The sequence below is a fragment of the Protomyctophum parallelum genome (assembly GCF_964188405.1).
Source record: "Protomyctophum parallelum genome assembly, chromosome: 8".
Taxonomy (NCBI): domain Eukaryota; kingdom Metazoa; phylum Chordata; class Actinopteri; order Myctophiformes; family Myctophidae; genus Protomyctophum; species Protomyctophum parallelum.
This window is the reverse complement of record NC_139703.1, coordinates 36,789,277-36,900,251: the sequence shown is the minus strand read 5'-3', so window position 1 is coordinate 36,900,251 and position 110,975 is coordinate 36,789,277. Positions and strand designations below refer to the sequence as shown.

Here is a 110,975-nt window from a genome sequence, read left to right as displayed (position 1 = left end):
CCCCCTGAGTGCCTCCCCAGTGTCTCCCCAGTGTCCCCTCAGTGCCTCCCCAGTGCCTCACCAGTGTCCCCCTGAGTGCCTCCCTAGTGTCCCCCTGAGTGCCTCCCCAGTGTCTCCCCAGTGCCTCCCCAGTGTCCCCTCAGTGCCTCCCCAGTGTCCCCTCAGTGGCTCCCCAGTGCCTCCCCAGTGTCCCCCTGAGTGCCTCCCCAGTGTCCCCCGAGTGCCTCCCGAGTGCCTCCCCTGCAGTGTCTCCCCAGTGCCTCCCCAGTGCCTGCCCAGTGTCCCCCAGTGTCCCCCCAGTGTCTCCAATAGCAATACAAGAGCAATAATACAAATTTATTTATTAATCTTATTAATTAATTATTTAATCAAATTAATTAATTAATCAAAATGTTCGACGCAAGAAGGCCCCCCTGCGGCCTGCGCCCAGCACCATGCCAAAGCTTTTTCCTGCAGGAAACACTGCTTGTGGATGTGAATATATTGTTATCTGTGTTGCGAGGATGAGGGGGTACCTGGAAAAATATCTACCCCAAAAGGGGTACCTGGTAGAAAAAAGTTTGGGAACCCTAGGGCGGCGGCAGCGGCGGTGGCGCCGAATTGTAGCATGGACTGGACGAATCTCTTCTTGGCTTGAGGTGGCTTCATCATCGTAGTCAAATGGAAATAAAGCCTGTACTGTACTGTACTGTATGCAACATTTATACTCTCTACCTGGCAGCAGAACAAAAGCCACCTTATTAGCATTTGAATGAATACCTGTTCGCCCAACACCTCTTGGCTCAAGCGCCCCCCACCCCCCTAAAGGTGTGTGACTACGTGACTAGGGGGAGGCGATATTCAGTCTTCATTTCAGTGGGTGCATATTGGCTTATTATTTTGCCAGTGGGTGCTAAAGCTACCACGCACCCCCGGAGTTGACGCGCCTGGTATGGATTTTGGCCAGGCCATAAATGGATTTGGACAGGTTCGCCTTATTGTAGATACGCCTCTGGCTGGCCTTAATTTTTTAATTAAATCCATCATCAAAAAAATAAGAGAAAAACAATGTGACGGAAGGGCCAAAAAAAACCCAGAGGGGCTTATCGAGTGGCCTTCCTTAAAGCTGCCAAGTGAGCTTAAACTAATTATAATAAATTTAAAACATAGATTGAAAATAATACATAAAACCGTCAGGGTCACCTGAGTGAGGGGTATGATGTTGGAAGACCTGAAAACCCCGATGACCTTCATGGGATACATCATTGAGGATACGTCCCAGTTCCATCCTAGCGATATTTTTTAGTTCTTAGTTTCTATTTATAGTGACTCATAGGAATAGACTATGTGACAACCGGGAATAGTCTGGTGACCACCGGAGAGATGGTTGGCAGCCGGAATGTAGACGGCACCCGGGTAAGCAGTGTGGGTTAGCACCCCAGCCTGTGTCCTCCGTGAGGAGGACCCCCAAAAACCCACGTGAGGCCTTTGGGAGGGACATTCAAGACGCAAGTGGAGCCAGTGGCACCACCGTTACCCTGTTGGTCGAGCCTGCAAAGAATCCACCACTCCCAAATGAAGTGTCTGGTGCTGGAATCGGGTGCAACGCACAGGTCCTGGTTGTACTCCTGGTGAGAGCAGGAGAGGACCTGGTGAGACGTATAGAAAGTGTCCGGCCAGAAGTCAACCCACAGTTCCCACTATAGTCCCTCCCTGTGCCTGGTGGCACACCCAGTACCGGCAAAGAAGGTCTGGAGCAGCGGATTGTGTGGCCCTGGTTTTTCCCTAATGGGACTGATGGAGGGTAGCTACAAGTCGGGACTTGATCACCCCGGCTGGGTCACCCGAGTGAGGGGTATGATGTTGGAAGACCCGAAAGCCCGATGACCTTGGGATACATCACTGAGGATCAAGATCAGTTTCTTCTCTGCTACCGTGGAGTCCGTCCTCCTCTATGGCTGTGAATGCTGGACACTTAAACAAGCCCTACAGAAATCCCTGGACGGGTGCTACACCAGAATGTTACGTGTGGTACTTAACATCAACCAGGATGAGCACATCACCAACAAGCTTCTGTACGGGGCATTACCAAGTGTAACAGAGAAGATAGCAGTAAGGAGGATGAGACTAGCTGGCCACTGCCACCGACATCAAGAACTCCCGGCCAAAAAGCTTGTACTGTGGGAACCAACACACGGGCATCGATCGAGGGGACGTCCCACACCTACCTACGTGGACGTACTAAAGAAAGATACTGGTGCGGAAAGCACAAAGGAGCTGGCCAGATGTATGGAGAACCGAGATGACTGGAGACGCCGATGGAGGGCTCGTCTGAGGACGACGTAGAGAGAGAGAGATACGTCCCAGTTTGCATCCTAGCGATGTTTTTTAGTTCTAATAATCAAAATAATAATAACAAGAAATGATGCAGGTATTAACATTAATAATGCTTTTAACGAGCACGGTGACTAAAGGACTTGATAAGAGGAACTGCAGTAATTGACTCTTGAAAGAACTAAGGCTAGTACAGTCTCTGACATGAGGCGGTAATTTATTCCAAAAAGAAGGTCCTACTTGATGGTGAATTGGGCAGATGTTGTCCTGCAGTGTTGTTTTCGTCGACTACCTTTTTTCACTGACGAAGACTAAATATACTGACAATTTAGACTTTAGGGGCGCCCCCATGACGATTATAAAAACATTTCGTCTCTGTTAGGACAAGAGATCCAGTATAAGTCATTTTACACTTGGTTGCATGCTGAAAATAGCAGATCTACAAGCTCACAACTTGTAGAGCTTGTAGATCGGCTATTTTCAGCAAATGTAAAATGAGTCATTTTGACGGCATCAAGGCCCCACGGGGGGGGGGGGGGGGGGGGGTTCAGTATTGGCCCCTGTGTGTGTGTGGGTCAGTATTGGCCCCTGTGTGTGTGTCAGTATTGGCCCCTGTGTGTGTGTGTGTGTGTCAGTATTGGCCCCTGTGTGTGTGTGTGTGTCAGTATTGGCCCCTGTGTGTGTGTGTGTGTGGGTCAGTATTGGCCCCTGTGTGTGTGTGTCAATATTGGCCCCTGTGTGTGTGTGTGTGTGGGTCAGTATTGGCCCCTGTGTTTGTGTGTGTGGGTCAGTATTGGCCCCTGTGTTTGTGTGTGTGGGTCAGTATTGGCCCCTGTGTGTGTGTGGGTCAGTATTGGCCCCTGTGTGTGTGTGTGTGTGTGGGTCAGTATTGGCCCCTGTGTGTGTGTGTGTGTGTGTGGGTCAGTATTGGCCCCTGTGTGTGTTGTTGTTCTTTCTGCATTGGCAATGTAAACAGATGTTTTCTCATGCCAATAAAGCCCTTTGAATTGAATTTAATTGAAATTTTAATTGTGGGTGTGTGTGTGTGTTGTCGTTATAGGTCATGTCGTGTCTTTGTACACAGAATATATGTTATTGGTTTATATCTACCCTGTGCAACCTTTGATTACTGAAACCCTAAAAGGGTAGAAATGTTCCAATGTTCAGTGCCAACAAATTTCGCCAATGTTTTCCTTTCTTTTTTATTTTATCGTGACAGCCCTATACCCAGGGCCAGACCCCAAACCCACTTAGACCAGAGGACGATTCTACAAATGCCTTCTAAATCCTGACAGTTTTCTGAAAGTTTCTCGTTCTCAAACATTTTCATGTCAAGGACCCCCAAAAAATATATGTAATTGGCCGCCGACCCCCATCTGAAAATATGTTGTTCCAGGAAGCTCCCAGAAGCAAAGATTTGAGTTAAAAACTTTCGCTCTGAAAGAATAAATATTCAAAGATTTGCGCCACATTCTTTCAAACAAATAGCAAACCTACAAGCTTGTAGGGCACTTGGTGCCGCGCTATGAGCTTGTAGATCTGCTAAAGCATAACATAATGCTTGAAACACCAAAATGGGTTCCCGCCCAGAATGGGTTAAAGAGTTGTCATATTAACCCATTCTGACCGGGCACCCATTTTGGTGTTGGCATCATGTTATGCTTTAGCTATTGAAAAATAGCAGATCTACAAGCTCATATCGCGCCATACGAGCTTGTAGGTCTGCTATTTTTGAAAAATCGAAGAACGACTGGCATTTTTAGAATCTGATCTCAGGTCAGAATGGGTTCATCACGGTGGCACAGTTGGTAGTGCTGTCGCCTCACAGCTAGAAGGTCCTGGGTTCGATTCCCGCTCGGGGCGCTGGCGGCGTGTTTCCTCCTCCGCGTCATCAGTGCCCATACCCGAAGGCGGGGTTGGCGAAAGGGCCTTTCTGTGTGGAGTTTGCATGTTCTCCCCGTGTCCCCTAGGGTAGGTACCCTCACAAAAACATGCAGTAATCCTGGTCTCTAAACTGCCTCCCCCTGGCCAGCCGGGACGCCTGATGGAGGGGAAAGAACTGGTTGGAATAACGTGTTCCTTCCACGCGCTACGTCCAACCAGGGAAACTCCCCCCTGTCAGGTGTAAAGGAGCAACTTGGACACTCAAGCATGAAGGAAGCATGAGTTAAGTCCGTTGCTCTCCCTAGGTTGGCGGAGGGTGTGTAGAGCCCAGGATCACATCACAGGATGATTGACACAGGGGTGAAAAATGGGTTACAAAATCGTGGGACAAAAAATATAAAGAAAAAAAAAGAATGGGTTCATCAGACCAGTGTGTGTCCAGTGGAAAACCTCGTATGAATCTGATCTCAGGTCAGAATGGGTTAACAGATCTGAGAGGGTTTGGAAAATTATAGTAGCCTTTATTTTCTATAACAGTTATAATGTGGAGAAGAGAAAACAGTAAAAAGATAGTCCATTCCGACGAGAAATCTCAAATCAAACACAATCAAGAAACAAAATAACATACAGCACTGACATTGTGGAAATGCCTAACCAACATGATTATAAATGTGTTTTTATTTATTTATTTATCATTTTTGTTTACCTAACCATTATGACACTGAGATAATATTACAAAGTATGAGGATTCAGCATTGCCCTTAAGCATACAACACACACACACACACACACACACACACACACACACACACACACGTGTGCCATGAAACTAGGAAACCATGGAATGGAATGGAATGGAATAGTAACAGACAGTATCACATTCCTCATTGCCTTCTGATAACGACTGACTGGAGAGTACTTTTCAGGAGGACAACTAGCTTGAGTCTAGAGTTTAAACAAGAAGAACGTTTTCAACCTGAGTCCATGTTTTGGGGGCAAAAATGTTGGCTGCGTGACACCATCGTACAATGCAATACTAATCAGGCTTTAAAGTGGCTTGAACATTCGGAACGATTTGCAAATCGATAGGATCAGAAATAAATATGGCCATTCCACTAAACGACTAAAGACAATGTAGATAAAGAAATAAATATGGCAAAGCAAAGTTACCATGTTTACCCAGGGTAATGTAATGTTTTATAGAATCTGAAAGGGGATGTCGAACTCTACAAGCGATCTAGGTATGAACTGAGAAGGGCTATCAGCCTCTCGTGTCCTTAAGACATGCTATCCAGCTGCTAAAAAAACAATAATTGTACCCATTGCCAAGAAAAAACGTATCTCTTATATCAAGAGCATAATTCCTGCTAGTATTGATCCTTTACAATTTGCTTACTGTGCAAAATAGATCTGTGGATGACGCAATCTCTCTTGCTTTACACACTGCCCTGGTACATCTAGAAAAGAAAAGCTCTTATGTCAGACTACTGTTCATAGACTATAGTTCCGCATTTAACACTATTGTACCATCTAAACTAGTGTTGAAACTCAGTGGCCTTGGTGTGGGCAGCTCCATCTGTAACTGGCTATTTGATTTTCTGACGGGTAGGCCCCAGTGTGTTCGCATAGGAGAGAGAAGCTCATCCACAATTCTCACCAGAACCGGTGCGCCCCAAGGCTGCTGCCTCAGTCCTCTGCTGTACAGCTTGTTTACGTTTGATTGTGTCGCCAGATATGAGAATAACATCATAATTAAATTTGCGGATGATACCACAGTGATCGGACTAATAACCGACGGTGATGAGAGGGCCTATAGGAGGGAGATAGAGGATCTAACTCTATGGTGCGATAACAACAACCTCTCACTTAACACCAATAAGACCAAAGAAATCATTGTATCCACACCCCCATTTCCATCAAAGGGTCATCTGTCGACATAGTTGATAACTTTAAATTCCTGGGCATACATACCACAGACACATTCACATGGTCACTCAACAACGAGTACATCCTCAAGAAGGCGCAGCAGCGACTGTACTTTCTGAGGCGCCTTAAAAAATTTGGCTTAAGTACAAAAGGACTAGTGAACTTTTATCGCTGTATAATTGAAAGTGTCTTAACTGGCTGTATCACAGTGTGGTACGGTAACACGACCGCTAAGGATTGCAATAGGTTGCAGAGGACCATTAAAACAGCAGCTAAAATCATCGGCACTACAGAATTACCCAGTCTCCATAACATCTACACCACTCGCTGTATGAAAAAAGCCCATAACATCATGGAAGACACCAGCCACCCCGCAAATACCCTGTTCAAACTACTCCCTTCCAAAAAACGCTACCAGAGCATCAAATCTCGTACCACCCGTCTCAGTAACAGTTTTTACCCCCAGGCAGTCAGGCTGCTGAACAGCTGACCTTGAAGTGTATTGCACTTCACTTCACTTGCACTTTTCTTTTCTTGTTTTTTGTCTTTTCTTGCACTATAGATGTTTGTTTATGTCCTGTGTGTATGTAAGACTGAGAGTGCTCTGAGCAAAATATTTTTCATTGTATGTATACTCTGTATCTATACAAATGACAAATAAACCTGAACCTGAACCTGAACCTAACTGGACTAAGGAAAGGAAAGGTACTATGTTTACCCAGGGTAACTGGACTAAGGAAAGGAAAGGTACTATGTTTACCCGGTAACTGGACTAAGGAAAGGAAAGGTACTACTGTATGTTTACCCAGGGTAACTGGACTAAGGAAAGGAAAGGTACTATGTTTACCCAGGGTAACTGGACTAAGGAAAGGAAAGGTACTATGTTTACCCAGGGTAACTGGACTAAGCTCAATAACTTGTTTACAGCCAGGCCCTGCTCATAGAACATTTCATGGTAGAGGTTCAATGCCTTGCTCAAGGGCACTTCAGCGGTGGTAATTGTAACGTGCCGGTCCGGGGATACGAACTAAACTAAACGACACTAAACGACTAAAGACAATGTAGATAAAGAAATAAATATGGCCATTTCACTAAACGACTAAAGACAATGTAGATAAAGAAGCAGCGTTCAGATTTAAGTCAGATAAGCGATCCATAAATAATAATAATAATAATAACTTGTTTTGAACATTCGGAAACAAAAGATATTCTCTTTTACAGTGATATACAAATGGCACAATATAAGATCATAAATACCCACATTCAATAAAAAAAGAATAATAGAAAGGTGTGTGTGTGTGTGCGTGTTTTTTAAATGATAACAACCCAGGTCGTGCTCTGCAGTTTGCGAGAACGGTGGATCATTTTAAACACATTCTTCTGAAGCAGAAAGTGTTGGAGGAGGAAAGACAATGGACACGAATGAGCCTGCGGACCTCCCATTTGAAAATATATGCCAGGGACCCCCCATAAGGGACCCCCCATAAGAGAAGATATGTACGGCTCTAGCAGTGATTCTCAACCAGTTTAGTTTCAAGGACCCCCAGGTTTGATATGCAATAGGCTACGGACCCCCATTTAATGGCATTTCTATCTCTGAGACCCCCAATTTACATTGTAAAATCACTGTTAATTTAACTAGAGTGTACAAATGGAACCAAATACACTCTCAGAGTTAAAGGACCACTTCACCACTTTTCAACCTATCTTCATATAATATGTCCTCACTAATAATCATGAAAAAAATGGCACAATCTTTTTCTACTCTGTCTGTGTCTCATATAGAAGGGCTGTGGGCAGTTCAGAAACCGTCTTGACATCATCGATGGGGAATACAAGCCAATAGAAACTGCAGGCTTTCTAGTCCTGAAAAGTTGCAATGCGAAAATGGAAGCCGTCGTTCTCACGATAATGAAAATCTAAGCATTTTTGCAAAAAAATATTGTTTAAAAAATAATCTGTTTAATGATGATGTCACTGGAAGACGGTTTCTAAACTGCCCACAGCCCTCCTATGAGACACAGACTGAGTAGAAAAAAATCGTGCCATTTTATCATGATTATTAGTGAGGACCCATTATATGAAGATAGGTTGAAAAGTGCTGAAGTGGTCCTTTAAAGGTTCCAAACTATAATTTAGCTGGGGGCCCCCTGGAACTGCCTCAAGGACCCCCACTTTGAGAACCACTGGTGTAAAGTAACTACATTAAGTACATTTACTTGAGTACACTTTTTTTTTTTTTTACTTAATTGTGTTTTCAATGAAAACACAGAGGTGAGGTCAGTGACATCACGGCTTCAAAGCACCGTCCAATCGTACAAACGGAACTTCCGCGTATCCGTATATATATATACGTCACGGTCCATAACTTGGCCAACCGAACCTCGCACACAAAGCTGTAATGCGCACAAACTCATTTGCATTGTGCTCATTTGCATTGTGCTCATTTGCATTGTGCTCATTTGCATTGAGCTCATTTGCATTGTGCTCATTTGCATTGTGCTCATTTGAATTGTGCTCAATGCGCACAAATAAATGTGGGCGTGGAATTCTCTAAATTGAAATACTGGGTGCTTAACGATCACATCTCAACTGTGAAAAGGGCCACGTTAAGAAAGAGTGCCTCAGACATGTTCGTAAACGTTCATAAATATGGTTATGATCGCCGCTGCACATAACCATCTATTTACACAATGTGCACTAGTCTTATTTACATTTACAACATAATTTAAAGGAGAATTACATACTAGAAGGCTTTCTTAGCTTTATTTGTAGTTGTTACGTCCCCACCAAAGAGGTCCAGGTGTTATTTTGTGCAAAAGTGCATTATTGGCTATTTCCCCTACCATAAGCCCTCAATGGGGGTTGGGTTTTTGTGCCAATTCGCTTATTTCCATCAAAATAAGTAGTAAAGTGTGCCGCTTGGGATACTATTTACATTATGGTGAGAGGATATATACCAAAAGAATACGGTATATGTTTGAGCGATGGAAGTAAGCTAATTAGCACAACACCCCATAGCCCCATTCAATTCAATGCAATTCATTGAGGGCTTATGGTAGGGGAAATAGCCAATAATGCGCTGGTGGGGACGTAAAAACTACAAATAAAGGTAAGAAAGCCTTCTAGTATGGAATTCTCCTTTAAGTCCTTGTAGTAATAACAGCATGGTAGCTTTACAGAGTGGAGATGAAGACACACGCGTTACACACACAGGACAACCGTTGCCATTTCAGAACATCACGTTTTTTTAAAAGGGAAAAGTTATAAAGTCCTGGCTAAGATGTGCAACATTGGAGAGACAAAACAATACGTATAAATAAGGAAAAGTGGTTGCTAAAAAATATCTGATTATCTTTGAAATACTGACAGCTGATCTAGTGTGTGTGTGTGTATGTGTGTGTTACACATTTTCATGACACAGTAAGACTTAAAGGAAATGGAAAAAAAAGGAAAAACAAAGAACAGCAATATAAAGAACAAAGTAAAAAGGTGCCTGATGACATCACGGATGGACTCACCCACACCTCCACCCACACCCCACTCCAGACATGAATGGCAGGCACTTGTATGCTGTGTGTTCGTGCGTGCCTGCGTGCGTTTGGTGTGTGTGTGCGTGCGTGTGTGTGCATGTGATAGTCCTCACAGAGTGTTGTTAGTGTGTGTGAAACAGGAAGAGAGGCGGAGCGTTCAAGACTCCATCTCGTCGTCATCGAGTGGCGGCGCCACAAAGCTGATGATCTCCTCGTAGGTCAACCCTGAGACCACGGAGAACAAAGAGTCAATTTAATAACATTCAAGACCATTTTATCCCATTCTGACCTGAGATCAGATTCTACAAATGTCTTCTACATCCCGACAGTTTTCTGAAAAAGCTATGTTTCTATATGTCAGTCGTTCTTTGATTTTTCAAAAATAGCAGACCTACAAGCTCGTAGCGCGCCACTCGGTGGCGCGCTATGAGCTTGTAAAGAATAACATAATGCAAACACCAAAAGGGGTTCCCGCCCAGAATGGGTTAATACCAAATTGGTCGAATTGTCAAATATTACTTATAAAGGGGCAAACATTGTGAAAATAGCCGATCTACAAGCTCACAATGTTGTGATCTTAATGTTAGGGGGATCTACAAGCTCACAATGTTGTGATCTTAATTGTAGGGGGATCTACAAGCTCACAATGTTGTGATCTTAATTGTAGGGGGATCTACAAGCTCACAATGTTGTGATCTTAATTGTAGGGGGATATACAAGCTCACAATGTTGTGATCTTAATTGTAGGGGGATATACAAGCTCACAATGTTGTGATCTTAATTGTAGGGGGATCTACAAGCTCACAATGTTGTGATCTTAATTGTAAACGTTCTTACGTTTCCACTCGTCGATCTCCAGCTCGCGGCTCTCGAAGCTCTGGTCGTACGGCTCCGCCTCGGGCTCGTCGTCCGGGTCGTGGTACTGGGCGAAGTAGGGGTGGGCGAGCGCCTCAGAGGCCGTGATGCGCTTGTCTGTGTCCAGGACCATCATCCTCTCCAGCAGATCCACCGCTACAACACAAGGTTATTAAGGTAAAACCCACGTAAACATGACGACTTCAACGTATAGCTTTTAACCACTTTAAGCATTATTTTAAACTTTATCTGTTGGAAAACAGCAGATCTACAAGCTCATAACGCAGCACCAAGTGCCGCACTACGACCTTGTAGATCTGCTATCTTTGGAAAAGTGTGAACAGCAAATCTTTTAATATATATTCTTTCCAAGCAAACATTGTTTTTACTAATTTCTTTGTTTCTGGGGGTCCCCCTGGAATAATATATTTTAAGATGGGGGTCTGTGGGCAAATACAGTACTTTACTGAGTAAAGGAACATAAACTAAAAAGCACACATCCCTTAGAATAGAACTCTATCTTGGCAACAGATGTCAACCCATAAAAATAATGCTGACAGGACACCCAATGACCACAAGGGGGAGCCAGACAGCAACGCAGCACATGATCAGTAATGGGTGATTCTACTGCAACAGCAGTGAATAACGACCAAGGGGATTAAATGTCCTTTTCATGATAGTTTTCTGAAAAAAAAATACAAAATACTAGAATCAGGTCTAAACTGTAAATACAGTAAATACCTACCAGTGGGATTGGCGCCAATAAACACGTCAACAAAGTTCCTCTTGGGGATGGTGGGCAGTGAGTTGATGTAGTTTCTCGCCTATGACGATAAAGATGAGACAAATCTTAGGTAAAATCTATTTCTGAGTGGTGCAACCACTCCTACAGACAGCTATGTGTGTCCCTGAGTGGTGCAACCACTCCTATAGACAGCTATGTGTGTCCCTGAGTGGTGCAACCACTCCTACAGACAGCTATGTGTGTCCCTGAGTGGTGCAACCACTCCTATAGACAGCTATGCGTGTCCCTGAGTGGTGCAACCACTCCTATAGACAGCTATGTGTGTGTCCCCCTGGCTGTGTCCGAGCACGGAAATAGCGTTATAGCATTTGTTCACCACCAAGTGTCACTGTTACACAGCCTAACACACAGACAGTACAGTACAGTACAGTACAGTACAGTACAGTACAGTACAGTACAGTACAGTACAGTACAGTACAGTACAGTACAGTACAGCACCAGCACTCTCTTCAGATGGGTCTGATTTTTAATATACATTTGTAATTGTATTAATTATAAAAATCAGACCTGTCTGAAGTGAGTGGTACTGTACTGGTTGTGACTGGGAGGGGACACCCATTGGGTGGTTGTGACTGGGAGGGACACCCATTGGGTGGTTGTGACTGGGAGGCACCACCCATGGGAGTCGTGCAGCGCGTCCTCACCTCGTGGCTGGGCATCCGGCTGATGAGCGACTTGGGAGGCGTGCCCGTCAGGCGCATGATCTGCCGCAGCTGGTTTATATCTGCGTAGCCTTGAAGTCAAGGGAATGACGTCATTCTTTGTGACATCACAGAGAAAGCGATAAACATTACAATACACATACATACATACGGTCAGCGGGCGTGTGTGTGCGTGCGTGCGACGCCGTGCATGTGTTTGAGAGAGAAGACGATCAGCTGATTAAACTCATTATTGACGTGTCACGTTCTCCTCAGACTCTGTGCTACTGTACACACACTGTACACTACTGTACATGATGAAACACAATCCCTTGTTTGTCGTCAGGCTCAAAGCCCAGAGCTTAGGAACAGTAAAAGCAAAGTGGGTCAACCTATGGATATAGGTTTAACGTGCTCATGTGGCCTAAAGTCGCATCTTTTTCGCTTGTTTTCCTAGACCTGGTTTTGCTTAATTATTTCTCTCGCAAGATCTGGCAACACTGGTGGTGGTCTGTGGTCCCTCCATGGTTCACGATCAGTTGAAAATAAACCCTGCTCTGGTGTACTTCACCCACCCACCACCGGAGGGAGGCATCGACACACTGACCTTAGAAAACACTAGATTACAGGAGAGCACAGTGCAGTGCATGATGGGAGTCAGAGACTCATGATGTCAATAAGTGAACATACTGTAGCTTCTAATTGAATTAATTAACGCACATTAACATACGGAGTCAAACAGGAGCCTGAAAGCAAGCAAGACTAACTGTTGTTGACACTGGCAATGCAATAATAAAGACTGACTGTTGTTGAAACTGGCAATGCAATAATAAAGACTGTTGTTGACACTGGCAATGCAATAATAAAGACTGTTGTTGACACTGGCAATGCAATAATAAAGACTGACTGTTGTTGAAACTGGCAATGCAATAATAAAGACTGTTGTTGAAACTGGCAATGCAATAATAAAACGGCAACCCTACAGGAAAGACTGCTAGGCCAGTAGCGGCCAGTAGGGGGCATTAAGGACACAACATTTCATCAAAGGAATATATTTAATTGTTACATCTATTAGTTGTTTTAACATTCATCATTTGCTCTCGTAAATACAAGCTTGCGTAATAAACTGTGTGGCTGGTCTACATCGTCTGTATGAAGGCAGGTTAATTAACCCCTTTTGGTGTTTTAACTAAGCATTATGTTATACTTTAGCTATTGGAAAAATAGCAGATCGCTGAGCTCATAGAGCTTGTAGGTCTGCTATTTTTGAAAAGTTGTGAAAATGTGGCACAAATCTTTGAACATATATTCTTTCAGAAGACTTGTTTTTTTATTTTGACATCAGGCCTAAATGGGCTAAATGATAATATGCTAAACTGAAATGTTCCTGCCAAGTTAGCAGACACCATGCTGGGTGGAACAAGGACGCGCAGGATAAGATACTGATAGACACACACACACACACACACACACACACACACACACACACACACACACACACACACACACACACACACACACACACACACACACACACACACACACACACACACACACACACACACACACACACACACACACACGGAATCAGTCCAAAAGCAACTCACAGATTGCCCAGTCTATGCCTATTGAATAAAGCTCTCCGTCATATAATAATAATAACAATAATATTATATAATAATAGAAAACAAACTATTGGCCCCAATGTATCCACCAAAGGACAAACAAAACACGATTAGTATAGTTAGGATTCGGTTAGGATTATTTATGAACCAAATTAACATTTTGATTTTGTATACACTCTCAGAGTTACAGACCCATAAGGGTCCATTTTTGGTTCCAAACTATATCATCAACTATAGCCGGGGACCCCCTGGGAACTCCCTCAAGGGCCCCCTGGGGGTCCCCAGAGTGACCCCACAATTGGGAACCACTGCCTTATTCTGAACCTCCAGGGCTGCAGTGTTGTTTTCGTCGACTAAAACCAAGACGAAAAATGTTCGTCGACTACCTTTTTCCACTGACAAAAAACGAATGGAAACTAAATGAAAACTAAGCTATGATGGCTAAATCAAGAGATCCAGTATAAGTCATTTTACTCTTGGTTGCATGCTGAAAATAGCGCAACGCAACGCATTGTGAGCAATGGTAAAAACACTCATTGAACAAGTGTAAAAACACTCATTACGACGGCATCAAGGCCCGCCAAAATACATTTTAGTCGACTAAATCACCTGTAGATTTAGTCGACTAAAATCTTATGACATTTAGTCGACTAAAACTAGACTAACACTAAGACATTTCCAGGTGACTAAAATGTGACAAAAACTAAATGAAGTTTCAGTCCAAAGACTATGACTAAACTAAAATAGAACTTTGCTGCCAAAAACAACACTGCTCACATGAACACAGTGGATCAGCTGGCTTCAGGAACATGGAACAGCTAGAGAGCGTGCCAGTGTGTGTGTGTTTGTGTGTGTGTGTGTGTGTGTGTGCGTGTGTGTTTTGCGGGGGTGGGAAAAGAGGAAGATTTATTTTTTGTATTATGCAAAAGCAGTGGAGGTGCCGCCACTCCACAGAATGCTGCAATGAGTCACACACCACAGGACGCACGCACGCACGAACGCACGCAACTTACTGGGTAAAGTGCTTGTTTGTTTTTGTACAGGGAGACAGATTTCAAACAACTGTGTCGATATGGATATCGTCTCTGTCGGGCGGAAAACCTCATCGTTATAAAGTAGCATATCTACAAGCTCTACAAGCTATTCAATAGCAGATCTACGAGCTTGTAGGTCTGCTAAAAAAAAAAAAAAAATCGTGAAAATGTGTCGCAAAATTTGAATATATATTTTTTCAGAACGAACGTTTTTAGGTCAAATGTTTGCTTCTGGGAGGACCCTGGAACAACATGTTTTCAGATGGGGGTCGGCGACCAAATACATCTATATTTGAGGGTCCTTGACATGAAAAAGGTTGAGGACTGTCATGATTTATTCACAGTACTACAACACTAGAGAACTACAACACTAGAGAACTACAACACTAGAGAACTACAACACTAGAGTCATGAGTGATGGAAGGATACGGTCCGTGCCAGGAAACAGTGTCCTTCCAGTGAGGAGTTCAGCCATGATGCAGCCCACCGACCAGATATCCACTGAAACACACACATCATTATATACATGAGAATGCAGCCCACCGACCAGATATCTACTGAAACACACACATCATTATATACATGAGAATGCAGCCCACCGACCAGATATCCACTGAAACACACACATCATTATATACATGAGAATGCAGCCCACCGACCAGATATCCACTGAAACACACACATCATTATATACATGAGAATGCAGCCCACCGACCAGATATCCACTGAAACACAAACAGCATTACATACATGAGAATGCAGCCCACACTCACATGTTCTCCCCGTGTCCCCTAGGGTAGGTACCTTCACATGTTCTCCCCGTGTCCCCTAGGGTAGGTACCCTCACATGTTCTCCCCGTGTCCCCTAGGGTAGGTACCTTCACATGTTCTCCCCGTGTCCCCTAGGGTAGGTACCCTCACATGTTCTCCCCGTGTCCACTATAGGGTAGGTACCCTCACATGTTCTCCCCGTGTCCCCTATAGGGTAGGTACCCTCACATGTTCTCCCCGTGTCCCCTAGGGTAGGTAGTGGTACCCTCACATGTTCTCCCCGTATCCCCTAGGGTAGGTACCCTCACATGTTCTCCCCGTGTCCCCTATAGGGTAGGTACCCTCACATGTTCTCCCCGTGTCCCCTATAGGGTAGGTACCCTCACATGTTCTCCCCGTGTCCCCTATAGGGTAGGTACCCTCACATGTTCTCCCCGTGTCCCCTAGGGTAGGTACCCTCACATGTTCTCCCCGTGTCCCCTATAGGGTAGGTACCCTCACATGTTCTCCCCGTGTCCCCTAGGGTAGGTACCCTCACATGTTCTCCCCGTGTCCCCTAGGGTAGGTACCCTCACATGTTCTCCCCGTGTCCCCTAGGGTAGGTACCCTCACATGTTCTCCCCGTGTCCCATATAGGGTAGGTACCTTCACATGTTCTCCCCGTGTCCCCTAGGGTAGGTACCCTCACATGTTCTCCCCGTGTCCCCTATAGGGTAGGTACCCTCACATGTTCTCCCCGTGTCCCCTAGGGTAGGTACCCTCACATGTTCTCCCCGTGTCCCATATAGGGTAGGTACCTTCACATGTTCTCCCCGTGTCCCCTAGGGTAGGTACCCTCACATGTTCTCCCTGTGTCCCCTAGGGTAGGTACCCTCACATGTTCTCCCCGTGTCCCATATAGGGTAGGTACCTTCACATGTTCTCTCCGTGTCCCCTAGGGTAGGTACCCTCACATGTTCTCCCCGTGTCCCCTAGGGTAGGTACCCTCACATGTTCTCCCCGTGTCCCCTAGGGTAGGTACCCTCACATGTTCTCCCCGTGTCCCCTAGGGTAGGTACATTCACATGTTATCCCGTGTCCCCTAGGGTAGGTACCCTCACATGTTCTCCCCGTGTCCACTATAGGGTAGGTACCCTCACATGTTCTCCCCGTGTCCACTAGGATAGGTACCCTCACATGTTCTCCCCGTGTCCCCTAGGGTAGGTACCTTCACATGTTCTCCCCGTGTCCCCTAGGGTAGGTACCCTCACATGGTCTCCCCGTGTCCCCTATAGCAGGGGTTCCCAAACTTTTTTGGACCAGGTACCCCTTTTGGGGTAGATATTTTTCCAGGTACCCCCTCATCCTCGCAACACAGATAACAATATATTTACAACCACAAGCAGTGTTTCCTGCAGGAAAAAGCTTTGGCATGGTGCTGGGCGCAGGCCGCAGGGGGGCCTTCTTGCGTCGAACATTTTGATGAATTAATTAATTTGATTAAATAATTAATTAATAAGATTAATAAATTAAGATTAATTTGTATTATTGCTCTTGTATTGCTATTGGAGACACTGGGGGGACACTGGGGAGGCACTGGGGAGACACTGGGGAGGCACTCGGGAGGCACTCGGGGGGACACTGGGGAGGCACTGGGGAGGCACTCGGGATGTACTCAGGGGGACACTGGGGAGGCACTGGGGAGGCACTCAGGGGGACACTGGGGAGGCACTCAGGGGGACACTGGGGAGGCACTGGGGAGGCACTCGGGATGTACTCAGGGGGACACTGGGGAGCATGGGGAGGCACTCAGGGGGACACTGGGGAGGCACTCAGGGGGACACTGGGGAGGCACTGGGGAGGCACTCGGCTGGGCACTGGGGAGGCACTGGGGAGGCACTCAGGGGGACACTGGGGAGGCACTGGGAAGGCACTGAGGGGACACTGGGGAGGCACAGGGAAGGCACTGAGGGGACACTGGGGAGACACTGGGGAGGCACTGGGGGGACACTGGGGAGGCACTGGGGAGGCACTGGGGAGGCACTCAGGGGGACACTGGGGAGGCACTGGGGGGACACTGGGGAGGCCCTGGGGAGGCACTCAGGGGGACACTGGGGAGGCACTGGGGAACTGGGGAAGCACTGAGGGGACACTGGGGAGGCACTTGGAAGGCACTGGGGAGGCACTGGGGAGAAACTGCAGCCACTGAGGAGACATTGGGGAGGCACTGGGGAGACACTGGGGAGGCACTCAGGGGGACACTGGGGAGGCACTCAGGGGACACTGGGGAGGTACTGGGGAGCCACTGGGGAGGCACCATGGCGGACACTGGGGAGGCACTGGGCAGACACTGGGCAGACACTGCAGGGCAGACACTGCAGGGCAGACACTGGGGTGGCACTTGGGGAGGCACTGGGGAGGTACTGCGACATTTCATATCACACACACACCATGATTCACTAGCCCCCTCAAAAAAAAAAAAAAAAAAAAAAAAAACTTTTTTTTTTTTTTTTTTTTTTTTGAGGGGGCTTGGGGTACCCCCTGGCTATGCGTCGCGTACCCCTAGGGGTCCGCGGACCCCACTTTGGGAACCGCTGCCCTATAGGGTAGGTACCCTCACATGTTCTCCCTGTGTCCCCTATAGGGTAGGTACCCTCACATGTTCTCCCTGTGTCCCCTATAGGGTAGGTACCCTCACATGTTCTCCCTGTGTCCCCTATAGGGTACGTACCCTCAAAAAAACATGCCGTAATCCTGGTCTCTAAACTGCCTCCCCCTTTATCATACAACTACAGCTGTAGTTCAGGTGGATCACCACCCATCACCACCCACCAGGCAAACCAGGCATACTTAATTAACTGGTGGGCGTGTCCACATAAAAACAACATTTTAACAAATACTGTACACTTTTTGAAAGAAGTTGTTACCCGTCATGTTGTAGTGCATCCAGTTGAGCATGATCTCCGGTGCTCGGTACCACCGCGTGGCCACGTAGCCGGTCATCTCGTCATCCGTGTGGCGGGCCAGACCGAAGTCCAAGATCTGAGGACACACACACACACACACACACACACACACACACGTTGAGATGAGGGGAGAGAGGACCCTTTTGGTGTTTTAAACATTATGTTATCATTTAGCTATTGAAAAATAGCAGATCTACAAGCTCATAGCGCGCCGTACGAGCTTGTAGGTCTGCTACTTTTTGAAAAATCGTTTTGCTTCCGAGGTCGTCTCTGGAACAACATATTTTCAGATGGGGGACAGCAGCCAAATACAGATATTTCTGGGGGTCCTTGACATGAAATATTGAGCACCACTGGCACTGACATAGAAAAATAGGTATTTCAGATTTTTCTTTTTTAACATTTCGACGTCAGGCCTAAATGGGTTAAAGGTCACACAATTGATACAGCGGTCCCTTTTTATCTGTCTGTGACTCCTTCTGTGCTTTTGCTGTGACTCTGTCTCTCTCTCTGTCTCTCTGTCTCTCTCTGTCTCTCTCTCTGTCTCTCTCTCTCTCTCTGGTGTCTCTCTCTCTCTCTCTCTGTGGTGTCTTTCTCTTTCTCTGTCTCTCTCTCTCTCTCTCTCTCTCTCTCTCTGTGTGGTGTATCTCTCTCTCTGTGGTGTGTCTCTCTCTCTCTCTCTCTCTCTCTCTGTCTCTCTCTCTCTGACCACGGTCATCTTCTCTCTCACCTTGAGCTCACAGTCCTCGTTGACCGCCAGGTTACTGGGCTTCAGGTCCTGGGGGGGGGGGAGAGAGAGAGAGAGAGAGAGAGAGAGAGAGAGAGAGAGAGAGAGAGAGAGAGAGAGAGAGAGAGAGAGAGAGAGAGAGAGACAGCGCAGCACACACACAGTCAAGAGAAGATCAATACTCATATTTTAACATTTTTAACATATTTCTCCTGTCCTTGACATGAAAATGTTTGAGAACGAATGACATAGAAACATGGGTTTTTTTCCGAAGAAGGAGGTGAGAAACTGGTGACAAACATAGAATAGTCAGTTGTTCGTTCAGACACAAGGAAATCAACTACTGTGGCCAGATGCAATTTCCTGGGGTCTAGTAATGGGAAGTGCATTCCATAGTTTTGGAGCTAAAATCGTTAAAACTAAAGACAGCAGCAAATAAAATAAAATAAATTAACTAATCTTTTACTTTCTCTAATAACAATCCAAAAACATCTTATCTACAATATATGACAAAATTACTTTAAAAAAGAATATCAAGATATACCTTGCCAATTTGCCACTGTGAACTTTGATTTGCAAATTTGTTCTTTTGATTTTATAATGTGAATTTGTTCTTTGCATTAGTTTTTATTTTGTTCTGTTTTTCATTTTAAATTGTATTTTTAGTATACTGTATTTGTTTTATTCAGGACCACAGGAACACTAGAGGCTCAGTCATGTGTCTCTAATGGGGATCCTTCAATAAACATACAGTAAACATAAACTCTGGGGGAGCCCACAGGGATCGAACCGGGAACCTTGCGGTTCCCATCCGGCCACTCTAGCCCTGAGCCACTGCTGCCCCGTTACCAACGTATGGCATTATCGTGTTATCAGCACGATAGTAGTGTAATGAAGCGTGTATAACTTACTCTGTGAATGATGTCTGCAGAATGGATGTACTGCAGGAAAACAAAGAACAACGTTACATTTCGCTTGACTTCTTTTGTGCCTTATATAGGATGTTAATAGTATGGTCAAATATATCCCCTTATATAGGATGTTAATGGTATGGTCACATATATCCCCTTATATAGGATGTTAATGGTATGGTCACATACAGTATATCCCCTTATATAGGATGTTAATGGTGTGGTCACATATATCCCCTTATATAGGATGTTAATGGTATGGTCACATATATCCCCTTATATAGGATGTTAATGGTATGGTCACATATATCCCCTTATATAGGATGTTAATAGTATGGTCAAATATATCCCCTTATATAGGATGTTAATGGTATGGTCACATATATCCCCTTATATAGGATGTTAATGGTATGGTCACATACAGTATATCCCCTTATATAGGATGTTAATGGTATGGTCACATACAGTATATCCCCTTATATAGGATGTTAATGGTGTGGTCAAATATATCCCCTTATATAGGATGTTAATGGTATGGTCACATATATCCCCTTATATAGGATGTTAATGGTATGGTCACATATATCCCCTTATAAAGGATGTTAATGGTGTGGCCACATATATCCCCTTATATAGGATGTTAATGGTGTGGTCACATATATCCCCTTATATAGGATGTTAATGGTATGGTCACATATATCCCCTTATATAGGATGTTAATGGTATGGTCACATATATCCCCTTATAAAGGATGTTAATGGTGTGGCCACATATATCCCCTTATAAAGGATGTTAATGGTATGGTCACATACAGTATATCTCCTTATATAGGATGTTAATGGTATGGTCACATATATACCCTTATATAGGATGTTAATGGTATGGTCACATATATCCCCTTATATAGGATGTTAATGGTATGGTCACATACATCCCCTTATATAGGATGTTAATGGTATGGTCACATACAGTATATCTCCTTATATAGGATGTTAATGGTATGGTCACATATATCCCCTTATATAGGATGTTAATGGTATGGTCAAATATATCCCCTTATATAGGATGTTAATGGTATGGTCACATATATACCCTTATATAGGATGTTAATGGTGTGGCCACATATATCCCCTTATATAGGATGTTAATGGTATGGTCACATACAGTATATCTCCTTATATAGGATGTTAATGGTGTGGTCAAATATATCCCCTTATATAGGATGTTAATGGTATGGTCACATATATACCCTTATATAGGATGTTAATGGTATGGTCACATATATACCCTTATATAGGATGTTAATGGTATGGTCAAATATATCCCCTTATATAGGATGTTAATGGTATGGTCACATATATCCCCTTATATAGGATGTTAATGGTATGGTCACATATATACCCTTATATAGGATGTTAATGGTATGGTCACATATATATACCCTTATATAGGATGTTAATGGTATGGTCAAATATATCCCCTTATATAGGATGTTAATGGTATGGTCACATATATCCCCTTATATAGGATGTTAATGGTATGGTCACATATATACCCTTATATAGGATGTTAATGGTGTGGCCACATATATCCCCTTATATAGGATGTTAATGGTATGGTCACATACAGTATATCTCCTTATATAGGATGTTAATGGTATGGTCAAATATATCCCCTTATATAGGATGTTAATGGTATGGTCAAATATATCTCCTTATATAGGATGTTAATGGTATGGTCACATATATCCCCTTATATAAAAACAAGAAGCTAACAGCCGGTCAGCAAGTGGATTCATGAATGTATATAGACAATAATTTAGGCCAAATTTCCCACTTTAAAGATGGAGTGCCACAATGTTTTTCACGTGTCTATGGGGTGACAGTACTTCATTAGACACCCTGGAGTTGTTTTTATGTGCCAATGGTGTATTCACTTTGTATTTAGGGTTTCTTCCTGGAGGCTGAACCCTTGACAGTCAAACGGGTCAATGAAATAAACAGTAATATAGTGACATCACACTATCAGCCCCTCCTCTAACCCCTCCCCCTTTATCATACAACTACAGCTGTGGGTGCGGCATACTTAATGTTTTGGTGTTTTAAGCATTATGTTATACTGTAGCAGTTGCAAAAAAGCAGATCTACAAGCTCATAGCACGGCACATAGTTGTACCCTGCCCTTTTTTTCTTCTTTCTAATTATTTGTTTGGCACAATGTATTATTGTATTATTGTGGGGGGGGGGGGGGGGGGGGGGGGGGGTCAGATTGGGGTCTGAGGCCAAATACAGATAATTCTGGGGCTCCTTAACATAAAAAAGGTTGAGCACCACTGACACTGACATAGAAAAACATAGGATTTTCAGAAATCAGGATTTGTTGTCTAAACAAAACAAAAGAAACCTGCTGGCTGCCGGACTAACTGGTCATTAGGTCACCATCACACCATCGATAATCATCTGACCTTTAAGCCGCGGAGGATCTGGTAGATGAGGAACTGCACGTGGTCGTCTGTGAGCGTCTGACACTTCACGATGTTGTTGAGATCTGCCCCCATCAGGTGAGTGACCAGATACCTGGAATTAAACCATACACATGTTGTTGAGATCTGCCCCCATCAGGTGGGTGACCAGGTACCTGAGATCTGCCCCCATCAGGTGGGTGACCAGGTACCTGAGATCTGCCCCCATCAGGTGAGTGACCAGATACCTGGAATTAAACCATACACATGTTGTTGAGATCTGCCCCCATCAGGTGGGTGACCAGGTACCTGAGATCTGCCCCCATCAGGTGGGTGACCAGGTACCTGAGATCTTCCCCCATCAGGTGAGTGACCAGGTACCTGAGATCTGCCCCCATCAAGTGAGTGACCAGGTACCTGGAATTAAACCATACACATGTTGTTGAGATCTGCCCCCATCAGGTGGGTGACCAGGTACCTGAGATCTGCCCCCATCAGGTGGGTGACCAGGTACCTGAGATCTGCCCCCATCAGGTGGGTGACCAGGTACCTGAGATCTGCCCCCATCAGGTGGGAATTTAACCACACACATGTTGTTGAGATCTGTGTTTTTAATATTGGCGTAGGCTAGCGCGTATCAAGGCTCCCATTGGCTCGGCAGCCTGATGCTGGCCCGGAGACAAAGGAGGGGGCTGGCGGCATTTACAGGCCCCCGAACACAAAGGAGGGGGCTGGGGAGGCATTTACAGGCCTACGGCGGCCACAGATCTGCCCCCTGGCAGTCAATGAGTTATCCACCCGGTGACATCATGGGTCACCAGATACCTGAAAACGAGCCACACAGAACTCCCCCCCGGCCGTCACAGTGAATATTGTGTGCACATATACAGTATATATGGCCGTCACAGTGAATATTGTGTGCACATATACAGTATATATGCCGGCCGTCACAGTGAATATTGTGTGCACATTTACAGTATATATGCCGGCCGTCACAGTGAATATTGTGTGCACATATACAGTATATATGCCGGCCGTCACAGTGAATATTGTGTGCACATATACAGTATATATGCCGGCCGTCACAGTGAATATTGTGTGCACATTTACAGTATATATGCCGGCCGTCACAGTGAATATTGTGTGCACATTTACAGTATATATGGCCGTCACAGTGAATATTGTGTGCACATATACAGTATATATGGCCGTCACAGTGAATATTGTGTGCACATTTACAGTATATATGGCCGTCACAGTGAATATTGTGTGCACATTTACAGTATATATGGCCGTCACAGTGAATATTGTGTGCACATATACAGTATATATGGCCGTCACAGTGAATATTGTGTGCACATTTACAGTATATATGCCGGCCGTCACAGTGAATATTGTGTGCACATTTACAGTATATATGCCGGCCGTCACAGTGAATATTGTGTGCACATATACAGTATATATGGCCGTCACAGTGAATATTGTGTGCACATATACAGTATATATGGCCGTCACAGTGAATATTGTGTGCACATATACAGTATATATGGCCGTCACAGTGAATATTGTGTGCACATATACAGTATATATGGCCGTCACAGTGAATATTGTGTGCACATATACAGTATATATGGCCGTCACAGTGAATATTGTGTGCACATATACAGTATATATGGCCGTCACAGTGAATATTGTGTGCACATTTACAGTATATATGGCCGTCACAGTGAATATTGTGTGCACATATGTACAGTATATGTGAATATTGTGTGCACATATACAGTATATATGTGAATATTGTGTGCACATATACAGTATATGTGTGAATATTGTGTGCACATATACAGTATATGTGAATATTGTGTGTACATTTACAGTATATATGCCGGTCCCTTCTGGATAAAGCGAGGGTGGCTGCCGTTACCATGGAGACTAGGCTATTATGAACGTGCACAGCCAGCACACACACGTGCACGCTCGCCCCTACAGTCACCCGTCCTTTTCATAAGCCAAGTCACATGGCATGCCGCCCCCCCCCCCCCCCCCCCCCCCCCCCCCACCTTTAACCCATTGAGACCTGTGTCACCTTATATAGCTTTTAACCACTTTAACCATTATTTTAAACTTTAGAGGTTGAAGTTCTTTAAAAGAAATAGATCTACTATACATTGAATATATATTCTTTCAGGGTTTCAGTTTTAAACTCAAATCTTTGCTTCTGGGGGGGGGGGGGGTGGGGGCTGAAACAACATATTTTCAGATGGGGGTCGGCGGCCAAATACAGATCATTTTTGGGGTCCTTGACATGAAATATTGAGAACCACTGATACAGAAACATGAGGTTTTTCCAGAAAGAAATACATAAAAAAAAAAAAAAATTATCCTGTCCTTGTCAAGTAAATGTATTTTTTGTATTTATTTTTAACTTTACTGGAGTATTTCCAATTTGCAGTATACTTTTACTTCTACTCCACTACATCTCAGAGGGAACTGCACTACAATTATTCAAAAACATTGTAGATTTTGATTATTACAAAATATACATTAACCAGATCCAGCCCTATACAGTATATATGTACATTTAGACCATTTGAAAATAGCCGATCTACAAGCTTGCGAGGAGAAGAGAGACGAGACGAGAGGAGACGAGAGGAGACGAGACGAGAGGAGAGGAGAGGAGAGGAGAGAACTTACACGTCACTGAACTCCTCCAAGCTGGTGGCCGGTGTGAATACGTCCAACAGGCCGATCACCTGCATGAGGAACACACCACAACACAACACACGTCACACACTGTTCTGAGTGCATGAGGAACACACCACAACACACGTCACACGCTGTTCTGACTGCATGAGGAACACACCACAACACAACACACGTCACACACTGTTCTGACTGCATGAGGAACACACCACAACACAACACACGTCACACACTGTTCTGACTGCATGAGGAACACACCACAACACAACACACGTCACACACTGTTCTGACTGCATGAGGAACACACCACAACACAACACACGTCACACACTGTTCTGACTGCAGAGCTACTTTTAAACTAGCCTGGGGTCCACCTATGCTTTCTATGGCAGAGTGTGTGTGTGTCAATTTAACAAAGGTGCAGACAATCAGAAATCAGCAGTGAGCGACGTTTGTGCTATACTCTGTATGTCGTATTGAAGTGGACTCGGACCCAGACTACTGTATGTTGTATTGAAGTAGACTCGGTCCCAGACTACTGTATGTCGTATTGAAGTAGACTCTGTCCCAGACTACTGTATGTCGTATTGAAGTAGACTCGGTCCCAGACTACTGTATGTCGTATTGAAGTAGACTCGGTCCCAGACTACTGTATGTCGTATTGAAGTAGACTCTGTACCAGACTACTGTATGCCGTATTGAAGTGGACTCGGTCCCAGACTACTGTATGTTGTATTGAAGTGGACTCTGTCCCAGACTACTGTATGCCGTATTGAAGTGGACTCTGTCCCAGACTACTGTATGTTGTATTGAAGTGGATTCTGTCCCAGACTACTGTATGTTGTATTGAAGTGGACTCGGCCCCAGACTACTGTATGTCGTATTGAAGTAGACTCTGTCCCAGACTACTGCATGCCGTATTGAAGTGGACTCTGTCCCAGACTACTGTATGTCGTATTGAAGTAGACTCTGTCCCAGACTACTGTATGTTGTATTGAAGTGGACTCGGTCCCAGACTACTGTATGTTGTATTGAAGTGGACTCGGCCCCAGACTACTTACTGTATGTTGTATTGAAGTGGACTCTGTCCCAGACTACTGTATGTTGTATTGAAGTGGACTCGGCCCCAGACTACTGTATGTTGTATTGAAGTGGACTCTGTCCCAGACTACTGTATGTTGTATTGAAGTGGACTCGGCCCCAGACTACTGTATGTCGTATTGAAGTGGACTCTGTCCAAGACTACTGTATGTTGTATTGAAGTGGACTCGGTCCCAGACTACTGTATGTCGTATTGAAGTGGACTCTGTCCCAGACTACTGTATGTTGTATTGAAGTGGACTCGGCCCCAGACTACTGTATGTCGTATTGAAGTGGACTCTGTCCCAGACTACTGTATGTTGTATTGAAGTGGACTCGGTCCCAGACTACTGTATGTCGTATTGAAGTGGACTCGGTACCAGACTACTGTATGTTGTATTGAAGTGGACTCTGTCCAAGACTACTGTATGTTGTATTGAAGTGGACTCGGTCCCAGACTACTGTATGTTGTATTGAAGTGGACTGGGTCCCAGACTACTGTATGTTGTATTGAAGTGGACTCTGTCCCAGACTACTGTATGTTGTATTGAAGTGGACTCTGTCCCAGACTACTGTATGTTGTATTGAAGTGGACTCTGTCCCAGACTACTGTATGTTGTATTGAAGTAGACTCTGTCCCAGACTACTGTATGTTGTATTGAAGTGGACTCGGTCCCAGACTACTGTATGTCGTATTGAAGTGGACTCGGTCCCAGACTACTGTATGTTGTATTGAAGTGGACTCGGTCCCAGGCTACTGTATGTTGTATTGAAGTGGACTGGGTCCCAGACTACTGTATGCCGTATTGAAGTGGACTCGGTCCCAGACTTTTTCTTTCTGCCTGGAAATAAAAACAACTGGGTTTCCGAGGCTACTTTTAAACTGACCAGCTGAACAAGATCTACCCCCCCCCTCCCCCCCCTGAATATTATACTATTGCTGAAAATAGTTTTCAACCGTTAGATATGAGACAAACACACTTAGAATGGGAAATAGAAGGGTAGGTTTTTTTATAACGTTGTAATGTTTGTGGTCACACCAACAACATGTCACTGAAATGTTCTATTCGGTCCAGCGAGCGTCGCTCCATGTTATGATGACAGTGTTTGTTGTGATATCCTTTACGCTTTTCGAGTACTGTGTGTGTGTGTGTGTGTGTGTGTGTGTGTGTGTGTGTGCGTGCGCGCGCGCGTGCGTGCGTGCGTGTGCGAGAGAGAGAGAGATTACATAACAGGAAATCCACAAGGAGCTGAGCATGCTAAAACAACAACAGAAACAAGTGCAATGTTCCAGGTGGTCCCCAGTGGTCCAGGGACCACCAGTGGTCCTTGAGACAGAGGGTTCCAGGAGGTCCCCAGTGGTCCAGGGACCACCAGTGGTCCTTGAGGGGGTTCCAGGTGGTCCCCAGTGGTCCAGGGACCACCAGTGGTCCTTGAGAGAGGGGGTTCCAGGTGGTCCCCAGTGGTCCAGGGACCACCAGTGGTCCTTGAGAGAGGGGGTTCCAGGTGGTCCCCAGTGGTCCAGGGGACCACCAGTGGTCCTTGAGACAGGGGGTTCCAGGTGGTCCCCAGTGGTCCAGGGACCACCAGTGGTCCTTGAGACAGAGGGTTCCAGGTGGTCCCCAGTGGTCCAGGGACCACCAGTGGTCCTTGAGACAGGGGGTTCCAGGTGGTCCCCAGTGGTCCAGGGACCACCAGTGGTCCTTGAGACAGAGGGTTCCAGGTGGTCCCCAGTGGTCCAGGGACCACCAGTGGTCCTTGAGAGAGGGGGTTCCAGGTGGTCCCCAGTGGTCCCCAGTGGCCCCCGGACCACCAGTGGTCCTTGAGGGGGTTCCAGGTGGTCCCCAGTGGTCCAGGGACCACCAGTGGTCCTTGAGAGAGGGGGTTCCAGGTGGTCCCCAGTGGTCCAGGGACCACCAGTGGTCCTTGAGACAGAGGGTTCCAGGTGGTCCCCAGTGGTCCAGGGACCACCAGTGGTCCTTGAGAGAGGGGGGTTCCAGGTGGTCCCCAGTGGTCCCCAGTGGCCCCCGGACCACCAGTGGTCCTTGAGGGGGTTCCAGGTGGTCCCCAGTGGTCCAGGGACCACCAGTGGTCCTTGAGAGAGGGGGTTCCAGGTGGTCCCCAGTGGTCCAGGGACCACCAGTGGTCCTTGAGAGAGGGGGTTCCAGGTGGTCCCCAGTGGTCCAGGGACCACCAGTGGTCCTTGAGACAGAGGGTTCCAGGTGGTCCCCAGTGGTCCAGGGACCACCAGTGGTCCTTGAGAGAGGGGGTCCAGGTGGTCCCCAGTGGTCCCCAGTGGCCCCCGGACCACCAGTGGTCCTTGAGGGGGGTTCCAGGTGGTCCCCAGTGGTCCAGGGACCACCAGTGGTCCTTGAGAGAGGGGGTTCCAGGTGGTCCCCAGTGGTCCAGGGACCACCAGTGGTCCTTGAGAGAGGGGGTTCCAGGTGGTCCCCAGTGGTCCAGGGACCACCAGTGGTCCTTGAGAGAGGGGGGTTCCAGGTGGTCCCCAGTGGTCCCCAGTGGCCCCCGGACCACCAGTGGTCCTTGAGACAGAGGGTTCCAGGTGGTCCAGCTAAATGATGGAGACTCATACTCCTATTTTACCGCTCGTCAGAAATTTTCAGTAGCACCGAAGAGCCGAACCGAATAAAAGTCGGTTCAGCTCTGTAGAGCCTACAACAGGGTTCCCCAATTAATTTTCCTCAAGGGCCATATTTTGACTACGGTACCAGGCTGGGGGCCGAGTCGGCACGCGCGAGGTCGAGGTCTTGCCCTGAAATTAATGTTAACCCCATTTGAAAAGGACCCCCAGTTTGACATGCAGAGGCTACTGACCCCAATTTAATGCCATTTATTTCTGGGACCCCCCCCCCCCCCCCGTGGGCCACAAGGGGGCGCTCCGCGGGCCGCAGATGGCAATTGGGGAACCGTGGCCTACAATGTGACGTCATTTGAGGTTCGGGGGGGGGGGGGGGGGGGGGGGGGTCCTAAAGTCGTCTCTTCGGTGCTACTGACATTTTTTGACGAGCCGAAATCATTTCGGCACTACAGCGGTAGTATGGAGTATGGATCGGCCATCAGTTGGTAACAAATTAACCCTTATAGATCTTTAACTCTTGAGAGCGTAGAGTTACATTATTGTTAAACATTCTGCATTCTGCATGTAGAATAATTGTTATTTTTGATCGTTTGCCCGTTATCTCTCCTAATGGTACAACATCAATACAGCATGGAATTGTGGACAACAAATCCAACAATGAAAAAACGAGCTTGTAGATCTGCTATTCCTGAAAAATGCGTCACAAATATTTGAATATATATTATTTCAGAGCGAACGTTTTAACTCAAATCTTTGCTTCTGGGGGGGGGGGGGGGGTGCCTGGAACTACATATTTTCAATCGGGGGTCGGTGGCCAATTACATATAATTTGTTTAATTTCGACGTCAGGCCTAAATGGATTAAAATGGAAAACAATGAAGAGCCAACGAGAGAGGAACTGAGAGAAGAGAGACAGAACAGCATGCATAGTATTGTTGTTAGACACATACTGTGTGTCGTGTTCAGTAACAGCATGCATAGTATTGTTGTTAGACACATACTGTGTGTCGTGTTCAGTAACAGCATGCATAGTATTGTTGTTAGAGACATACTGTGTGTCGTGATCAGTGTTGTTTTTGGCAGCAAATTTAGATTTTAGTTTTAGTCATAGTCTCTTGAATAGGTTTCACTTAGTTTTAGTCACATTTTAGTCACCCGGAAAGTTTTAGTGTTAGACTAAATGTCATAAGACTTTAGTCGCCAAAACCTAGTTGATTTAGTCGAACAAAATGTGTTTTGAAGTATAATCCTTAAAACACCGCCTTAAGCGGGTTAAAGAACATTCATCATCATTTTTCGACCGCACTTGCTTGCTGCCTCTTTGCCGCGTATTTCTGCAGGGTACACTGACAGCCAGCAACCTGCCCACACAAGACACACACACACACACACACACACACACACACACACACACACACACACACACACACACACACACACACACACACACACACACACACACACACACACACACACACACACACACACACACACACACACACACACACACACACACACACACACACACACACACACACACACACACACACACACACACACACACCTCATTGGGCGGGAACCGGGTGCCAAAACAAAAAACTGCTGATTGGTCCTTTCAGCCTTTCCAAAAATCCAAAACCCCCACAGAGTGCCCCGGCAACAGCAACCACGAATACATCTCACAGAACACATACAAACCTGTATGGACAGTATTACAGCTCATTACTGTGCATACATGTATATATATACATACATCTTCGTGTTTGAGCACAAAATGCATTTTGAGAACCCACAAATGTTCACGCTTTGCAGCGCTGCAGCCATACGCTGCAGCCATACGCTGCAGCCATACGTTGCTCAGCGCTGCAGCCATACGCTGCAGCCATACGCTGCAGCCATACGTTACGTTGCTCAGCGCTGCAGCCATACGTTACGTTGCTCAGCGCTGCAGCCATACGTTACGTTGCTCAGCGCTGCAGCCATACGTTACGTTGCTCAGCGCTGCAGCCATACGTTACGTTGCTCAGCGCTGCAGCCATACGTTACGTTGCTCAGCGCTGCAGCCATACGTTATGTTGCTCAGCGCTGAAGCCATACGTTGCTCAGCGCTGAAGCCATACGTTACGTTGTTCAGCGCTGAAGCCATACGTTGCTCAGCGCTGAAGCCATACGTTGCTCAGCGCTGCAGCCATATGTTACGTTGCTCAGCGCTGCAGCCATATGTTACGTTGCTCAGAGCTGCAGCCATATGTTACGTTGCTCAGCGCTGCAGCCATATGTTACGTTGCTCAGAGCTGCAGCCATATGTTACGTTGCTCAGCGCTGCAGCCATATGTTACGTTGCTCAGAGCTGCAGCCATATGTTACGTTGCTCAGCGCTGCAGCCATATGTTACGTTGCTCAGCGCTGCACACAGACAACATATCTGGAATTCCTCATGGATGACTCAGTCAGAGCAGCAGAGCAAACGGTCCAGCACTTTGACCTTTGACCTTTTTACCCCCACCGGGAAACCCCTCTAATGTAGGTTAACCAGAGTTCCTGAGAATCCCGACTGTGCGTGCGTGCGTGCGTCCGTGCGTGTGTGCGTATGCCTCACACACCTGTGCCTAGCTCAGTGAATTATCTCGCCTCGGTGTGTTTGGTGTAAAACACGGAACATGACAACAACGTTCCTTTGCCCCGCAGTGACCTGGAAGGAATTCACCGTTCGGGCGGAAACAACCCCTAAGAGCTTCCTGTTAATTGCTTTAGCGTGATTCAGCTTTAACCCATTTTAGGCGGTAACCCCTTTTGGTGTTGGCATCATGTTATGCTTTAGCTATTGAAAAATAGGATGTAGAAGACATTTTTATAATCTGATCTCAGGTCAGAATGGGTTAAAAACCCATAGCGACACCCCTCCCCCCCCCCCCCCCCACAGGGCGGATAAAGCCACCCGGTTAATGTTTTCTTTATTCTCATTATCTCAGAGCCAACACAGACATGGACACCATAACAACGGGAGCGCCAGCCAACGGTGAGAGTTCTCCAAGGTACGCTCCAGGGCAGGGTGGGCAACTTTGACCATGGAGACGAGCCACTATATTTCCACACTAACTGCCATATAGGGACATATATTGCTGTCGTAGCAATACATTACATGTAATTTCAAATGCCTTTAATTATACTGGTGTTGAAGCATTGAGTTACTAATTTAGACTGAAGTAAATAAAGCGGGTCATGTTTGCATGTTGTGGAATTGTAAACAGCTGAAACCAATATTATATCAGTATTCTGATATTAACCTGAGGGCCACATTAAGTGAAGGTGGTGGCCCCCGGGCCGCCAGTTGCCCACCCCTGCTCCAGGGGGTCCGGGGGGGGGTCCCAGCGGGTCTCCCAGCAACATGTGTTGACGTAGCATCAACAACCGTTTAACAAAGTGGGTTTTTTTCAACCCATTTCATTTTATCAAGGTCCATTATTTATTTGGCATTTGAACCACACGGACCGGACCACAGTTTGATGACATTTTACTTCTCGGACCCCCACGTCGTTGGATATGATTTGGTCCACAATATAAGACCATTTCTCGGCACCACCCTTTATTCTCCGTTTTACTTTGACTTACGTTCTCCTGTGTTTGAGCAGACACAGACAGACGGCGTGACTTACGTTCTCATGTGTTTGAGCAGACGCAGACGCAGACGGCGTGACTTACGTTCTCATGTGTTTGAGCAGACGCAGACGGTGTGACTTACGTTCTCATGTGTTTGAGCAGACGCAGACGGTGTGACTTACGTTCTCATGTGTTTGAGCAGACGCAGACGCAGACGGTGTGACTTACGTTCTCCTGTGTTTGAGCAGACGCAGACGGCGTGACTTACGTTCTCATGTGTTTGAGCAGACGCAGACAGACGGAGTGACTTACGTTCTCGTGTGTTTGAGCAGACGCAGATGGTGTGACTTACGTTCTCATGTGTTTGAGCAGACGCAGACAGACGGCGTGACTTACGTTCTCATGCTTCATGTGTTTGAGCAGACGCAGACAGACAGCGTGACTTACGTTCTCATGCTTCATGTGTTTGAGCAGATGCAGACAGACGGAGTGACTTACGTTCTCATGCTTCATGTGTTTGAGCAGACGCAGACAGACGGCGTGACTTACGTTCTCATGCTTCATGTGTTTGAGCAGACGCAGACAGACGGCGTGACTTACGTTCTCATGCTTCATGTGTTTGAGCAGACGCAGACAGACGGCGTGACTTACGTTCTCATGCTTCATGTGTTTGAGCAGACGCAGACAGACGGCGTGACTTACGTTCTCATGCTTCATGTGTTTGAGCAGACGCAGCTCGCGGTACGTCCTCTTGGCGTGGATGATGGACTGGAACGGCCTGGACAGCTTCTTCACCGCCAGCTTCAGACCCGTCTGGACGTCATACACAGAACTGAGAGAGAGAGAGAGAGAGAGAGAGAGAGACAGAGAGAGAGAGAGAGAGAGAGAGAGAGAGAGAGAGACAGAGAGAGAGAGAGAGAGACAGAGACAGAGACAGAGAGAGAGAAAGAGAGAGCAGTAATTAACATCCAGAAAAGAGCATTCAAATTCCATAAGCACCTTCAAAATAGTAACCCCACCTCCTACCATCACCAGGCCTTAAAATGCCAAGAGGAGAACATGAGTAGGAGTCCCCTCAGTCAGCTGGTCCTGAGTCTTACCCCCACCACCCCTCCCCTGACTAAAACAACCTCCACTAACCAAATTATCAAAATGCAACAAGAACATTATATCACATATTGGAAAAACACAACAAAACAAAGTAAATTTGAATTAGGCCCTCAACCGAGAATACACAGTGGCAAACTACCTGACCACTGTTACTGATCCAAAACTGAGGAAGATGTTGACTATGTACAGACTCAGCGACCACCGCCTGGCAGTAGAAACAGGCAGACACAGACAGAACTGGCTGCCTAGAGAAGACAGACTGTGTTCACTCTGCTCTCAAGGGGAGGTGGAGACAGAGCTACATTTTCTGTTACAATGCGACGTAATGCAAGTATAAAGACATCAGAGAATCATTCTTCCATAAATTTAAAGAAAAATATAAAGAATTTGAATCCACCATTAATAACTCATCACTCCAATATGTTCTGGGAGAACAGTCCAAATACACAGTTTTGGCAGCAAAATACGTGTGGAGTTGTCATCGACTGAGGGACAGCCAGTGGACAGAAGAGAGACAGGTATATCTGTCTGAACAGGGTCATTAAGTTGCTGTTATGTTTATGTTTGTTAATTTATTTTCATTGTTACTGTATTGCTTGTTGTTCATTGTTGTTGGGATTTTTGTTGACTTTTGTTTTGTTGTATGTACGCTTTGGCAATGTAAAACATGCCTCAGCATGCCTCATGCCAAACATTTATCATGCCAATAAAGCCTTTTGAAATTGAAATTGAATTGAGAGAGAGAGAGAGAGAGAGAGAGAGAGAGAGTCACAGCAAAATCACAGAAGTCGTCACAGACAGATAAAAGGGACTGCTGTGTCGCGGCAAGTCTCATATCACATTATCAACTGTGTGACCTTTAACTCATTTAGGCCTGACGTCAAAATAAAAAAATAAAAATCTGAAATACCTATTTTTCTATGTCAGTGTCAGTGGTGCTCAATATTTCATGTCAAGGACCCCCAGAAATATCTGTATTTGGCTGCGGACCCCCATCTGAAAATATGTTGTCACAGGGACAACCTCGGAAGCAAAGATTTGAGTTAAAAAACAAAAACTGTTTCTTGTACACTTATGCAATATGGAAGCAATGATTTGTATGTTGTGTCCTATAAGTCCATGGTGCCTTGGATGCATGACACAAAAATAAAGAATCTATCTCTATCTATCATATTGTTATTGTTTATTTAACAGAGCGTGTTGACCGCTATCAGCTCTTTACTGTGCAGCACAACACCGTTTGGATTAGGAGAATGGACAACACTGTATAAATATAAATAACTAATACAAAAATATTGTAATTCTGACTGATATGTCTGGGACTGATTTGGGTTTAACTATGGTTCAGATTTAGCATAACATGGCCTTGTGAGGAAGAGCATTTCCCCGTTGTCTGCTAAATGCTTAGATTGTAGTGCTCTGCATATGGGCCGGGGGTCGCCACATTATTTTGGGGGGGTCCCCAAATTATTTCCCCACCCCTCGGTTTTTGCAACTGAATGGCTGGAAATTGGAAATTAAGAGTACACATGCATAAACTTTCCTTAATGACTACATCTACAGCTTACGCCTTTTATTGATTTTTGAAGGGACAGACAGTAGGCTGACAGGAAACGGGAAAGAGATGGGGGGATGACATGCAGTAAAGGCCGTGTCGGGTCCGGGAGTCGAACCCGCGGCACACTGCGACTGGATTACCAGTCCGGTGCCCAGACCGTTACGCTACGGCCTGGGCCATCTCTATTATTAAGGTTATTTTTGCAGTCAGTTTGTATTGGTGGTGGTAGATTTCACCTACAAAAATAGCTACCTACAAAAATAGCTCGCAGCTATTTTTGAAAAATCGTGAAAATGTGACACAAATCTTTGAATATACTGTATATTCTTTCAGAGTGAACGTTTTTAACTCAAATCTTTGCTTCTGGGAGAGTCCCTGGAACAACATATTTTCAGATGGGGGTCGGCCGCATATTACATTATATTTTTGGGGTGAAACTGACACAGAAACATGAGGTTTTTCAGAAAACCGTCAGGATTTAGAAGATATTTTTAGAACCTGATCTCAGCCTTTTTTCACATTATACCAAATGTAAGGGGAAAAGAAAAGGGGGGGAAAAGTAATAAATAGAAGGAACAAGGAAACACTGACAAATTATACTCGGGGAAATGCCCACATTACCAAATGAACCAGACGAAACAAAACCAAGAACGCCTAAACTCGTACGTTGTTGTGCTTTCTGCTCTGCAGCATGCCATACAACAAAGTGTCTTTAAGGACACTTCCGTGAGTGCTCTGGTATTCTCTGATTTAAAGCAGTCACGCACGCTTCCTTGATTTAGAGACGTGTGACAACTAGGCTTGGGCAATATGCCGATATTACCGTTTACCGCAATATTTGAGTATATAAATATGTTTTATTTAATAAACGTCTACATTACTGTATGTGTGTGTCTGTGTGATGAATTTACGAGTATTTCATTTTAAACAACTATAATTTGCCTAATAACTTAGTGTCCATGCATTGACTGGCACTGACGCTGAATTACGGCGACGAGGCGACAGCAGCATTGTCGGACCGCCTCCGCCCAGGAAAGCAAACAAAACATGGCGCCGGTGAGAGTAACAAGTCCTAGCAAGTTAGTTCGTAAAAAAACATCTGGAAATACTGCTGTTTGGCAGCATTTCGGGTTCCAGCAAAAATGAAAAAGGCAGATAATCGATAATACCGATTATCGCGGTATTATTCACGGCATCAATACCGATATCAAAAAATCAATATCGCCCAAGCCTAGTGACAACGCCTTCTGAGTGACTGGCAAAAAACTACTTTCTGGGCTTGACGGCCCATGAACAACCCAACAGAAAAGTCCTATATCTGATTGCATTAAACGACCTTAAACTCACTCACTTTATGCATGCCCATACACTCCATTCAGGTCTGACACTCCATGCGGGCCGTATAAGATTTGTCCCAGGGGCCGCATTTGGCCCGTGGGCCACACTTTGGACACCCCTGATGTATAGATCATCTAATTACACAATCGAACAGAGTTAAACAAAACTGAAAGTCTCAGGTTCAACTCCAAGTTCCAAATTCCAAGTGCTTGTCAGCTATAGATATAGACAGCTATGTGTGTCCCTGACTGAGTGGTGCAACCACTCCTATAGACAGCTATGTGTGTCCCTGACTGAGTGGTGCAACCACTCCTATAGACAGCTATGTGTGTCCCTGACTGAGTGGTGCAACCACTCCTATAGACAGCTATGTGTGTCCCTGACTGAGTGTTGCAACCACTCCTATAGACAGCTATGTGTGTCCCTGACTGAGTGGTGCAACCACTCCTATAGACAGCTATGTGTGTCCCTGACTGAGTGGTGCAACCACTCCTATAGACAGCTATGTGTGTCCCTGAGTGGTGCAACCACTCCTATAAACAGCTATGTGTGTCCCTGAGTGGTGCAACCACTCCTATAGACAGCTATGTGTGTCCCTGAGTGGTGCTAGATCCTACCCAGCCAATCACTGGCCTAGATAGATCCTTACCCAGCCAATCACTGGCCTAGATAGATCCTACCCAGTCAATCACTGGCCTAGATAGATCCTTACCCAGCCAATCACTGGCCTAGATAGATCCTACCCAGCCAGACACCAGTATATAATGTACAGAGATGGGGCAGATGGGCCCCATGCTCCCAGTGTGGGGGGGGGGGGATTTCCTGTCTCTGCGTAGGAGAACACAGGCCCGGCGGTTAAGATGATAAACCAGCCACATTCCTTCCAGGTCAATAACTATGGCTGCATGCCAACAGTAGATACAGTGATTTCAACAACAACAAATATCTGATGAAGAAATACGTTTTTTATTATTCTGGTGGTGGTGGTAGGGCTGGGGAGGGAACCTCTCTCTCTAGTGTCTCTCTAGAGACACCTTTGTGTTAGAGACAAACCAAAAGCACAAGTGAAATATAATATGGATCCTCACCCAGAACAACGTTGGTGCTATAATCACGATGCCCCACGCCCAGTTTCATTGTGCAACCTCTCAAAAAGGAGCAAACAAACACAAATACAACTTGTACACTTTTCCTTCTATAAACGTACATACTGTGCGCACATACACACACAGTCTCAGACAACCCATACAGAAACAAACAACACAATTCAATTTTCAATTCAAAGGACTTTATTGGCATGAGAAAACATACGTTTACATTGCCAAAGCAGAACACACACACACACACACAACACACACACACAATCTATGTAGCACCGTCGGCTGTTAATCTGCAGTACTATAAACATGGTCTACTCTGGACATACGCACGCACGCATGCACGCACGCAGCACTCCAATTTGTTAGAATTTAAGTGCAGAAACATGGGACCATAAAAGTGTGGGCTGTAAAACAAGGCTTTGGGAGAGCTCTGGCATCATGTTGTTCTGACTGAAAGGACAGGTTGAGCATACTGTACTAGAGGCTACAGACAGACACCTACTGTACACAGGGAGCTGGCATCATGTAGTTCTGTCTGAAAGGACAGGTCGAGCATATACTGTACTAGAGGCTACAGACAGACAGACACCTACTGTACACAGGGAGCTGTCATCATGTAGTTCTGACTGAAAGGACAGGTCAAGCATACTGTAGAGCAGGGGTGGGCAACTGGCGGCCCGGGGGCCACATATGGCCCCCACCTTCACTTAATGTGGCCCTCATGTTAATATCAGAATACTGATGTAGTATTGATTCCAGCTGTTACAATTCCAAACCCGCTTGAATTACTTCATGACTAGTATTAACATGTTATTGTCTTTTTGTGTCCAATGTAGTTATGTTAAGTTGTTAACAGTTCATAAAGTTAACATAACTATAACTAAATGAATTTGAAATTCAAAATAAAAAAGGGTTACTTTTCAGGATTCCAATTAACAGTTTGACTGCGGAAAACGATTTATCAGACTTTTAATCAAACCCCTTCACTGCCGAGATTGTTGTATTACCTTTAGAGCATACGCTGAATTATTTGGGCTTTTAATCCGCGAAAATCGAGCGAAAAAAGCTTCCCCCGTTTGTTATGAACGGCTGGACCACCCGCCATCTTGGTACACCCGGAAGACGCAGCACAGGACCCTCCTCCATGAGGCGTTGAACCCCATTCGTTTACATTGGCCTCAATTTCCCAGAAGCCCTAGCAGCCCACAGCATGTGACGATTTCCGTTTCCTCATCAAAACAGATGCATCTACACTCTTTCTCTGCGGCGAAGACTGATTTTCTTTTTAATTATTACATTGCGGCGGATTAAACACATAAAACAAAAGTTGCGTATCTCCGATATGGCAGCGACATTAACCTGGAGTAATCCATTCAAAGCACGGAAACTGTTAAAAACAATAGACAAAAACATATTCAGGTTTTCAATTAAAAAAAATAGCTGATCTACAAGCTCAAAACGCGTCACACTGCGACGCGTTTTGAGATCGGCTATTTTTTTGCTACGACAGTAATATGCACTGTGGCCCCTCTGGAGTGAGTGTGGAAATATATAGTGGCCCTCGCCATCGTCACAGTTGCCCACCCGTGCTGTAGAGGCTACGTTACAGACACGTACTGTACTGTACTGTCATAGATAACTGCAGATCATTAGGTGTTGTTAGGTGACTATGTTTCCCTTTCTCTTTTTATTCTCTCATGTTTTAAAGGTATATTCAGTGATTTCACTCAAAAAAGCTTAGGTTTCGTTTTTGGCTGTGGGACCCATCAGGATAGCGAGTCAAAAACGAAACCTAAGGTTTTTTGACCCCCAGGGGTTGACTGGGGAAAGGGAGGAACTCCTTATATGGTCAGCACACTCTATAGTAGGGAGGATTATCACAACAAAACAAAAAAAATAAGTGATATTTGAATTAAGTGAAATCACTGAATATACCTTTAAGTCCGTCTGGATTCAGAATGCTGCACTGTCTGAAGACTGTATACTGCACCTTTATATTATAACCCATTTAGACCTTCTACAAAATGTCTTCTAAAGTTTAGACATAACCTAAATGTCATGGTTTAGAATCTAAACCATGACATTTAGGTTATGTCAGTCGTTCTCAAACATTTTCATGTCAAGGACCCCAAAAAATATCTGCATTTGGCCGCCGACCCCCCATCTGAAAATATGTTGTTCCAGTGACCCCCCAGAAGCAAAGATCGGAGTTAAAAACGTTCGCTCTGAAATAATATATATTCAAAGATTTGAGTTAAAAACATGCGCTCTGAAAGAATATATATATTCAAACATTTGAGCCACATTTTCACAATTTTTCAAAAATAGCAGACCTACAAGTTCGTAGCGTGGCACTCGGTGCCGCGCTATGAGCTTACTGTATAGAATAGATCAAAAATAGTAGATACATTATAGAACATTGATATGATGTTTTGTTTTCTCGTTTTGTTTTGTTTTGTTGTTTTTGTTCATTTTTGTCTTGCTTCCTGTTAACTGTATTGTCCTGTCTGTCTTTGTTTTTGTTTTATGTTTGTTTGTTTTTGTTTTGTTTTCTTGTTTTTTTCTCCCTTCTGTTTGCTTTGTTGTATTATTTTACCTATGAAAGCCATTTATCTGTTAGGTTAGAAGGGTAGGCACTATAAGCTTAGGCTTCAGCCTACACCTTTTTGGTCAATGTTTCTTTTGCAAAAAGAAAAGAAGCAGGCACTGTATTGATTTGTTATAATGACCAAAATAAATGATACTCTACTCTACAAGGCATCAAGGCTTCTGTGGCTTTAAGACACTTTACTGAGCAGTAAATGGAGCGCTTCTTTCTCACGCTTTGTTGAACAGAGCAGCATATAGCTCACAACACAAGAGGTGAGCTGGTTCGTACTGTTAAAGGACCACATCACCCTTTTTTCCCCTTTTTATGACGCCATGTTCATGACAAAAAAAAACCTGTCATGAAAATGTGGTCTCACTTCCTTGAATCCTTCCTAGTCCCTAGACTACAAAGTCACACCTCGGTGCAGCCTCCCTCCCTCCCCACAAGGAGGGGAAGTGCACCAAAGCATCATGGGCATTATAATAAGGTTTGTTGGCCCTCGCTTGCGACAAGGAGAGACCAACACTGGTTTTTATTTATATATATAAAGCTCTAATTGGGAACTTACCTTCTTATTTAAATTCTCTTTTAAAATGGAAAACCATTTCTTATCATACACGCTCTCAAGAATATTTGATGCTTGAGCCCATACATGCCTCCACTACATCTGGAAAGTCTGCCTTCAAGTGCGCTGCCCCACACACTTGGAACACCTTACAGACATCACTAAAATACAGCTCTCTTCCTTCTCTATATCGCTTTCAACTTGACATATCAACACTGGTAAATATCAACTGTACCTGTTTTAATTGAGCACTATGCAATGTTCCCTTATTATTACCAGTAATTTTACTCTATTTATCTATGCTTTGTTTTCTTGTTTTGTCCTGTCCTGTCTGTTTTACAGAAACTTATTGTATTTGATACAATCTAATAATGCTGCCATGACATGCCTTTGGCTTTGACCTCTTTATTGGTAATAAACATCTACAATGCATACGTATTGTCACGCCACTATCAAAAGGATACAACGTGGAGAAAAATAATCTTAGAAGGCTTATTTCCTGCACGAGTTGAAACAATAATTTCTTCATTCCTGCCTGCATTCCTGAGCAGCACAGATAAAGTTATGTTGCATCATGTTCTCATGCAGTTGCGATATCAAGAAAATCAGCAGCACATGCTTGTGTTAATTGGGTACAGTCTGGACTCTGGGCAGGGTTTTCCCTCAAGCATGCTGCATTGAGATTCATAACACATTCAGAACACATCACTGCACGTTGTATGCTGCAGTCGGTTGGTTCTCATTGGCAGCTCGCAGGCTTCAGCATTGGCATATTTTCATTTATAAAGCCATTCTGGGTGACCTGCCGTCTTATATTTCATCCAAATTCGACCTGGTCCAAAACGGCCTAAACCTCAGGTCAAATGCTTGGCTGCGGTGTGTAGTACCAGCATTCAAATCGGAGGGGGGTAAAACATGTCTGGCCTTCTTTGGCCCTTGGTCGTGGAATGATCTACAGTCCAGACTAACATTGGCTTTGAAAGTTCCCTTGAGAAGTTTCAAAAGGATCATCTTTGATGTACAGTCCAACACCTGCACATGTTTGCATATGTACTAGCCTATGTTCATGCCTATATATTTATTATATCGGTTCAGATCGTGTAGGTTGTGTATATGGTGTACTTTGGTGGTGAGGTGACAACCGCTCCGGTGGTGAGGTGACCACAGCTCCGGTGGTGAGGTGACCACCGCTCCGGTGGTGAGGTGACCACAGCTCCGGTAGAAGAATTGTTATTTAGATCAACGGCAACAAAATATATCCTTTAGTTTTGGGATCTGAGAGGCTAAATCCTATCAAATGGTGGTCCGTGCGTGGCTCAAATGCTGAATAAATAATGGAAAGGGTTGACAACCACTGCCCTAAACCTAAAGCATCCAAAGCATGGACATCTCTGCAATGTAAAGTACCATCAGCGGTTGGTTACAAATCATGGTTGTAAAGTTGCCCGGACGGCCAAGGCTCCAAGAATCGACAGTCCAAGAATGTAGACCTTTTTTGGTATTTTATTTGCCTCAAAACACAGAGTGAACGACCCATGCTGGATTCGACTGTGCAGGCAAAAACAATACTTCCAGAATAACGACTTAACAATACACTTTCAAATAACAGAAAGTAAGAAACGAACACTTGACAACTAAACTAAGGAAAAACAACAAACCAAGAACTTAAGAAACTGAAACCAGGCTGTGCCTTCCTGGCCCTGGCAGCTCTCCCGTGGAGTTGTCTCCTTTGTTAGTCTCAAACAAAACTGAACATTTTCCACTCAGGATTCCCTCCCAAACATTTCCACTAGCCTCCCTTATATACCAGGTGAGACCCCACCCACAAGGATTAGTAATTGGACCAATCTACTCAACCCAGGTAAACCATGACCCACGAGTTAGACCAACTATAAAATTACACATTTCCTTCATAGAGTCTGAATGTTTTCCGAGGCATCACATCAAACACAAAACAATTACGATAGCATTAGGCAACACAGATAAGTAGTATATGATGCTACACATAGCCACACCTCCAAGGAGCTTGAAGACAGTCTGGAGCGTTTGGAATATTCAGTTTCACATTGTGGTGTCTTCTAGTGTCTATAGGGCACGGGTTGCCCCGTGACAATGGTCATAATAATATGTGCCACGGTGTGTAACTGTGTATGTAGCCCAAAGCTCTGAAAACAAGTACTTAGTCAACATAATTAGACCATATAGTTTAGTACTTAAAAGCAACAACTGGTGCAAGTCACGCTGGATTGCAGGTTTAAACCTGGAGCCTCTCGTTGACGTACGGTAAGCGTACGGTAAGCGTACGGTAAGCACATGAGATTAACATCAAGCGCGTCAAGCCGTCAACGCACCGCCACAGTATACCGTCACACCGTCAGTATAATAACCGTAACAACACAGCAAAGAAAATGCATGTTAAATGGCCTATTATCATGTCTGTGAGTGAGGGCCATAACTATAGTAAAATAAATCGATGTGATGCATTAATATAATAATAATTTATTTATAGAGCAGAGCAGAGCCTATATGTGGCATGTGCCTGGACCAGCTTATGATACCATACACTTCTACACATCAACTTAGACATTGCTCACAGGTTTACTTCAATATACCCAGTTGGCAAACAATAATTTATGTTCAAAGCTCCTTGTGACTGGAACAATCTACCTGTCCATATTCGTTCAATAACATCTTTTCATTTGTTTAAAACTGTGCTGTCCTCTCATCTGGAGACTACCTGTTCATGTTTACACTAATCATCACTGTAGCAGATCCATGATGCAGTGTTAGTCTACGTTATGTCCATGTTATGTGAAATGTTGTTTTGTTGCAGTTTTTGTTTTGTTTTTTGTTTTGCTGTTCGGTTGTTCGTTTCTTGTTCATCTAGGAATTGTATTGTTTTGTCTTGTTTTGTTTTGTCTGGTTGATTTGTTTGTAAAAAGGTGTCTTTATGAATCTTTGTGAATTGCGGACCCCCTTGAGCTAAAAGGAGATTGTTGTGAGCATATACTGTAGATTGGCTATTCTGTCAAATACATGTTGGGGGTCATGGCATTGTGACAAACGCTTGAGAAGCAAAGGTTGTTTTTTAGGCCATGGAATGGATGTGTGCTTGAGGTTCGTCTCTTAGCAACATGGTTTTATGTACAGTACATTGATGTGTGCTTGAGGTTCGTCTCTTAGAAACATGGTTTTATGTACTGTACCATGGATGTGTGCTTGAGGTTCGTCTCTTAGCAACATGCTTTTATGTACTGTACATGTACTGTACCATGGATGTGTGCTTGAGGTTCGTCTCTTAGAAACATGCTTTTATGTACTGTACATGTACTGTACCATGGATGTGTGCTTGAGGTTCGTCTCTTAGAAACATGGTTTTATGTACTGGATGTGTGCTTGAGGTTCGTCTCTTAGCAACATGGTTTTATGTACTGGATGTGTGCTTGAGGTTCGTCTCTTAGCAACATGGTTTTATGTACTGGATGTGTGCTTGAGGTTCGTCTCTTAGCAACATGGTTTTATGTACTGGATGTGTGCTTGAGGTTCGTCTCTTAGAAACATGGTTTTATGTACTGGATGTGTGCTTGAGGTTCGTCTCTTAGCAACATGGTTTTATGTACTGGATGTGTGCTTGAGGTTCGTCTCTTAGCAACATGGTTTTATGTACTGGATGTGTGCTTGAGGTTCGTCTCTTAGAAACATGGTTTTATGTACTGGATGTGTGCTTGAGGTTCGTCTCTTAGCAACATGGTTTTATGTACTGTACATGTACTGTACCATGGATGTGTGCTTGAGGTTCGTCTCTTAGAAACATGGTTTTATGTACTGGATGTGTGCTTGAGGTCCGTCTCTTAGCAACATGGTTTTATGTACTGGATGTGTGCTTGAGGTTCGTCTCTTAGCAACATGCTTTTATGTACTGTCGGACACAGCAGGGGTCAGTCCAGACCATGGATGTGTGCTTGAGGTTGGTCTCTTAGCAACATGGTTTTATGTACATGGATGTGTGCTTGAGGTTCGTCTCTTAGCAACATGGTTTTATGTACTGGATGTACTGGATGTGTGCTTGAGGTTGGTCTCTTAGAAACATGGTTTTATGTACTGTTCATGTACTGTACCATGGATGTGTGCTTGAGGTTCGTCTCTTAGCAACATGGTTTTATGTACTGTCGGACACAGCAGGGGTCAGTCCAGACCAATGCACCCTTAACCCATTCTGACCTGAGATCAGATTCATACGAGGTTTCCACTGGACACACACTGGTCTGATTAACCCATTCTGACCTGCGATCAGATTCTATACGAGGTTTCCACTGGACACACACTGGTCTGATTAACCCACTTAGACCTACGTTCCATTCTACAAAATGTCTTCTAAATCATGACGGTTTTCAGAAAAACCTCATGTTTCTGTTATCAGTGGTGCTCAAACTATTTCATGTCAAGGACCCCCAGAATTATCTGTATTTAGCTGCGGACCCCCATCTGAATCCCCCCCCTTGAATATATATTCAAGAATATATATTCAAAGATTTGCGCCACATCTTTCAAAAATAGCAGACGTTCGTATAGCACGGCACTCGGTGCCGCGCTATGAGCTTGTAGATCTGCTATTTCTCAATAGCTAAAGTATAACAATGCTTGAAACACCAAAAGGGGTTTACCGCTCAAAATGTGTTAAGGAAGCACATGGGAAGGTCCTTGGATACACCGGACCTGTAAATACAAGCTTGTAAAATACTTTGTTTCAATAAACTGGACAGAATAATGTAATGCAATGAAACAGAAGATACTGTACTTTACAGTCGTCTTAAAGCCGGTAGAGTGAGCAGATAGGCAAGCAAAGGAAAGGAAAGGTACTATGTTTACCCAGGGTAACTGGACTAAGGAAAGGAAAGGTACTATGTTTACCCAGGGTAACTGGACTAAGGAAAGGAAAGGTACTATGTTTACCCAGGGTAACTGGACTAAGGAAAGGAAAGGTACTATGTTTACCCAGGGTAACTGGACTAAGGAAAGTAAGGTACTATGTTTACCCAGGGTAACTGGACTAAGGAAAGGAAAGGTACTATGTTTACCCAGGGTAACTGGACTAAGGAAAGGAAAGGTACTATGTTTACCCAGGGTAACTGGACTAAGGAAAGGAAAGGTACTATGTTTACCCAGGGTAACTGGACAAAGGAAAGGAAAGGTACTATGTTTACCCAGGGTAACTGGACTAAGGAAAGGAAAGGTACTATGCTTACCCAGGGTAACTGGACTAAGGAAAGGAAAGGTACCATGTTTACCCAGGGTAACTGGACTAAGCTCAAGAACTCGTTTACAGCCAGGCCCTGCTCATAGAACATTTCATGGTAGAGGTTCAATGCCTTGCTCAAGGGCACTTCAGCGGTGGTAATTTTAACGTGCCGGTCCAGGGATACAAAATAGCGACCTTCCAATATCAAGCCGCTCCGCAAACCGTTCGGCCACCGCTGCCCCGAATCATGCAACCCTGAATCATGTCAACGCCTGGACGGCGCTGCCAAATGTATTCTGCATAAGATTATCTCAGCAATAAAGAATCAACACTTGCCCCAGCAGGTCCATTTGGGTCAAGTGTTACGCTGAGGGCGGTACTGTGTAGTACGTATTAAGAGTACTCTCTGGTGCAACCAGTACAGCCTGCTGCTGAGCTCAAACAATACTTCCCCACACACTGCATTGCTTTTGACTGCATAACATCTTGCCAGACAGACAGCCGCCCGTTAAATGTTAGCTTGTAGCTATCGTGTTCCAAAAGGCTTTGTGACAGAATTATTATTCCTCTGTGTACTGGAGATACGTTTACATGTGGCAGGTCTTACTTTGGACAGCGGGAGGTTACCCGAGGCTATAGACAACAACTGAAAATGACAGTATACAAACAAAGAAATGTAAAGGATGCTTCAGTTATTTCATCCATTTGTAACTCAAGAGTGTCCTCAAGCGTAAAAAAAAAGAAAGCTGCAGTCCGTAATTTAGCATGTCCATTAAAAAATTAACCTTCAGGCTAATGTTATGTAGACAGCACTATAATTGCATTGTATGTAGTCATAGCACGTCATAGTACATATGTATAGCATAGTATAGTATATATGTATAGTTTATATGTATAGTTTCATTATATAGATATGCCACTGTTACGTTCTTAACTTACGCATGTTTCATGATAAATGTTTTTATGTGATGTATTCCCATGCTTTTTTGTTCTTGCTTAATGTAAGTCGCTCTGGATTAAGAGCTTCTTATAAATGCCTAAATTGTAAATTAAATTGAAAATAGTTTTCAGTGGTGGACACTAGGAAGAACCGGGTCAGAACAGAAGCCATGTCTAGGATGTCGGCAGACAATGATCACAGAACCGGGTCAGAACAGAAGCCATGTCTAGGATGTCGGCAGACAATGATCACAGAACCGGGTCAGAACAGAAGCCATGTCTAGGATGAAGAACCGGGTCAGAACAGAAGCCATGTCTAGGATGAAGAACCGGGTCAGAACAGAAGCCATGTCTAGGATGTCGGCAGACAATGATCACAGAACTTTGGGAAGTGGTTTGCGGGGTCACTCTCAACCCGCTGCAGCTCAATCTGGGAACCCATTATTATCTCGTTTGGCAATTTTATCCGTGTCATTTGAGAGATTATTACACACCATAGAAGAACATAGTCGGTCCGATAATAACAGGACCTTATTACACTGACTACACACACACACAGAGAGAGAAAATGACAGGTGTCGTGTCCCCCAGCCCACACACGCTCTGTGTCAGGACACACGCTTAGAGTTATGTTATTAGTATGATGGGGCCTTTTAACACGCTCTGTGTCAGGACACACGCTTAGAGTTATGTTATTAGTATGATGGGGCCTTTTTGGTCCCTGAAGGCATTACGTATACGGTCGGTGACTAAACCCTGTGCAGTCACGTTTGGAGGAGTCTATCTAATCTCGGGACTATGAGTCATGGGTGTGTGTGTGTGTGTGTGTGTGTGTGTGTGTGTGTGCACTATGCAGCAACACACACACACAACGGGTAGAGAAGAGAAGGGGTGACATCATTCCAGACTCAGCATCGATGCATGCACATGCCCATAGAAAACATTCACTATGGTTTCTGGAAACCATGTGACTCGACCCTCTCTCTCTGTCTCTGTCTCTGTCTCTGTCTCTGTCTCTTTCTCTCTCTCTCTCTCTCTCTCTCTCTCTCTCTCTCTGTGTCTCTCTCTCTCTCTCTCTCTCTCTCTCTGTCTCTCTCTCTCTCTCTCCAACTGGAAAATCCATAAAGCATGCATAGTTACAACTGGAGTTGATGAAAAGACAAACTATAGGACACGCACACGCGCGCACACACGCACGTACGTACGCACGCACAGGCAGAAACGTATGATCAGCATCCATAAGCATGGTCGTCGCCATCAGCATAATTATACTACTACTATATATATATCACTATATCAAATGAAATGAATACATGATGATTGGGCCCATATTGCTTTTATAGTGGATGCAATGCAAGCATGCCATGAAGGAGCTGTTCTGTTCTCTGCTGGGATTTTAGAAAAACAAACAAAAAGGTGGAACGATCAAAATGTGCACAAAGATGGACCCTTTTTTCCACCCATTACTATGAACTTACTGTTCAAGCTGCTACACAGTGGCGTGTATATATTATGAACTTACTGTTCAAGGTGCTACACAGTGGCGTGTATATATTATGAACTTACTGTTCAAGGTGCTACACAGTGGCGTGTATATATATATATATTATAAACTTACTGTTCAAGCTGCTACACAGTGGCGTGTATATATTATGAACTTACTGTTCAAGCTGCTACACAGTGGCGTGTATATATATATTATTATGAACTTACTGTTCAAGGTGCTACACAGTGGCGTATATATATATATATATTATTATGAACTTACTGTTCAATGTGCTACACAGTGGCGTGTATATATTATGAACTTACTGTTCAAGGTGCTACACAGTGGCGTGTATATATATATATATTATTATGAACTTACTGTTCAATTGGCTGCTACACAGTGGCGTATTATATATATATTTGCACATGGCTAGATTAAACGAACGAACCGTTTATTACGGATGAAATATGAAGGAATTTCACAGGAATCACAAGCTAGACAAAACCAAAACAATATGCACGAAAAAACTAAACTAAAAACTAAAAAGAAATCCCCCCCCCCAACAAATGCGAAGCATCCCGAAAAGGAAGGCAGGCAGCGTGCACGATGTGTGCACTAAACACTAAAACAGGCGACTTAGAAAACAAAGTAAACAAAAGAGGGTGACAACAACAAAATATATATACATTTTAAACACAAATCTAAACCCCGTTCGTTCGTTAATTCGGCCGGGAGGACTCTTTAATATTAACAACTCTCGGTTTAGTTTTAAAAAACAACAACATTTGCATAATAACCGTAAAACAACAATTCTGCAAAAACAATATCAATAACCCTCCGTCCCACTGCGGTACCGGTAACCCGGATCACTCACCAGACGGAGCCGTACGCCCCGGACCCGACCGGGGACAGGCTCTGGTACCGCTCCGGGACCTCCCAGATGGTCTTGTTCAGCTCCTGCCGATAAAAAGTGGCTCTACTAGAACTACTACTACTTTCCTTCTTCTTATTGACGTGCGACATGTTTCTATAGTCTGTACTGTAACTGTCTGTAGTTCCGTGTGTTGTTGTCCGTCCGTCCGTCCGTCCGTCTGACTGCACTACAGACAGTGCAACAGACACACAGAAACTTCTCCCCTTCTTTCTTCTGAGTTGTTTTTGTTGTCTGTCCTCCTCGATCGATGTCTAGGTCCTCCTGTTTCTGACTGACGACTGTCTGTCTGTCTGTCTGTCCCACGTTCAAAACAACATCGCAAACCAGGAACTCACACACACACACTCACGCACACGCACGCGCTCGCTCACACACACACACACACACACACCCACAAGGATCTGTCTTTTCCTGTAGCTGCTGCAGCCCCGTGTGTTACTCACACACACACACACACACACACACACACACACACACACACACACACACAAGGAGCTGTCGTCCTGCTGCCCTGTGTTGTGTTGTGCAGATGTAACGTGCACGCCAGCTAGTGTAGCTCCTCGACGATCCGTGCACGTACGTGCAGCGTGTCTTGTTGTTGTGTAAGAAACGTACTTCGATGATGATGATGAGATGATGATGATGATGAGGGGCTTTTTCTGATATTTATTTCCTCTTTTTCCTTCTTCCTCCTCACATAATATAGCTGCTTTAGAATCTGCCCAATGCAAATGTGTGTGTGTGTGTGTGTGTGTGTGTGTGTGTGTGTGTGTGTGTGGGGAGAGAGAGGAAACGTGCTAGCTAGTGCATTTGGCGCACACACACACACGGGACACAGCTCCCGCGACCATAGCTGTCGTCTCGCGCGAAGTGAAGTACGTAGTAGCAGGGCGTTGATAGGATTGGAAATGGAAATTCATTATTTGGAAATCGATTTTTTTTGTAACCTCTTGTAAACAAGTGTAATGCTTAATTGGGTCGCTCACAGTTAACAGTCTTTGTATTGAGTTTGTGCTTGAAATGTACTGTAATTCTGCAAACTTAATACATTTCAATTTTAATCAATCAATCAATCGATCATGGGCTTTTCCCTCTCATCTCAGCCAGGATATAAGTTACTGTAATGCAGGCCAGGCCTATTATAAACTGTTCCTGGCCTTTTTCCATGTCAGTCAATCAAGGAACCCCCCCCCCCCCCCCCCCCCCCCCGACCTGGCCCAAATATATTGGGCCAGGTCCGTCAGGATGGAAGGGAGGTACCCTCCACCTCCCATCCTCGAGATATGCGTTTCAAAAATATGTTCAAAGTTTTCCTGAAAGATCTTTTTTTAATACGGTAGCCAATTTATATAGGGTTAAAACTAAAAGTACTTTATTGCAGTGTATTCCTTTAGTAAAAATAGCAATATGTTCACAATGTAGACCTAAATACTCAGGATAAAACAGAATAGAGGATAAATAATCCTGTATTCTGATGTTAGGCCCTTGGCCCCTTGCATAAAAGTACAAAAGTATTGCTACAATCATCAAAATACCAGCCGTTCTTGAATGGACAGGTGGCGCCATCTTGAGGTTTCCAGCTATTACTAATAGTTTTTTTCTTTTCTTTTTTGTTGCTATTACCTTTCAATAGTGTGACATCATGTTGACATGTTCTCTACCTAAAATGAGTCATGATGCACTTTAGTAATCATTGTTCAAACCATGTGTTCACCCTTAGAGTTACACAAGATTAAATTAACACATTTGCCGTGTAGGCTATGATTCAGTGACCCCCCCAAAAAACCCATCATAGAAAAACATCACATCCGTGTGAAGTGAGTGGTGCAACTCCGTGTGGGGTCCCCGGAAGTTCCAGAACTACAGCACAACGGCCAGGGTGCCGGCCCGCTTCAGGGCAGGCGAGCTGCCCCACGTCCGAAACGGTAGAGAAATGACGGAGTTACCATGTGGGGGTCTCCAGAACATCAAGACCTCTCGGGCACGTTCCGGCAAGCCACCCCACGTCCGAAACGGTTGAGAAATGACAGTTACCGTGTGGGGGCCCCTCTACTGTACTGTACTGGCACACCCAAAATCATCATATATATACAGTTAAGATGTGCATGCGTTTGTGTGTGTGTGTTAGGTTGCGCACAGGTGGTGAAAAACAACTATGCTGTTTTCATGCTCAGACCGACCCAGGCAGCCTGCCTGGCACCCAGCCAGCCACACACAGCTCCGTAAGGGATCATTGATTCACTGAAAAAAAAGACAGTAGACTATAAAAAATACTGATGTTACCCTTTACTGAAAATACCCCACATATACATCAAACCGTAAAAAATAATAATAAGGTGACCATGAAGATAAGCAATCCGTCTATAATCCATTTACTTGTTTATTTAATCCACCAACATTGTTTAATTTCAACAGCGCAATACAAACCACCCCTATTTGGCATTGCAGTTAACCACTTGAACCCCACCAACATTTGTGGGGAAAATAGCAGTTCCACAAGCTTCACGCCACGTGACATCTTGTAGCTCTGCTATTTTCATGTTAGTATAGGTTGTAGTCGTAGTAGAGGCTTATTGACATCTTGTAGATCTGCTATTTTCAGTATAGAACCCTGGAATAAATTAAATATAATACATACAGCCCCATGAACAAGCAGAAACTAGTTTGTGTTTAAGGATAACGCATTTTAAAATGCGTTGCACATGGTGGTCCCTGGGCTACCGAGTACAGTATATTGGGTTCAAGTGCTTACAACTTCAGGAAGCTAAATTGTACAAACATATAATAGGACGTATTTCTATGAACGTTTATTAGTCTTCTCATGGATGTAAGGTCTGTTCTTCTATTGGGTTCTAATATTTCACTGACCAATCTATGAGGCTAGAAGAAATTAATATGATTACATAAGACAGTGTACCAGCTAGCACGGATGCATTGAGATGGAGACATTCAGTGTGCCAGCGTGAGACAAGACTCGGGATAAGGGTACCGTACAGATTTTAAATTGCTTTAAAAAAATCACATCTGTGTGAGGTGAGGGGCGCTCTTGTCATCGTACAAATGTATACGTCACATTTGGCAGACATTTGACCTAATTTCTCCTTTCATTGTCAATGGCAAATATTGAGACGTGTGGGGACAAAATTTATATCATCTTTGGCGGACATTTGACCCAATTTCTCCTTTCATTGTAAAAACAAATAAACAAAAAAAACCTAAAGTGTTCACAAGAACAGTTTAATATATTAACTTTGTTTCTCTCCCCCCCCCCCCCCCCCCCCCCCGTCTGTCTCATTAAATTGAAGGGGTCTATACAGAATAGTTGGGATGGAATATTGTTCAATAACCCATCTGACTATTTCTGGTATTTATCATATATTTACACACAGCTATGTTAGTCTGGACATTCTATACAGTCAGGAATGAGATGATAAAATGCAGAAATTACCCCCCCCCACTCCAACGTTTTCCCTCTAAGGGAAGGAAAACAACAATGCGTGACCCAGTGATAATACAGTAACACAATGGACTCCCCCTGTACCATAATGGTCTGTACAGTAAACCACACAACTGCTCACTGACACGGTGACTCGCATGTCTGAGAACCCTGACTGGATCCAGCCTGGAGCAGCAGTACTTTGGCACGCCCAACACGGCCCACGACTTCAAGACCAACGACCCCCCCCCCCCCCCGCGGAGGACAAACTGGAGGAGACTTCCGCCAAGCTGGAGAGAGAGGAAGGTCAACGAGAGAGGGCTATGAACATGCCGAGCGAGACAGAGGAGAGGTACAAACAATGACCTGATGGAGGAGGAGGAGTTGGATCAGGAGAAGAATCTGGCTTTGCCCCGTGCGTGGTGAGAGCAAACGGAAAGTCCTTCATCCATCCGAGGGGCGGGGCAGCAACAACTGGTCTTTTAATGAAATGGGTCCCGTGTGGAGAGAGGATGATGATGCTCAGCTCAGTCCATCCACCGGCCCTTATTATGGTCCAGTCCAGTCACCCCATGAATCCCATAGGCCAGGCAGTGTGGTGTCACTTCAGCAGGACTAGGTAGAATCCCATGGCCGCGCAGGACAGCGCCACAGCAAAGTGGAGCCGTGTCCCGATCACTGCAGCTGAGAGCAAGAGAACAGAACAGATAATAGAAGAAATAAAGAATGTTACAGGGACTAGAGACAAGAGAACAGAACAGATAACAGAAGAATGTTACAGGGACTTATTCTAGAAGAATGTTACAGGGACTTATTCACCTGCACAACATAATGCATTTGGCTTACTCTAGACTAGAGGTCTTTCGGGTAAGCCCGAGATCCAAAAATACCCGATCGGTCCGAACCGACCCGGAGCCGGTTCCGGTTCCGTTTCCAAGAAGTGTGACTACCGGGTATTTCGCAAGTGAACCCTGGCCGCTAGGGGCGCGGACAATGTTCTGTTGCGCATTTACAATGGTGGAAATTTGTTTTACCAAATTTGGTAAAACAATGGAGTTGAACTTGATATGCTCTGCAAAGCACGATGGAAACTCCAGGCCAAAGATAATGATAAAAAACAACTGCTGCGACATAAATTAACGGTGGATTAGCAATGGCTAACAAGAAATATTACACACGCATCTAAAAAAACAAACAAACATGGATTTATTTTTTATTTACAACTGTCTGCAATGATTGACTGGTCTACTATGAGCTGATGAAGACCCATTTGGGGTCCAAACGTTGTCATCCTAATGATTACAAATAACATTATCCGCAGTCCCCTTAAAACTCAGTTATACCAAGTGTGAAGCAGGTTTAATACATTCCTCTCATATAGCGCCCCCTTGTGATAGCTTATTATATGACACAACAACTAGGTAAGTCCAGACCTTTTTGTAATGAGGACATATTGGACATCGGTTTTAAAGCATTAAGTCCATTTTACTAGGTAATGAGGACATATTGGTCCATTTTACTAGGTAATGAGGACATATTGGACATCGGTTTTAAAGCATTAAGTGCAGTGTGTGAAGTGTTTTGGGTATATAATTCTGTGTTGAAATCATTGATATACATGCAAGTCCCATTATCATGCTTACCTTTGTAGAAGACGCCCCATACCCCTTTCTTCTCCGAAAGCAGCCAACTGTTCAGCCGTGGGACCTTCTTGAGGTATGCACACGTGCAGATGAAAAGCAGCCCGAACACCAGGATGCCATCGAAAGAGTATACTAGGAAAGAAAGGTGTTGGGATAATGCAGTACCGTAGTTAGTGGCAAGTAAACATGAATACATAATAATAAGTGCTACAGCGTTTAAAATGAACAATTAAGACATTGTTCGCCTATGACTATATGAAAATATAGTTCAATAACAATTCACACACAGTATAGATCAAATGCACAAGCCACAAACAGAAAGGGCAAACATGTTTGCAAATATGCATGCTGTTATAATATTAAAGTGAATAATTACTGAAACACCTCCCCCCCTTGCATAAATAATCACTGACTGATTATGTACATGAGGTCTATCTGCATTATGTTTGTTCTGCTTGACTCAGGCACTGCCTATCTGGCAATAAAAGGCGTTTCGAGATGCTAACAAATTCACAATACAAATACAGTAGCTATGCCGACACACAAGATGCACATGTTTGCTTAAACTTGAGCCCACAGTAACTTGCTTATATATTCAAAATTACAGTCAAAACTAGCCCCCCCCCCCCCCTTATTGTTTACCTTTTCTTTATTTGGGGCAGACCCTAGTTTTGACTAATATTTTATAGATAAGAAAGTTACTGGGCAAACATGTGCATCTTGTGTTGGCACTGTATTGTGAACAGGGGGGACCAAGTAAAAAAACAAAAGAAGACCTATATGCATTTAACGGTGGGGCACCACCACAGGGTTATTTAATATATTATATTAAACACAGCTTATTGTTTTTAATGTGTGAGTAACTCAAAAGAGGTTTTATGATCGGCTTGTATAACTCTACATCGATCCTAGCCCCTCTCGGAACGCTCCATAAAGCTTTTCTGAAATTTGGATGAGTTTTATGTAGGGTCCCTGTTCATAACTATATTTTCGTATGGGAATTTTGGAACGCGGGCATAAATATGCTCCGTAACATCGTATCTGCGCCGTTTGACGGCCTGTTTTCCTTTGAGGGCTTCTGAATTCGTGAACTATAAGTACCTATACATTCCGCTGCGAATATCTCCTGTGGCGCGGAAGCCGTTAAGTATTTTTAATCTTTGTTTGACCGATTTGGTCGCTTTATTTCTTCTTGTTTGTTTACCGTTTATTGTACCGCCTCCCGGTGTGCGGTTGGCTTGTGCCGGCTACGTCCCTGCCTCTGATCTGCTCTGTCATAGCTATAGCGCCACTAGCTAGCCAGATAGGCGGTACAATGAGGTGTCAATAAACAAGGAAGGAAGAGAAGAATCAAAGCGACCACATGAAAAAAAGTCCTGAAAGAGCGCAGAAGGACTTATCCGAAGTTGTTTGTTACGTTTATATATGTGTGCGTACCCGGTGGCAGGGTGGAGGTGGAATAGGACCCAATGCTCTGGGTCTAAAAAATGTCAGAAATTTCAGTAGCATTGGGTTCTGCTTGTAGGGCTACATCGATCCTAGCCCCTTTCGGGACCCTACGTAAAACTTTTTTGATATTTTGTTGAGTTTTACGTTGGGTCCCTGCTCACTACTGTATTTTCGTATGGAAATTCCTATATGCGGAAATGGAGATTCTCTCTAAAATAGGACCCGCGGCATGTGACGCCATTATTTTCCTTGAGTTATTCTGAATTCGGTAACTTTAAGTAGCTATACATCCAGCTGCGAATATCTCCTGTGGCGCGGAAGCCGTTAAGTATTTTTAATCTTTGTTTGACCGATTTGGTCGCTTTATTTCTTCTTGTTTGTTTACCGTTTATTGTACCGCCTCCCGGTGTGCGGTTGGCTTGTGAGGCTACGTCCCTGCCTCTGATCTGCTCTGTCATAGCTATAGCGCCACTAGCTAGCCAGATAGGCGGTACAATGAGGTGTCAATAAACAAGGAAGGAAAAGAAGAATCCAAGCTTCCAAATCGGGCAAACATATATTAAAAATACTTAACGGCTTCCGCGCCACAGGAGATATTCGCAGCGGCATGTATGTGTACTTATACTTTACATATTCAGAAAGCCTCATACTGAAGAATATCGTCAAAGAGCGCGGGGAGGCGGTAAACATGTAAACATGAGCCAGTAAATGTTTTAATCAGGTGGCATGGACGACGTGGAACAGGACCCAATGCACTGGGTCGAACAAAAGTCAGAAACTTCAGTAGCATTTGGGTTCTGCTTGGAGGGCTACATCGATCCCTCTATAGGTCAGAACAGACTGCCTTCTGATCAGGAGACAAACACATGCATGCAGGGCCGAAACAGAGCTGGTTTAAGTTCTCTGTTTGAAACATATAGCTGTCATTTTCATGAGGAAAGAACACTCTTGTATAAAAGTTAACAACAGACAAACACAAAGACCAGGTCACACACTGACACAACCGATGTACACTCACACCAAATTACAGCTGTAGTGGCCTCGTTTCAATTAAAACCCCCTGGCTGCTGTTAACGTTTTAAAACAAGTTTTTTATAAGTAGTGAACACTAGTTTACATCAACATTCAACACTGTGTGGGCCTTTCAACGAGCCACGTCTACAGCTAGCCTAGAGAGCTAATGCTAGCCAAGCTAGGAAGTCTCTCTGGTCCCTAAAAACGTCTCGTTTTAGTCACAGAATGGAAACCCTACCATTTGTCATGTTCGTAACTTGAAGAGTCTTCTCGTCGTTATGAGAAAGGATGCTTGTTTGGGTGTTCAATCAGAGAGTCATTGTGTTGTTGTTAAATGAGTGGAACTGAAGTGAAGAAAGACATCCATTTCACTCACAGCAAAACGGCAGCGTCTAGTGAGCTAATCTAGTGAGCTAATTTAAGACTTCCGGTGGACGATCTCTTCAAAATAAGAGTACCCTCTAGAGTATTGAAAAAAAGTTTAATTTGCACATTAAAACTACAAATTAAGCATTTAAATGATGCTATATGATGCTATAAGACACACATTATGTTTATGTGTAAGAATAAGTAATTAAATCCTTATAATAATAATAATAATAAAGTTATCTAAATGGATAAATGCTATTCACTGGAGTGCATGGACTTTATAAAGTGGACACTGGACAAAAGACGGCTCCGCAAGGCAACTATCTGGACATACCCACGCGTTCGGGGAGATGTCCTATACCACACCCCACTCTCCGCTAAGCGGGAGAGGTGTAAAATTCACAGTAGCAGACCTTCTACTGGGGTCAAGGCTGACAAAAAGTACCGTTTCCGGACCCAGAATGGACACTGGACAAAAGACGGCTCCGCGAGGCAACTATCTGGACATACCCACGCGTTCGGGGAGATGTCCTGTACCACACCCCACTCTCCGCTAAGCGGGAGAGGTGTAAAATTCACAGCAGCAGACCTTCTACTGTGGTCAACGCTGAAAAAAGTACCGTTTCCGGACCCAGAATGGACACTGGACAAAGAGGCCTCCGCGAGGCAACTATCTGGACATACCCACACGTTCGGGGAGATGTCCTCTACCACACCACACTCTCCGCTAAGCGGGAGAGGTGTAAAATTCACAGCAGCAGACCTTCTACTGGGGTCAATGCTGACAAAAAGTACCGTTTCCGGACCCAGAATGGACACTGGACAAAGAGGCCTCCGCGAGGCAACTATCTGGACATACCCACACGTTCGGGGAGATGTCCTCTACCACACCACACTCTCCGCTAAGCGGGAGAGGTGTAAAATTCACAGCAGCAGACCTTCTACTGGGGTCAAGGCTGACAAAAAGTACCGTTTCCGGACCCAGAATGGACACTGGACAAAAGACGGCTCCGCGAGGCAACTATCTGGACATACCCACGCGTTCGGGGAGATGTCCTGTACCACACCCCACTCTCCGCTAAGCGGGAGAGGTGTAAAATTCACAGCAGCAGACCTTCTACTGGGGTCAATGCTGACAAAAAGTACCGTTTCCGGACCCAGAATGGACACTGGACAAAGAGGCCTCCGCGAGGCAACTATCTGGACATACCCACACGTTCGGGGAGATGTCCTCTACCACACCACACTCTCCGCTAAGCGGGAGAGGTGTAAAATTCACAGCAGCAGACCTTCTACTGGGGTCAATGCTGACAAAAAGTACCGTTTCCGGACCCAGAATGGACACTGGACAAAGAGGCCTCCGCGAGGCAACTATCTGGACATACCCACACGTTCGGGGAGATGTCCTCTACCACACCACACTCTCCGCTAAGCGGGAGAGGTGTAAAATTCACAGCAGCAGACCTTCTACTGGGGTCAAGGCTGACAAAAAGTACCGTTTCCGGACCCAGAATGGACACTGGACAAAAGACGGCTCCGCGAGGCAACTATCTGGACATACCCACGCGTTCGGGGAGATGTCCTGTACCACACCACACTCTCCGCTAAGCGGGAGAGGTGTAAAATTCACAGCAGCAGACCTACTGGGGTCAATGCTGACAAAAAGTACCGTTTCCGGACCCAGAATGGACACTGGACAAAAGACGGCTCCGCGAGGCAACTATCTGGACATACCCACGCGTTCGGGGAGATGTCCTGTACCACACCCCACTCTCCGCTAAGCGGGAGAGGTGTAAAATTCACAGCAGCAGACCTTCTACTGGGGTCAATGCTGACAAAAAGTACCGTTTCCGGACCCAGAATGGACACTGGACAAAGAGGCCTCCGCGAGGCAACTATCTGGACATACCCACACGTTCGGGGAGATGTCCTCTACCACACCACACTCTCCGCTAAGCGGGAGAGGTGTAAAATTCACAGCAGCAGACCTTCTACTGGGGTCAATGCTGACAAAAAGTACCGTTTCCGGACCCAGAATGGACACTGGACAAAGAGGCCTCCGCGAGGCAACTATCTGGACATACCCACACGTTCGGGGAGATGTCCTCTACCACACCACACTCTCCGCTAAGCGGGAGAGGTGTAAAATTCACAGCAGCAGACCTTCTACTGGGGTCAAGGCTGACAAAAAGTACCGTTTCCGGACCCAGAATGGACACTGGACAAAAGACGGCTCCGCGAGGCAACTATCTGGACATACCCACGCGTTCGGGGAGATGTCCTGTACCACACCCCACTCTCCGCTAAGCGGGAGAGGTGTAAAATTCACAGCAGCAGACCTTCTACTGTGGTCAACGCTGAAAAAAGTACCGTTTCCGGACCCAGAATGGACACTGGACAAAGAGGCCTCCGCGAGGCAACTATCTGGACATACCCACACGTTCGGGGAGATGTCCTCTACCACACCACACTCTCCGCTAAGCGGGAGAGGTGTAAAATTCACAGCAGCAGACCTTCTACTGGGGTCAATGCTGACAAAAAGTACCGTTTCCGGACCCAGAATGGACACTGGACAAAGAGGCCTCCGCGAGGCAACTATCTGGACATACCCACACGTTCGGGGAGATGTCCTCTACCACACCACACTCTCCGCTAAGCGGGAGAGGTGTAAAATTCACAGCAGCAGACCTTCTACTGGGGTCAAGGCTGACAAAAAGTACCGTTTCCGGACCCAGAATGGACACTGGACAAAAGACGGCTCCGCGAGGCAACTATCTGGACATACCCACGCGTTCGGGGAGATGTCCTGTACCACACCCCACTCTCCGCTAAGCGGGAGAGGTGTAAAATTCACAGCAGCAGACCTTCTACTGGGGTCAATGCTGACAAAAAGTACCGTTTCCGGACCCAGAATGGACACTGGACAAAGAGGCCTCCGCGAGGCAACTATCTGGACATACCCACACGTTCGGGGAGATGTCCTCTACCACACCACACTCTCCGCTAAGCGGGAGAGGTGTAAAATTCACAGCAGCAGACCTTCTACTGGGGTCAAGGCTGACAAAAAGTACCGTTTCCGGACCCAGAATGGACACTGGACAAAAGACGGCTCCGCGAGGCAACTATCTGGACATACCCACGCGTTCGGGGAGATGTCCTGTACCACACCCCACTCTCCGCTAAGCGGGAGAGGTGTAAAATTCACAGCAGCAGACCTTCTACTGTGGTCAACGCTGAAAAAAGTACCGTTTCCGGACCCAGAATGGACACTGGACAAAGAGGCCTCCGCGAGGCAACTATCTGGACATACCCACGCGTTCGGGGAGATGTCCTCTACCACACCACACTCTCCGCTAAGCGGGAGAGGTGTAAAATTCACAGCAGCAGACCTTCTACTGGGGTCAATGCTGACAAAAAGTACCGTTTCCGGACCCAGAATGGACACTGGACAAAGAGGCCTCCGCGAGGCAACTATCTGGACATACCCACGTGTTCGGGGAGATGTCCTCTACCACACCCCACTCTCCGCTAAGCGAGAGAGGTGTAAAATTCACAGCAGCAGACCTTCTACTGGGGTCAACGCTCAAAAAAGTGCTGTGCCTTGGGGCATTGACATGAAATCACTTTCTCTACGCAAGCTAAGTCAGGTCAAGGAGTTACCTCTAGCTTTGGAATGGGTGTCACTTGTGTGCGTTGATTGCATCTGTCTGTGCATTTATGCATTTGTTTGTCCTGACGAAACTTGATTATTTCTCGACTGTTTATTTTCTCGTATGACACGACATAGAAACTACTTGTGACTACTGTCTTTGTGTGCTGTCGAGCGGATGTTCTTTGCATCAGCTCAAAGGTATAGCCTGCTGTGTCATTCGATTCATTTGTCCAGATATGCCATTTATGATCTTTAAGGATGTACAATGACGCATATGGTGGCCTGTCGAAAAATACACACATACTGGTCAAAGCATACTCATTTTGGTGGTACAGACAGGATAAATTGAACGTTTTTGGAATTTTTGTGCCAGCTCTTAACAGGAGAAGTAAGGTCTGTGGGCTGTTAATTACTTCATATGTTGATAAGCTCTTTTCCTGCTGACATGTTTCACATTGTTCAGATTGAGCAGGTAATATTTGTGCAATAGTGTCTAAGATGCCTTTTTGTGACACGTCAAGTGGCTGCACTATGAATTGTGACATGTTCTTTGTAGATGGTAAGGCCTTGTCACCACATTGAGTACAACTATACAGACTAAGACTTTTCAGGCAAAGCAGGTCATCTCCAAGGAAAGGAGACCGAAGTGTGTATTCTACAAATCTATTTAATATGGTGCATACTTCTGTCCTAGAACATTTCTGAGACACTAATGACACTGATGTGTTGGCTAGATTGAATTTCTCAAGTTTCCGTCTAAATGTTGAGTCCTGCGCTGCTGCTTCTTCAAGCCGTGTGTGACATTTTTTGATAGCAGATGTCTGTTGTAGAAATGTTAGAATTGGTAATGGTATAGCTTCACACATATTGTCATTTAGACTTTCATTGCATAAAACCACATCATCATCATCTTCTTCCAAATTGTCCTCCGTTATTGTTCTGTTAATTGCTTTCAACTGTCCAGGCACAGAATGTACAGATGTCTGTATGTTTTGCTTGAACAACTGTGTGGACACCACACATACTCAACCAAACTACTAGTTTGTGTATAAAATCTAATGGGTCATTGTGCATTCCTAAGGCCAAGTAAGATGCTATTCACTAGTTGTTGAGTGACACCACAGATTGTTTTGCAATCAAATGTGTGACCTGGATTTTGAAAAAACGCTTGAATGAGAGCTGCTAAATTCCCCGGCATAGATGACAACTGAACCATCGAAGTAGGTGTCAATGGTTTCAATTTATCTTGTACTACTTGTAGATGCAGTATACCCACGCGTTCGGGGAGATGTCCTGTACCACACCCCACTCTCCGCTAAGTGGGAGAGGTGTAAAATTCACGGCAGCAGACCTTCTACTGAGGTCAACGCTCAAAAAAGTGCTGTGCCTTGGGGCATTGACAATTATTTAATTAACGAATTAAATAACCTTATTTTATTCTGAAGGCAACCGGATGTCTTAAATTAGCTAGCTCTCAGACAGGAAGTTCTAAATTAGCTCATAAGACAGAGCCAAATATCTGTCTGAGAGTGGAGCCTGCCTGGCAAATGACATGGGGGGTCCTTTTTGTGGGCTTGGCCGAAAGTGGGCGTTACCAAAAGGTGGGCGTGGCCATGGCCGCCAGAAGTCTGTCAGATTTTGACAGCTTCAAATTAGTGTTAAACATAATATAACCCAATTGACTCCAGTCCTCTCTGTTTAATATATCTATAATGAAACTATATAAACTATGCATATACCATGAAGTGCTATGACTACTAGCTCTGGTCCATAGCTCTAATGCGTTTCATTTAGAGCTATGTTACTCTAAACTTCCCCGCTCGCATGAATGCAGACCAGCCTCTACTCTTTGGCGTAAATAAAAAGAACGTTTTTGCTACACATAAAAACAAAGGCGAGTTGTGTCATTAGAAAGCCTACTTTGGTAATTGGTTCTAGTTCTAGTGAACAGAAATAATAAATAAATAGACTTGGTAACCTAACTGTAGGGAGTGCAAACACATTAAAGAACCTGGGGGTTATCATCTATGAAAAGGCAACACAATGAGCAGAAAATAAAAATGAACCATGTAAATACAACAAATTGAGCAGAGCACTGCAGGGAGTTGAACCCCATTCCGGTAAACCAGAAGTACCACAACCAGTGCCTTGGTTTTTGTTTTGTTTTACGAGGTCCATTCGTTGAAATGTAAATTTTGCATTGCAACGGTAAAGTAATTTCACAATTGACATTGTAGGCAATAATTAATAACGGTATGGCACCAGGCCAAAGCCATGGGGATAGAGTATGTTTTGCACTCTGAGTGAGTGTGTGTGTGTGTGTGTGTGTCCGTCAGTTTGTTAACAGCTAATCTCCAGCACCATTAACCCGGTCGATGCCAAATTTTGCACACGCACTCCCTGGATGCCAACGATGAACCTCTGTCCCAAATTTTCCAGAACGGCCTGTATAGCACCACACATTTTTGTATGCCCTCCGAGACTATGGACTATAGCCTTTCGCTTTTCCGCGATTTAACCTTTTTTCAAATCGTGAACAATGATGAAGAATCGCGCACTATAGCATGCCACTTAATGACCTTGGGGTCATCAAGGTCATTGATATTGATCAATAACCTTGAGCAGTATAAATGACCTTCAATAAGACTAGTAAATGACCTTGACCAGTATAAATGACCTTGACAAGTACAAATGACCTTGACCAGTATAAATGACCGTGACCAGTATATGACTGACCAGTATAAATTACCTTCATGAGACTAGTAAATGACCTTGACCAGTATAAATGACCTTTAGAAGACTAGTAAATGATCTTCACCAGTATAAATGACCTTTAGAAGACTAGTAAATGATCTTCACCAGTATAAATGACCTTGACCAGTATGCGGTCCGTGACCATGGACTATAGCCTTTTGCTTTTCCTTGATTTTCACCTTTAAAAAATCCTCAACAATGATGAAGAATCGCACACTATAGCGTGCCGCTCAATGACCTGAGACCATGGACCAATGAATGAAATACAACACATTGAGCAGGGCACTGCAGGGAGTTGAACCCCGTTCCGGTAAACCAGAAGTCCGACACCAGTGCCTTAGTTTTTGTGTTGTTGTTCATTTAAAGGTCCAGGTGTGCATACGCATGTGCCCCTGTGTGTGTAGGTGCATGTGTGCATGTGTGTGCACGCTTCAATGACCACTGTTGGACCCAATGGCGATCAAGGACCTCAGGGAGCCACCCATAATTCACAACGGTCACAGCGAACTCTGTTGCATCACAACTGGTGGCCAACAGTCGTAACCAACACCGCCACGACCCACAGGAGAATACCATCGCACAGTGGTATCAGACCAACCACAATCAGCCAGCCCTCAAACCAAACCCTTCGACCTAGAAGAACTCAAAACTGCAATGGGAAAGTTGAAACCCGGAAAAGCAGCAGGGATTGATGACATACTGGCAGAAATTATACAGCACCTGGAACCTAACGCAAAGACCTGGCTCGTGGGGATGCTGAACACATGCATGGCACAGAAAACCATCCCTTCTGTCTGGAGAAAAGCCAAAGTGGTTGCAATCCCCAAACCTGGCAAAGACCCATCATCCTCAAAGAGCTACCGACCCATTTCCCTCCTCTGCATCACCTACAAGAGAGGCTGCTACTCCAACGCCTCATACCACTCATAGACACCAAGCTGACTAAAGACCAAGCTGGTTTCCGTCCCGTCCTGTGCTGGACAGAGCTCAACCTCACCCAACACATTGAGGATGGGTTTGAGGGAAAACAAATAACTGGAGCAGCAACTGGAGGGCGAAGCAAGCACGCAGGCAGCTTGTGCCTGCCTGCGTGCCTGCCTGCCTTCCTCATGTGGAAGCTGCATAGTTGAGTTTGTGTGTGTGTGTCTTAGGACGAAGATCAAGGTAGACGCCGTTGGAAGGCTCAACACAAGCCGATGCCCCTAGAGATCCATCCCAAAGCTTCCCTCAGGGAGTCCAGCAAGCCAGCTAGCCAGCAAGCCCGCCCAGTCAGCCAACGCAGCCAGCCAGCTCCGCCAGTCAGCCAGTGTAGAAAGTCAGGCTGCCAAGCCAGCGCACATCAGCCCTTGCAGTCAACCATTGTAGCCATACCAGCCTTGCTCAGTCAGCTCAGCCAGGCCTCTCTCGAGGCCTGGCTCTCTGTCTGCCTGGCCCGGTCTGCCCCGCCCTGCCTTGCAGCAACAGAACCAGCCTTGCTGGCAAGCCAGCCAGCTCAGAATACGAGCTCAGCAAGCCAGCGCAGCTGGCAAGCACGCAGTTAGTCTAAACCAGTTTCAGACTGGCAGGCCAAGGCAGACAGACAGGAAGACCGAGGCGCCTAGGCAGGCAGACAGGCCAGGAAGGCAACAAAGTGCAGGCAGGGGGACTGTCCGGCCTAAGGCTGCGCTGCAAGGGTTGGAGCCTGGCCAGCTCCTGCTGGTCTAGACTGAGTGGCTGTGGCTGCACAGTAAGGCTGCGGTAACCTAGTCTGGGCTTGCTGCTGCACTGGCTTGCTCAGCTCGCATTCTGAGCTGGCTGGCTTTCCAGAAAGGCTGGTTCTGTTGCTGCAAGGCAGGGCAGGGCAGACCGGGCCAGGCAGACAGAGAGCCAGGCCTCAAGAGAGGCCTGGCTGAGCTGACTGAGCAAGGCTGGTATGGCTGCAATGGCTGACTGCAAGGGCTGATATGCTCTGGCTTGGCAGCCTGACTTTCTACACTGGCTGACTGGCGGAGCTGACTGGCTGCGTTGGCTGACTGGGCAGGCTTGCTGGCTAGCTGGCTTGCTGTGCTCCCTGAGGGAAGCTTTGGGATGGATCTCTAGGGGCATCGGCTAGTGTTGAGCCTTCCTATGGCGTCTACCTTGATCTCCGTCCTAAGAAAGAAAGACAGAAAAAGAAAGACACACAAACCCAACTATGCAGCTTCCACCTGAGGAACCGAGACGCGAGAAAAGAACTGAGCGTCACTTGGGATGGTCACAAACTCTCCAACCATACCCACCCCATGTATCTTGGAGTTACACTGGACAGGACACTCTTCTTCAAAAAAACACCTGGAGAACACAAAAGCCACGGTCAACACCCACAATAACATCCTGTGAAAACTAGTGAACTCCCAAGTGGGGCGCAGACCCACAAACAATCCGTGCAACTGCCATGGCCCTGTCTTTCTCTACAGCAGAGTATTCCTGCTCAAGCTGGAGCCGATCACGTCACACCAAATTGGTCGACACAGCCCTAAATGACACCTGTCGCATCATCACGGGATGGGTCAAGAAAACACCTGTCCCGTCCGTGCCTTTATGCGCTAGCCGGCACCTCCCCCCGCACATCAGACGACTGTGTAACGCTCAAGATGAATGGAAAACACAGGAGATAGACAGTGAAGTCTGGAATGAAATGATAGAGAACACCTCACACACACAGTTTCCTTTCGTGGCTGTTTACATTCGAGGGTCGCCGGTCCTCTCAAACGGAACAGTTTAACGTCATGCCCAGGACGAAAAGATATAGAGAACACCATAATGACAAATGACAAATAACAGCAGGAAGGCATGGGCCACAATCCACCGTCTTGGCAAAGACCACACCACCCATAATTCACAACGGTCACAGCAAATTCTGTTGCATCACAACTAGTGTAGGTATTGGATGGAGCCTGCACACCACAGGTATAAGAAAGACGTGATGCACCTACAAGCCTATCCCGTCACACCAAATTGGTCGACACAGCCCTAAATGACACCTGTGGCATCATCATAGGATGCATCAAGACAACACCTGACCCTGTCCCAACACCTGTTTACATTCGAGGGTCGCCGGTCCTCTCGAACGGAACAGTTTAACGTCATGCCCAGGACGAAAAGATATAGAGAACACCAACATGACAAATAACAGCAGGAAGGCATGGGCCACAATCCACCGTCTTGGCAAAGACCACACCACCCATAATTCACAACGGTCACAGCAAACTCTATTGCATCACAACTGGTGTAGTTATTGGATGGAGCCCGCACACCACCAAAAAAAAGAAAAACAACATACTATAGTATGCCCTCCGTGACCATGGACTTTAGCCTTTCGCTTTTCTGCAATTTAACCTTTTTTCAAATCCTCAACAATGATGAAGAATCGCGCACTATAGCGTGCCACTTAATGACCTTGACCAATATCAATGACCTTGAGCAGTATAAATTACCTTCAATAAGACTAGTAAATGACCTTGACCAGTATAAATGACCTTGACAAGTACAAATGACCTTGACCAGTATAAATGACCTTCACCAGTAGAAATGACCGTGACCAGTATATGACTGTGACCAGTATAAATTACCTTCATGAGACTAGTAATTGACCTTGACCAGTATAAATGACCTTTAGAAGACTAGTAAATGATCTTCACCAGTATAAATGACCTTTAGAAGACTAGTAAATGATCTTCACCAGTATAAATGACCTTGACCAGTATGCGGTCCGTGACCATGGACTATAGCCTTTTGCTTTTCCTTGATTTTCACCTTTAAAAAATCCTCAACAATGATGAAGAATCGCACACTATAGCGTGCCGCTCAATGACCTGAGACCATGGACCAATGAATGAAATACAACACATTGAGCAGGGCACTGCAGGGAGTTGAACCCCGTTCCGGTAAACCAGAAGTCCGACACCAGTGCCTTAGTTTTTGTGTTGTTGTTCATTTAAAGGTCCAGGTGTGCATACGCATGTGCCCCTGTGTGTGTAGGTGCATGTGTGCATGTGTGTGCACGCTTCAATGACCACTGTTGGACCCAATGGCGATCAAGGACCTCAGGGAGCCACCCATAATTCACAACGGTCACAGCGAACTCTGTTGCATCACAACTGGTGGCCAACAGTCGTAACCAACACCGCCACGACCCACAGGAGAATACCATCGCACAGTGGTATCAGACCAACCACAATCAGCCAGCCCTCAAACCAAACCCTTCGACCTAGAAGAACTCAAAACTGCAATGGGAAAGTTGAAACCCGGAAAAGCAGCAGGGATTGATGACATACTGGCAGAAATTATACAGCACCTGGAACCTAACGCAAAGACCTGGCTCGTGGGGATGCTGAACACATGCATGGCACAGAAAACCATCCCTTCTGTCTGGAGAAAAGCCAAAGTGGTTGCAATCCCCAAACCTGGCAAAGACCCATCATCCTCAAAGAGCTACCGACCCATTTCCCTCCTCTGCATCACCTACAAGAGAGGCTGCTACTCCAACGCCTCATACCACTCATAGACACCAAGCTGACTAAAGACCAAGCTGGTTTCCGTCCCGTCCTGTGCTGGACAGAGCTCAACCTCACCCAACACATTGAGGATGGGTTTGAGGGAAAACAAATAACTGGAGCAGCAACTGGAGGGCGAAGCAAGCACGCAGGCAGCTTGTGCCTGCCTGCGTGCCTGCCTGCCTTCCTCATGTGGAAGCTGCATAGTTGAGTTTGTGTGTGTGTTTCTTTTTCTGTCTTTCTTTCTTAGGACGAAGATCAAGGTAGACGCCGTTGGAAGGCTCAACACAAGCCGATGCCCCTAGAGATCCATCCCAAAGCTTCCCTCAGGGAGTCCAGCAAGCCAGCTAGCCAGCAAGCCCGCCCAGTCAGCCAACGCAGCCAGCCAGCTCCGCCAGTCAGCCAGTGTAGAAAGTCAGGCTGCCAAGCCAGCGCACATCAGCCCTTGCAGTCAACCATTGTAGCCATACCAGCCTTGCTCAGTCAGCTCAGCCAGGCCTCTCTCGAGGCCTGGCTCTCTGTCTGCCTGGCCCGGTCTGCCCCGCCCTGCCTTGCAGCAACAGAACCAGCCTTGCTGGCAAGCCAGCCAGCTCAGAATACGAGCTCAGCAAGCCAGCGCAGCTGGCAAGCACGCAGTTAGTCTAAACCAGTTTCAGACTGGCAGGCCAAGGCAGACAGACAGGAAGACCGAGGCGCCTAGGCAGGCAGACAGGCCAGGAAGGCAACAAAGTGCAGGCAGGGGGACTGTCCGGCCTAAGGCTGCGCTGCAAGGGTTGGAGCCTGGCCAGCTCCTGCTGGTCTAGACTGAGTGGCTGTGGCTGCACAGTAAGGCTGCGGTAACCTAGTCTGGGCTTGCTGCTGCACTGGCTTGCTCAGCTCGCATTCTGAGCTGGCTGGCTTTCCAGAAAGGCTGGTTCTGTTGCTGCAAGGCAGGGCAGGGCAGACCGGGCCAGGCAGACAGAGAGCCAGGCCTCAAGAGAGGCCTGGCTGAGCTGACTGAGCAAGGCTGGTATGGCTGCAATGGCTGACTGCAAGGGCTGATATGCTCTGGCTTGGCAGCCTGACTTTCTACACTGGCTGACTGGCGGAGCTGACTGGCTGCGTTGGCTGACTGGGCAGGCTTGCTGGCTAGCTGGCTTGCTGTGCTCCCTGAGGGAAGCTTTGGGATGGATCTCTAGGGGCATCGGCTAGTGTTGAGCCTTCCTATGGCGTCTACCTTGATCTCCGTCCTAAGAAAGAAAGACAGAAAAAGAAAGACACACAAACCCAACTATGCAGCTTCCACCTGAGGAACCGAGACGCGAGAAAAGAACTGAGCGTCACTTGGGATGGTCACAAACTCTCCAACCATACCCACCCCATGTATCTTGGAGTTACACTGGACAGGACACTCTTCTTCAAAAAAACACCTGGAGAACACAAAAGCCACGGTCAACACCCACAATAACATCCTGTGAAAACTAGTGAACTCCCAAGTGGGGCGCAGACCCACAAACAATCCGTGCAACTGCCATGGCCCTGTCTTTCTCTACAGCAGAGTATTCCTGCTCAAGCTGGAGCCGATCACGTCACACCAAATTGGTCGACACAGCCCTAAATGACACCTGTCGCATCATCACGGGATGGGTCAAGAAAACACCTGTCCCGTCCGTGCCTTTATGCGCTAGCCGGCACCTCCCCCCGCACATCAGACGACTGTGTAACGCTCAAGATGAATGGAAAACACAGGAGATAGACAGTGAAGTCTGGAATGAAATGATAGAGAACACCTCACACACACAGTTTCCTTTCGTGGCTGTTTACATTCGAGGGTCGCCGGTCCTCTTAAACGGAACAGTTTAACGTCATGCCCAGGACGAAAAGATATAGAGAACACCATAATGACAAATGACAAATAACAGCAGGAAGGCATGGGCCACAATCCACCGTCTTGGCAAAGACCACACCACCCATAATTCACAACGGTCACAGCAAATTCTGTTGCATCACAACTAGTGTAGGTATTGGATGGAGCCCGCACACCACAGGTATAAGAAAGACGTGATGCACCTACAAGCCTATCCCGTCACACCAAATTGGTCGACACAGCCCTAAATGACACCTGTGGCATCATCATAGGATGCATCAAGACAACACCTGACCCTGTCCCAACACCTGTTTACATTCGAGGGTCGCCGGTCCTCTCGAACGGAACAGTTTAACGTCATGCCCAGGACGAAAAGATATAGAGAACACCAACATGACAAATAACAGCAGGAAGGCATGGGCCACAATCCACCGTCTTGGCAAAGACCACACCACCCATAATTCACAACGGTCACAGCAAACTCTATTGCATCACAACTGGTGTAGTTATTGGATGGAGCCCGCACACCACCAAAAAAAAGAAAAACAACATACTATAGTATGCCCTCCGTGACCATGGACTTTAGCCTTTCGCTTTTCTGCAATTTAACCTTTTTTCAAATCCTCAACAATGATGAAGAATCGCGCACTATAGCGTGCCACTTAATGACCTTGACCAATATCAATGACCTTGAGCAGTATAAATTACCTTCAATAAGACTAGTAAATGACCTTGACCAGTATAAATGACCTTGACAAGTACAAATGACCTTGACCAGTATAAATGACCTTCACCAGTAGAAATGACCGTGACCAGTATATGACTGTGACCAGTATAAATTACCTTCATGAGACTAGTAATTGACCTTGACCAGTATAAATGACCTTTAGAAGACTAGTAAATGATCTTCACCAGTATAAATGACCTTTAGAAGACTAGTAAATGATCTTCACCAGTATAAATGACCTTGACCAGTATGCGGTCCGTGACCATGGACTATAGCCTTTTGCTTTTCCTTGATTTTCACCTTTAAAAAATCCTCAACAATGATGAAGAATCGCACACTATAGCGCGCCGCTCAATGACCTGAGACCATGGACCAATGAATGAAATACAACACATTGAGCAGGGCACTGCAGGGAGTTGAACCCCGTTCCGGTAAACCAGAAGTCCGACACCAGTGCCTTAGTTTTTGTGTTGTTGTTCATTTAAAGGTCCAGGTGTGCATACGCATGTGCCCCTGTGTGTGTAGGTGCATGTGTGCATGTGTGTGCACGCTTCAATGACCACTGTTGGACCCAATGGCGATCAAGGACCTCAGGGAGCCACCCATAATTCACAACGGTCACAGCGAACTCTGTTGCATCACAACTGGTGGCCAACAGTCGTAACCAACACCGCCACGACCCACAGGAGAATACCATCGCACAGTGGTATCAGACCAACCACAATCAGCCAGCCCTCAAACCAAACCCTTCGACCTAGAAGAACTCAAAACTGCAATGGGAAAGTTGAAACCCGGAAAAGCAGCAGGGATTGATGACATACTGGCAGAAATTATACAGCACCTGGAACCTAACGCAAAGACCTGGCTCGTGGGGATGCTGAACACATGCATGGCACAGAAAACCATCCCTTCTGTCTGGAGAAAAGCCAAAGTGGTTGCAATCCCCAAACCTGGCAAAGACCCATCATCCTCAAAGAGCTACCGACCCATTTCCCTCCTCTGCATCACCTACAAGAGAGGCTGCTACTCCAACGCCTCATACCACTCATAGACACCAAGCTGACTAAAGACCAAGCTGGTTTCCGTCCCGTCCTGTGCTGGACAGAGCTCAACCTCACCCAACACATTGAGGATGGGTTTGAGGGAAAACAAATAACTGGAGCAGCAACTGGAGGGCGAAGCAAGCACGCAGGCAGCTTGTGCCTGCCTGCGTGCCTGCCTGCCTTCCTCATGTGGAAGCTGCATAGTTGAGTTTGTGTGTGTGTTTCTTTTTCTGTCTTTCTTTCTTAGGACGAAGATCAAGGTAGACGCCGTTGGAAGGCTCAACACAAGCCGATGCCCCTAGAGATCCATCCCAAAGCTTCCCTCAGGGAGTCCAGCAAGCCAGCTAGCCAGCAAGCCCGCCCAGTCAGCCAACGCAGCCAGCCAGCTCCGCCAGTCAGCCAGTGTAGAAAGTCAGGCTGCCAAGCCAGCGCACATCAGCCCTTGCAGTCAACCATTGTAGCCATACCAGCCTTGCTCAGTCAGCTCAGCCAGGCCTCTCTCGAGGCCTGGCTCTCTGTCTGTCTGGCCCGGTCTGCCCCGCCCTGCCTTGCAGCAACAGAACCAGCCTTGCTGGCAAGCCAGCCAGCTCAGAATACGAGCTCAGCAAGCCAGCGCAGCTGGCAAGCACGCAGTTAGTCTAAACCAGTTTCAGACTGGCAGGCCAAGGCAGACAGACAGGAAGACCGAGGCGCCTAGGCAGGCAGACAGGCCAGGAAGGCAACAAAGTGCAGGCAGGGGGACTGTCCGGCCTAAGGCTGCGCTGCAAGGGTTGGAGCCTGGCCAGCTCCTGCTGGTCTAGACTGAGTGGCTGTGGCTGCACAGTAAGGCTGCGGTAACCTAGTCTGGGCTTGCTGCTGCACTGGCTTGCTCAGCTCGCATTCTGAGCTGGCTGGCTTTCCAGAAAGGCTGGTTCTGTTGCTGCAAGGCAGGGCAGGGCAGACCGGGCCAGGCAGACAGAGAGCCAGGCCTCAAGAGAGGCCTGGCTGAGCTGACTGAGCAAGGCTGGTATGGCTGCAATGGCTGACTGCAAGGGCTGATATGCTCTGGCTTGGCAGCCTGACTTTCTACACTGGCTGACTGGCGGAGCTGACTGGCTGCGTTGGCTGACTGGGCAGGCTTGCTGGCTAGCTGGCTTGCTGTGCTCCCTGAGGGAAGCTTTGGGATGGATCTCTAGGGGCATCGGCTAGTGTTGAGCCTTCCTATGGCGTCTACCTTGATCTCCGTCCTAAGAAAGAAAGACAGAAAAAGAAAGACACACAAACCCAACTATGCAGCTTCCACCTGAGGAACCGAGACGCGAGAAAAGAACTGAGCGTCACTTGGGATGGTCACAAACTCTCCAACCATACCCACCCCATGTATCTTGGAGTTACACTGGACAGGACACTCTTCTTCAAAAAAACACCTGGAGAACACAAAAGCCACGGTCAACACCCACAATAACATCCTGTGAAAACTAGTGAACTCCCAAGTGGGGCGCAGACCCACAAACAATCCGTGCAACTGCCATGGCCCTGTCTTTCTCTACAGCAGAGTATTCCTGCTCAAGCTGGAGCCGATCACGTCACACCAAATTGGTCGACACAGCCCTAAATGACACCTGTCGCATCATCACGGGATGGGTCAAGAAAACACCTGTCCCGTCCGTGCCTTTATGCGCTAGCCGGCACCTCCCCCCGCACATCAGACGACTGTGTAACGCTCAAGATGAATGGAAAACACAGGAGATAGACAGTGAAGTCTGGAATGAAATGATAGAGAACACCTCACACACACAGTTTCCTTTCGTGGCTGTTTACATTCGAGGGTCGCCGGTCCTCTTAAACGGAACAGTTTAACGTCATGCCAAGGACGAAAAGATATAGAGAACACCATAATGACAAATGACAAATAACAGCAGGAAGGCATGGGCCACAATCCACCGTCTTGGCAAAGACCACACCACCCATAATTCACAACGGTCACAGCAAATTCTGTTGCATCACAACTAGTGTAGGTATTGGATGGAGCCCGCACACCACAGGTATAAGAAAGACGTGATGCACCTACAAGCCTATCCCGTCACACCAAATTGGTCGACACAGCCCTAAATGACACCTATGGCATCATCATAGGATGCATCAAGACAACACCTGACCCTGTCCCAACACCTGTTTACATTCGAGGGTCGCCGGTCCTCTCGAACGGAACAGTTTAACGTCATGCCCAGGACGAAAAGATATAGAGAACACCAACATGACAAATAACAGCAGGAAGGCATGGGCCACAATCCACCGTCTTGGCAAAGACCACACCACCCATAATTCACAACGGTCACAGCAAACTCTATTGCATCACAACTGGTGTAGTTATTGGATGGAGCCCGCACACCACCAAAAAAAAGAAAAACAACATACTATAGTATGCCCTCCGTGACCATGGACTTTAGCCTTTCGCTTTTCTGCAATTTAACCTTTTTTCAAATCCTCAACAATGATGAAGAATCGCGCACTATAGCGTGCCACTTAATGACCTTGACCAATATCAATGACCTTGAGCAGTATAAATTACCTTCAATAAGACTAGTAAATGACCTTGACCAGTATAAATGACCTTGACAAGTACAAATGACCTTGACCAGTATAAATGACCTTCACCAGTAGAAATGACCGTGACCAGTATATGACTGTGACCAGTATAAATTACCTTCATGAGACTAGTAATTGACCTTGACCAGTATAAATGACCTTTAGAAGACTAGTAAATGATCTTCACCAGTATAAATGACCTTTAGAAGACTAGTAAATGATCTTCACCAGTATAAATGACCTTGACCAGTATGCGGTCCGTGACCATGGACTATAGCCTTTTGCTTTTCCTTGATTTTCACCTTTAAAAAATCCTCAACAATGATGAAGAATCGCACACTATAGCGCGCCGCTCAATGACCTGAGACCATGGACCAATGAATGAAATACAACACATTGAGCAGGGCACTGCAGGGAGTTGAACCCCGTTCCGGTAAACCAGAAGTCCGACACCAGTGCCTTAGTTTTTGTGTTGTTGTTCATTTAAAGGTCCAGGTGTGCATACGCATGTGCCCCTGTGTGTGTAGGTGCATGTGTGCATGTGTGTGCACGCTTCAATGACCACTGTTGGACCCAATGGCGATCAAGGACCTCAGGGAGCCACCCATAATTCACAACGGTCACAGCGAACTCTGTTGCATCACAACTGGTGGCCAACAGTCGTAACCAACACCGCCACGACCCACAGGAGAATACCATCGCACAGTGGTATCAGACCAACCACAATCAGCCAGCCCTCAAACCAAACCCTTCGACCTAGAAGAACTCAAAACTGCAATGGGAAAGTTGAAACCCGGAAAAGCAGCAGGGATTGATGACATACTGGCAGAAATTATACAGCACCTGGAACCTAACGCAAAGACCTGGCTCGTGGGGATGCTGAACACATGCATGGCACAGAAAACCATCCCTTCTGTCTGGAGAAAAGCCAAAGTGGTTGCAATCCCCAAACCTGGCAAAGACCCATCATCCTCAAAGAGCTACCGACCCATTTCCCTCCTCTGCATCACCTACAAGAGAGGCTGCTACTCCAACGCCTCATACCACTCATAGACACCAAGCTGACTAAAGACCAAGCTGGTTTCCGTCCCGTCCTGTGCTGGACAGAGCTCAACCTCACCCAACACATTGAGGATGGGTTTGAGGGAAAACAAATAACTGGAGCAGCAACTGGAGGGCGAAGCAAGCACGCAGGCAGCTTGTGCCTGCCTGCGTGCCTGCCTGCCTTCCTCATGTGGAAGCTGCATAGTTGAGTTTGTGTGTGTGTTTCTTTTTCTGTCTTTCTTTCTTAGGACGAAGATCAAGGTAGACGCCGTTGGAAGGCTCAACACAAGCCGATGCCCCTAGAGATCCATCCCAAAGCTTCCCTCAGGGAGTCCAGCAAGCCAGCTAGCCAGCAAGCCCGCCCAGTCAGCCAACGCAGCCAGCCAGCTCCGCCAGTCAGCCAGTGTAGAAAGTCAGGCTGCCAAGCCAGCGCACATCAGCCCTTGCAGTCAACCATTGTAGCCATACCAGCCTTGCTCAGTCAGCTCAGCCAGGCCTCTCTCGAGGCCTGGCTCTCTGTCTGTCTGGCCCGGTCTGCCCCGCCCTGCCTTGCAGCAACAGAACCAGCCTTGCTGGCAAGCCAGCCAGCTCAGAATACGAGCTCAGCAAGCCAGCGCAGCTGGCAAGCACGCAGTTAGTCTAAACCAGTTTCAGACTGGCAGGCCAAGGCAGACAGACAGGAAGACCGAGGCGCCTAGGCAGGCAGACAGGCCAGGAAGGCAACAAAGTGCAGGCAGGGGGACTGTCCGGCCTAAGGCTGCGCTGCAAGGGTTGGAGCCTGGCCAGCTCCTGCTGGTCTAGACTGAGTGGCTGTGGCTGCACAGTAAGGCTGCGGTAACCTAGTCTGGGCTTGCTGCTGCACTGGCTTGCTCAGCTCGCATTCTGAGCTGGCTGGCTTTCCAGAAAGGCTGGTTCTGTTGCTGCAAGGCAGGGCAGGGCAGACCGGGCCAGGCAGACAGAGAGCCAGGCCTCAAGAGAGGCCTGGCTGAGCTGACTGAGCAAGGCTGGTATGGCTGCAATGGCTGACTGCAAGGGCTGATATGCTCTGGCTTGGCAGCCTGACTTTCTACACTGGCTGACTGGCGGAGCTGACTGGCTGCGTTGGCTGACTGGGCAGGCTTGCTGGCTAGCTGTGCTCCCTGAGGGAAGCTTTGGGATGGATCTCTAGGGGCATCGGCTAGTGTTGAGCCTTCCTATGGCGTCTACCTTGATCTCCGTCCTAAGAAAGAAAGACAGAAAAAGAAAGACACACAAACCCAACTATGCAGCTTCCACCTGAGGAACCGAGACGCGAGAAAAGAACTGAGCGTCACTTGGGATGGTCACAAACTCTCCAACCATACCCACCCCATGTATCTTGGAGTTACACTGGACAGGACACTCTTCTTCAAAAAAACACCTGGAGAACACAAAAGCCACGGTCAACACCCACAATAACATCCTGTGAAAACTAGTGAACTCCCAAGTGGGGCGCAGACCCACAAACAATCCGTGCAACTGCCATGGCCCTGTCTTTCTCTACAGCAGAGTATTCCTGCTCAAGCTGGAGCCGATCACGTCACACCAAATTGGTCGACACAGCCCTAAATGACACCTGTCGCATCATCACGGGATGGGTCAAGAAAACACCTGTCCCGTCCGTGCCTTTATGCGCTAGCCGGCACCTCCCCCCGCACATCAGACGACTGTGTAACGCTCAAGATGAATGGAAAACACAGGAGATAGACAGTGAAGTCTGGAATGAAATGATAGAGAACACCTCACACACACAGTTTCCTTTCGTGGCTGTTTACATTCGAGGGTCGCCGGTCCTCTTAAACGGAACAGTTTAACGTCATGCCCAGGACGAAAAGATATAGAGAACACCATAATGACAAATGACAAATAACAGCAGGAAGGCATGGGCCACAATCCACCGTCTTGGCAAAGACCACACCACCCATAATTCACAACGGTCACAGCAAATTCTGTTGCATCACAACTAGTGTAGGTATTGGATGGAGCCCGCACACCACAGGTATAAGAAAGACGTGATGCACCTACAAGCCTATCCCGTCACACCAAATTGGTCGACACAGCCCTAAATGACACCTATGGCATCATCATAGGATGCATCAAGACAACACCTGACCCTGTCCCAACACCTGTTTACATTCGAGGGTCGCCGGTCCTCTCGAACGGAACAGTTTAACGTCATGCCCAGGACGAAAAGATATAGAGAACACCAACATGACAAATAACAGCAGGAAGGCATGGGCCACAATCCACCGTCTTGGCAAAGACCACACCACCCATAATTCACAACGGTCACAGCAAATTCTGTTGCATCACAACTAGTGTAGGTATTGGATGGAGCCCGCACACCACAGGTATAAGAAAGACGTGATGCACCTACAAGCCTATCCCGTCACACCAAATTGGTCGACACAGCCCTAAATGACACCTATGGCATCATCATAGGATGCATCAAGACAACACCTGACCCTGTCCCAACACCTGTTTACATTCGAGGGTCGCCGGTCCTCTCGAACGGAACAGTTTAACGTCATGCCCAGGACGAAAAGATATAGAGAACACCAACATGACAAATAACAGCAGGAAGGCATGGGCCACAATCCACCGTCTTGGCAAAGACCACACCACCCATAATTCACAACGGTCACAGCAAACTCTATTGCATCACAACTGGTGTAGTTATTGGATGGAGCCCGCACACCACCAAAAAAAAGAAAAACAACATACTATAGTATGCCCTCCGTGACCATGGACTTTAGCCTTTCGCTTTTCTGCAATTTAACCTTTTTTCAAATCCTCAACAATGATGAAGAATCGCGCACTATAGCGTGCCACTTAATGACCTTGACCAATATCAATGACCTTGAGCAGTATAAATTACTTTCAATAAGACTAGTAAATGACCTTGACCAGTATAAATGACCTTGACAAGTACAAATGACCTTGACCAGTATAAATGACCTTCACCAGTAGAAATGACCGTGACCAGTATATGACTGTGACCAGTATAAATTACCTTCATGAGACTAGTAATTGACCTTGACCAGTATAAATGACCTTTAGAAGACTAGTAAATGATCTTCACCAGTATAAATGACCTTTAGAAGACTAGTAAATGATCTTCACCAGTATAAATGACCTTGACCAGTATGCGGTCCGTGACCATGGACTATAGCCTTTTGCTTTTCCTTGATTTTCACCTTTAAAAAATCCTCAACAATGATGAAGAATCGCACACTATAGCGCGCCGCTCAATGACCTGAGACCATGGACCAATGAATGAAATACAACACATTGAGCAGGGCACTGCAGGGAGTTGAACCCCGTTCCGGTAAACCAGAAGTCCGACACCAGTGCCTTAGTTTTTGTGTTGTTGTTCATTTAAAGGTCCAGGTGTGCATACGCATGTGCCCCTGTGTGTGTAGGTGCATGTGTGCATGTGTGTGCACGCTTCAATGACCACTGTTGGACCCAATGGCGATCAAGGACCTCAGGGAGCCACCCATAATTCACAACGGTCACAGCGAACTCTGTTGCATCACAACTGGTGGCCAACAGTCGTAACCAACACCGCCACGACCCACAGGAGAATACCATCGCACAGTGGTATCAGACCAACCACAATCAGCCAGCCCTCAAACCAAACCCTTCGACCTAGAAGAACTCAAAACTGCAATGGGAAAGTTGAAACCCGGAAAAGCAGCAGGGATTGATGACATACTGGCAGAAATTATACAGCACCTGGAACCTAACGCAAAGACCTGGCTCGTGGGGATGCTGAACACATGCATGGCACAGAAAACCATCCCTTCTGTCTGGAGAAAAGCCAAAGTGGTTGCAATCCCCAAACCTGGCAAAGACCCATCATCCTCAAAGAGCTACCGACCCATTTCCCTCCTCTGCATCACCTACAAGAGAGGCTGCTACTCCAACGCCTCATACCACTCATAGACACCAAGCTGACTAAAGACCAAGCTGGTTTCCGTCCCGTCCTGTGCTGGACAGAGCTCAACCTCACCCAACACATTGAGGATGGGTTTGAGGGAAAACAAATAACTGGAGCAGCAACTGGAGGGCGAAGCAAGCACGCAGGCAGCTTGTGCCTGCCTGCGTGCCTGCCTGCCTTCCTCATGTGGAAGCTGCATAGTTGAGTTTGTGTGTGTGTTTCTTTTTCTGTCTTTCTTTCTTAGGACGAAGATCAAGGTAGACGCCGTTGGAAGGCTCAACACAAGCCGATGCCCCTAGAGATCCATCCCAAAGCTTCCCTCAGGGAGTCCAGCAAGCCAGCTAGCCAGCAAGCCCGCCCAGTCAGCCAACGCAGCCAGCCAGCTCCGCCAGTCAGCCAGTGTAGAAAGTCAGGCTGCCAAGCCAGCGCACATCAGCCCTTGCAGTCAACCATTGTAGCCATACCAGCCTTGCTCAGTCAGCTCAGCCAGGCCTCTCTCGAGGCCTGGCTCTCTGTCTGTCTGGCCCGGTCTGCCCCGCCCTGCCTTGCAGCAACAGAACCAGCCTTGCTGGCAAGCCAGCCAGCTCAGAATACGAGCTCAGCAAGCCAGCGCAGCTGGCAAGCACGCAGTTAGTCTAAACCAGTTTCAGACTGGCAGGCCAAGGCAGACAGACAGGAAGACCGAGGCGCCTAGGCAGGCAGACAGGCCAGGAAGGCAACAAAGTGCAGGCAGGGGGACTGTCCGGCCTAAGGCTGCGCTGCAAGGGTTGGAGCCTGGCCAGCTCCTGCTGGTCTAGACTGAGTGGCTGTGGCTGCACAGTAAGGCTGCGGTAACCTAGTCTGGGCTTGCTGCTGCACTGGCTTGCTCAGCTCGCATTCTGAGCTGGCTGGCTTTCCAGAAAGGCTGGTTCTGTTGCTGCAAGGCAGGGCAGGGCAGACCGGGCCAGGCAGACAGAGAGCCAGGCCTCAAGAGAGGCCTGGCTGAGCTGACTGAGCAAGGCTGGTATGGCTGCAATGGCTGACTGCAAGGGCTGATATGCTCTGGCTTGGCAGCCTGACTTTCTACACTGGCTGACTGGCGGAGCTGACTGGCTGCGTTGGCTGACTGGGCAGGCTTGCTGGCTAGCTGTGCTCCCTGAGGGAAGCTTTGGGATGGATCTCTAGGGGCATCGGCTAGTGTTGAGCCTTCCTATGGCGTCTACCTTGATCTCCGTCCTAAGAAAGAAAGACAGAAAAAGAAAGACACACAAACCCAACTATGCAGCTTCCACCTGAGGAACCGAGACGCGAGAAAAGAACTGAGCGTCACTTGGGATGGTCACAAACTCTCCAACCATACCCACCCCATGTATCTTGGAGTTACACTGGACAGGACACTCTTCTTCAAAAAAACACCTGGAGAACACAAAAGCCACGGTCAACACCCACAATAACATCCTGTGAAAACTAGTGAACTCCCAAGTGGGGCGCAGACCCACAAACAATCCGTGCAACTGCCATGGCCCTGTCTTTCTCTACAGCAGAGTATTCCTGCTCAAGCTGGAGCCGATCACGTCACACCAAATTGGTCGACACAGCCCTAAATGACACCTGTCGCATCATCACGGGATGGGTCAAGAAAACACCTGTCCCGTCCGTGCCTTTATGCGCTAGCCGGCACCTCCCCCCGCACATCAGACGACTGTGTAACGCTCAAGATGAATGGAAAACACAGGAGATAGACAGTGAAGTCTGGAATGAAATGATAGAGAACACCTCACACACACAGTTTCCTTTCGTGGCTGTTTACATTCGAGGGTCGCCGGTCCTCTTAAACGGAACAGTTTAACGTCATGCCCAGGACGAAAAGATATAGAGAACACCATAATGACAAATGACAAATAACAGCAGGAAGGCATGGGCCACAATCCACCGTCTTGGCAAAGACCACACCACCCATAATTCACAACGGTCACAGCAAATTCTGTTGCATCACAACTAGTGTAGGTATTGGATGGAGCCTGCACACCACAGGTATAAGAAAGACGTGATGCACCTACAAGCCTATCCCGTCACACCAAATTGGTCGACACAGCCCTAAATGACACCTGTGGCATCATCATAGGATGCATCAAGACAACACCTGACCCTGTCCCAACACCTGTTTACATTCGAGGGTCGCCGGTCCTCTCGAACGGAACAGTTTAACGTCATGCCCAGGACGAAAAGATATAGAGAACACCAACATGACAAATAACAGCAGGAAGGCATGGGCCACAATCCACCGTCTTGGCAAAGACCACACCACCCATAATTCACAACGGTCACAGCAAACTCTATTGCATCACAACTGGTGTAGTTATTGGATGGAGCCCGCACACCACCAAAAAAAAGAAAAACAACATACTATAGTATGCCCTCCGTGACCATGGACTTTAGCCTTTCGCTTTTCTGCAATTTAACCTTTTTTCAAATCCTCAACAATGATGAAGAATCGCGCACTATAGCGTGCCACTTAATGACCTTGACCAATATCAATGACCTTGAGCAGTATAAATTACCTTCAATAAGACTAGTAAATGACCTTGACCAGTATAAATGACCTTGACAAGTACAAATGACCTTGACCAGTATAAATGACCTTCACCAGTAGAAATGACCGTGACCAGTATATGACTGTGACCAGTATAAATTACCTTCATGAGACTAGTAATTGACCTTGACCAGTATAAATGACCTTTAGAAGACTAGTAAATGATCTTCACCAGTATAAATGACCTTTAGAAGACTAGTAAATGATCTTCACCAGTATAAATGACCTTGACCAGTATGCGGTCCGTGACCATGGACTATAGCCTTTTGCTTTTCCTTGATTTTCACCTTTAAAAAATCCTCAACAATGATGAAGAATCGCACACTATAGCGCGCCGCTCAATGACCTGAGACCATGGACCAATGAATGAAATACAACACATTGAGCAGGGCACTGCAGGGAGTTGAACCCCGTTCCGGTAAACCAGAAGTCCGACACCAGTGCCTTAGTTTTTGTGTTGTTGTTCATTTAAAGGTCCAGGTGTGCATACGCATGTGCCCCTGTGTGTGTAGGTGCATGTGTGCATGTGTGTGCACGCTTCAATGACCACTGTTGGACCCAATGGCGATCAAGGACCTCAGGGAGCCACCCATAATTCACAACGGTCACAGCGAACTCTGTTGCATCACAACTGGTGGCCAACAGTCGTAACCAACACCGCCACGACCCACAGGAGAATACCATCGCACAGTGGTATCAGACCAACCACAATCAGCCAGCCCTCAAACCAAACCCTTCGACCTAGAAGAACTCAAAACTGCAATGGGAAAGTTGAAACCCGGAAAAGCAGCAGGGATTGATGACATACTGGCAGAAATTATACAGCACCTGGAACCTAACGCAAAGACCTGGCTCGTGGGGATGCTGAACACATGCATGGCACAGAAAACCATCCCTTCTGTCTGGAGAAAAGCCAAAGTGGTTGCAATCCCCAAACCTGGCAAAGACCCATCATCCTCAAAGAGCTACCGACCCATTTCCCTCCTCTGCATCACCTACAAGAGAGGCTGCTACTCCAACGCCTCATACCACTCATAGACACCAAGCTGACTAAAGACCAAGCTGGTTTCCGTCCCGTCCTGTGCTGGACAGAGCTCAACCTCACCCAACACATTGAGGATGGGTTTGAGGGAAAACAAATAACTGGAGCAGCAACTGGAGGGCGAAGCAAGCACGCAGGCAGCTTGTGCCTGCCTGCGTGCCTGCCTGCCTTCCTCATGTGGAAGCTGCATAGTTGAGTTTGTGTGTGTGTTTCTTTTTCTGTCTTTCTTTCTTAGGACGAAGATCAAGGTAGACGCCGTTGGAAGGCTCAACACAAGCCGATGCCCCTAGAGATCCATCCCAAAGCTTCCCTCAGGGAGTCCAGCAAGCCAGCTAGCCAGCAAGCCCGCCCAGTCAGCCAACGCAGCCAGCCAGCTCCGCCAGTCAGCCAGTGTAGAAAGTCAGGCTGCCAAGCCAGCGCACATCAGCCCTTGCAGTCAACCATTGTAGCCATACCAGCCTTGCTCAGTCAGCTCAGCCAGGCCTCTCTCGAGGCCTGGCTCTCTGTCTGTCTGGCCCGGTCTGCCCCGCCCTGCCTTGCAGCAACAGAACCAGCCTTGCTGGCAAGCCAGCCAGCTCAGAATACGAGCTCAGCAAGCCAGCGCAGCTGGCAAGCACGCAGTTAGTCTAAACCAGTTTCAGACTGGCAGGCCAAGGCAGACAGACAGGAAGACCGAGGCGCCTAGGCAGGCAGACAGGCCAGGAAGGCAACAAAGTGCAGGCAGGGGGACTGTCCGGCCTAAGGCTGCGCTGCAAGGGTTGGAGCCTGGCCAGCTCCTGCTGGTCTAGACTGAGTGGCTGTGGCTGCACAGTAAGGCTGCGGTAACCTAGTCTGGGCTTGCTGCTGCACTGGCTTGCTCAGCTCGCATTCTGAGCTGGCTGGCTTTCCAGAAAGGCTGGTTCTGTTGCTGCAAGGCAGGGCAGGGCAGACCGGGCCAGGCAGACAGAGAGCCAGGCCTCAAGAGAGGCCTGGCTGAGCTGACTGAGCAAGGCTGGTATGGCTGCAATGGCTGACTGCAAGGGCTGATATGCTCTGGCTTGGCAGCCTGACTTTCTACACTGGCTGACTGGCGGAGCTGACTGGCTGCGTTGGCTGACTGGGCAGGCTTGCTGGCTAGCTGGCTTGCTGTGCTCCCTGAGGGAAGCTTTGGGATGGATCTCTAGGGGCATCGGCTAGTGTTGAGCCTTCCTATGGCGTCTACCTTGATCTCCGTCCTAAGAAAGAAAGACAGAAAAAGAAAGACACACAAACCCAACTATGCAGCTTCCACCTGAGGAACCGAGACGCGAGAAAAGAACTGAGCGTCACTTGGGATGGTCACAAACTCTCCAACCATACCCACCCCATGTATCTTGGAGTTACACTGGACAGGACACTCTTCTTCAAAAAAACACCTGGAGAACACAAAAGCCACGGTCAACACCCACAATAACATCCTGTGAAAACTAGTGAACTCCCAAGTGGGGCGCAGACCCACAAACAATCCGTGCAACTGCCATGGCCCTGTCTTTCTCTACAGCAGAGTATTCCTGCTCAAGCTGGAGCCGATCACGTCACACCAAATTGGTCGACACAGCCCTAAATGACACCTGTCGCATCATCACGGGATGGGTCAAGAAAACACCTGTCCCGTCCGTGCCTTTATGCGCTAGCCGGCACCTCCCCCCGCACATCAGACGACTGTGTAACGCTCAAGATGAATGGAAAACACAGGAGATAGACAGTGAAGTCTGGAATGAAATGATAGAGAACACCTCACACACACAGTTTCCTTTCGTGGCTGTTTACATTCGAGGGTCGCCGGTCCTCTTAAACGGAACAGTTTAACGTCATGCCCAGGACGAAAAGATATAGAGAACACCATAATGACAAATGACAAATAACAGCAGGAAGGCATGGGCCACAATCCACCGTCTTGGCAAAGACCACACCACCCATAATTCACAACGGTCACAGCAAATTCTGTTGCATCACAACTAGTGTAGGTATTGGATGGAGCCCGCACACCACAGGTATAAGAAAGACGTGATGCACCTACAAGCCTATCCCGTCACACCAAATTGGTCGACACAGCCCTAAATGACACCTGTGGCATCATCATAGGATGCATCAAGACAACACCTGACCCTGTCCCAACACCTGTTTACATTCGAGGGTCGCCGGTCCTCTCGAACGGAACAGTTTAACGTCATGCCCAGGACGAAAAGATATAGAGAACACCAACATGACAAATAACAGCAGGAAGGCATGGGCCACAATCCACCGTCTTGGCAAAGACCACACCACCCATAATTCACAACGGTCACAGCAAACTCTATTGCATCACAACTGGTGTAGTTATTGGATGGAGCCCGCACACCACCAAAAAAAAGAAAAACAACATACTATAGTATGCCCTCCGTGACCATGGACTTTAGCCTTTCGCTTTTCTGCAATTTAACCTTTTTTCAAATCCTCAACAATGATGAAGAATCGCGCACTATAGCGTGCCACTTAATGACCTTGACCAATATCAATGACCTTGAGCAGTATAAATTACTTTCAATAAGACTAGTAAATGACCTTGACCAGTATAAATGACCTTGACAAGTACAAATGACCTTGACCAGTATAAATGACCTTCACCAGTAGAAATGACCGTGACCAGTATATGACTGTGACCAGTATAAATTACCTTCATGAGACTAGTAATTGACCTTGACCAGTATAAATGACCTTTAGAAGACTAGTAAATGATCTTCACCAGTATAAATGACCTTTAGAAGACTAGTAAATGATCTTCACCAGTATAAATGACCTTGACCAGTATGCGGTCCGTGACCATGGACTATAGCCTTTTGCTTTTCCTTGATTTTCACCTTTAAAAAATCCTCAACAATGATGAAGAATCGCACACTATAGCGCGCCGCTCAATGACCTGAGACCATGGACCAATGAATGAAATACAACACATTGAGCAGGGCACTGCAGGGAGTTGAACCCCGTTCCGGTAAACCAGAAGTCCGACACCAGTGCCTTAGTTTTTGTGTTGTTGTTCATTTAAAGGTCCAGGTGTGCATACGCATGTGCCCCTGTGTGTGTAGGTGCATGTGTGCATGTGTGTGCACGCTTCAATGACCACTGTTGGACCCAATGGCGATCAAGGACCTCAGGGAGCCACCCATAATTCACAACGGTCACAGCGAACTCTGTTGCATCACAACTGGTGGCCAACAGTCGTAACCAACACCGCCACGACCCACAGGAGAATACCATCGCACAGTGGTATCAGACCAACCACAATCAGCCAGCCCTCAAACCAAACCCTTCGACCTAGAAGAACTCAAAACTGCAATGGGAAAGTTGAAACCCGGAAAAGCAGCAGGGATTGATGACATACTGGCAGAAATTATACAGCACCTGGAACCTAACGCAAAGACCTGGCTCGTGGGGATGCTGAACACATGCATGGCACAGAAAACCATCCCTTCTGTCTGGAGAAAAGCCAAAGTGGTTGCAATCCCCAAACCTGGCAAAGACCCATCATCCTCAAAGAGCTACCGACCCATTTCCCTCCTCTGCATCACCTACAAGAGAGGCTGCTACTCCAACGCCTCATACCACTCATAGACACCAAGCTGACTAAAGACCAAGCTGGTTTCCGTCCCGTCCTGTGCTGGACAGAGCTCAACCTCACCCAACACATTGAGGATGGGTTTGAGGGAAAACAAATAACTGGAGCAGCAACTGGAGGGCGAAGCAAGCACGCAGGCAGCTTGTGCCTGCCTGCGTGCCTGCCTGCCTTCCTCATGTGGAAGCTGCATAGTTGAGTTTGTGTGTGTGTTTCTTTTTCTGTCTTTCTTTCTTAGGACGAAGATCAAGGTAGACGCCGTTGGAAGGCTCAACACAAGCCGATGCCCCTAGAGATCCATCCCAAAGCTTCCCTCAGGGAGTCCAGCAAGCCAGCTAGCCAGCAAGCCCGCCCAGTCAGCCAACGCAGCCAGCCAGCTCCGCCAGTCAGCCAGTGTAGAAAGTCAGGCTGCCAAGCCAGCGCACATCAGCCCTTGCAGTCAACCATTGTAGCCATACCAGCCTTGCTCAGTCAGCTCAGCCAGGCCTCTCTCGAGGCCTGGCTCTCTGTCTGTCTGGCCCGGTCTGCCCCGCCCTGCCTTGCAGCAACAGAACCAGCCTTGCTGGCAAGCCAGCCAGCTCAGAATACGAGCTCAGCAAGCCAGCGCAGCTGGCAAGCACGCAGTTAGTCTAAACCAGTTTCAGACTGGCAGGCCAAGGCAGACAGACAGGAAGACCGAGGCGCCTAGGCAGGCAGACAGGCCAGGAAGGCAACAAAGTGCAGGCAGGGGGACTGTCCGGCCTAAGGCTGCGCTGCAAGGGTTGGAGCCTGGCCAGCTCCTGCTGGTCTAGACTGAGTGGCTGTGGCTGCACAGTAAGGCTGCGGTAACCTAGTCTGGGCTTGCTGCTGCACTGGCTTGCTCAGCTCGCATTCTGAGCTGGCTGGCTTTCCAGAAAGGCTGGTTCTGTTGCTGCAAGGCAGGGCAGGGCAGACCGGGCCAGGCAGACAGAGAGCCAGGCCTCAAGAGAGGCCTGGCTGAGCTGACTGAGCAAGGCTGGTATGGCTGCAATGGCTGACTGCAAGGGCTGATATGCTCTGGCTTGGCAGCCTGACTTTCTACACTGGCTGACTGGCGGAGCTGACTGGCTGCGTTGGCTGACTGGGCAGGCTTGCTGGCTAGCTGTGCTCCCTGAGGGAAGCTTTGGGATGGATCTCTAGGGGCATCGGCTAGTGTTGAGCCTTCCTATGGCGTCTACCTTGATCTCCGTCCTAAGAAAGAAAGACAGAAAAAGAAAGACACACAAACCCAACTATGCAGCTTCCACCTGAGGAACCGAGACGCGAGAAAAGAACTGAGCGTCACTTGGGATGGTCACAAACTCTCCAACCATACCCACCCCATGTATCTTGGAGTTACACTGGACAGGACACTCTTCTTCAAAAAAACACCTGGAGAACACAAAAGCCACGGTCAACACCCACAATAACATCCTGTGAAAACTAGTGAACTCCCAAGTGGGGCGCAGACCCACAAACAATCCGTGCAACTGCCATGGCCCTGTCTTTCTCTACAGCAGAGTATTCCTGCTCAAGCTGGAGCCGATCACGTCACACCAAATTGGTCGACACAGCCCTAAATGACACCTGTCGCATCATCACGGGATGGGTCAAGAAAACACCTGTCCCGTCCGTGCCTTTATGCGCTAGCCGGCACCTCCCCCCGCACATCAGACGACTGTGTAACGCTCAAGATGAATGGAAAACACAGGAGATAGACAGTGAAGTCTGGAATGAAATGATAGAGAACACCTCACACACACAGTTTCCTTTCGTGGCTGTTTACATTCGAGGGTCGCCGGTCCTCTTAAACGGAACAGTTTAACGTCATGCCCAGGACGAAAAGATATAGAGAACACCATAATGACAAATGACAAATAACAGCAGGAAGGCATGGGCCACAATCCACCGTCTTGGCAAAGACCACACCACCCATAATTCACAACGGTCACAGCAAATTCTGTTGCATCACAACTAGTGTAGGTATTGGATGGAGCCTGCACACCACAGGTATAAGAAAGACGTGATGCACCTACAAGCCTATCCCGTCACACCAAATTGGTCGACACAGCCCTAAATGACACCTGTGGCATCATCATAGGATGCATCAAGACAACACCTGACCCTGTCCCAACACCTGTTTACATTCGAGGGTCGCCGGTCCTCTCGAACGGAACAGTTTAACGTCATGCCCAGGACGAAAAGATATAGAGAACACCAACATGACAAATAACAGCAGGAAGGCATGGGCCACAATCCACCGTCTTGGCAAAGACCACACCACCCATAATTCACAACGGTCACAGCAAACTCTATTGCATCACAACTGGTGTAGTTATTGGATGGAGCCCGCACACCACCAAAAAAAAGAAAAACAACATACTATAGTATGCCCTCCGTGACCATGGACTTTAGCCTTTCGCTTTTCTGCAATTTAACCTTTTTTCAAATCCTCAACAATGATGAAGAATCGCGCACTATAGCGTGCCACTTAATGACCTTGACCAATATCAATGACCTTGAGCAGTATAAATTACCTTCAATAAGACTAGTAAATGACCTTGACCAGTATAAATGACCTTGACAAGTACAAATGACCTTGACCAGTATAAATGACCTTCACCAGTAGAAATGACCGTGACCAGTATATGACTGTGACCAGTATAAATTACCTTCATGAGACTAGTAATTGACCTTGACCAGTATAAATGACCTTTAGAAGACTAGTAAATGATCTTCACCAGTATAAATGACCTTTAGAAGACTAGTAAATGATCTTCACCAGTATAAATGACCTTGACCAGTATGCGGTCCGTGACCATGGACTATAGCCTTTTGCTTTTCCTTGATTTTCACCTTTAAAAAATCCTCAACAATGATGAAGAATCGCACACTATAGCGCGCCGCTCAATGACCTGAGACCATGGACCAATGAATGAAATACAACACATTGAGCAGGGCACTGCAGGGAGTTGAACCCCGTTCCGGTAAACCAGAAGTCCGACACCAGTGCCTTAGTTTTTGTGTTGTTGTTCATTTAAAGGTCCAGGTGTGCATACGCATGTGCCCCTGTGTGTGTAGGTGCATGTGTGCATGTGTGTGCACGCTTCAATGACCACTGTTGGACCCAATGGCGATCAAGGACCTCAGGGAGCCACCCATAATTCACAACGGTCACAGCGAACTCTGTTGCATCACAACTGGTGGCCAACAGTCGTAACCAACACCGCCACGACCCACAGGAGAATACCATCGCACAGTGGTATCAGACCAACCACAATCAGCCAGCCCTCAAACCAAACCCTTCGACCTAGAAGAACTCAAAACTGCAATGGGAAAGTTGAAACCCGGAAAAGCAGCAGGGATTGATGACATACTGGCAGAAATTATACAGCACCTGGAACCTAACGCAAAGACCTGGCTCGTGGGGATGCTGAACACATGCATGGCACAGAAAACCATCCCTTCTGTCTGGAGAAAAGCCAAAGTGGTTGCAATCCCCAAACCTGGCAAAGACCCATCATCCTCAAAGAGCTACCGACCCATTTCCCTCCTCTGCATCACCTACAAGAGAGGCTGCTACTCCAACGCCTCATACCACTCATAGACACCAAGCTGACTAAAGACCAAGCTGGTTTCCGTCCCGTCCTGTGCTGGACAGAGCTCAACCTCACCCAACACATTGAGGATGGGTTTGAGGGAAAACAAATAACTGGAGCAGCAACTGGAGGGCGAAGCAAGCACGCAGGCAGCTTGTGCCTGCCTGCGTGCCTGCCTGCCTTCCTCATGTGGAAGCTGCATAGTTGAGTTTGTGTGTGTGTTTCTTTTTCTGTCTTTCTTTCTTAGGACGAAGATCAAGGTAGACGCCGTTGGAAGGCTCAACACAAGCCGATGCCCCTAGAGATCCATCCCAAAGCTTCCCTCAGGGAGTCCAGCAAGCCAGCTAGCCAGCAAGCCCGCCCAGTCAGCCAACGCAGCCAGCCAGCTCCGCCAGTCAGCCAGTGTAGAAAGTCAGGCTGCCAAGCCAGCGCACATCAGCCCTTGCAGTCAACCATTGTAGCCATACCAGCCTTGCTCAGTCAGCTCAGCCAGGCCTCTCTCGAGGCCTGGCTCTCTGTCTGTCTGGCCCGGTCTGCCCCGCCCTGCCTTGCAGCAACAGAACCAGCCTTGCTGGCAAGCCAGCCAGCTCAGAATACGAGCTCAGCAAGCCAGCGCAGCTGGCAAGCACGCAGTTAGTCTAAACCAGTTTCAGACTGGCAGGCCAAGGCAGACAGACAGGAAGACCGAGGCGCCTAGGCAGGCAGACAGGCCAGGAAGGCAACAAAGTGCAGGCAGGGGGACTGTCCGGCCTAAGGCTGCGCTGCAAGGGTTGGAGCCTGGCCAGCTCCTGCTGGTCTAGACTGAGTGGCTGTGGCTGCACAGTAAGGCTGCGGTAACCTAGTCTGGGCTTGCTGCTGCACTGGCTTGCTCAGCTCGCATTCTGAGCTGGCTGGCTTTCCAGAAAGGCTGGTTCTGTTGCTGCAAGGCAGGGCAGGGCAGACCGGGCCAGGCAGACAGAGAGCCAGGCCTCAAGAGAGGCCTGGCTGAGCTGACTGAGCAAGGCTGGTATGGCTGCAATGGCTGACTGCAAGGGCTGATATGCTCTGGCTTGGCAGCCTGACTTTCTACACTGGCTGACTGGCGGAGCTGACTGGCTGCGTTGGCTGACTGGGCAGGCTTGCTGGCTAGCTGGCTTGCTGTGCTCCCTGAGGGAAGCTTTGGGATGGATCTCTAGGGGCATCGGCTAGTGTTGAGCCTTCCTATGGCGTCTACCTTGATCTCCGTCCTAAGAAAGAAAGACAGAAAAAGAAAGACACACAAACCCAACTATGCAGCTTCCACCTGAGGAACCGAGACGCGAGAAAAGAACTGAGCGTCACTTGGGATGGTCACAAACTCTCCAACCATACCCACCCCATGTATCTTGGAGTTACACTGGACAGGACACTCTTCTTCAAAAAAACACCTGGAGAACACAAAAGCCACGGTCAACACCCACAATAACATCCTGTGAAAACTAGTGAACTCCCAAGTGGGGCGCAGACCCACAAACAATCCGTGCAACTGCCATGGCCCTGTCTTTCTCTACAGCAGAGTATTCCTGCTCAAGCTGGAGCCGATCACGTCACACCAAATTGGTCGACACAGCCCTAAATGACACCTGTCGCATCATCACGGGATGGGTCAAGAAAACACCTGTCCCGTCCGTGCCTTTATGCGCTAGCCGGCACCTCCCCCCGCACATCAGACGACTGTGTAACGCTCAAGATGAATGGAAAACACAGGAGATAGACAGTGAAGTCTGGAATGAAATGATAGAGAACACCTCACACACACAGTTTCCTTTCGTGGCTGTTTACATTCGAGGGTCGCCGGTCCTCTTAAACGGAACAGTTTAACGTCATGCCCAGGACGAAAAGATATAGAGAACACCATAATGACAAATGACAAATAACAGCAGGAAGGCATGGGCCACAATCCACCGTCTTGGCAAAGACCACACCACCCATAATTCACAACGGTCACAGCAAATTCTGTTGCATCACAACTAGTGTAGGTATTGGATGGAGCCCGCACACCACAGGTATAAGAAAGACGTGATGCACCTACAAGCCTATCCCGTCACACCAAATTGGTCGACACAGCCCTAAATGACACCTGTGGCATCATCATAGGATGCATCAAGACAACACCTGACCCTGTCCCAACACCTGTTTACATTCGAGGGTCGCCGGTCCTCTCGAACGGAACAGTTTAACGTCATGCCCAGGACGAAAAGATATAGAGAACACCAACATGACAAATAACAGCAGGAAGGCATGGGCCACAATCCACCGTCTTGGCAAAGACCACACCACCCATAATTCACAACGGTCACAGCAAACTCTATTGCATCACAACTGGTGTAGTTATTGGATGGAGCCCGCACACCACCAAAAAAAAGAAAAACAACATACTATAGTATGCCCTCCGTGACCATGGACTTTAGCCTTTCGCTTTTCTGCAATTTAACCTTTTTTCAAATCCTCAACAATGATGAAGAATCGCGCACTATAGCGTGCCACTTAATGACCTTGACCAATATCAATGACCTTGAGCAGTATAAATTACCTTCAATAAGACTAGTAAATGACCTTGACCAGTATAAATGACCTTGACAAGTACAAATGACCTTGACCAGTATAAATGACCTTCACCAGTAGAAATGACCGTGACCAGTATATGACTGTGACCAGTATAAATTACCTTCATGAGACTAGTAATTGACCTTGACCAGTATAAATGACCTTTAGAAGACTAGTAAATGATCTTCACCAGTATAAATGACCTTTAGAAGACTAGTAAATGATCTTCACCAGTATAAATGACCTTGACCAGTATGCGGTCCGTGACCATGGACTATAGCCTTTTGCTTTTCCTTGATTTTCACCTTTAAAAAATCCTCAACAATGATGAAGAATCGCACACTATAGCGCGCCGCTCAATGACCTGAGACCATGGACCAATGAATGAAATACAACACATTGAGCAGGGCACTGCAGGGAGTTGAACCCCGTTCCGGTAAACCAGAAGTCCGACACCAGTGCCTTAGTTTTTGTGTTGTTGTTCATTTAAAGGTCCAGGTGTGCATACGCATGTGCCCCTGTGTGTGTAGGTGCATGTGTGCATGTGTGTGCACGCTTCAATGACCACTGTTGGACCCAATGGCGATCAAGGACCTCAGGGAGCCACCCATAATTCACAACGGTCACAGCGAACTCTGTTGCATCACAACTGGTGGCCAACAGTCGTAACCAACACCGCCACGACCCACAGGAGAATACCATCGCACAGTGGTATCAGACCAACCACAATCAGCCAGCCCTCAAACCAAACCCTTCGACCTAGAAGAACTCAAAACTGCAATGGGAAAGTTGAAACCCGGAAAAGCAGCAGGGATTGATGACATACTGGCAGAAATTATACAGCACCTGGAACCTAACGCAAAGACCTGGCTCGTGGGGATGCTGAACACATGCATGGCACAGAAAACCATCCCTTCTGTCTGGAGAAAAGCCAAAGTGGTTGCAATCCCCAAACCTGGCAAAGACCCATCATCCTCAAAGAGCTACCGACCCATTTCCCTCCTCTGCATCACCTACAAGAGAGGCTGCTACTCCAACGCCTCATACCACTCATAGACACCAAGCTGACTAAAGACCAAGCTGGTTTCCGTCCCGTCCTGTGCTGGACAGAGCTCAACCTCACCCAACACATTGAGGATGGGTTTGAGGGAAAACAAATAACTGGAGCAGCAACTGGAGGGCGAAGCAAGCACGCAGGCAGCTTGTGCCTGCCTGCGTGCCTGCCTGCCTTCCTCATGTGGAAGCTGCATAGTTGAGTTTGTGTGTGTGTTTCTTTTTCTGTCTTTCTTTCTTAGGACGAAGATCAAGGTAGACGCCGTTGGAAGGCTCAACACAAGCCGATGCCCCTAGAGATCCATCCCAAAGCTTCCCTCAGGGAGTCCAGCAAGCCAGCTAGCCAGCAAGCCCGCCCAGTCAGCCAACGCAGCCAGCCAGCTCCGCCAGTCAGCCAGTGTAGAAAGTCAGGCTGCCAAGCCAGCGCACATCAGCCCTTGCAGTCAACCATTGTAGCCATACCAGCCTTGCTCAGTCAGCTCAGCCAGGCCTCTCTCGAGGCCTGGCTCTCTGTCTGTCTGGCCCGGTCTGCCCCGCCCTGCCTTGCAGCAACAGAACCAGCCTTGCTGGCAAGCCAGCCAGCTCAGAATACGAGCTCAGCAAGCCAGCGCAGCTGGCAAGCACGCAGTTAGTCTAAACCAGTTTCAGACTGGCAGGCCAAGGCAGACAGACAGGAAGACCGAGGCGCCTAGGCAGGCAGACAGGCCAGGAAGGCAACAAAGTGCAGGCAGGGGGACTGTCCGGCCTAAGGCTGCGCTGCAAGGGTTGGAGCCTGGCCAGCTCCTGCTGGTCTAGACTGAGTGGCTGTGGCTGCACAGTAAGGCTGCGGTAACCTAGTCTGGGCTTGCTGCTGCACTGGCTTGCTCAGCTCGCATTCTGAGCTGGCTGGCTTTCCAGAAAGGCTGGTTCTGTTGCTGCAAGGCAGGGCAGGGCAGACCGGGCCAGGCAGACAGAGAGCCAGGCCTCAAGAGAGGCCTGGCTGAGCTGACTGAGCAAGGCTGGTATGGCTGCAATGGCTGACTGCAAGGGCTGATATGCTCTGGCTTGGCAGCCTGACTTTCTACACTGGCTGACTGGCGGAGCTGACTGGCTGCGTTGGCTGACTGGGCAGGCTTGCTGGCTAGCTGGCTTGCTGTGCTCCCTGAGGGAAGCTTTGGGATGGATCTCTAGGGGCATCGGCTAGTGTTGAGCCTTCCTATGGCGTCTACCTTGATCTCCGTCCTAAGAAAGAAAGACAGAAAAAGAAAGACACACAAACCCAACTATGCAGCTTCCACCTGAGGAACCGAGACGCGAGAAAAGAACTGAGCGTCACTTGGGATGGTCACAAACTCTCCAACCATACCCACCCCATGTATCTTGGAGTTACACTGGACAGGACACTCTTCTTCAAAAAAACACCTGGAGAACACAAAAGCCACGGTCAACACCCACAATAACATCCTGTGAAAACTAGTGAACTCCCAAGTGGGGCGCAGACCCACAAACAATCCGTGCAACTGCCATGGCCCTGTCTTTCTCTACAGCAGAGTATGCCTGCTCAAGCTGGAGCCGATCACGTCACACCAAATTGGTCGACACAGCCCTAAATGACACCTGTCGCATCATCACGGGATGGGTCAAGACAACACCTGTCCCGTCCGTGCCTTTATGCGCTAGCCGGCACCTCCCCCCGCACATCAGACGACTGTGTAACGCTCAAGATGAATGGAAAACACAGGAGATAGACAGTGAAGTCTGGAATGAAATGATAGAGAACACCTCACACACACAGTTTCCTTTCGTGGCCGTTTACATTCGAGGGTCGCCGGTCCTCTCGAACGGAACAGTTTAACGTCATGCCCAGGACGAAAAGATATAGAGAACACCATAATGACAAATAACAGCAGGAAGGCATGGGCCACAATCCACCGTCTTGGCAAAGACCACACCACCCATAATTCACAACGGTCACAGCAAACTCTGTTGCATCACAACTGGTGTAGGTATTGGATGGAGCCCGCACACCACAGGTATAAGAAAGACGTGATGCAGAGGAGGGAAATGGGTCGGTAGCTCTTCGGGGATAATGGGTCTTTGCCAGGTTTAGGGATTGCAACTACTCCAGCCTTTTTCCAAACAGAAGGGATGGTTTTCTGTGCTATGCATGTGTTCAGCATCCCCACAAGCCAGGTCCTTGCGATAGGTCCCAGGTGCTGTATCATTTCTGCAAGTATGCCATCAATCCCTGCTGCTTTTCCGGGTTTCAACTTTCCCATTGCAGTTTCACGTTCTTCTAAGTCGAAGGGTTTGGTTTGAGGGCTGGCTGATTGTGGTTGGTCTGATACCACTGTGCGATGGTATTCTATGTGGGTCGGTGGCGGTGTTGGTTACAACTGTTGGCCACCAGTTGTGACCAAGACCGCCACCGACCCACAGGAGAATACCATCGCACAGTGGTATCAGACCAACCACAATCAGCCAGCCCTCAAACCAAACCCTTCGACCTAGAAGAACTTGAAACTGCAATGGGAAAGTTGAAACCCGGAAAAGCAGCAGGGATTGATGACCTACTGGCAGAAATGTTACAGCACCTGGGACCCAACACAAAGACCTGGCTTGTGGGGATGCTGAACACATGCATAGCACAGAAAACCATCCCTTCTGTCTGGGAAAAGGCCAAAGTGGTTGCAATCCCTAAACCTGGCAAAGACCCATTATCCACAAAGAGCTACCGACCCATTTCCCTCTGCATCACCTACAAGGCTATATGAGAAGCTGCTACTCCAACGCCTTGTTGCCACTCATAGATACCAAGCTGACTAAAGACCAAGCTGGTTTCCGTCCCAGCCGCTCCTGTGCTGGACAGAGCTCAACCTCACCCAACACATTGAGGATGGGTTTGAGGGGAAACAAATAACTGGAGCAGCATTCAGAGATCTCTCTGCTGCCTACGACACTGTCCAACACCGCACAATGGTCAGGAAAAGCCTCCTCAACAACAGGCGCTTCTATGTCCAGTTAAATGACCAGAGGAGTAAATGGAAAGCCCAAAATTACGGCCTCCAACAAGGTAGTGTGCTCGCCCCCCTCCTTTTCAATATCTACACAAACGACCAGCCACTACCCAATGCCTAATGCCAGCGTTTCATCTACGCCGACAACCTCTGCATTACGACCCAACAAGCAGACTTCCAGAAGATTGAGTCTGTCCTTGAAAGTGCCCTCCAAGAAATGTCAAGCTACTACAATACAACCACCTGAAACCCAACCTATAGAGAACACCTCACACACACATAATTTCCTTTCGTGGCCGTTTACATTCGAGGGTCGCTGGTCCTCTCGAACGGAACAGTTTAACGTCATGCCCAGGACGAAAAGATATAGAGAACACCAACATGTCAAATAACAGCAGGAAGGCATGGGCCACAATCCACCGTCTTGGCAAAAACCACACCACCCATAATTCACAACGGTCACAGCAAACTCTGTTGCATCACAACTGGTGTAGGTATTGGATGGAGCCCGCACACCACAGGTATAAGAAAGACGTTCTTTGTTGAAATACTGACAGCGTTTCGATCCATTTGATCTTCATCAGGTCATGTGTACACAAAACATACACTTTTATACTAAGGGAGTGCCCCCATTAAACAATCAAAATACCACATTTTGGTGCCCCTCCTATCACTGCAGGTGTGACACGTCAACCCTGAGTGAGTAGGTGGGGACCCAGACATATTGATGTAAATATAGTCTGTTCAGAAATTGTAGTGCCTCTCATAGAGCTTGTAGGTGATGCAGAGGAGGGAAATGGGTCGGTAGCTCTTCGGGGATAATGGGTCTTTGCCAGGTTTAGGGATTGCAACTACTCCAGCCTTTTTCCAAACAGAAGGGATGGTTTTCTGTGCTATGCATGTGTTCAGCATCCCCACAAGCCAGGTCCTTGCGATAGGTCCCAGGTGCTGTATCATTTCTGCCAGTATGCCATCAATCCCTGCTGCTTTTCCGGGTTTCAACTTTCCCATTGCAGTTTCACGTTCTTCTAAGTCGAAGGGTTTGGTTTGAGGGCTGGCTGATTGTGGTTGGTCTGATACCACTGTGCGATGGTATTCTATGTGGGTCGGTGGCGGTGTTGGTTACAACTGTTGGCCACCAGTTGTGACCAAGACCGCCACCGACCCACAGGAGAATACCATCGCACAGTGGTATCAGACCAACCACAATCAGCCAGCCCTCAAACCAAACCCTTCGACCTAGAAGAACTTGAAACTGCAATGGGAAAGTTGAAACCCGGAAAAGCAGCAGGGATTGATGACCTACTGGCAGAAATGTTACAGCACCTGGGACCCAACGCAAAGACCTGGCTTGTGGGGATGCTGAACACATGCATAGCACAGAAAACCATCCCTTCTGTCTGGGAAAAGGCCAAAGTGGTTGCAATCCCTAAACCTGGCAAAGACCCATTATCCACAAAGAGCTACCGACCCATTTCCCTCTGCATCACCTACAAGGCTATATGAGAAGCTGCTACTCCAACGCCTTGTTGCCACTCATAGATACCAAGCTGACTAAAGACCAAGCTGGTTTCCGTCCCAGCCGCTCCTGTGCTGGACAGAGCTCAACCTCACCCAACACATTGAGGATGGGTTTGAGGGGAAACAAATAACTGGAGCAGCATTCAGAGATCTCTCTGCTGCCTACGACACTGTCCAACACCGCACAATGGTCAGGAAAAGCCTCCTCAACAACAGGCGCTTCTATGTCCAGTTAAATGACCAGAGGAGTAAATGGAAAGCCCAAAAGAACGGCCTCCAACAAGGTAGCGTGCTCGCCCCCCTCCTTTTCAATATCTACACAAACGACCAGCCACTACCCAATGCCTAATGCCAGCGTTTCATCTACGCCGACAACCTCTGCATTACGACCCAACAAGCAGACTTCCAGAAGATTGAGTCTGTCCTTGAAAGTGCCCTCCAAGAAATGTCAAGCTACTACAATACAACCACCTGAAACCCAACCTATAGAGAACACCTCACACACACATAATTTCCTTTCGTGGCCGTTTACATTCGAGGGTCGCTGGTCCTCTCGAACGGAACAGTTTAACGTCATGCCCAGGACGAAAAGATATAGAGAACACCAACATGTCAAATAACAGCAGGAAGGCATGGGCCACAATCCACCGTCTTGGCAAAAACCACACCACCCATAATTCACAACGGTCACAGCAAACTCTGTTGCATCACAACTGGTGTAGGTATTGGATGGAGCCCGCACACCACAGGTATAAGAAAGACGTTCTTTGTTGAAATACTGACAGCGTTTCGATCCATTTGATCTTCATCAGGTCATGTGTACACAAAACATACACTTTTATACTAAGGGAGTGCCCCCATTAAACAATCAAAATACCACATTTTGGTGCCCCTCCCATCACTGCAGGTGTGACACGTCAACCCTGAGTGAGTAGGTGGGGACCCAGACATATTGATGTAAATATAGTCTGTTCAGAAATTGTAGTGCCTCTCATAGAGCTTGTAGGTGATGCAGAGGAGGGAAATGGGTCGGTAGCTCTTCGGGGATAATGGGTCTTTGCCAGGTTTAGGGATTGCAACTACTCCAGCCTTTTTCCAAACAGAAGGGATGGTTTTCTGTGCTATGCATGTGTTCAGCATCCCCACAAGCCAGGTCCTTGCGATAGGTCCCAGGTGCTGTATCATTTCTGCCAGTATGCCATCAATCCCTGCTGCTTTTCCGGGTTTCAACTTTCCCATTGCAGTTTCACGTTCTTCTAAGTCGAAGGGTTTGGTTTGAGGGCTGGCTGATTGTGGTTGGTCTGATACCACTGTGCGATGGTATTCTATGTGGGTCGGTGGCGGTGTTGGTTACAACTGTTGGCCACCAGTTGTGACCAAGACCGCCACCGACCCACAGGAGAATACCATCGCACAGTGGTATCAGACCAACCACAATCAGCCAGCCCTCAAACCAAACCCTTCGACCTAGAAGAACTTGAAACTGCAATGGGAAAGTTGAAACCCGGAAAAGCAGCAGGGATTGATGACCTACTGGCAGAAATGTTACAGCACCTGGGACCCAACGCAAAGACCTGGCTTGTGGGGATGCTGAACACATGCATAGCACAGAAAACCATCCCTTCTGTCTGGGAAAAGGCCAACGTGGTTGCAATCCCTAAACCTGGCATAGACCCATTATCCACAAAGAGCTACCGACCCATTTCCCTCTGCATCACCTACAAGGCTATATGAGAAGCTGCTACTCCAATGCCTTGTTGCCACTCATAGATACCAAGCTGACTAAAGACCAAGCTGGTTTCCGTCCCAGCCGCTCCTGTGCTGGACAGAGCTCAACCTCACCCAACACATTGAGGATGGGTTTGAGGGGAAACAAATAACTGGAGCAGCATTCAGAGATCTCTCTGCTGCCTATGACACTGTCCAACACCGCACAATGGTCAGGAAAAGCCTCCTCAACAACAGGCGCTTCTATGTTCAGTTAAATGACCAGAGGAGTAAATGGAAAGCCGAAAAGAACGGCCTCCCACAAGGTAGCGCGCTCGCCCCCCTCCTTTTCAATATCTAAACAAACGACCAGCCACTTGAAACCCAACCCATCAAAAACCCAACTATGCAGCTTCCACCTGAGGAACCGAGACGCAAAAAAAGAACTGAGCATCACAAACTCTCAAACCATACCCACCCCATGCAACTTGGAGTTACACTGGACAGTTTAACGTCATGCCCAGGACGAAAAGTTATAGAGAACACCAACATGACAAACCCTACACTTAAACCCTCTATATTTAATAAAAAACAATTCTGGACAGGAATCCTGTATTGCAGGGGTGCCCAAAAGGTACATCGTGATCTACCAGTAATCACAAAGGCTGTGCAGGTAGACCATATGGCATGCCCCTGTATATAATCTATCACTTGAATTAAGGTGACTTGACACCAGCTCAAATGTTGCACACAAACATCAGTAGCAAAAGTACAAAGTTATTGTGACAGTAATAATTGCTATAGTGTGTGTTCAGTAACAGGAATATTCCTGTCTCTCCAGCTCTTTAATAAATAGAAAAGGGTTTAATCAGGAGTTGTAGTAGCCACAGGATAATCTAAGCGGTGGATATTGCTCTTTTCTTCATGTCTTTATGTATGTAAATTGTCTTGTTGTTTGTGTTATGTCAAATGCGTGTATATGTGTTCTGCATATACTTGGCTGCTGTGTTGCAAGTTACTGAACACACACTATAGCAATGATTACTGTCACACTATAGAGCTATTTAACACTGTTACTGAACACACACTATAGCAATGATTACTGTCACAATATAGAGCTATTTAACACTGTTACTGAACACACACACTATAGCAATGATTACTGTCACAATATAGAGCTATTTAACACTGTTACTGAACACACACACTATAGCAATGATTACTGTCACAATATAGAGCTATTTAACACTGTTACTGAACACACACTATAGCAATGATTACTGTCACACTATAGAGCTATTTAACACTGTTACTGAACACACACTATAGCAATGATTACTGTCACAATACAGAGCAATTTAATTTAGGTAACCAAATTGACCCCAATAGTAGATCTTTACACTCTCAATTGTTGTTAAGCATCTGCTTAATTTCCAAAAAAACTACACAATTAGAGAATGTAGAAGATTGCTACTTTTGATCCTTTGATTATATAATGCTGATTGTAGCATAGTGGTTAGTGACTGAGCTTTGTTAACATGAGTGCCCGGGATCGTTTCCCACCAATTTCAAAGAATGTTTGTTGCTTCGTGCCAATTTTCACAGAATGTTTGTCCTTTTACCTACCAAACAATACTATTTTCACCTCTAGTCGATTATTTATTCAGCGTTTGAGCCACGGACCACCATTTGAGGCCATCTAGTCTCTCAGACCCATTTGAGCCACTGACCACCATTGTGAGAGTCTATTAATGTGAAATGGTGGTCCGTGGCTCAAACATGTTATCACTTTTGAAGTTACTTGTTGTGTTTAGATATGTAAATACTACTCTTTAAAGCCGTGTTTCGGTAGTCGAGTGGGTACTGTCGACGGTTAGTAAACATTGAGGCCGGGCATAGTTGTTTATAAACCTTCGACACTAACCATTCGGCTACTGAAACACTGTTTTACAGTTTCGTACAAACATCATATATAAACATCATAACAAGTAACTTCAAGTGATAGACGTTTGAACACACAAACAACAACAGCGTTAAGTATTAAATAACATTTAATCACTTACTTGCTCTGAAGACGGACCCGCGATGGTGACGTGGCACGTTCCAAACAAACACTGACCAAACCTACCTCCACGCGTCTCTTCCGTATTTGAGGGCGGCGGCACTTCCTTCCGGTGTGAGGCCACGCCCGCGAGATTTAACCGCGAATCTATTGTAGTCCTCTTACGTTACATCCGGGTCCCTTGGTCCCATCCGCTTCTAATGCAAAATAGCTACATATGAACGCATGAATCTTTTTTTTTTTTTTACAATAACGTTATTTGTCAGAAAGGAAGCCATTGAGGGTTAAAATGGGTCTTAATGCTTCCAACTCATATAACTGTCACCAACAACACTTTTAATGATATTACATGAAGCAGACAGCCCTGTGATGAAACCTTTAGCATTACACTGTGGTTAATAGGTTTTTATTCACAATGGAATGTTATTGTACTCTTAATATATCATGGTGTAGCACAGCACAGTAGATTCATATTTCAATCGATCTGGGATGTTAAAATTGTGCAAAACTCTGTTCAATGAATGGCCTCTTCTGCTACATTAAACATTACTAAACATTAAACGTTACTTATACCTGTTATTGAGACTCCTATAGAGCATGTTGACATGGATAGCTTGGTTAGTAGTATCTCTGTTAGTTAATGCAGTTTGATTGATTAAATTAATAGCCTATTTTATTAGACAAAAATGTAGAACAGTAGTGTCATAGAGTGGAAAATGCCATTTGGTTTAATGTCACAGAATGCAGTGCCACGTAGAGCAGCATGATAAATGGTTAACTTTATAGTGTGTTCAAAAATGGCAGATCTGCAAGTTCAGTGTCTTGAATGAGATGTGCTGTGAGTTTGCATATCTGCTATTGTCCAGCATAGGACCGTTGCACAGTGAAGTATAAACAAGGCTTTAGGATTTATAAGTCGTTTTTAGAATATAATAGAATATTCACTCCAGTGAATAGCATTTATCCATTTAGATAACTTTTTGATGTTAATTACTTATTTTTACACAGAAACATAATGTGTGTCTTTACAATAACTGTAATGTAATAATAATACTAATAATGTAATGTAATAATTATTAATTAAATAACCTTATTTTATTCTGAAGGCAACCGGATGTCTTAAATTAGCTAGCTCTCAGACAGGAAGTTCTAAATTAGCTCAAAAGACGGAGCCCAGCAAAACAGAGCAGGATGACACTTCCGGGTCCGGGATCTTCTTCTAATCTAAACATTACATGTGCATTACCGCCACCTACTGTTCACTTGATTATTCATTCTTTCTTGTTCTGGATGTGACAAAAAGGGGTGCAGTATTTAGTTTGACAGTAGCCTACTTGGTTTAGACCAGTCATTAGTCCTACAACTACAACCTATCTCAAACCCTCACCCTAACCCTAACCTCCCATGGGGCAGCACACCTAAACCTAACCCGTGTCTAGTAACCAATGACTAGTCTAAACTAAGTATGCACCCCTACAAAAAGTGCTGCTGGAAAAGGAAGATCAGCATCAACATAAAGTTTGTTACATGCACGGAGGCACACAGTGCTGTAAAATATCCTTTTAGATGGGTTGTGTTGACACTCTGGACTTGACTAAACACAGTGATGATTTAGTGATGTTTATCTGCTGGTGTTGATCCACTGACAATGGTTTCAAGAGCCATCTTTTTAGAGTGCATTGTGCTTCAGTATGATGTTGACAGGCTTCATGGAGATGCTAATATTCCTTTCCAGCTCGATTTGGCACCTGCCCACAGTGCCAACACTACTAGTAATTAGTGTACTGACCATGGTATTACTGTGTTAAAACTACTAGTAACTGGTGTACTGACCATGGTATTACTGTGTTAAAACTACTAGTAACTGGTGTACTGACCATGGTATTACTGTGTTAAAACTACTAGTAATTAGTGTACTGACCATGGTATTACTGTTTAACTGACCAGCCAACTGGCCTGACCTGAACCCCACTAGAGAATCTAGGTTGTATTGTCAAGAGGAAGGTGTGAGACACGAGACTCAACAATACAATACTTTGAACTGTGTTAGAGAGATTATTAGAGTAAACCTACCCTAATAATAGTTGTATCTAATAGTTTAATCTTTTCTGTTTTCTTATTCTTACTAGTCTTATTACGTTTGAAATGTGCTAGGTATTTGTACGTTATGTTCTGTATGTCAGTCCTGTTTGTATCGTTTGATGTTTGATGTCTGGGGACTGCAGATGGAAATTAGCAAATTTAGCAAAATCTGGTATATTTACACTGCATTTTAAATGCAATGTTCATCAATATACACTGTCCAGACCAAATAAAGGAATAAAGTAAACATTACAAATGCATTTATGGCCGTTATCAAAGCAAACCTTTGACAAAGGCTGATCACCTCCAAATTAATCCAACGATTCTGCAGTTACGCCTTCATCATTCCCTGATGAAGGATTAACCGCAGAAACGTCTTAACCTGCTGTCCTAATAAAATATTGGCACTCTAGCTATTGGCGTGTGCGGTCCACTTTCTTGTTTTTTCAAGATTTCCTAAAAAAAAATCAAAAAAATAAATAAATGATCCCAACCCTAATCACAAGGCTGTCATCTTGCTACAATAATGTAATGCTGTCAAAAACGATACAGATTATTGTTATAATTGATAGTCATATTAGTGAATTGCAACCTTTATAAAACATTTAATCAAATTGCGATGTAGACAATGAAGCTTCAAGTCAATCAGAATAAGTTACAAAAAAAAACATTTAATAAAACATTCAAGCGGCACACCATTTGGAAAAAAACATCTGTTTTTTTGTAAGTTAGTGTGTTAGAACTATTAATAAAAACTATGATTAACAATAACATGGCGACATTAATGGAAAACAAGAATGGGATCTGAAATTTATTTGACAAATATTTCAACATATTGTTTCTCATCCAAGTTGTCGTAAAACATGCGAGCGTTTTTAGGAATGCCGTTATTGACACTTAAATGTAGGTTTGTGGCTAGCCTGGGTTCCAGCCCGATTCTCTGCCTGGGTTAGCCTGGGTCTAGCCTGGGTTCCAGCCCGATTCTCTGCCTGGGTTAGTCTGGGTTCTGCCTGGGTCTAGCCTGGGTTCCAGCCCGATTCTCTGCCCGGTCGGGTTTTTTGGGGACGATCCCGATCACAGATTGTTTTTCTCATGATCGGCCGATAACGATTATGGCCGACACCGGCAAATTTTAATATCTCCAAAATGATTATAATTATGTCAAAACCCACGTCAAAACTGTTCCTCCCCCATGTTCCCCCATATATGGGGACTAGGTTGGTGGAGGGTGTGTAGAGCCCAGGATCACATTAGATAATTGACACAGGGGTGAAAAATGAGTTACAAAATCGTGGGATAAAAATGATAAAAAAAATAAAGAAACTGTTCCTCCCCACACACAGGGGAGAATGTTTAGGCCTGTCACAAATATGCAAAATGATATATCTGATATTTATACCACCCATTCTGGTGTTTTAACTATAAGCATTATGTTATACTTTAGCTATTGAAAAATAGCAGATCATAGCTCATAGGTCTGCTATTTTTGAAATATCGTGAAAATGAGGCACAGATCTTTGAAAACATATTATTCCGAAACAAAGAGGAGTTAAAACGTTCGCTGTGAAAGAATATAAATCCAAAGAAAAGGGGTTCCCGTCCAAAATGGGTTGACATTGAAAAATGTTGAGTTACAGGATTACATTTTGAATACTGAAATTGAATTACTTGTTGGAAGAAGAAGATAAAGGTGTCAAAGTACCAGCTATAGGCTATTATGAAGTTCCCCAGTTGAAGCTGTACCGTGTCGTCCCATCTTGTGTCATGAACATGAACTCTTACCCCATTTAGGCCAGAGTTAAAAACATTCACTTTGAAAGAATATCTATTCAAAGATTTGCGCCACATTTTTACAATAGAAAAAAAAAATAGCAGACCTACAAGCTCATAGCGTGCCACCGAGTGGCGCGCTATGAGCTTGTAGATCTGCTATTTTTCAATAGCTAAATTATAACATAATGTTTAAAACACCAAAAGGGGTTCCCTGCCCAAAATGGGCGTCTGGCAGTTAGTTCCCTACCGTCCTTGGTAATTGATTGATTGAATACTTATTAGACAGAAATGTAAACAGCACGAGGTACAGCCAGACATTTGGGCTAAAAGGATACCACAAAAGAATGTATTGTGTTCTGTAAAATGGGCAAAAGAAAAAAAGGGGCTACAACATGCAGTAAAACATTTAGAACCTTTCCCAAGAGATACATACATTCAGTGTAACTCCAAATGCTAAAACCGCCCGAGTTCCAAAGGGATTACTTTACATGTATTTTATTTTTTTCTGTGTGTGTCTAGCCAGTCCATAAGCTTAAAATAAATGCTTTCTCAACATTATTATTATTATTATAAATTATGATTGAACTCCCAGAGGCTACAACAACTGTAGGTCCACACAGTACTTCTGTTCAACATCAGTAGTACCTCGTTGTGCTGCGCTCGCCGCAGGTCCAGAATAAATACATTAATAAATAAAATACCAAAGAAATAAAAAAAATAAAGACATAACACACACACAATAAAAGGCGGGCACATCATGGCCTGCCGAAACGCTTGCCTCCCTCGTGTTAGTTTCACAGTGTGCTGCGGAGCGTAAACCTCCTTGAAATGGCATAATTATACACTCTTTATGACCACTGAGGTCTGAAAATGTTTAGATGGTGTTAATGCTTTTTAAAACAACAACAACAACAAAATACAAGAGGCGAGCATCAGGCCACCAACGTGGTAAACGTCTTGACGACAGGGAGAACAACACAGACCGACATCACCGACCACGGGTAGTCAACACCGGGGACCCCACGGGTAGTCCCCACGGGTAGTCCCCACGGGTGGTCCCCAAAACAACAAATAAGAACGGGATCGAAAGCGACGGGACGAGAGGTGACCATGTTTGAAGCCAAATTCCAACTCCCAAAATCTCACTTGCTCACTCTAGCATGGTGGTGTTACAGTGAAATTGGTGACCTGCTGAACCACGGGTCCATTTGGTTCCATTTGTACACTCTCTGAGTTAAATTAACAGTGGTTTTACAAAATATAAATTGGGGTACCAGAGATAGAAATTCCATTAAATAGCATGTGAAACTAGGGGGGGGGGGGTCCATGAAATAAATATGTTTCGGAATCACTGCTAGAGCCGTGAAAAAAACCTCCCTTATCGGGGTCACTGCCTGGCATACGATTTAAAATGGGGGGGGGGGGGGGGGGGGGGGGGTCCGTGGCCCATAAATAAATGTTGATTTGGGGAGTCCTCCTCCTTGACACGAAAAGGTTTAGGAAACCACCTCCTTCCTCTGACAGCACTGGGACGGTTTAAAGGCCTATTCATAGTCTGGATTTTCGGTGGTGAGGTGACCACCGCTCCGGTGGTGAGGTGACCACCGGAGCTGAAATAACATTGAGCGGTGGTGAGTAAAAACAGAGAGAAGGGCTGGAGCGGTGGCGGCTCGTGACGTCATGTTGTAGATCGGTGGTCACCTCACCACTGTAAATCCAGACTATGAATAGGCCTTTAGGGTATGCCCTCTTTCCGCTGACAGCACTGGGACGGTTTTAGGGTATGCCCTCTTTCCTCTGACAGCACTGGGACGGCGGGACGCTCCAGTCGTACACGTAGCTGAGCCGGAGCCTCACCTCCTCCTTGCAGAGGCGTCCGTCGCGCTGCAGCGTCTGGTGCTTCTCCAGCATGTCCTCCAGGCTCTGCTTGTGCGTCACCAGGTACTTGTTGCTGCAGCCGCGCGACTTGTACTCCGTGTCGAAGCGCGGGTCGTGCGTGCGCCGCACGGCGTCCACCGGCGCCAGCCAGGCGCCCAGCGACACGTCCTCGCTCTGCCACGCCTTCAGGTAGCCGGCGTTGAGGCGCACGTAGCGCACCAGGTCCGCCGAGAGCACGTAGCCGCCGCCCAGCGCGTACGGCAGGTAGTAGTCGCAGAGCTCCCAGGCGCTCTCGCGCCACTTCCCGCCGGCCTTCACGCGGCCGCGGCCCGAGAAGAAGCCCCAGTACAGCCGGCTGGGCTCCTTGGCCCGCAGCTCCTCCTTCAGGACATCCAGCCGGGCGAAGGTGTCGTCGTCCGCCTTCAGGACGAACTTGAAGTCAACGTTGGCGTCCAGCCAGGAGTACATGTGGATCAGCTTCAGCGTCAGGTTCTCGTAGGAGTCCCTCAGCTCGGGCAGCAGCAGCAGGTCCCTGTGGCGGCCCTGCTCCGTGCTGAGGTTCTGCAGGTCCTCGGCAGGGAGGCCCTCGGTTCCCACCACGAACAGGGCCAGGACGTCGGGGTCCCTCTGGGCCAGCCAGGTGCTACGGATGATGCTCCGGCGCTCTGTGTACTTGGGCCCGGTCGTGACCAGGACCACCAGGAAGGCCGACAGCTCCTTGGGCCCGGGAGGAGGAGGGGGGGGGTCGTCGTCGGAGCGGTCCGGGTGGTGACGAGGCTGTTGGGGGACGTGGTGGGCGCGCGGGGCTCGGCCCGGAGGGTCCGCCTGGCCCTGCTTCAGAGTCTCCGAGGTGCATTTGGCCAGGAAGAGGAGGACCGTGGCGAAGGCGCACACGCCGCCGATGGCCAGGGCCGTCTTGTGGCGACACACGAGACGTAGCAGGTTCATGGCGCCGAACCTGGAAGAAAAACAATATCAATCAATATCCATGAGATATACCCGTTGCATATCTTTGGTCTGACTAAACTACTAACTGTGCAACACTACTTTGCAAGTTTGCAGCGACGTCCTACCCCACAAACCTAACCCTAACTGCGTGCGGAAGCCAAAGGTGAGTCTTAACCGGCCACGCATGTGTCTTAACCGGCCATGCATGTGTCTTAACCGGCCACGCATGTGTCTTAACCGGCCACGCATGTGTCTTAACCGGCCACGCATGTGTCTTAACCGGGCACGCATGTGTCTTAACCGGCCACGCATGCGTCTTAACCGGCCACACATGTGTCTTAACCGGCCACGCATGCGTCTTAACCGGCCACGCATGCGTCTTAACCGGCCACGCATGTGTCTTAACCGGCCACACATGTGTCTTAACCGGCCACACATGTGTCTTAACCGGCCACGCATGCATCTTAACCGGGCCACGCATGTGTCTTAACCGGCCACACATGCGTCTTAACCGGGCCACGCATGTGTCTTAACCGGCCACACATGTGTCTTAACCGGCCACGCATGCGTCTTAACCGGGCCACGCATGTGTCTTAACCGGCCACACATGTGTCTTAACCGGCCACACATGTGCCTTAACCGGCCACGCATGAGTCTTAACCGGCCACATATGTCTTAACCGGCCACACATGTGTCCTAACCAGCCACACATGTGTCTTAACCGGCCACATATGTCTTAACCGGCCACACATGTCGGAGCCACGTGAGTAAATTAGTATTAGCAGTATACAAAATTACTGGTATCAGAATAAGGGCCGATTCATACTCTCTATATATATATATATATATGTATATATGTATATATTTAGATTTGTATCATGGTGAGAACGACGATACTTTAGTATTTTTACTAAAGTTAAAAAAAGACCTCAATTTTGTATTTAATTAGGCTACAGTATTTGACTAAATTTGAATTACTTTCCACGACCACCACTGCATACACAAAGCATCCAATGCAGAATCACAAAGGGAAAGTCATCGTTGAAACGTTACAGACAAGAGTAAATGATGCTGCATCACTACTGGATGTTAATGAACAGCCAACAATAGTAGATTACCTCTGGCTTCATATATTTACATCATGTAAATGTACATGATGCATCATCAACTGGTTTTTAAATTGACGTTTGGAAGAGGAACGTATATACGCTACAGTTTAAAAACGCCACCCCAGTGTGCAGACATTGATGTGAATATTATGGTGAAACAAACCACAGCCGTAGCCTGTAGGTTAGTATAAGGAAGATTGTTTTCTTACTTTGAGACGTTGCTACACTGAACGCCAGACATGTGTGTTGCATCATCCACATCCTCCTGGTCGAATAGTGGCAAATATATTAGCCTTTTATGTTATGAAGTGTAGCAGCAGAGGTTTCATCATTTCATCAGCCGTTCATTTCATTTGTTATAATTCAGAATCGGCAGTGTTGCCATATGTTGTGGGAGAAATAAGCAACCCAGGTCTATGAAAACCTTAGAGTATATAGCCCAAAAGAAGCAGGCTTTGTGTTAAAATGTTAAAAGTTTATAATTATGAAAATTAAATAAATATTGGAGAAAAAAAGTGACAAATGTGGAATATTTTTGAAGCATTTTAACCACACAAATCTGGTATAGGGTTAGGAAATATGTTCGGATGTGTAGGGTCCTTGGACAAATACATTCATGTGAGTGTCCTTGTCAAGAAATGTGTGAGAAATGAATCACTGGTCTAAAGTGTAGTTGCTTATCTAGGCTGGTCACACAACACAAGCCTAAATAAGCAACTACACTTTAGAAACAAGTCCCCAAAAACCGCAAGCAACTTTACAGGAAAGATAGGCTCAAAGTCGCTTATAATAAGCAGAAATGGCAACACTGGTTGTGCACTGCAGGCGGAAACGGAAATGTCTTATTTTCGTGTCCGGCAAGGCTGTACACGTTAGTGCAATGCTGCCCCCCACAGGCGAGGGTTTCTACTGTAATTTTCTTGACTGTATGTATAGTGTATATAGTATATACTGTTCTTTAAAGGACAACCAAGGTTCATGTTTTAGGTTGTTATTAGAGAAAGTAAAAGATGAGTGTAATTTTTTTTTTCATTTGCTGCTTTCTTTCGTTCTAGGGATTTTTGCTGTTTTTGACAGGGGGGGGGGGGGGGCATTCGAGCATGGGGCTAAATATGTATTATTTTTACGACATTTTATAGTGATATATTTTTAATTATTTACCTAGA

At 46.5% G+C, this 110,975-nt stretch overlaps 3 protein-coding genes across 3 annotated transcripts; all 3 read right to left on the bottom strand.

Moving 5' to 3' along the window:
* Positions 1 to 8,223: 8,223 nt before the first annotated feature.
* mapk14b (mitogen-activated protein kinase 14b) lies at positions 8,224 to 49,685 on the bottom strand. The gene is made up of 12 exons (XM_083772340.1): positions 49,216 to 49,685; positions 33,116 to 33,245; positions 25,126 to 25,184; positions 22,435 to 22,546; positions 19,971 to 20,000; positions 19,063 to 19,110; positions 18,294 to 18,408; positions 15,046 to 15,117; positions 11,961 to 12,040; positions 11,257 to 11,335; positions 10,494 to 10,667; positions 8,224 to 9,881 (listed from the first exon to the last, which is right to left on the bottom strand). Exons 1-12 carry the CDS (start codon positions 49,362 to 49,364, stop codon positions 9,814 to 9,816), a joined length of 1,116 nt encoding a protein of 371 aa, XP_083628466.1. The 5' UTR covers positions 49,365 to 49,685; the 3' UTR covers positions 8,224 to 9,813.
* A 3,376-nt stretch (positions 49,686 to 53,061) lies between these two features.
* tmem167b (transmembrane protein 167B) lies at positions 53,062 to 57,193 on the bottom strand. The gene is made up of 3 exons (XM_083772357.1): positions 57,056 to 57,193; positions 54,355 to 54,486; positions 53,062 to 53,395 (listed from the first exon to the last, which is right to left on the bottom strand). The coding sequence occupies exons 1-3, from the start codon at positions 57,063 to 57,065 to the stop codon at positions 53,313 to 53,315; spliced, it is 225 nt and encodes a 74-aa protein (XP_083628483.1). The 5' UTR covers positions 57,066 to 57,193; the 3' UTR covers positions 53,062 to 53,312.
* A 50,452-nt stretch (positions 57,194 to 107,645) lies between these two features.
* b3galt6 (UDP-Gal:betaGal beta 1,3-galactosyltransferase polypeptide 6) lies at positions 107,646 to 110,159 on the bottom strand. Its single transcript, XM_083772341.1, has 2 exons — positions 110,019 to 110,159; positions 107,646 to 108,710 (listed from the first exon to the last, which is right to left on the bottom strand). The coding sequence occupies exons 1-2, from the start codon at positions 110,048 to 110,050 to the stop codon at positions 107,651 to 107,653; spliced, it is 1,092 nt and encodes a 363-aa protein (XP_083628467.1). The 5' UTR covers positions 110,051 to 110,159; the 3' UTR covers positions 107,646 to 107,650.
* Between the last annotated feature and the right edge of the window lie 816 nt (positions 110,160 to 110,975).

Bases quoted from the DNA above. Each gene is read 5' to 3' on its own strand.
- tmem167b (XM_083772357.1), bottom strand. The intron at 53,396-54,354 runs GTAAGCATGATA...TCTTGCTCTCAG, and splicing joins ATGGGGCGTCTTCTACAAAG to CTGCAGTGATCGGGACACGG.
- b3galt6 (XM_083772341.1), bottom strand. From the start codon at position 110,050: ATGTCTGGCGTTCAGTGTAGCAACGTCTCAAA. The intron at 108,711-110,018 runs GTAAGAAAACAA...TTTTTCTTCCAG, and splicing joins CAGTGTAGCAACGTCTCAAA to GTTCGGCGCCATGAACCTGC.
- mapk14b (XM_083772340.1), bottom strand. From the start codon at position 49,364: ATGTCGCACGTCAATAAGAAGAAGGAAAGTAGTAGTAGTTCTAGTAGA. The intron at 11,336-11,960 runs GTGAGGACGCGC...TTATCGTCATAG, and splicing joins GCCGGATGCCCAGCCACGAG to GCGAGAAACTACATCAACTC. The intron at 9,882-10,493 runs GTAAGAACGTTT...CCGTGGTCTCAG, and splicing joins GGAGATCGACGAGTGGAAAC to GGTTGACCTACGAGGAGATC.